General features: G+C 44.1%; 3 protein-coding genes and 2 pseudogenes across 5 annotated transcripts; 2 read left to right on the top strand and 3 right to left on the bottom strand.

Moving 5' to 3' along the window:
* Positions 1–980: 980 nt before the first annotated feature.
* On the bottom strand, positions 981–1,719 carry LOC308253860 (small ribosomal subunit protein uS3-like; annotated as a pseudogene). The gene has a single exon. The product of its transcript is annotated as a small ribosomal subunit protein uS3-like (transcript).
* Positions 1,720–5,023: 3,304 nt separating this feature from the next.
* On the bottom strand, positions 5,024–65,343 carry RPA1 (replication protein A1). Its single transcript, XM_080681530.1, has 17 exons — positions 65,173–65,343; positions 61,590–61,640; positions 60,197–60,275; positions 59,434–59,542; positions 37,963–38,051; positions 28,864–28,956; positions 26,431–26,563; positions 24,726–24,828; positions 23,210–23,278; positions 22,880–23,072; positions 22,599–22,738; positions 22,092–22,240; positions 19,746–19,878; positions 15,922–16,098; positions 9,943–10,050; positions 7,727–7,813; positions 5,024–5,996 (listed from the first exon to the last, which is right to left on the bottom strand). Exons 1-17 carry the CDS (start codon positions 65,203–65,205, stop codon positions 5,892–5,894), a joined length of 1,851 nt encoding a protein of 616 aa, XP_080537656.1. The 5' UTR covers positions 65,206–65,343; the 3' UTR covers positions 5,024–5,891.
* A 172-nt stretch (positions 65,344–65,515) lies between these two features.
* SMYD4 (SET and MYND domain containing 4) lies at positions 65,516–104,688 on the top strand. The gene is made up of 11 exons (XM_080679515.1): positions 65,516–65,742; positions 67,807–67,952; positions 75,937–76,081; positions 80,467–80,556; positions 87,796–88,960; positions 97,432–97,614; positions 98,075–98,238; positions 99,694–99,826; positions 100,873–100,989; positions 101,439–101,562; positions 102,662–104,688. The coding sequence occupies exons 2-11, from the start codon at positions 67,819–67,821 to the stop codon at positions 102,813–102,815; spliced, it is 2,409 nt and encodes an 802-aa protein (XP_080535641.1). The 5' UTR covers positions 65,516–65,742; positions 67,807–67,818; the 3' UTR covers positions 102,816–104,688.
* On the top strand, positions 68,132–69,267 carry LOC308254270 (large ribosomal subunit protein eL32-like; annotated as a pseudogene). Its single transcript has 3 exons — positions 68,132–68,150; positions 68,555–68,729; positions 68,976–69,267. The product of its transcript is annotated as a large ribosomal subunit protein eL32-like (transcript).
* Positions 104,689–105,353: 665 nt separating the features above from the next.
* On the bottom strand, positions 105,354–116,451 carry SERPINF1 (serpin family F member 1). Its single transcript, XM_080679518.1, has 8 exons — positions 116,291–116,451; positions 112,139–112,227; positions 110,522–110,720; positions 109,241–109,396; positions 108,649–108,852; positions 107,399–107,541; positions 106,202–106,412; positions 105,354–105,751 (listed from the first exon to the last, which is right to left on the bottom strand). The coding sequence occupies exons 2-8, from the start codon at positions 112,217–112,219 to the stop codon at positions 105,492–105,494; spliced, it is 1,254 nt and encodes a 417-aa protein (XP_080535644.1). The 5' UTR covers positions 112,220–112,227; positions 116,291–116,451; the 3' UTR covers positions 105,354–105,491.
* Between the last annotated feature and the right edge of the window lie 5,445 nt (positions 116,452–121,896).

Here is a 121,896-nt window from a genome sequence, read left to right as displayed (position 1 = left end):
CACAATTATTAAAAGTTTACATGGTTTCTTTGGAATTGGATATAAATATTTCTCCCGAGGCAGGTGGCATTAAGTTTTTCAAGGGGACTATATTCAAGGCTCGGGGAAAAAAAAAAAAAAAGATTGTTTTCTTCAAAACCCTGTGTTTCCAGATTTATCAACCGCTAAGCAGTGGGTGCGAGGTGACAGCCATTAAGAGCCTGGAGAAGCTGGAAGGTTGTAAAAATGGCCAGGGGGTTGGTTTGAAGTCTCAAGTACACCACAAGTTCACTGGCAAGTCTACCTAACTCCCACGGCATCTACACAGCTTCATGTGCCAGGGCCAGATACAGGGTATTATCAGGTGCCGCACACATCCTTCCGTCCCAGACAGCCCTTGACCTACATGAAGGCTACAATGTGTGCGTGTTTCAAATCACCCCGTTCTTTGTGAAATCTTTCCTGGTGACACTAGTCTCCAGTGATCTCCCCGTTTATTGGATTTTAATTTGACTTGTGATATTGCTACTTAGCTCCAAGCCTTGCTCCAAATAGATCACAGTTCTTGGGGGCAAGGTATCTGGCTTTAAAATCACCTACACAGAGGGTGCAACAGGCAGTCTGTGAAGACAAGTGCTACATACTTTTCTCAACGACTAAACAAAAACCCACCATCACAAATGTAATTAAGAGATTTAATAATCATTGACGAATAGATTTGGGTAAAGAATCAGGTTGATTTCTAAAGCAAGTCAAGAGGCCATTTCTGCCGCACTAGCAGAAAACGGGGGGGGGGGGGGGGGGAGGGGGGCCTGGGCTTCTTTGCAGATACCACCCCCTCATGTGGTAGGTGGGATGAACCACGATGGTCCCACAGCCTTCTCTCCCCTCTCCTCCCTACATCAGTCTATCTGCTTTTTTTTTTTCTTTTAAAAAGATTTTATTAAAGGTCTTTATAAAGCAACATCCAGACTCCAGATCCAGCTGCCAAGGAGACCCTGTTATGCTGTGGGTACTGGCTGGGGCATGGCAGGCGGCTCTGGCTTTCCCTTTCTGTTCTGAGATGGGCATGGTGGGCAGTATCTCATCTTTGGGTTCCACAATGCTCACATGGTCAGGCAGGGGCTTCTTAGGACCTATCTTACCACCTGGGTCCCAAGGAAGCATGATCTTCACTTTGATGCCCAGCACACCTTGCCTGAGCAGCACATGGCGCACGGCAGTGTCAACATAGTAGTTAACAGGGTCCCCACTGTGGATCATCAGACCATCAACAAACTTCATGGATTTAGCCCTCTGTCCTCAGAGTTTCCCCAACACCACAACCTCACAGCCTTTGGCCCCACTCTCCATGATGAACCGAAGCACACCATAGCAGGCCCTCCGCACAGCAAGGCCCCCTAGGAGTTTGTAACGCAGAGACTCTGCCTGGGAAATGGCACACGGACCTCTTGTGGCCACCTTTTCAGCATAAAGCTCTACACTGCCCTCAGGGAAGCCAAACCTCTTCTGAACCACAGCAGTCAATTCCCGGATCCGTTGGCCCTTCTCACCAAGAACATTCTGTGTCCTGGTGGCCAAAATAATAATTTCTGTCCAGTTTGGTGTAACTCGGACCTCAACTCCGGAGTAGCCATCTTCAGCCAGCTCCCGAGTGAGAAACTCGTTCAGTTCAGCTTTGAAGATGCCATCAGCAACAAACTTCCTCTTCTTGGAAATTTGCACCGCCATCTTGCCGCCGTGAGTCGCCGAAAAGAAAAAAAGCAGTCTATCTGCTTTTGTTCCAGAGGATCCTAGGACCTGCTCAAAGTACCTGCCAGCCCTTCATGCTATACAGGTTACATGAGTTATCATCAGACTAAGGCAAAGGAAAAGCAACCAGGGAACCTAAGAGAACAAGAAAAGAAGGCATACATTTTCACAGCCCCACAAAGGATACATGCTCGGGCCCATCAAAGGCTGAGTGCTTAGGATAACAATCAGAAAGTATAAGCATCCAGCGAAAGTGAATTGGCTCAATAAATTTACACATCCATATAGCCAAACACCAACTCAAATTGTGCAGGTCTATTTTTATTGAAATGGAATGTCCATGCTAGGAGTAAAGTATGCTTAGTAAAAAGTAGTCATCTATACAAGTGATTCTTGCTGACGGCTGGAATTATGGGTAAAGTTGTTCTTATCTGCAGGTTATTTTTCTACAATGAACACAAATTACTTGCATAAGAAATAATGATCCAAATAGTCCCTATTCCTTTTCTTTTTTTTTTTCCCTTTTTTAAGCAGTGTGTATCTTTTTATTTTAAATACATTTTTATTGATTTCAGAGAGGGAGGAAGAAAGAGAGAAAGAAAGAGAGAGAGAGAGAGAGAGAGAGAGAGAGAGAGAGAGAGAGAGAGAGAGAGGGAGAGAGAGAAACATCAATGATGAGAGAAGATCATTGATCGGCTGCCTCCTGGGATAGAGCCTGCAACCCCAGCACATGCCCTTGACCGGAATTGAACCTGGGATCCTTCAGTCTGCAGGCTGACACTCTATCCACTGAGCCAAACTGGCTAGGGCTCCTTTTTTCTTTACAATACTTAACATTGGCTTTATAAAAGAATTTACTTGCCTTAGCCGATTTGGCTCAGTGGATAGAGCATTGGCCCTAGGACTGAAGGGTCCTGGGCTCGATTCCAGTCAAGGACATGTACTGCAGTTGCAGGCTTGCTGCGGCCCCAGATCGGGGCACACGCAGGAGGGAACTAATCGATGTGTCTTTCTCACATTGTTTCTGTCTCTCCCCCTCCCTTCCACTCTCTAAAAATCAATGGAAAAATATCCTTGGATGAGGATTAACAACAACAAATATATATATGTATGTACACACACACACACACACACACACACACACACACACACACACTATCTAGAGGCCCAGTGCATGAAATCATGCGCAGGTACGGTCCCTAGGCCTAGCCTGCAATCAGGCAGGGCCATCTTCCCTGGCTGCCGGCAGCTGGCCCCGCCCCCGCTGCCACACACCCTGGGTCCCTGTTCGCCATCAGCGATCAGAGCCTGCTGGGCGAGAGGTGGTCAGTGCACCTCATAGTGACTGGTCGAGCAGTTGTTCTGCCGTTATGGTCGCTGGGCTTTTATTCTATAGGATACACACACTCAGTTAAAATGTTTATAAAAGCCAGAACTCTACCAACAGAGTAGGTTATAAATCTAAGAGCTAACCAACCACATAAAAAGATGGCAGGGGTGGGGATGGGGAAGAAATCCTCTCTGAGATAAGGAAACAATCAATCTACCAGGCAAGCAGCGGCCTTCTAACAAGGGAAAAGAGACTGAACAACCTGTTTTTTCTATAAATAAAACCTTGTAAGGCATATCGCCAAAGAAACACAAGTCAATATAAACCTTTATATACTGGGCTGCCAAACTTCACTTTTAGACAGTATATTAATTATGTAGTCAATAGCCATGGGTTTCATTGGTGTATTAAATACCACGATCAATATTATTTATCCTTTTTGAAGACAGGCCACTGTGGGGGTGGGGGGAAGCAAGGGGAGGGGAAATTTTTGACCCTGCAGTTCCAAAAAGTCAGGACAGCACACTAGAGATTAGCAAGGCTTTAATGGGAAGCATAAAACACTAAAAATATGGACAGAAATCAGATTATTACCCTTAGACTTTTTTTCCTGCCTCCTTCACAATGAGACTGGAGGGAATCCAAGAACCATTTAAAATAAAGGCGAAATGATTAGATTTCTTCCCTAATTGCTTAACGCTGATGTCATGGTGTACGCAAAATAAGCATTGATCTCTAAGTGAAAGATGAGAAATAGAACAACATGAGCAGCCTTTAGAGTAAACTATATCCAAGGCAATTCTAAGAACTGTGGGCCAGAATCTATTTAGGCAACCCTCAGGGACCTCGCTCTCTTAAAAGCATAACAGTGGAGCCAATTTCTGATGCTCCTCTACCAGTGATGTGATTTTTAGTAGGAAAACCTGCTAACCACCCTCCCCAGAGGGAGCCGCCCACCCCCAGAACCTGGTGGATTTCTCATCACATCCATGTAGAAATGCTGGTTTCATCACATAGGCACTGAGAACACACGGTGACTGGTACCCTCTTGAGACATGTCAGGGCAACACGGCCAGTAGACAGAAGTGGGGGGGTGGTGCGGGGAAGAATGCTGGGAGTGGTATCAAAGACTGGTCACTGGAATGGAAGCTAGTTTATCACTTCCAACCCACAATCTGTCAATCCAGAATAGTGCTCAAGACTTAATTTTCTAGCCAGCGCTTTAGAAGCCAGGTCAGACAGAAAAGAACTTCCACAAAAATTGTTGAGGAGAATCAAGCAGCCCAGTAACCATCTTCTGAGACTAGAATGTGTCTAAACAATTAGCGGGCCTGAGAAAAAGACCCTCTGTGTCTGTTCTGAACCGGGGGAGCCATCCTGCCTGGAGCCGCTGGTTCTCCTAAGAGGACAGCTAAGGATGAAACAGACCAGACATCCATCACTAAAGCTCCGCAGAAGGCCTCCACAGGCTGCTTGCCCAAATCAAAACCCAGGTCCTACCTCTAGGCCAAATGCCAAGCAGCCTGGGTACCCGGAGAGGGATGTGCAGCAAATGCCAAGCGGTGGGCTGCAGCCACCAGATAGGTAATTAATATGATTAGGAACACACTGAGCAGGCATGCTCTGCTGACGGAAAAGCCCAGCAGCGTAATTACTGTTTTCTTACCAGCTCACTGTCTGTGCACATTTCAAAGCCTGGTTGGTGTTAGACTGCTGTGTAAACATCAATAAAACCCCAAAGTGTCTTATCATCGGCATTCTTGGGTACAATGGCTTTTTGTTTTTAGTGTTTTCATTCTTTTAAAGATGCATTTCAGGGTTGCAAACGTTAGGAAGAATGATCTCCGCGCCTTGGACTATCTTCGAGTTTGCAATGAGTTAACGCCTCCCCCCAGTGAACATTTATTAGGAAGGCTAATTAATTGCTTTCTAGTTACAAGAACCCTCTGCATTCAGAGAAAGTAGGATTCACAAGCAAATACACTGTTTATTAAAGCAAGGCAAAATACTACCTATTTAACACAGTTTAAATCAAGAAATGAAACACAAATGCAATATGTACAGGTAGAAAGAAGGTGTGTGTTCACCTCCAAAATGCAATATTAATTGAAGTGAAAACGAAAGCAAAGCTTTGTAGGTGCCTGGATGCCCCTAGGGGACGGCAAGTCAATGCTTATCAGCCTTCTTCAGAAGAGACAATTTTGATTAATATCAGACCCATCTGACTTGGTCTATTAAGCCCTGGAGAAAGGATATTCTTCAGATATAAGAGATAGGTCTTTGATTAATAATTCTACCCTATTGCCATTCTGGGCATTAACGATGTGGCACCTCTGCAAGGAGGGCATCTGAATTCTGGGAAGAAGACGCGCTTACTAAACACCCAGGTTCCACACAACCACCCCTCACGCTCCCTCCTGAGAAGGAACCCAGCTGTGAAGGTGTCCCCATTGGGGGAGCAAAAGCTCTAGTTCTACGATTTACTTCACTGTCTGCAGAATTAGGGTCAATTACATGTGACATAATTCCTGCTTGAAGATAATGGAGTCTCAATAAAAAGGACAAAAGCCTGAAGAGGGAGAGGCTGGTACTACACTGCCCGCCAGCCGACCCTTCGCTCTGACAGTTACACCACAGCCATCTGAGCATGTTTTCCCTTGCCTGCCAATGGGTTTTGAGATGCACATAAAAGAGGAAATTGCTTAGTCCACCATAAAGAGGCTCTAGCCACTGTGAAGCTAATGTGAAATCGTCGCACGGGGGGTGAGAAGAAATCAATTTCATTTCGACTCTTTGTTTCCAAACTTCGGCCCCATCAGCACGGCTCTCCTCACATTGCTGCATTTCTCCTGATGTTCATGATCATCCTTCTGCTGTATTCTCTGTAGTCCACGGGCTTCACGTCCATCACAGTGGCCTTAATGCGAGACTCATCCTTTGAGAAGAGAAAAGCAGTTTGTGAACAAAGGGGAGCCCATGGCATGGAGCTGTGGTGATAACCCCCTTTGCTTCAACGGTTTCAATGATCCCAGCAGGAGGAGACAGACACAGGCTGGATCCAGAAGTCAGCCATTCCAATAAAGAAAAATCGTGAGAGCCGAGTCGACTTTTGGGGGCTGGGAGAGTGGACAGAGGCCTCCCTGCAACACAGGCCCTTTCATCCTTTCCTCACGCTCCCAAACACTCAGAAACCTTGGATCCACACAGGATGGACCTTAGAGGGCTTGTCAAGTTCAATGTATTCTCTTTATAGAGGGGGAAAGAACCCCAAGAAGGCCAGTCACTTGCCTAAAGCCACAAAGCGAGTTCTGAAAGCTGAGTGTGGGGTGAACGAAAAGCACCTGTGGCAGAAGAGGGAGACCTGGTTTAGGTCTCATCTCAGCTCAGCCAGAGAGGCAGCTCCCTGCACTTCAGCTTCCCCGTCCTCACCAGGAAGGGACTGCATGACCCTCCGATCCCTCCTGACCCCACCTCACTCAGACATCATATCACAGACGCCTGACTCCCTATCTCATTTAATGCTTATAAGAACAAACACATCTACCACCAGGTAGGAAGATGGAAGTCTAATAACAAAATGGAACGTGTTAACCCTGAAACAAATAGAGATGTTCTGAGTTCTCCCCGGACCCGTCCATTAGAATGGACCAGTCCCTTTAGAGGCAGAATGGGGTGATGCCCACAAAGGTGGCAGAGTCTAGCTCCAGGGTCCCCACACTTTAGCGTGCTCAGTAATTACTCAACACAGTCATATTTCTAGGCATGGTTAAGAGCAAAGCTCTGAACTTGGACTGCCTGGGCTGGAATCGTAGCTCTGCCACTCATTAGGATATAACTTTAGGCAAGTTACTTATTCTCTGTAGGCAACATTTTTCATTGGTAAAATGGAGATAACAATCGTTCCTACATATAGGGTTACTGTCAGGATCTAGTGAGATGATCTATGGAAAAAAAAGGTGAAGAACAGTATCTGTCAGGAAGTAAATGCTTAATACATGCTATTTTATTCTGACTATACAACTATATGACGCTGTGGGCAATTTAAGGAATTTTCAAGGTAATTTTAACTACATATGGTCTTTGTTTCATATACCAATTTCAGAACCCAAACCTTGTGGAAGATGTGAGTCCACTAGACCCGTGGTCGGCAAACTGCGGCTCACGAGCCACATGCGGCTCTTTGGCCCCTTGAGTGTGGCTCTTCCACAAAATACCACAGCCTGGGCGAGTCTATTTTGAAGAAGTGGCGTTAGAAGAAGTTTAAGTTTAAAAAATTTGGCTCTCAAAAGAAATTTCAATCGTTGTACTGTTGATATTTGGCTCTGTTGACTAATGAGTTTGCCGACCACTGCAGTTTGTGAATATTACCATTCTTGGTCAGCATACCAACAAAAAACCCCAGGTTTTAACTGAAAAGTCCATATAGCATTTTCCCCTCCTAGATGCCCCACACTGGACAGGGGACTTAATCTCTAAGTCCATTTCCTCATCTTACCACGGGGATGATCATGGTACCTCTGTGTTGGGAAGACTCAATGAGTGCCACATGCAGGGTGCTTAGCTTAGGTCTGGCACACAGCAAGCAATGACCTGACACTGTGACATGTGGGTGGCACACAGCAGTTTCCCACGCTAACCCTTCTGCAGCCCGGTGACCTTACTTACATTGTAGGTCTCTAGTTTGACTCTGATCTTGAATACGAAAGATCGAAAGTTGGCATTCTGAAAAATTTCCTCAAACGCCTGCTCATTCTGCAAAAAGAAATAGAAAACTTTAGGCTTGAACAGTACTGATACTATCTATTAGAGTTTTAAAAAGACTTTAAGAAAAATCTCTGAGAAAATTATCACCCTAGTGGTTTGAAATTACTCAGGAATGACTAACCTACAGATAACAATTCATTATATAAATCTGTTTAAGTAGAATTGTATTTAAAATTAAAATACTTTCATCTAGAGTATTCAATTTCATAAAGACAGAAAACAGAATGGCGGTTGACAGGGGTCAGCTGGGGGGGTGGGGAGGTTCAGGTGGGAAAGGGGAACCAGTGTTTGAAGGAAACAGAATTTCAGTTTGGGGAGATGAGAAGTTCTGGCGCTAGATGGTAGTGATGTTCATACAACAATGCAAATGTACTTAATAAGTTGTACAACTTAAAAATAGTTAAAATGATCAATTTTATGTGTATTTTACTACAATAAATAAATGGAAACACTTCTAAAGTTTGTGATGGAATAGATCTGAGGCCCAGCATCTTCCTTATAAATTGAGATTAAAACAAGCAAATAAACATTCAGAAAGAGGTTCAAGTTATCATATGTACTATTTCAACCTCTGTATTTTCAACTACTGATTTGATGGCAGCTGAGGAGGACAGTAAAGTGGGCAAGGTTGAGGAAAACCTAAAAATGCAGCCCTTTCCCTCTTTCTCTTGCCCCCAAATACTATTTGATTAAACTTCTTTGTAAAAAAAAAAAAAAGAGTCTGGTTAACAGCGGGGCTAGAGAAAGCATTTTACATAAATATACATAAAATACATTTACAATCCATAATAATAAAAGCGTAATATGCTAGTTAGACCAGATGTCCTTCTGGACTAAGCCACTGCGGTGGCCGGGGCCGAGGCCGAGGCAGCAGCAGTGGGGGCCAAGCCTCTTGCACGAATTTTGTGGATCGGGCCTCTAGTAACTATATAAAATTAATAGTTCAGATCAGCTAAGTGTTATCTTTGCAAGCCATACAGGACATGGAAATGGCTTTGTTTCATAAACTCTGGTGTAAAGGTTACTTCACACACAAAACAATCCTCTGGGCTTTCAGATATGTTAATAAAACAGTGCGTTACACCTTCAGAAAATTATACCAGATGCCATTATTCTTCCAAGATCAGGAAAAGCATGGAGCTCATGCTCCAGGAATATCCCAGGTCCTGAGGGAAGAGTTCCTCTATGTCCTCATTCAGCAACAGTAAAAACAGTCAAATGTAATAAGCTCATAAAAAACCCTGAAAGGCTGCTTGGAGCCTTAAAATCTGATATGAAAATAGAGGACGAGGCAAAACAGATAAAAGAGACCATCATACTTTAAAGTCAACTCCAGTCATTTCAACAAAAGGGCTTGCTGGGATTACTTCCAGGGACTCAGAGACAACATTTAAAAAAGACGCGGGGCAGAGGCACAGAAAAGAATACAAAAAAACACACCAAACAAATGTCAAATCCCTTTCTTATGCTTTTCCAAGTATTCTAACGGACTTCGTGGAAATGGCGGGGCTGGGGCATCAATAGATAGATGCCAATTTGTGACCCAGAAAATAGTCTTATTGGGTTTTTTACACGTTTTGAACAAATATCTTTCCTAAGTTTAACATAATTAATAATCTGTTCCCTGCACTAAATAAACCTAAAATGTAAAAATTCCAATTTATAAAAGTGAAATGGATAAAGTTACTGTATGAAAGGAAGTTACTGCATTAAAAAAAATCGCATCTGATGACCTAAAACAGTAAGTACCGTATCTGTGATTTTAAACCAGGATTTGACTTGACTTTTCAGGAAGGTGTTTATTATGCTGAAAAGGCACACGTGTATTTCAGAAGATACCTTCCATGTCTCAAGTGACCACAAGCACACCACCTCTGGTGTGCTAACCGTAACAGGAGAAACAGTGCTGCTTTGAGGCACGCTTGTCTATGTGACTTCATCACCCCATTGTTAGCAAATCCAAGATGGACAACAACAGATAAAATCATATGAGCATCTCAAATGATCAGCAGACTGAGAAACTGGATACAACACCCAAAAGAAACAAACACCACAATATTAAAGAGCCACGTTCCCGCACAGGAACTATTGCAGTGATGACAAAAGACGTGGCTGACCTTCTCCTTTAACTCTCCAAGGTAAGCAGTGCTTTGTCCGAGGATAGCCTCTGCAGACTCCTGGAAACAAGTGACCCACTGATTCTCTTGATAATCAGCAATATTTACCTACAAAATACAACTCTGTTATTTCAGCAAAGAAATCATAAAAGGGAGACACATTCAGGAGATGGGAGATTAACTCTTTCCACTCATGAAAATAATCACCAGGGGGAAAACTATTACCACCATATATATTATATTTTTCAGAGAATGTGAAAAGTATCATTCAAAAAGAGTTTAAAATATAAGTGTGGCCCTGGCTGGTGTGGCTCTGCTGGTTGAGCATCCTCCCGGGCACTGAAAGGTCACCGGTTCGGTCCAGGTGCATTTGGGAGGCAACCAATCGATGTCTCTCTCTCATATCGATGTTTTCTCTCTTTCTCTTCCTAATCAATAAAACATATATATATTAAAATATAAGTCTCTTTCACAGCACAAATACGATATGCTGTGGATGTGTGGGTTTAGGCCTCAGTGCAGATACAGCCCGACCCAAACTGTTCCTCAGACGCAGAATCCAGGCACCCTGGACTCAGCTCCCCTCCAGCTGCAATGCCTCTGGACTAAAGGGTTGAATAAGCTTCCAATGAGTCAGGGCAGGTTCCCCGCATTTTAAACTGCACGACCTTCAGTCACTAGGAGGCGCTCCATGGGGCAGCTCAGTCACTGCTGAGCACCCAGACAATTTAAAAGCCTGAGCTAAGGGCCTATGGTCAGTCCCCAGATTTACCTAGCAACAGAAATGAGCAATCAAGTGTCTCCAGTTGGACCAGGGTGTAAAATTAAATAGGAGAGTCGAGGAAGAAAGTGGGTCACAAAGAATCCAGTTGCTAAAAGGGAAAAGTGAATAAAAGGCTTAGTATAAATAAGAGGGCACTACTGGGTAGCTCAGAGAGTGGTCCAAATACGCCAAGGTTGTGGGTTTGATCCCGGGTCAGGGCACATACAAGAATCAACCAATGAATGTGTAATTAAGTGGAACAACAAATCAATACCTCTCTCTCTCTCTCTCAGATCAATAAATAAAATTTTAAAAGGAAACGAAAATGAGAGCAACATTTTTTTATAAATGTATCATTTTGATGATTTTACATATTCACTTTGCACATACATGGCTAATATATCAAGTTATGATGAAAAATAAGGAAACAAGAAGATAAAACACTCAGAAATATAAGGGCATATCACATACTGGGGCTCACACCTACAGTTCACCCCATGCTATCCTCCTCCTAGAGGCAAAGGGCACCCACTTTCCAGGGTGAGAACATCAAAAACAGATACAGGGGTGAGTGTCACGTGAAACCAGATGCCAGACTCCACTTAGAAGCTTCTAATAGAAAGGCTAATGAAACAAACTATATGAAACAATTTCCTTCATTTCAGTTCAACTGAAGTATGTAGTTTACAGCCTATAAGAACTGTAAATATAGGGAGAAACCAAGATGGCGGCATAGGTAAGCACCTAAACTGCTGCCTTGCACAACAATTTCAAAACTACAACTAAAAGACAGAACGGACACCATCCAGAACCACAGGAAAGCTGGCTGAGTGAGAATTCTACAACTAGAAGGAAAGAGAAAAGCTCACAGAGAATTGGAGGTATGGCAAAGGGTCTTTGTGCGCGCAGAGAGGAAGGGTGGCTGAGAGCCTGGCTGACTTTCTCTGGCGGAAGGGGGAAGGAAGCCCCCGACCGCATTGAACCCCAGTTCTGACTGCACTGAACCCCAGTCCCGGGCGAAACCCCATGGACCCAGGCTCATACAGGGGGAGTCTGGTCTGTCAGGTAGAGAGAAAGGCACCTGGAGACTCGGAGACCCGGGGGAGACCTGGGGGAGCCCCGGCAGGCAGGGTTCTGGAGGCGCGCGCCAGTGTGCACAAAGGCTGCGGAGGTTACCACAGGCTTTCCCTAGCAGAAGGGAGTCCGAAGCTCCTGACTGCACTGAACCCCAATTCTGACTGCACTGAACCCCAGTTCCAGGCGAGCCCCTGGGGACCCACGCTCTTACGGGGGGGGGGGGGGAAATCTGGACTCTCGGGCGGAGACTTGGGAGCCGGGGAAGGCAAAGGTCTGCAGGCGCGCACGCGCACAAGGGCAAGGCTGACTGGAAGCCAAGACTGTCTGCTCCGCCCTGAGACTCCACCCCATCCAAGCTGAGCACAGAGGCTATTGCAATTTGGCAAGTCTAATCCTATAAGACTGTCTCCAGCACCGAACTTCTCCCAGCGTAGACACAGCTGATCCTTACAGCCAACTGGCCTGGAGGTCAATTCCTCCCAGTGATACCAACAACAATCAAGACTTAACTACAACAAGGCTGTACACACAGTCCACAAAGGGGTGCACCAAGAGTGTCCACCTCAGGTTAACTGGGGAGGCCGACCCACTGGGCCATATAGGAAACCTAGCACACAAATCTACCCTACCAACTCAGGGAAGCAATGAAAATGCGGCGTCAAAGAAACAGATCACAAACGAAAGAAATGGAGGAAAACAAACGACTGGATATAGAATTCAAAACCACGGTTATAAGGCTTTTCAAGAATATCCTAGAAAAGGCCGATAAATATAACGAGACCCTCGAAGATATGAAAAAGGACCAACTAGAAATTAAACATACACTGACTGAAATAAAAAATATTATACAGAGACCCAACAACAGACTAGAGGAACACAAGAATCAAGTCAAAGAATTGAAATACAAAGAAGCAAAAAACACTCAACCGAAAAAGCAAAAAGAAAAAAAAATCCAAAAAGTTGAAGATAGTGTAAGAAGACTCTGGGACAACTTCAAGCGTACCAACATCAGAATTATGGGGGTGCCAGAAGAAGAGAGAGAGCAAGATACTGAAAACCTATTTGAAGAAATAATGACCAAAAACTTCCCCCACCTGGTGAAAGAAATAGACTTACAAGTCCAGGAAGCGCACAGAACCCCAAACAAAAGGAATCCAAAGAGGACCACACCAAGACACATCATAATTAAAATGCCAAGAGCAAAAGACAAAGAGAGAATATTAAAAGCAGCAAGAAAAAAACAGTTAATTACCTACAAGGGAGCACCCATACGATTGTCAGCTGATTTCTCAACAGAAACTATGCAGGCCAGACGGGAGTGGCAAGAAATTTTCAAAGTGATGAACAGCAAGAACCTACAACCAAGATTACTCTACCCAGCAAAGCTATCATTCAGAATTAAAGGGCAGATAAAGAGCTTCACAGATAAGAAAAAGCTGAAGGAGTTCATCACCACCAAACCAGTATTATATGAAATGCTGAAAGGTATTCTTAAAGAAGAGGAAGAAGAAAAAAGTAAAGATGAAAATTATGAACAACAAATACAAATCTATCAACAAGTGAACCTAAAAATCAAGTGAATTAAAAACCTGAGGAACAGAATAATCTGGTGAATATAATAGAATCAGGGGCATAGAAAGGGAGTGGACTGATAATTCTCAGGGGGAAAGGGGTATGGGGGGTGTTCAGGAAGAGACTGGACTAAAATCATACACCCATGGATGAGGACAGTGGCGGGGAGGTAAGGGCAGAAAGTGGGGTGGGAGCCGGGTGGAGGGGAGCTATGGGGGGAAAAAGGAGAAACAATTGTAATAATCTGAATAAAGATTTATTAAAAAAAAAGAATTGTAAATATATAATTTTCCTCCTGAATTAACATTTTAAGGGGCAATTAGAATATTGAAAAGATGATGGATTGCCTTACTTTTTTAAAAAATATATTTTTAGTATTTTTTTTTTTTTAAGAGAAGGGAGAAGGGAAGAAAGAAACATCAATTGGTTGCCTCCCGCACGCACCCCAACCCCGACCAGTGATTGAACCCACAACCTGGGTATGTGCCCTGACCAGGAATCGAACTGATGACCTTTGGGTATACAGGTCAATGTTTAACCAACTGAGCCACAATTGCCAGGGCTGGAATGCCTTATTTTTTATCTAAAAAGATTTTTTAAAAATTTTTCCTATTATAAGAATATTCACTGCAAGGGGGGGAAAAAGGAAAATGCAAAAAATTATAAAGAAAAATTAACCAAAAAAAAAAAGAAAGAAAAATTAACCAGTCCTAGCTGGTTTGGCTTAGTGGATAGAGCGTCAGCCTGTGGACTGAAGGGTCCCAGGTCTGATTCCGGTCAAGGGCACATGCCTGGGCTGTGGGCTCAATCCCCAGTAGGGGGCATGAAGGAGGCAGCCGATCAATGATTCTCTCTCATCATTGATGTTTCTACCTCTCTCTCCCTCTCCCTTCCTCTCTAAAATCAATAATATATCCTATATAATCCTATATAATAAAAGACTAATATGCAAATAGACCAAATGGTCACTATGATGTGCACTGATCACCAGGGGGCAAGCACTCAATGCAGGAGGGGGAGCGTAGCTCAGCCAGAAGCTGGGCTCTTGGCTGGCGAGCACAGCGGCAGTGGCAGGAGCCTCTCCCACCTCCACAGCAACACTAAGGATGTCCGACTACCGGCTTAGGCCCGCTCCCCACCTAAGCCGGCAGTCGGACATCAGTCAGACATCCCCCAAGGGCTCCCAGACTGTGAGAAGGTGCAGGCCGGGCTGAGGGGACCCCCTCCCCCCAGCCAGTGCACGAATTTCGTGCACCAGGCCTCTAGTATAGATTAAGAAAAAAAGAAAAATCAACTAGCAATAACCATTATTCACAGTCTGGTATTTGTCCCCCTATTTGGTTTACATAACTCAAGACTATAAAACATACCATTTAAAATTTGCTATTTTTAAGTAATAAAACCTGAACATTTATGTACTTTTTTTTTTTGTTAATCCTCACCAGAGGATATTATTTTTTTCCACTGATTTTTTTTTTCTTCTTAGAGTAGGGGGTGGGAAGAGAGAGAGAGAGAGAGAAATATTGATGTGAGGGACACATTGACCGGTAGCCTCCCTCAACCACCCGACTGGGGCTGGGGATCAAACCTGCAACCCAGGTACATATCCTTGACCGGAATCAAACCTGTGGCCCACTCTAACCACTGAACAAACCAACCAGGGCTATTTATGTTATGTAATAGTTTTCGTTAGCATTGCTTTTCAAATATTTTAACTGTGGAAACTATCAAACAGAATATTCTAATGTCTTCATGGTATTCCGCTCTACAGATACTCAATAAAGGAATTAACCAGTAGACTATGAAGGACATTTAAATTGTATCCAAGTTTTCAAAATAAGTAACAGGGCAATAGACAACTTTATAGAGATGTAAGATCTCCAATTATTTCTTTAGAAGAAATTCCCTCCAGGTGCTTACTGTATCAGAAAATACAAATATTTTTAAGGCTTCCGATATATTACCACCAAATCATCTTCTAAAAAAATGAGTGCCTGTTTTTTGTGTGTTCCTTTATCATCGTTTAGTGTAACTTTTAAGAAAACATACACCCTTCATTTTAAAGGTTTTTAAAACCTTTAAAGACGTTCTGACAATGCAAAGAAGCAACAATCCACATCAGCATGCAGTCACATTCCTCTGAAGTCAGCTCTACTGAGGCAAGAGGAACAGATTATCCACAAGAAAAATAACTAAATATAGGCACTGGCTGCATAAGTATAATTACTGCTCTCCAGAAATGCCACTGCAAATTAATTTATCTTCATAACAGTTAGTGGGCAAGTGCCACCCATGCTGTAATTGCACTACATGCGCAGCAGACTGAAATCAGCTGGGGAGCTCAATGCAACTTTCTGGCAGGAAAAAATGCTTTCAGTGGGAGCAGACGGACTGCTCCTCAATGGCCAGGCCCTGGCTTTTGTATTTATGAACAACAAGCTCGTCAGCACTTACTCATCTGCAGGCTTCCTATCACCACGAGTGGTCGTTTTTGCTGTTTCTACAGTGCCCGGCCCTCGGAAGAGACTCAAGTCCCACAGTGGTTCGCATCTACCCATTCTACTTACCGACAGGATCATGCGGTACTTGAAATTGGGAAATTCTCGATCACACTTCTCACAGCGGTATAATCCGTTCTGTTGATCAATCACTTTCTTATTGCATTCCTGAGTTGGGCAGGCCTGATACATAGAGTTCTCTTTGCGAAGATACACCACTGTCGCCACAGAGCTAAAATAGTCTGCCTTCAAGAGAAAAGGGTGACACGAGACATTGAGCAACCAGGCTTAACTCAGGACTGGGCTTAGGGGCAGCCCAAGGTGGGCCCTTACACGGAAGTGCAAGTGTTTCTAATCACAATGTGACTACAGGGAGTAAGTCATTGTGTAGCTTTACAAATCACTTGTGCTAACCACAAAACCCATAAAAAGGTAATAAACCAAGCATATGATTCCTTAACAATAAAAGAGTTAATTATAAATTAAACTAAACTAATTAAATTGGAAATCGAGTATATGAAAGATAAAGACTTCAAGACACAAAGGCTAGCTTTCCTGCTCCTCTGACCTCCGGAGGTAACAGACTAGGAAATACGGAGTAAGGCAGTAAACCTAATACTAGTACACCTACGTCCAACCATCCCCCCACATTAAAAACAACAGCAGTCACCCTAGCTGGTTTGGCTCAGTGGACAGAGCATTGGCCTGAGGACTGAAGGGTCCCGGGTTCGATTCCAGTCAAGGGCACATGCCCAGGTTGCAGGCTCTATCCCCAGTGGGGGGCATGCAGGAGGCAGCCAATCAATGATTCTCTCTCATCATTGATGTTTCTCTATCTCTCCCTCTCTGAAATCAATAAAAACATATATTTTAAAAATAAACAAAAAAACACAACAGCAGTGATTTCTAGGGCTCAGAGTCACCTTTATCTTTTCTTGGCTAGAGGTCAGCAAACTTTTTCTGTAAAAAGCCACACAGTAAATATTTCAGGCTTCCCAAGCCATTCGGTCATAGTCTGCTATTGTGGGCAAAGCATCCACAGACAATATGTAAATCAAAACATGTGGCTGTGTGCCAGCAAAACATTATTTACACCAGACAGCAGGCTGGATTTGGCCTGTGGGCTGGCTGTCAAGCCCCAGTCTGTCATCAAATTCAGGAGAATCCAACAATAACTGAACAAGGGCATTCAAAGTGGAGAAATCACTGATAAGTAAATGTAGCGAGGATTAAGTCACGTGCTGAGCTTTATGTTGTTGTTCTTTGTTTTGCCTTTTAACTCTCATAGAAAGGATATGGGATGGATCCTTTATGGGGGGTGAACAGGTCCCTCTGGGTATACTCTGAATTCAGAGCCAAGTCAGCAATTCTGGGGCTTTCCAATGTTTCAGACCAAAACAGGCAAAATAATCCTGTGGATGTTTAAAAAGCTTGGATGAGTCCTCACTCTAGAAAGCTTAAGAGGAAAGTAATGTCTCCTAGGAGAATGCCTAGAGTTTGTCTGTATTTCTAAATTTTTTTTTTAAATCCTCATCTGAGAACACGCTTAGAGAGAGGAAGAGGGAGAGAAAGCGAGAGCGAGAGAGAGAGGTCGATGTTAGAAACACCCTTGGCTGCCCTATGCATACTCCCCATGGGGGATCAAACCTGCAACCCAGGTATGTGCCCTGCCCAGGAATTGAACCGTGACCTTTTGGTGCACTGGATGACACCCAACCGAGCCATTCTGGCTGGGCGAGTTTTTCTGTATTTCCAGGTAAGGTCCAGATTCAAAGCATAATTGAAAGTTTGTGTGCAAATAGGGACTCTCTAGGTCTGATTTCTTATTACAGACTGTCTATCTTTAGATCTTAGAAAGAAATTGGGTGATGAGAACCCAAACGGACAAACAGATCTGTCTAATGCTTAGCTCTCAAGGTGCTGTGTAACAATAGTGCATTGTAATTTGCAGCTGATGACAATGATGGATAAAGGAATACAGCAAAATGAGACAGTAAGGAGTAAAAACCATCCTATCTAATAAAAGAGTAGTATGCAAATTAACCACCACTCTGCTACACCCACAACCCACGCCCACCAGCCAACAGGAGCGAGTATGCAAATTAACCCAACCAAGATGGCTGCAGCCACAGAGCGAGCAGGAGGCTTGGGTTTCCCTGGTAATGGAGGAAGCCAAGCTTTCTGCACACCCTGGCCGGCCTAGGCCTCCGCTCAAGGCTACAGAGTTTCAATTATAGAAGATAAATAAATCCCAACAAAAATGGTGGCAGCCACGGAGCTGGAGAGAGCAGGAGGCTTGAGTTGCCTCCGGCGATGGAGGAAGCCAAGCTTTCCACAGCCCTCGCCTGCCTTGGCCTCGCTTAAGGCTACAAAGTTTCAATTATAGAAGATAAATAAATCCCAGATACCAGGGCCTCTGCTTGGGTTGCCAGGGGGCGTGGCCAGCCTGCAAACCACCACAGGCCCTTCGCCCAGGCCACCCCACGCCCCAAGGAAACCCCCACCCTGATCCGGGACACCCTTCAGGGCAAATTAGCTGGCCCCCACCCAGGCACCAGGCCTCTATCCTATCTAATGAAAGAGTAATATGCAAATCGACTATCACTCCAACACACAAGATGGCTGCCCCCATGTGGTCAAAGATCCTGCCCCCATGTGGACACAAGATGGGTGCCATAAGATGTCCAGCAGGGGAGGGCAGTTGGGAGGGACCAGGCCTGCAAGGGAGGGCAGTTGGGGGCAATCAAGCATGCAGGGGAGGGCAGTTAGGGGTGACCAGGTCGGCAGAGGAGGGAAGTTGGGGGTGACTGGGCCTGCAGGAAGGGCAGTTGGGGGGGACCCAGGCCTGCAGGGGAGAGTAGTTGGGGGTGACCAGGCCTGCAGGGGAGGACAGTTAGGGGCAAACAGGCTGGCAGGGGAGCAGTCAGGCATCAATCAGGCTGTCAGGGGAGTGGTTAGGGGGTGATCAGGCTGGCAGGCAGAAGCAGTTAGGGGCAATCAGGAAGGCAAGCAGGTGAGCAGTTGGGAGCCAGCAGTCCTGGATTGTGAGAGGGATGTCCTACTGGGATCGGGCCTAAACGGGCAGTCAGACATCCCTCAAGGGGTCCCAGATTGGAGAGGGTGAGGGCTGAGCTGAGGGACACCCCCCACCCCATGCACGAATTTCGTGCACCGGGCCTCTAGTATTGTATAATATGAAGACAATAAAGCAGGAACTGCTGTTCTGGGGAAGCATAAAGGAGAAATAATTTAAATATTAAACTGTGGACAGAATACAGGTTTAGATCAAGAAGGGAAAGGGTCATTCTATACAAACACTGAAAGGGAAGCTGCATCTAAAGGCAAATGCTAGAGCCAATTCTTGTCAGAGACACTGGCGACTCTCAGCCCAGGAGGGGTTAATACTCTACAGTCAGTGAAAGAACAGGTGAATTGCCTGATGTCTGTCACTGGGCCTGACCGATGCTCCATGGAGGTGTATATATAACCTCAAAACCTCTCTTCTTGGCATATGGGCATTTCAATCTGCAAAGAATTGCAGAAACAATCACAGAAAAGAAATATGGACCCGAAGGCAGTTTATATTGTAATGCATATCTTGGTTATGACCACTTTGTTAAGATCCCTCTAAGAATTAAACACCTCTCTAAGTCAGAGTTCTTAACATTTTCTGCCTCCAAGACCTGAGGGGTACAACCTATTCCTTGAGGAAGCACGGCTACTGCTCACTGGCAGCGATTCCCAACCATCACGCCACGCTCTGGCCAGAGCCCCCGCCAGGAATCATAGCTCTGGATTCATGTCTGACAGCTGGTACCAGAAATCAGATTTGGAAACGCATCCCTCTGCACACTGTATGTGCTTTTGTGAAGAAAGTTAGGAATGTAGGATACCTTGTCACCGTGGCCCAGGTTCTCTGATTTAACCTCATACAAAGTTTTCCAGTTGGTGTTGCTTCCTGCTGATCCTCCACCCTTTAGATCCGAGATGGAAACACCATCTAAAGCTTGTCCTTCCGAGTCAAACCTGAGAAACAAACAAATGGCAGACTATGTACTTATTGAATATGCCAGTCATTTCTTTATGCCAAATACAGGCTATCCACCCCCACCCAACTTTCACAGGTCACGGTCACGTGGGCTGCAGTGCATGTCTTCCTCGTTGTATCTTCAGCCACTGAAGAAAGGAATGACTTCTTTTTATCTCAGTTGCTTTGATGCCCCCCAGTGGTCAAGAAAGACAGTGCCCAAGTACCACGGAAGCTTTTCTTAAATTAGCCTTCCTATCAACATTGGCCCCAGGGCCCAAGGCCAAAGAAACAGTAACCTGGAAAATCAGCAACAGAAAAGCAATAACTACAGCTCTGGTATAGTTCTTTGGGCCACTGATGCTCATTCTCCATCCGCAGCTACATTTTTACCATCACTGAAATGTATCAGTATAGAAAGTGACAGCCAACATATTGCAACGGTAGCAAAAAACTGTTCCCCTGGTGAAAGAGCTTTTAAACCTGATACAGAGTCCAAAAGATTACATAACCCAAAGGAACTGACTGGAAGGTATTATGATTTCTTATAGATTTACCTTCTTAGTGAGATTTTTACTTATGCCAATATGAAAGTTAAAATTAATTGGTATTGAATTATTATTGAAATTGATTCTATTTCTTGATCGATTATCAGCCAATCTGAAGGGAAGGGGACCCGGGAAAAAGTGGCTCAGAAACCTATTTGTGGCAGGGAAGCACGAGCCTGAGGTTAAAACCATGTCACTGCCATCCAAAGGGAGGATCATGACGAGCTAACCACATCGAGAGCAGGCTCCTTAGGAAGAGACCATCTTACTGCCATGGCTGCTGCCCTAAGCTGCAGAAGATTGCCTTCTCATTCTGTCAGGTGAGCAGCTAAATCCGTCACAGAGGCACAGCAAGGTTCATAAATCTGTTTTGCCACGACTAGCTACACAAGTTTACGATTTCAAAAACTCCAAGGAGACACTTGCCACCAAAGACAGCTCATCAGGAGTCAACAGAGCAAGGAGAGAGGCAGCCCCTTCTTACAATAAAAATTCCACATTGTTATAACCAAGATCTAAACCTCTCTAATCCTTGCCGAGTGGATTGTGTGCACTGAACCTCTTAGATCAATGTCCAGTGATTTTATTTTGGAGACAGCCATGTCTTTTCATGTTGACCGGGATGATAGTTATTGACAAGTAAAATATAAAGACCTTAATGTGGGTATGCCATTAACCTGGGGTCAAGCCCCAGAGCCTGAAAGAAAATAAAGCAATAAGGATCTAAAGCAGTGGTTATTTCTGGTCAGACTACCAACAGGCCCCTGTCTTAGAATACAATGCCAGCTACCAGAATTGTTAAATACAGAGACATGTGGCCCACACTCACGAGGCTGGCTTAAGTGACATGGATACTCCAGTCGATGTTTCATGAAACTATTCAAATGCAAGTACTACTGGTTTGCATTAGACACCAAACAAAAGCAGGGAGTATGCAATGTGAGCTAATTCTTTAGTTCCTAAAGCACTAAAACAGCTGGAAATCAACCCCCTTCCCGTGGCTACAGCCAGACAAATTATTTAAGCTCAAGCTTACATGTTCTCCCTGACCACATCAATCCTGCATACCATGTTTCAGTGTGAAGTGCTCTTCTGAGGCAGAGTTTTAACACCCTAAAAAGCTAGATACAGCAAGGAGATTTTACGAGGCTCCCCTCATCCTTTGAGTGCTTTGGGAATAACAATAAAATGCCAACAAAAGCCCACTGTTCTCACGGGGCACTTTATCAGAGTCCAGTGAATACACACTAGGAGATGCCATCAGCACCAAAGACTGGACAGAACAAGAAAGCACTTTCTCCCCCCACACAATAGCCCAGGGCTTTAAACCCAGGAAAGAGAGATGCCTTCAGCACGCAGCTGCTAAAGCCCGGCCTCATCCTGCTTTGGCAGGATTGGGGTCGGCATGCAGCACTTCCATTCTAATTGCCTCCTCCACCGACTCTCCAGGTTTGTCATGGGATTATAGGTTTGTCAGTTTAAGGGCTTTAAAGCCATCCTCTCAGAAGGTGTAATGCCACCAAGAAATAGAGGCACTGCTCCATTCAGTAACGAAGTCCTCTGGCCGGCAGACAGCTCACACACTGATCATAAGAACCAAAAGAACCAGCTCTTCTCAAAGCTCAGGCTCAAACAGCCCCCTTGTTTAGCCCCATAGCACTTACCATCCACGAAGCTTATAGGCCTCTGGGATGTCAGGATTCAAAATGATTGTGCTTGAAGACAGTACAGAGAGGCTCCGTCCACCAAAATCAGAAACTCTGGCTCCTTTGATAGCCATCACGGGTTGTCTAGAACCATCAAATTTATCAGCCTGCATCACAACAAAAATCCCAAACAAATACAAATAGGTGTCACTGGCAGGAAGAACACACAGAACATTATTATAGAAAACAAGGATAACAGTCAATAGCAGAGTGAATGCAATAAATGGTACATGGCATCTATACAAGGTAACCTCACACACAAGAATCTGTTTAGAGATACATCAAAGCTAATGTAGAAGAAATAGCATTTCACTATATAAAACTTAAACCATTCCAATCCCACAGAAGTAAATCAAATGAAGGATTTCCAACAGTCCGTGGACAGCCCGATCCTTCATTAGGAAGGTCTCCAGGACAAGTCACCCCCTTCTGCACGTGCTCTGACTGCTCAACACAAGTACTTACATCTTCTCCCCACAGAGTAGCAGATACCACTTTCCCTGACATGTCCATCAAATAGATATTTCTCTTAGAAACTTCTCGGTTGTTGGACTTCACTGTGATTTTAATGGCATCTTCATAGCTCTTGCAGATCCCAATTATGTCTAAAACACAGGCACAATGTTTTAGCTGGAGATGGTTAAGACTACATGACGGCAGGACCAAAGGGTGACAGCAAGCAGGTAAGCCTCCCGCCTCCCCTATGTGATAATCACCACTCTCTCTGCGCTCAGACACAGGCTTACCGATGAGGGAGTCCTTGGGTTTGCTCTCGAGGTCATCGATCTTTGTGAAATCAAACTGAACTGTAGGTAAATTATGACCGTCTTCGCAGGGCATAACAGAAGTCTCATTATTGAAGGTCATCTCATAGTCGTTTTTAACGGCTGAGAACTGTTTGTTGGCAATCTTCAGAGTTCCTTTAGTGAAATAATAGACCTGCAAGAGCCCAAGCCACGGAACATGGGACAGTCCATCAAACCAGACGTATAGACCCTTTACCGCCACACAGCTCTCTAAGGGATGGGAGATCCCTCATCCTCAACTGTTTCAGTTCTGGACTCAGCACTACATACCTTGTTCACGTCAATGAGGGGAAAGAACTTGTCCACTTGCTCATTGAAAGCAGTAGCTCTGATTTCACCCTGTGGACGCATGCAAGAGGTTAGAATTGTGGTGGTCAGCAAGTTCTGCCGTGATCAGGGCACTTTAGTGTCAAATGACACCTTTAAGGAAACACACGTCCTACAGTCACATATTCAAGTTATTAACCCCATGAAACAATGTAAGCTTAGACAGCCGATACTGTTATCACGCTTGATCAACCTCAAGTTAGAAACCTAAAAAAAGGAAATAAAAAAAAACAACCAACTAACCCAATGGTGAGTTGGATATTCTGACAACAAAAATAAAACTCTGAACGCTGAGTGACACGCCGAAGCCCACGGGAGGTAGGCTGAGCCACAATGACTCACCAGCTTCCCTCACATTCGCACTAAGCAAGGAATTAGTCCATATTCAGGAGTCATTGCCAAAAATGTTACAGTAAAACATGTTTTAAAGTTGCTCGTGACTTGATTTTCACTTTTGCTTTTCATCAGTCCAAATGCTACAGATGGATAAACTTAAATGGCTGGAACTTTTGCCAACTGACAGAATAGGCCAATAATTTGATAAAAAACTAAGTCCTGATATTGATTCAGACATCATAGTCAATAGTATACTTGGGGTGTCATCCCATCTTCCAAAAACAAAACACAAACTAACTACCTATTTTGTATCTGCTCTTAGAGGCTTGAACAAATAGGAAATGTTTGTTCAGCCCTAGTCGAATAGAGCGTCGGCCTGTGGACCAAAAGGTCCCGGGTTCGATTTCGGTCAAGGGCACGTACCTTGGTTGCAGGTTCCTCCCCAGCCTGGGCCCTGGTGGGGCACATGCAGGAGGCAACCAATTGATGTGTTTCTCTCACATCAATATTTCTCTCTTTCCCTCTCTCTTCCACTCTCTCTAAAAAGTCAATGGAAAAATACCCTTGGGGGAAGATTAACAAAACAAACAAAAAAGAATGCTTCAAGTACATATAGTATTAGGAAGTATAAACGAAACTAATGGACAGAAGACTGTAAAGATTTCACAACTTGGATTTTTTGTCTCCTCATCATGGTCATGTTTAAGGAATCCATGTAGTCTGAATAATCAGAATCCATCTCCCACAAAACCATTCACTTATCACCATGACTACTGCGTGCCTTTCACTGTGACTCAAAGCTCCACTTTGCTCCCGAGCACACATCACCTCCTATAGCTTCAACTAAGCCTGCCAGCAAGTCAGACAGAGCACCTCTGCTTTCTCCTGCCCAGGAGGCTACTTATACACTTAGAAAGCTAATTTTCACTGCTACAAATGCTTCCGTTTAAGGTCAAGGATTTTATTTATGACCTTTGCCCTCAGATAGCATCAAAGACTACAAAAGAGGAAAAACAACAACAATTATGGCTCTTTTTGGCCTACTATGGTTTTTTACCACAGAGGGCTGGACAGAGGCGAGCTTCTGTTCCTTGGAGTGGACCACTGCTTGACAAATACTCACACTCTCATCGACTAGTTCTATAGAGAAAAGTTTCCCTTCCCCTCGGGAGTTGCTCCAGGTCCGGATCTGACTTTTGTTGGTAACACGAGCACAAACAGTCCACCTAGAAAATCAAATAGAGTACATTAGTATTCCAAGTCTTACTTGGGAAAGATCTGAAAGGTTCCCTAACATCTTCCTGTAGCCTTTCTTCTCTTTCACATACTCCATTTTTTCGATATAAGCTGTATTTTAATCCACCTAATTAAACCCAAAGATGACACAAAGGTTTGACAGTTTATAGAATAAGCAAATAGTAAAACATACAGGTGATTTAACACTAACTCATTCTTCTGTCAAATAAGTAAATTTATAAACTCCCTTCTCCAAAAAAGCATCACCAAGGCAACAATATCCCCTTAATGAAAGGTTTGAAGCTAGAAAAGGCAGTAATACCAGCAATTATATTTTGCCACTATTTTCATTATGGGAACCGATACAGCTGGTGTCAAACTTCTGTCGCATTTCTCACACACACTGAAGAGAATACAAGGCTATGGAACATGGTGTTGGTAAGTGACCAAAGCAAAACACACGGAAGCAGCATGAACTCAGAAGCCAATGAGACAGGAGGCACGAGATCCGCCATGCAGTCCTGGTGCCCATCCTGCACGTGGGCGTGGAGTACATCAGTTTCTCTACTTATAATTTCACAGGGAAACATATCTCCCTGCATTGCAAAGAACTGAAGAATGCAACTGCTAAAATTAATTTTTAATGGAACAAAGTAATATAAAAGACACGTCTCTTCAGGGTATGTTAATGTGGTTAATACAAATAGAACAGAGTCTTTTAGCCAACGATATCAGGGTATCGTTTTTTAGACTAAAAGTCAGCTGTTTATATGATGAGAAGATAAACACCTTCTGAATTAGAACAAATATTTAGTTTTACTCACAAGACTATGAGACATGTCTATCTAAAAAAAAATTCTTAATTGATTTGAGAGGAAGGAAGAGGGGTAGAGAGATAGAAACATCAATGACAGAGAAACATCAATCGCTGCCTCCTGCACACCCCCTATCGGAGATCAAGCCTGCAACTCAGGCATGTGCCCTGACTGGGAATTGAACCAGTGACCTCTTGGTTCATGGTTCGATGCTCAACCACTGAGCCACATCAGTCAGGCTATCAAATTATTCTTAAAGCATTAAATATTTTAAATTTCAAAATGAATGAAGCACAATATGCTATGGCAGACTGCTCTTTTGGCCATTCTTGTCTGTTAAGAATATTCAAGGTTGCAACAATTTGTACCCTCCTGCCCTCAGGAAAAAAAAAAAAAAAGAGGAAACCTATTTTATGTGTGGTAGCAGTTCACTCATAAATAAGACAAGAGCCCATAATAACCTCTTATACTGTTTTTGTTTTTTGTTAATCCAAGGATATTTTTCCATTGATTTTTAGGTAGAGTGGAAGAGAGAGGGAAAGACAGAGAAACATCGATGTGAGAGAAACACATCAATTGGTTGCCTTCTGCACACATCCTGACCAGGGCCCAGGCCAAGGGAGGAGCCTACAACCAAGGTACATGCCCCTGACTGGAATCGAACCTGGGACCCCCTTTAGTCCACAGGCTGAAGCTTTATCCACTGAGCCAAACGGGCTAGGGCCTCTTCTACTGTTTTGTAAGTACATTCTGAACTTATTCTACAGAGTAACTCACTTGGATTGGTAAGGGGTGAGGCTGGCAATGGGTACCACTTTGGCCTGTGATCCCCCGGAACTGTTCACTAGGCTGGTACCTCCAGTTTTTCCAAATATCTTCGAGGCACCATAAGCCTTAGGTACAGTGGACCCTTTAAAAACAAAAAGAAGGACAATCATTATTCTATTTAAATTAACTCTCAATTACTGAGGTGTCACTGGTGAAATCGTAACAAAACAAGAGGCAAAGTTTTTCCTTTTGAGCAAACAAGAGATATGGAAATCAAACAGAGACCAAAACAAGAGGCTAAAAAAACAATTCAGAGAGAGGACTGGGAACACAGAAGTTCACTGTCTATTTGCTGTCTTCAATCCCGAGGTCAAGATGATGATGGTAATGAACCCAGACCCTGATCCACCCTTCTTAAACTTTTCTCTTGTATCAGTGGGCAAGATCATGGGTCAGAAAAAGGAAATCAACCTCCTTGACTGGTAAAACTTATGAAAGTCACTAGCTGCATAAGAAAAAGAGCAAAAAGAAAGGCTAGGAAGTAAGGGTCATAGTGGATGAACCATGCAAGGTGAAGGATGCCTGTCACAATTATATCACCTCAAAACACCCCCAGAAAACTCCCAATCCTCCACTGGTCTCCAGGACTGACCAGTGCAGAACAGTTTATGGGATTGGGTTTAGTTGGGAGCAAAGGGCAAGAATCAGTTGTTGGTCCAGGACAAGTAGGTGGCCGGCCACCAGGATCCCTTCTGCCTCCTCAATCCAAGCCCACGCAGCTGCCCCCACTGGAAAAGAATAGGTAATTAAAGCTTATAAGCACATGAACTCCTTTGGCACACTGTTTCTGTAAAGCTTCAACCTCCAAATTCAGAAAATATATTTTAGTCCAATGATTTCATATCTTCTATATCAAAACATTTCATAATGGAATTTGGCTAGAAGTATAAATCTACCATTATTCAGCACTTACTGAGTTTCCACAGCAGGCAGCACTATTCTAGGTATTTGTAGCACTTAGTAAAAAAATATACAGACTGTCCCAGATTTTAAAATGTTCTATTCTAACTGCGGAATTGAGAGAGGGCTACATACACAACAATGATTATGCCAAGAAGCACATGTGCTTTGTAGAATATGTATGTATGTATATCTACCTAACACATAATATACAATTATGTAAAATACACAAACACATCCAGTTTTCATGCCAGTAGCTTCCCCTCAAAACATAGCCAGTCTTTTTTCTTTTACCACCCAGCTGATGTGTGTTTAGAGAACAAGGTTTTAAAAATTAAATATTAATATAAGCCAAAGACAGACAACAGAGAAAATAAGTCTGTGGGAGGAGAGATAAGAATAATATACTCCTATCTGTATTTCAGCATAAGGAAGTGACTTTTTGGTTATTTACCATTTATTTATTTATTTTTAAAATAGATTTTTTTTTTTAAATTGATTTCAGAGAGAGCGGGAGAGAAACATCAATGATGAGGGAGAATCATCATGACCTCCTGGTTCACGGTCAACACTCAACCACTGAACCACACCGGCTGGGCAGTTATTTACCATTTTAGATCATTTATTCTACCACCGCCCTTTAACAGCAGATAATTTGAGAGTTGTGTACGAATAGATGTACTTATAGAGAGATAGAAAGTAGGTAGATAGATTTTGTAAGGTAGATAAAAACATCAAGATCAATGGGGGAAAAGTCACATGTCTTGACAGTTTCATAGAAACATCACTGATGTGCTAACTTTCCCTTTTTTAGACTCTTAGCATTGAACAATAGAAACCAGCTGAGAGGAGAGGATTTGGTGTATGTGAAGCAGTACAGAAAAAAGGCGCCTCTAAAGGAATCCAACTAAATTCTACAAATCATCATTTTCAATGGTAGTTCCTGAAGTAAAGGCCAGGAGGAACCAAAACGATTCCATCACAGTCTCTGGGGACCAGCTGTGGAGAAAGTTAAAAGAAGAAACCATTTCTCACCCATAAGACTGAGAAGCAAATCTACGACCAATATAAATGACACTGTCTTCAAGCTAAGAAAAATTCTCAACAGCCCTCAATGGGAAACTTGGAGAGAGACAAGCCACATTTAATAAGCGGATCCTAGATAGTTAAAAGGCTAGAATTTAAAAGCTATGTAAATTCACAAAGTCAAGAGGGTGTAAAACTCCAAGATGTGAGAAACTACCAGACATACTATTAACAGAGAACCATTCATCACAACGATAAAAAAATGGCATATTAAGTATCTTTAAAATACTATCTTTAATCATTTTTTCAATCATATACATTGTAATAAGAACTGGCCTTATTCTTTGTCACGGATGGCATTCTGAACATTCCCTTTAGTCCCAGGTTGAATTTCAAAACATTATTCAAAAGCCTGACACTTATAATCAGCACGGAGCCCCCTGTGGCAGGTCTTACCCATTCCCGAGCTCCCATTCTGTGGCTGGGGCCTGCTGGTCGGTGGACTGGTTGCTGAGACTGGAGAAGGACCTCCCTGCTGCTGCCCATGTCCTGAGGATCAAAAGAGAAAGACTGTTTGGGTGCAAATAACTTGGGTTCGAAGATTTAAACTTAAGTAGAAGAAATACTCTGACAAAATCTGAATGTTCTGATTTTGTCAAAGACTCTCATGGTTCAGAATTCATGCTAGGGCAGGCAGTAGCATGCAGTGAATTTGCTAGGCGGTTCACTTTTGTTTTCATTACATAAAAGGTTGGCTCCATTTACCTTTCACCTGCTTATAATTGATAGCTTTCGGTTTTAATGAGGTTCTCCCCTAAAGCCTTGCCCATTTCTCTCGCATGAACCCGAGGTAAAGTCATTGGGCTGAATCTGTGACAATGCCACTATTTCCATAGCAACAAATCGATGTCATCAACAGAACTCTGTGTTCGCGGCAGGCTCTATTAGAAGAAAAGGCTGGGTGGTAGGAAAAACCTAAAAGCAGTTCAATTGTCTCTGAAGTGCTCCAGCTTCAAAGGAAAGCAGACATTCAGAAAGAATTCTACCCCTTCCCTCCCAAACAAAGCCACCTTATTTTGCAACTGACAGTGGTGGAAAATGAAGAGTTGAAAGAGGTTCAGGTACCATGAAGTGCTAGAGAGCCGTCACAGCAGGCAGAGATGCCAGCGGAGTTCAGAAGCAGGTATGTCAAGGAAACAGGAAGATTAAAAGGAAAGGAGGGGAGATGAACATGTCTCTCAAGCAGAAAATAAGAAATGCCCGCATCCTTCCTACAAATGTTTATGAAGTTGAAAATGTTAAAATAGCAAAATACACCTAATTGAAAAAAAAAAAAAAAAGAGAGAGAGAGAGAGAGAGAGAGAGAGATTTATGGAAATTGACTTGCCTAATTGGCACTAAAAGTACAAGTCAACCTAATCTGGGCTGCTCACCAAGAGTGCTTGCAGCACACAAGTGTAGCTCAAAAAAAAATTTCCTAGAGAGCCCTAAGAACAAAAATGGTGAGCACAGCCTACCAGCTCCCCTCCTGCCGCCTCGCCTTGGCCTTCTCCCATCGCTGGGCTTACTCCTGTGTCTCACTCAAATGGGCACATTACACACTGATGTCATTTCCTCCTGCCAATATTACTCTTCACTGGGACAACTAAATGAGAGTTAGCTGTGCCATTAGAGTAAAATTAATTTAGCATAAAATTAAAAAGGTTAAACAGAATTGTTTATTCTTTAGTTTGTCCTATGGAGAGAAAAATTGTCCTTATTTACATAGAAAGAGTCTAGATTCTTGATAATACTGTTCGCTTTCCCACTATCTCTGAATTTACAAAGTGTCACAGAAATTGAATGGGAGAATTGCACTTCTTTGATAATGTGTCTTATGAAGGAACATTTTGAGATTCTACAGTGAACCTTTTTTTTTTTTAAATCAGTAGGAAAAACATGAGTTGCTCAGTAAATAATATTAGGAGTTAATGGGGGGCGGGGGGGGGAGGAGGGAGAGAGAATGCATCCCCCCCCCCCCCGCTTCGCTTCATGAAATATACTATTAAAAAGAATGGAAAGATTTAAACATTCAAAGATGTTACCATAAAAATACACAAAGCCCTGCTCTACTACACCCTAGTTCTTCTCTCTCTTCCACTGTCTCAAATATGTACAAACTCTCAAGTCCTCTTCTCATTACCATGCCTGCTTCTTCAAATATCTTATTAAACAGACCATGGTCATGGGACCATGCTGATCGCTTACCAAATTTCTATCAAAACGTAACCATAAGAGATCAACCAAAGGACTTGTATGCATGCATATGAGCATAACCAATGGACACAGATAGTAGAGGGGTAAGGGCATGTGCTGGGGGGGTGGGAGCAGCTGGGGAGAGGTCAATGGGGGGAAAAGGAGACTCATGTAATACTTTAAACAATAAAAAATTTAAATTAAAAATACAAAAAAAAAAACAACAACAAAAAACGTAACCAACCTTGCCCTAGCCGGTTTGGCTCAGTAGATGTAGCATCAGCCTGTGGACTGAAGGGTCCCAGGTTCAATTCCAGTAAAGGGCACATGCCCGGGTTGTGGGCTCAATCCCCACAGGGGGCGTGGAGGCAACAGATCCAGGGTTCTCTATCACCATTGATGTTTCTCTCTCTCTCCCTCTCCCTTCCTCTGTGAAATCAATAAAAATATATATATATTTTAAAAGTAACCAACCTTTATGAGGCACCTAGAGTAGTCAAATTTAGAGGAAGAAGAACAATGGAGTGGAAAATGGGGAGTGAATGTTTCATGGGTACAGATTTTTAATTTGGGATGACGAAAGAGTTCTGAAGTGGGGATGGCTGCCTAACAACGAGAATGTACTTAAATGCCACTAAACTGTACACTTAAAAGGTGGTGAAGGTACCCTGGCCAATGTGCCTTAGTTGAGTTGGTTGGAGCATCATCCTGTGTACCATAGGGTCTCAGGTTCTATTCCCATTCAGGGCATAAACAGGAGGCAACCGATTGATGTTTCTCTCTTGCATCAATCTCTCTCTCATACATACCAATGAAAAAATACCCTTCAGTGAGGGTTTAAAAAATGGGTATGGTATAAATTTTGCTATGTATACTTTACAACAATTTTTACTTATTTATTTTTAAGTGATTATTGATTTTTTAGAGAGAGCAAGTAGGCATTGATAATAGCTACCATATTTTGAGTGCTTACTATGCACCAGGTACAAAATTAAGCGCATTGTGCCATTTAATCTTTAACTCTATGATATAGATAGTATTATTATACCCATTTAACAGATGAGAAAACTGGGTTACAGAGGTCAAGTAACTTGCCCAAAGTCACACAGCTAGGAAGAGGCAAAACGTTATCTTGAACCCAGGTTTATCTGATTAGACCATCTGCTTCACTATGCAGTTAATTTTTAATTGTAAGCAACCAATCCTGGCAGCTAAAATTCTAATTACATAGAACATAACTAATAACCCTAATATCTGGTAACTGGGAAAAGCTACTAATCTACTTATCAGAGCAATCATCAACTTCTGCTTTGGACTACACTGCAAATCTGGCACAGGACACAAGGGACGGTGTCAAAGTAAATGGATGACAAGGGTCCTGGTACATCCTAAATAGCAACAATTGCTCTTCAATTTAACGCACTGCAACACAGCCACTGACCACAGACCTGAAAGAAATTAGCCTACAGCTAAATTAAAATCTTGCTAAAATTTAAAATTATACCCCAACAGAAATGCATAGACGCAACTTCGGATAATCTTCTGTGTTGTGCCACCTGCAAATCAAACCATTTCAGTAAGAAGGATCAAGATTGTAATTCGGCGGAAACCGGTTTGGCTCAGTGGATAGAGCGTCGGCCTGCGGACTGGAGGGTCCCGGGTTCGATTCTGGTCAAGGGCATGTACCTTGGTTGCGGGCACATCCCCAGTAGGAGGTGTGCAGGAGGCAGCTGATCGATGTTTCTCTTTTATCGATGTTTCTAACTCTCTATCCCTCTCCCTTCTTCTCTGTAAAAAATCAATAAAATATATTTAAAAATAAATAAATAAATAAAAATAAAAGTAGACTCTAGCCCTAGCTGGTTTGGCTCAATGAATAGAGTGTCGGCCTGCAGACTGAAGGGTCCCAGGTTCGATTCCAGTCAAGGGCACATGCCCAGGTTGCGGGCTCGATCCCCAGTAGGGGGCGTGCAGGAGGCAGCTAATCAATGATTCTGTCTCATCATTGATGTTTCTCTCTCTCCCTCTTCTTTACTCTCTGAAATCAATAAAAATATATATTAAAAATGCCCTAACCAGTTTGGCTCAGTGGATAGAGTGTCGGCCTGCAGACTGAAGGGTCCCAGGTTCGACTCCGGTCAAGGGCATGTACCTTGGTTGAGAGAACATCCCCAGTAGGGAGTGTGCAGGAGGCAGCCTATTAATGATTCTTTCTCATCATTGATGTTTCTCTCTCTCTCTCTCTCTCTCTCTCTCTCTCTCTCGCTCCCTCTCCTTTCCTCTCTGAAATCAATAAAAATATATTTTAAAAATATATATGCATATATTTTTTTAAAAGTAGACTCTAGCTCCTCAAGTTACTTGCACTCACACCTATCTTTTTGTTGTTATTGTTAATCCTCACCCGAGAATATTTTTCCATTGATTTTTAGAAAAAGTGGAAGAGAGGGGGAGAGACAGAGAGCCAGAGAGAAAAACACCAATGTGAGAAAGACACATCAATTGTTTGCCTCCCACACATGCCCTGACCAGGGCCAGGGATCAAGCCTGCAACTGAGGTACTTGCCCTTGACAGGAATCAAACCCGGGACCATTCAGACCTGGGGCCAACCCTCTATCCACTGAGCCAAACCGACCAGGGTCTATCACTTTTATTATCATTATAATGGTAAGTGAGCCACCAGCAGATAAAAATTAGGTAACACACGATGGAGTGCACAGAGTGACAAAAACTCAATTTCTACTAACAAGTGCTTTCTTAACAACAGGCACAAAGAATATGAAGAGTCAATCCAAAAGTTATAATTTCCTGTTGGCAGAAACAGACAGAATTGGGCTGAAAAAAAAAATCCAGCTAGTAATAATAAGTAATACTACGAAGTATCATGTAAGAAATTTAAGTCTAAGTAAAATATTATAGCTAGAAATAGTGTAGGTACATAGAACTAATATACATATTGACAAAAACATACAGCGGTTAATATGGGAGATATAAAATCATCCAAACCAGTACTGTAAGAAACATGAATTGTGCTTGAAGTTTCATTTCTCTACCTTTTGAAAATCCTGTAAGTATTTATTTAATGTAGTTAGTACTAGTACCATAGAACAATTTCAGTGCACATTTTGGAATTCCTCTGGCTATTTCTGGGCTGGAGTTAGTCAATCATTTGACTGATCACCTGATATGCCACAGGTTCTGGGTTAGGTGCTGGGAGGGTACAAACCTGACTTCAGTTCTCTACCCACTAATAGCAGTTCCCTTGCTCCCACAATAGACAATTAGCAAACATTTCTGTGAAATTGGTAGCAATCATTGTAACAAAGCCATTTCTATCACAGCCTGGCCCAAGTAACACCCGTTATTGACCTAGTTACAAAGACATTCAATAACAAATAACCCTAAACCGAAAAATTTTCTCATCTTCCTGCACTTAAACATAAACAGATCCTGAAGAAAGGGAAGAACCAGTGGAACTGGATACTGAAACAAAGGAGTTTTTCCCACAGTTCTATAGTTCTAACCCCAAGCAGTAATTGACTTTGAACCCTTTATCTTTATTCCAAATGCTTTTGCCCTTGAAACACAAAATGTCCAAACAATCATTCAATTAAATACAACATAAAAAACAACAACATTAGAAATCTGGCCAAAGGTGATAACATTGGGCACCACCATCTCTCCCTCACCTCCACAGCATCCAAAGATTTCCTGGAGATGCTGAGAAATGCTGTCTTAGCTGGCCTTTCTAAAAAAAGCTGAGAGTAAGATAAGCCAACTCCCGATCAGGGCACACACCTGGGTTGCAGGTTTGATCCCTAGTCGGGGAGCCTATGGAAGGGTTGATGTTTCTCTCTCTCTCTCTCCTCCATTCCTCTCTCTCAGCATGTCCTTAGGTGAGGAATAAAAAATAAAATCAAATCTAGAGGTTCCATTTCTGGAAGAAGCATGGTAATGACCTAGTCCCAAATCTGCCCACTTCTCCTAAAACTTACATAGAGCAACAAAGGGAATAAATACCCACACCAGACCCAAACATCCATATACAGACTACATCTTTAATGAAACTAGGAAACTAAGAAAACCCACAACTTCTAAATTATGTGAAAGTGAAGCCCCAAACACTACAAACCAAGAAACCACAATGGTAAGACAAAAGCAGGATAAATTATTTAAATGTAAAAAATAAGATCTTGCAGGTACTAAAATAAAACATGGGTGAATGAATGTCTTAACTTTGTAACGAGGAAGACATTTCTAACTACAGCTTCAAATCCCAAAGTCATAATAAAATAATTGGAAAATTCAACTTCTAAAAACAAAAACACAGCTGCATAGCAAAAACACCATAAGCAGAATAAAAAAGACTTTGTAACTCATATCAGAGAAAATGGTTTGATCTCCCTCTACTTTTAAGTATGTTTTGTTGTTGTTGTTTTAATTGATTTCAGAGAAAGGAAGGGAGAGGGAGAGAGAATCATCAATAGGCTACATCCTGCATGCCCCCTACTGAGGATCAAGCCTGCAACCCAGGGAATCAAACCCTAACCTTCTGGTTCATGGGTCAATGTTCAACCACGGAGCCATACTTGCTGCCCCCTCCCACACACACTTTTTAAAGAACTCTTAGAAATTGAGAAAAAAAAGAGACAAATAATCCAAAAGTTAGTTCACAAGGAATAAAAGGCCCTTAAGTGTTTAAAGGGATGTTCACCTTGCTCAGAATAAAGCTTACCTACATGGAGATGCCAGTTTTCACCTATCAGATTGGCAAATATTCAGAACTTTAACAAGAGAGGATGTTATTCATGTTCACATAGCTTTTCACACACTTGTGAAGAAACCAATATTTTCATGCCTTGCTGGTGGGAATGCAAAATGATACCATTCCATGGAGGGGACTCCAACCATACCTAATACCTTTCTACCACAGATGCATTTACCCACTGATCCAGCAATCTCACTTCTGGCAATAAAACCCCATCTGCCCATAGACCTGCATATATACAAAGCTATTCATTGCAGTAGTATTGTAACAACAGAAAAACAACTCAAGTATCCATCAATAAAGGGCTAGTTATACTATGGAGCAGCCACACAACAGAACACTCTATAACCATTAAAAAAAAAAAAAAAAAAAAGGGTCCAGCTGGCGTGGCTTGGTGGTTGAGCGTAGACCTAGGCACCAGGGGATCATGGTTCAATTCCTGGTCAGGGCACATGCCCAGGTTGCGGGCTCGATCCCCAGTGTGGGGTGTGCTGGAGGCAGCCGATTGATCAATGATTCTCTCTCATCATCGATGTTTCTGTCTCTCTCTCCCATTCCCTTCCTCTCTGAAATAAATAAAAATATATTTAAAAAAAAAAAAGGAAGATCTCCAAGTGTATATACATATGAAACTATCTTTAAGCTGAAAGTTTTTTAAAAAGCAGAATAAAAAATAGCCCTGGCCAGTGTGGCTCAGTCGATAGGAATGTCATCCATACACCAAAAGGTCCCGGGTTTGATTCCCAGTCAGGGCACATACCTAGGTTGTGGGTTTCATCCTTGGCCACAGTCCGGGCACATGCAAGAGGCAAGCAATTGATGTTTCTCTCTCTCTCTCTCTTTCTCTCTCTCTCTTCCCCTCTCTGTCTCCCTCCTTCCCCTCTCTCTCAAAATCAATGAAAATGTCCTCAGGTAGAGGATTTATTTTTTCAAAACAAGATAGTGTACATAGTATCCTGACTTCTTTGTACATATTCATTCATTAAAACTTATATAATTTTTAAAAATGGAATTAAGATATTCAGATAGCTTTTAAAAGAAAACATTAATTGTTGAATAGATTATAGTTACATGCTTCAAGTTAAAACTACAAATTAAGTATTCAGAGAAATCTTACTCCTACCCCTGCCTCCTGCTACACTGTTCCTATCCACCGCTAATCCGTTTAGGCAACCAATTTTAGAGGTTTCTTTTTCTTCTTCATGTGTTTATTTTTTTATTTTTAAATATATTTTTATTGATTTCAGAGAGGAAGCGAGATATGGAGAGAGAGAGAGAAACATCAATGATGAGAGAGAATCATTGACCAGCTGCCTCCTGTACACCCCAACACTGGGGATTGAGCCTGCAACCTGGGCATGTGCCCTTGACTGAAATCGAACCTGGGACCCTTCAGTCTGCAGGCCAACACTCTATCCACTGAGCCAAACCAGCTAGGACTTCATGTGTTTATTTTTATTAGACTTGGTGGTAGAGCAGACAAACCTTCTCCTTTTAGAAGAGCAATGATTGAAGTTTTTTGCCTTTTTCTAGACCTATTATTGCCTCTCTTATTTAAAGTCATTGAATGTTTCTAATTTAATGTTTTTCTACATATTTTCACAAGAACATGAAAATCATTATCAAGAGATAACCACTGCCCAGCCAGTGTGGCAAAGTGGTTGAGTGTCAATCCATGAACCAAGAGGTCACCGGTTCAACTCCTGTTGGGGCACATGCCTGGGTTTCGGGCTCGATCCCCAGTAGGAGGCATGCAGGAGGCAGCCAATCAATGTTTCTCTCTCTTTCTCCCTCTCTAAAAGCAATAAAAACATATTAATAATAATAAAAAAAAAGATAATCACTGTTGCCCTGGCCAGGTGATTCAGATGGTTAGAGCATCATCCCAATACTCCAAGGATGCGGGCTTAATCCTCCGTCAGGGCACATACAAGAAGCAACCAATGAATGCATTAATAAGTGGAACAACAAATCAATGCTTCTCTCTCTCCCCCTTTCTCTCTAATATCAGTAAATAAATAAAAAATAAAAAGATAACCACTGTTGAGAGGACTCTGGGAAAATGGCAAGCATAGGAAGCACCAGTAACCTATCTCCCAACCTAAACTACAGTTGCACTGGCAGAATCTGTCTGATATAGCTATTCTGGAGGAAGCAGTCCTGTGGGATTGAGCCGTCAGCCTGTGGGATCTGATGCTAACTCCAAGCAGGTAGTATCAGAACTGAACTGAATTGAATTATAGAACTCCCAACGGGTGTCCACAGAGAATTCAAGAACTGGTTAGTGCGGGGAAACTCTCCCTACATCTAGTCACTGAAGTGCTGGAAATGTGAGTGTTGAGTAATGAGAAAAACAGAGGAGAGATTTTTCCTTTATGGAATCTAATCATCATTTCTTCAGTCCTGAACGAAACGGAAAGAACCTGGGTCCCAGGCCCCCAAATCACTAGTTTTATTAAGACTAACAAATCAAACTGAATCCAAAAGGTAGAATTCTAGATCTACAGAGAGGTATTCATTTGAGTGCTACAACCTATAAAAAGCATTTTACCTTCATTATAGGGCACTGGGTTGCCAATCTTTGCTCCAACTGCTTCCGCTGATTTCAAAACCTCTAATTCCATCAAAATAACTACTCTCCTGCAAAGGCAAAGAAAGAGAAACAAGTTAGAAAAAATAAATTCAGAAGCCCTTTACATGACAAGCTACTTAAAAAGCTTTCCCCCAATAATCATTTTGATAAAAACTATTTCCCTTTGTCAGCTGGTTTTCATTACTGAATAACTTGAGAAATATATGATAGCAATTCCTACATAAATATTTTCCTAATCTTTCACTGCATCATTATCAAGGCTTTTTATGATCACAGGGTTTTCATTTCTCATCTAGTCCCTTAATTAAAATGCAGTGTCCTTACGATGTACCGTACCTTCAAGGAGCAAATGATATGATAAGAATTTAGATTGATAAGCACAGGAATATGTGGCACAACAGGCGATTATCTATTTTTAGAAAGATAATACTTATCTAAACAATTACCTTTCCCGGTGAAAACCAATATGACTGCAGATTTCTTTTTAAGTAATTATTATCTAAGAATATACAGTTCTTTGACCTATTTTTAACTCTGATTAAAACCCATCAGTAACTTCCTAAGGGCCACAGGCCACAAAAACCCTTTCATGTGTCCTTCAGGCTCTGTATGGTCCGGCCTTGCTAATCTCCAGCTCATCTCACACTAGTTCCCCAAGGATCCCCGCTCTATAGGCACTGTTTTCTTTCATCTTTGATATATGCTATGCTCTCTCCTGCCACAGGGCCTTTGCATATGCACTCTGATGGGGTGGCCTTCCCTTATTCTGCCTCACCTAATACTCATTTTTTTGGCTTTCATTTCATATCACTTCTTCAAGAGACACTTCCCTAAACGTTCGTTTAGATCAGGTTTCTGTTATCCTCTTTTCTATAGCCATGATTGCTTTCCTTCAGCTCACCTCTATGGGGTTTAATTAACATATATGAACATAAAATTATTACTATACTAGAGGCCCAGTGCACTGGGTGGGGGGGGGTCCCCTCAGCCTGGCCTGTACCCTCTTGCAGTCTGGGAGCCCTCAGGGAATGTCCGACTGACGGCTTAGGCCCGCTTTGTGGGGAGTGGGCCTAAGCAGCAGTCTGGCCTCCCTCTGCAGGAGGCAACTGGCGGGACAATCAGGGGTTGGCGCTGGCCAGCTCTGCACCCCCCTACCCGTGACCTACCCTCTGTCACCGCCGCACCGCTGCACCCCGCCCCCCCCCCCCCCCCCCCCCCCCCCGCAATCGCCGTCCCTGCCCTCTGTCCGCTGGCAAGCACCTTGGCTGGCCTGGTGCCGCCTGCTTGCCGGCCCCACCCACCACTGCTGACCAGTCATTCCCCCGTTCAAGCAATTTGCATATTACCCTTTTATTATATAGGATAGTATATATGTTCATTATTAATTTTTTCATGCATGCAGGGGTAGGCAAAAGTAGGTTTACAGTTGTTCATATGGAAAATAATACAATAATTAATGATGATATAATAATAAACTCTGTTTTGCATTCACAATTGTAAACCTACTTTTGCCCACCCCTATATATATAATTGCATATTCATGATTTGATCATCTATTTCTCCTACTAGACTATACTTTCGATGAGGGCAGGTATCTTCTCATGCTTAACGCACAACTGGTCCACAGTTGTTGCTCTACACAAACTTGTAAGAATATCATGATCATATCTGTATTTTAAAGAAAACACAACATGAAAAAGGAATTTTAGGGAAACACAAGTGGAGCACAGAGACCAACAGAAAATGATAGTGGCAACACAGATAAAAACTTATAAAAGGTGGATGGGTTGAAGCAATATTTAAGGAGTTATAAACCCAATTTCACCATGTTGCATCCTTTAAATGATCTGATGGCCATTATTTTGAATTTTTACATACAAATGATCAGTTTGTACTACTTTCTATCAGGATTTCATATCAAGGTAATATTATTTCAATAAAATAAGTTTAAAACTATCTATTCCTGAAAATCAGACACAGATTCTCTATAAAAACTATCCGATAGCCCTAACCCGTTTGGCTCAGTGGATAGAGCATTGGCCTGCGGACTCAAGGGTCCCAGGTTCGATTCTGGTCAAGGACATGTACCGTGGTTGCGGGCACATCCTCAGTAGGGGTTGTGCAGGAGGCAGCTGATTGATGTTTCTCTCTCATGGATGTTTCTAACTCTCTCCCTCTCCCTTCCTCTCTGTGAAAAATCAAAAAAATATATTTTTTTAAAAAACACAAAAACTATCCGATAGCCCTAGCCAGCTTGGCTCAGTGGATAGAGCGTCAGCCTGCGGACTGAAGGGTCCCAGGTTCAATTCCGGCCAAGGGCACATGCCTGGGTTGCGGGCTTGATCCCTAGTGGGGGTGTGCAGCAGGCAGCCAATCAATGATTCTCTCTCATCATTGATGTTTCTCTCTCTCTTCTTCTTCTCCCTTCCTCTCTGAAATTAAAAAAAAAAAAAAAAAATTTAATTTAAAAGAACAACTATCCGATAGATTTTAGTGATGGATATTTCCCTCCAAAATTATACAAATTACTTCCTAAAAGAATAAAAAGGAAGGCTTATCAATCACTTAGCATTACCTTAATACTAAAACCTTAGAGAAAACACACTAAAAAAAAAAGTGTTTTATAATACACATACATCCTAAATAAAATGTTAGCAAGATGAATCCAGCAGTATATCACAAGCACACACCAATCCAAATGTACAGAAAACACAGATAAAACACATTACGCCCTAACCGGTTTGGCTCAGTGGACTGAGCGTCAGTCTGCAGACTGAAGGGTCCCAGGTTCGATTCCGGTCAAGGGCATGTACCTGGGTTGCGGGCACATCCCCAGTAGGGGGCGTGCAGGAGGCAGCTGATCGATGTCTCTCTCTCATCGATGTTTCTAACTCTCTATCCCTCTCTCTTCCTCTCTGTAAAAAAACAATAAAATATATTTTAAAAAAAACAACAAAAAAAAACACATTACGACTTTACAGGGATATAACCAGCAACATCCAGACAGTAAGAAACTGCATGAGGGTAAAGAACGAATTATATTGCCCTGGCAGGTGGGGGCGTCGGCCTGCACACAGAAGGGTTGTGGGTTCGATTTCCAATCAAGGGCACATACCTAGGTTACAGGTTTCATCCCAGTCGGGGCATGTGCAGGAAGCAACCAGTCGATATGTCTCCATCACATTGATGTTTCTCCCGCCCCCCTTCCCTTCCAATCTCTCTTAAAAACAAAAAACAGCCCTGACCGGTTTGGCTCAGCAGATAGAGCGTCAGCCTGCGGACTGAAGGGTCCCGGGTTCGATTCCTGTCAAGGGCATGTACCTTGGTTGCGGGCACATCCCCAGTAGGAGGTGTGCAGGAGGCAGCTGATCGATGTTTCTCTCTCATCGATGTTTCTAACTCTCTATCCCTCTCCCTTCCTCTCTGTAAAAAATCAATAAAATATATTTAAAAACAAAACAAAACAAAACAAAAAAAACAAAAAAAAAAACAAAGGGGAAATATCCTCTGGTGAGGATTAACAAAAACAAAACAAACAAAAAGAATGAATTGCCTGGTTGAACAACTAAAACAATTTAAGAGGGAAAAATTTATGGAGGAGGAACCTGCAGATTCAGAGACTTAAAAGAACTATCATCCTACTGTAGTGCGAACTTTACTTTGGACCCTGATTCAGATAAATTATTTATACAAACACAGACATGAATAGTTGTTTCTAGTTGTTTCTCTCTTTCTCCCCGCTCCCTCCCTCCCTTCTACTCTCTCTAAAAAGCAATGGAAAAAATATCCTTGGGTGAGGATTAACAATAGCAACAAAAAAGGGTTCTTGTCTTTCAAAGATATATACTAAGATATTTATGGATGAAATAATATATGTAAGATTTGTTTCAAAATTATAGAAAATAAATGTGGGAGGGACAAGACAAAACTAGATTGAATATCAGGTGATATAATTTGAAGCTGTATGATGGAATATATGGGTATTCATATACTACATTCTTTATATTAAATATGTTTTTATTAATTTTAGAGAGAGAGGAAGGAAGAGGGGGAGAGAGAAACATCTTAGGCTGCCTCCTGCATGTCCCCTATCCAGGATCAAGCCCAAAACCTGGGCATGTGCCCCAACCAGGAATCGAACTGGTGACCTCTCAGTGCACAGGACTACACTCAATAAACTGAGCCACAATGGCCAGGGCTTCATATATTACACTAGAGGCCCAATGCATGAAATTCATGCACGGGTGCGGTCCCTAGGCCTGGCCGGCGACAGAACCACAAGCATCTAGTGTGGAAGGGCAGGTCCCAGCTGACCTCTAGGCCCTTGGCAGCACCTGGGCCCCCGGGCCCCCGCACAGCCCTGAGTCATGGTGCCCGAGTCCCCAGGCGGAGATGCAGTAAGCGTGGGCCGGATGCCGCCAGGGCGCAGCATGGGCCTCTGGGCGGCCCAGCGGCACTGCATGGAAGCTGAGCAGGCAGTGTGCGCTCTCCCAGCCAGCCTTGCAGACCCGCTCCTGCAGGAACCCACGGGGAGCCTAACGGCCCCTGCAGGTCCAGCCCCTGGGGTCCTGACAGCTGTGCCTGGCTCACCTGGAAGAGGTTGCACGGGTGTAGGGCAGGCTCCTCATGGGCGCCCAGCACCTGAGCGCGGGGGCTTTCCTGGCGCGTGAACCCTGACATTCCGGGGGGTTAGCAGGGGAAGTGAGAGCGAGCTTGGCAGACACCACGCATTCTCACCTCACCTCCGTCCCCGTCACCCCCACCCCCAGGTAGCCAGCAAGAGGTCGCAGCCCTCCTGCCCAGGCACCACAGGAGGTTGGTCGCCGCCACCCACCCCCAGTTCCCAGTCCCAGCCCGGGCCTGATTGGGAGATCAGGGCCTGCAGGCCGTTGGTTGGTCGGCAGGGCGATAGGTCGGGGCTGGGTCCTCCACTGGGCTCCCTCAGCACCTGGGAATTGGGCAGCGGCCCCGCCCCACCCACTTCTGCAGCTGGTCACTCTCTGTGGTGCGATCATCGGGGCGTGGGCCCCCACTCACACCTGCCTTGGCCTGGCGCTGCCCGCTCACCTGCTTCACCATCCCGCCGCGGTCCCACTCTCATCGGGGCCCAATGGGGCTGGCACCCCTCCACTGCCGCGCGCTGCTAGTGTGGCGTCACCAACGCCCACCATGTTCCGTGCTACCCCTTGGTAGTCAGTGCACGTCATAGCGAACGGTCGAACTCCCAGTCGAGCAATTTGCATATTAGGCTTTTATTATATAGGAGGATATAGGATTCTTGAATGAAAAGACTATCAAAAACTATAAAATTTAATGCAATTCTTTGCATTCCAACATGACTTTTGTCCTTTCTGACTATATAACTCTATAATTCATAAGGAAGGATAAACATAGAACTGCCAACAAAATCTGGGCAGGGGGAGTAAAGGAAGACATCACCTACAAGTTATTAAAATATTCTACAGATGACACTTTAACTGAAAACAGTATAACACATGTTACTGTTTGTGAGGATGTGGAGAAAATGGAACCCTCATACATTGCTAGTGTGAATGCAAAACGGAATAGCCACTTTGGAAAACAGTCTGGTAGTTCCTCAAAAAAATTAATCATAGCCCTGGCAAGTGTGGCTCAGTTGGTTGGGCATTGTCCCATGCACCAGGAGGCCACCAGTGCGATCCTGTCAGGGCACATGCCTGGGTTGCAGGCTCAACCCAGTAGGGGGAGTGCAGGAGGCAGCCAATGGATGCTTCTCTCTCCTCTCTTCCTCCCTCCATCTCTAAAATCAATAAAAACATATTTTAAACAAATTAATCATTTGAAACACAGTTCTACTCCTAAACAGATATATACAGAAGAAATTAAAACATGTCCACACAAAAACTTGTACTCAAATGTCTATATTATTATTCATAACTAGAGGCCCGGTGCACGAAATAAGTGCATGGGGGAGGGGGTGTGTCCCTCAGCCCAGCCTGCACCCTCTCCAATCTGGGACCCCTCGAGAGATGTCCGACTGCCCGTTTAGGCCCGATCCCGGTAGGATCGGGCCTAAACAGGCAGTCGGACATCCCTCTCACAATCTAGGACTGCTGGCTCCCAACTGCTCACCTGCCTGCCTTCCTGATTGCCCCTAACCGCTTCTGCCTGCCAGCCTGATCACCCCCTAACCACTCCCCTGCCAGCCTGATTGCCTCTAACTGCCCTCCCCTGCAGGCCTGGTCACCCCTAACTGCCCTGGTCACCCCTAACAGCCCTCCCCTGCAGGCCTGGGTCCCCCCCAACTGCCCTTCCCTGCTGGCCTGATAGCCCACAACTGCCCTCCCTTGCAGACCTGGTCCCTCCCCTGCTGGCCATCTTGTGGCAGCTATCTTGTACACATGGGGGCAGGATCTTTGACCACATAGGGGCAGCCATCTTGTGTGTTGAAGTGATGGTCAATTTGCATATTACTCTTTTATTAGATAGGATAGAGGCCTGGTGCACGGATGGGGGCCAGCTGGTTTGCCCTGAAGGTTGTCCTGGATCAGGGTGGGGGTTCCCTTGGGGCATGGGGCGGCCTGGGCAAGGAGCCTGTGGTGGTTTGCGGGCAGGCCACGCCCCCCAGCAACCCAAGTGGAGGCCCTGGTATCTGGGATTTATTTATCCTCTATAATTGAAACTTTGTAGCCTTGAGCGGAGGCTAGGGCAGGCCAGGGCAGGCATAAAGCTTAGCTTCCTCCATCGCTGGGGAAACCCAAGCCTCCTGCTCGTTCCGTGGCCGCAGCCATTTTTGTTGCGATTTATTTATCTTCTATAATTGAAACTTTGTAGCCTTGAGTGGAGGCCAGGCAGGCCAGGAAGTTTGGCTTCCTCCATCGCCGGGGAAACCCAAGCCTCTGGCTCGCTCTGTGGCTGCTGCCATTTTTGTTGGGATTTATTTATCTTCTATAATTGAAATTTTGTAGCCTTGAGTGGAGTCCATGGCAGGCCAGGGTGTGCGGGAAGCTTGGCTTCCTCCATTGCTGGGGAAACCCAAGCCTCCTGCTTGCTCTGTGGCTGCAGCCATCTTGGTTGGGTTAATTTGCATACTCGCTCCTGACTGGCTTGTGGACATAGCGGAGGTATGGTCAATTTGCATATTACTCTTTTATTAGCTAGGATAGTGAAAAGGTGGAAAACAACCAAATATCCAAACAAATACATAAACAAAATGTGACATATCCATACAATGGAATATTATTTGGCGGTAAAAGGAATGAAGTATATTCTACAACATGGATTTACTTGAAAATATGCTGAGTAGAGGCTAGTCATAAAGGACCACATATTATATGATTTCATTTATATGAAATATCCAGAATAAACAAATCTATAGAGACAGAAAGTAGATTTGTGGTTGTTGATGGCTGGGAAGGATGGTGAGTTTGGGAATAATGGTTTAAGGGTTCAGGGTTTATTTGGAGGGGTGATAATCTAAAATTAATTGTGGTAATGGCTGTACAAGTAAATGTACTACAAACCATTTTACACTTTAAATTGATGAATTGTATGATATGTAAATTATATCTCATTAAAGCTGTTACCATCCTAGCCGTTTGGCTCAATGGCTAGAGCATTGGCCTACGGACTGAAGGGTCCCGGGTTCGGTTCCAGTCAAGGGCACATGCCTGGGTTGCAGGTTTGATCCCCACTAGGGAGCATACAGGAGGCAGCCGATCAGTGATTCTCTCTCATCATTGATGTTTCTATCTCTCCTCTCCCTTCCTCTCTGAAATCAATAAAAATATATTTAACCATATTTAAAAGAAGAAAAATGTCATTGGTTGACTTTATAAAAAAAAAAAAAGCTGTTGCCCTAACTGGTTTGGCTCAGTGGATAGAGCGTCGGCCTGCAGACTGAAGGTTCCCAGGTTTGATTCCGGTGAAGGGCATGTACCTTGGTTGCGTGCACATCCCAGTAGGGGGTGTGCAGGAGGCGGCTGATCGATGTTTCTCTCTCATCAATGTTTCTAACTCTCTATACCTCTCCCTTCATCTCTGTAAGAAATCAATAAAATGTATTTTTTTAAAAAAGCTGTTACCAAAAAAAGAGGGAAAAAAGGGCATATAAACTCCATGGCACTGACAGAGAATCGACAAACAGATCAATGGAAAAGATGGCAAACTCAGAATAAATTAAATAAATGAAATACCAGTCTCTCTGTATCTACTTCTGCCACCAACCATCAATTCTCCACAGAGCTATCAGAATAACCTTTTGGAAACTTTTTAAAACTTAAAACAGATCATACCACTGCTACCCTTCTCAACACCCCATGGCTTCCCATCACACTTAGAATAAAACCTAAACTCTTTACTAGGGTCTATAGGCCCTTCATGATATGGGCTATCCATTTAGAAAAAAATTAAGCTAATTCCTCCTTCATATTCTAGGTAAAAATAAGCCGCAGATGAAGTATTTAATTCCATGTCACAAGATACCATAAACAGACTATAATAAAGCGGGATAAAATATTTGAAACCACTAACAAAAAATTAATCAGTATCACAGTTCCTCCCCCCCCCCACAAAAAGCATGAACAAAGTATATAATAAAATGCTATACAAAGAACTACAAAGTCAATAAATACATGAAAAGATGCTTGAACTCATTAATAAAAATTTAAATTTTAAAAATGATTAGCAATATTTTTAAAAATTAGAAATACCTAATATATTGACAGGGTTAAAGGGAAACCAGCATTCATTTTTTAAATAAAAGTTTTAAAGATATCATACCAGCCCTAGCCAGTTTGGCTCAGTGGATAGTGTCAGCCTGTGGACTGAAGAGTCCTGGGTTCGATTCCGGTCAAGGGCACATGCCTGGGTTGCAGGGAGCATACAGCAGGCAGCTGATCAATGATTCTCTCTCATCATTGATGTTTCTATCTCTCTCTCCCTCTCCCTTCTCTCTAAAATCAATAAAAATTTTTAAAAAATAAAGATATCATACCATAAAATTTACCTTTAAAAGTATAATTCAATCATTTTTAGTATATTCAGAATTGTACAAGCATCAACAGTACCTAATTCACCCACAAAAGAAACCCTGTGGCAGTCACACTCCATCTCCCGCCCTTGGGTACCACAAATCTAACTTTTGTATCTATGGATTTGCCTATTCAGAAACAGAAACATGTACAAAACATTATGAGTATGTTAATTGGTGTACTCTCTACAACAGATGTTCTTTGGCCCCACAATACAAATTCCTAGTATAATCTACTCAGAAATAATAGCATGAACATGTAATATACAATGATGATTGTTAAAGCTCTGCCTGGAATAAACCTAAATGACCATCAAAAAGGTAAGGAGTAAATAAACCATGATGTACGCATACAGGCTCCCAGCACAGGCAGGAGAGAACACAGGCATGCCACCATGCTGAGGTTAAGTGGAATAAGGCAAAGCCCATGGGAATGGAATTCTATCCCTGACTGGAGAGAATGAAGCCTGGGTTTTTGTACTCAACCCCAGCAAAGCTCTCCATCCTCTCCTACAACCTAGAGGACAGAGAAGTGGATAGAAAGCATACTCAAGTACTCAAAAGTAGCGTGGAGTGGAAGATAAGAGGTCCCAAGTGGGAAGGTTGGCAAGGAGCTATGCCTACCCTAGACAAGTCAGAGAAAATATGAAGTCTGGACAGAATTGTCCACATTAAGCATAAACAAGATAAAAAGAAATGACACAGCAACAATGCAACACACCACAATGTATAAAAATTAAAGGAAGAGAGAAAACAGAGACAAATAAAGAATCCAATCTAGAACATAGGCCAAGGAAGGGAATAATACTTCTCAAGAGTGGTTTGCAAAATTAAGACTAAAAAGTCAATAAGATAAGTCAAAAGATGAGATGAAACAAAAGATTGAAAAAAAAGGTGGAGCTTGAAAAGCTAAGGGAAAAAAACTAAGAACAAAAGTAATGCCATTCTATAGATAATATTTAAATTATAAACTTCAAGGAACAGAAGAAAGCTAAAAACTGAACTTATATGTTAGAAAATCTTGAGGTTATCGAATGCATGCGGCAGAAAAAAAAACACCAAAGTTATCCACAACATAAATAAAAACTGGAACTCAAGTGAAATAAAAATTAAGGGATAACACACAGAAAAATTTCTTCGAAAAGAAAGAAATGAACCTACAGACTGAAAGGGCATATCATGTACCAGGGGAAAAAATAAGAACAATTGGCACTGAGACACAGATTGGTTAATTTATTGAGCTGGAAATATAAAGAATTCTTTCAGTTAATACTGAATACAGAACCCATTCAGGTTTCATCAATTGTCTCAATGATATCCTTAAAAGCAAAAGGATCCATTCTGGGATCACTTGTTATATTTAATTATAATCTCTCTTTAGACTCCTTCAATCTGAAATAGTTTCTCAGTCTTTCTTTTATTTTCATGCTTAAGATTGTGAAGATGAGAGGCCAGTTATTTTTGCAGAATGTCCCTCAATTTACCTAAGGCTTCTTCAGGATTAGATACAGATTATACATCTTTGGCAATATAATAGCAGTGAAGCTGTGTTTTTCTCATTGCATCCTATCAGGTAATACACGATTCCTACACGATTGTCCTGTTACTGGTCATGTTAACATTAATCATGGGAATAGGATGCTGTCTTGCCAGGTTTCCCCGCTGTAAAGGTGCCACTTTTCCCTTTACAATTCATAATTATGTGTGGGGAGGTACTTTAACCCTCTATAACTTGCTCCTCATCAAACTTCCACCCATTGTTTCAGCCCCGACCAGGTAGTTCAGAGCATCGTCCCAATACCCAAAGGTTTTGGGTTTGATCCCCGGTCAGGGCACATACAAGAATCAACCAATGAATGTAAAAGTGGAACAGCAAATCGGTGTTTCTCTCTCTCTGTAACATCAATTAAAAGAAACACACTTTTGCCTGGCCGAGAGTGGCTCAGTGGTTACATGTTGACCTATGAACCAGGAAGTCCCAGTTCGATTCCCGAACATGCCCGGATTGTGGGCTCGATCCCGTGTTAGGCATGCAGGAGTCAGCCGATCAATGAGTCTCTCTCATAACTGATGTTTCTATCCTTCTCCCTTCCTCTCCAAAATTAATAAAAAAAGAAACAAAACAAAGCACACGTTCACTCATTGTTTCAGCATCTGTGGTAGGCTGAATGATGCACCACCCAAAAGACAGACAGCCATCTCCTAATCCCTGGAGCTTGTGACTGTCAACTTATATGGCAAAGCAAAGACCTTGTAGGTGTGATTAAGTTAAGGATTGACATGGTGAGATTATCCGGGATCATCCGATGAACCCTAAAGTGATCACATGTATCCTTACAAGAGGGAGGCAGAAGCACGTTTAACACAGACAGAAGTGAAGGCAATGTAACCTCGGAAGCTGAGAATGGAGTGATGCAGCCCTAAGCCAATGCTAGCAACCACCAGGAACGGAAGGGGCGAAGAATGGATTCTCCCACAGGACTTCCAGAGAGTGTGTGGCCCTGCCGGCACGGTGATTTCAGCTCAGTAAAACGGATTCATCTTCTGACTTCCAGGAAGAATAAATTTCTGTTGTTTTAAACCTCCAAGCTTGTGGTAATTTGCCACAGCAGCCACAGGAAGCTTATAGAGCACCTGCTGCTGTTCCCTGAATTATTACTATGATGGTCGCCAAACTATGATATTCTAATTCCATTATTCCTCCTACATTTGTTAAATGGCCTTGTTGTAAGAAAAAGCTTTCTAATTTCAGCCATATATTCATTTACTCAGTATGGATTTAGAAATTCCTTCCTATTTGATTCAATAGGGTGCAATCTATTACTATACTTATTTTGATTTTTTTAAAATTGTCCTAGATTTGGCAAGTGTTAAGACCCTGCAAGATAATTTCTCTGTCCTTTTGATGGCCCCATCTTACTTAATTTCTGGCACAATAAGATATTTCAGGCTCATCTTGTAATTTCCAAGCCTGTAATAGGCCATCCTCCTAGAAGCCCTGATTCTGTTTGTATAAAATGACATTCAAAAACCAAGATCTGAGTGCTAAGTGGGCTCTTAGCTAAGAGGGTATTGCTGCTCCAAAACCTCTCAATAGAGAGATCTAGAAACACACACAAACTATATATACATATATATATGATACACACATGCAAACTAAACATTTATAACTTTCTGTATCTATCAATATACAGTGGAACCTCAGTATTCAATTCATTTCTCAAGCTTAATTCGTTCCAGCAGGCTGTTCGAGAAACAATTTGTTCAAAAGCAGAATTATTTTTCCCCATTAGAAATAATGTAAATTGAATTAATTCATTCCAGACCCCAAATGATTCCGTTTTAACCTTTCTTATATGCCGTACGTGTGTAATGCACTGTTTTATCTATAAACAAACACTTTTCTTAAATTTATCAAACCACCCCAACTGGCCTTAAACTAGTCATTTTCAGGACTGGTTACAGGGGTGTCTTTTAGGAAGTCAGCACACGGCATCTTTGCTTTCTCACTTATGCTGTCGCCAGCTAACTGCTTTTCCTTTATCCAACAAGTTTCCTACCTCTTGTGATCACTGCCTGTGATCATTGTTTCTTTCACACCTTAGCAACATTAGCATTCTTGATGGCCTCTGTTTTAAAATTCAAAACAAACATAGAAAAATATTCATAGAACAATTTATTGAGTTGTTAGGAAGGCAAGGTATAGCTGTAAACTGGCCCATTCTCTCCTTTGTGAGCTGGGAGATGGTTTTTGTCACGCTAGTGTATCAGCATGAAAGGGTTAAGTTAAAACAGACATCCTCCCAACCCCATCCCCTGGAAATAAAGGTCAGAGGTCAGAATTGTTCGAGATGGGAGAACAGAGGTTTGACAGTATACTGAAAACCTCGGGCTTACCAATACCTCCAATTTCAATCCAACATCACAGCTTTTTCTCCCTTGATTGGCCTCCATTGTCCACAATATATTTATTAGATCAATTTCCCCCATACATAACCAATCTCCTGTCATCACCCCCACTACTGCACGCAGGGACACTACCTTCCTCACAATGTCTGTGTTCTCATCTGTGGCTCTAGGCCACCTCCACCCCATTAAAAACAAGCACCCTCCTCTCCCCATTTGGATTCTATCATCTCAAGCTGGGCTGTCACCATCTGCAGATACCATCCTTATCCTGCTCGGACTCCCTCCTCACCCCACTCAGTCTCAACAACCTGCTGCTGTCCCTCCACTCCCACATCCTCAAATGCCCTCTTCACTGGTTGAGGACTCAATGGCGGCTCAGACTCTTCCTCACCCTACTCAGGCTCTGACAACCCATACTGAGCTGCAGCCACCCTCTCTCGGTTATTACCTGCTCATGCTCCAACTTCCTGTGCCAGCCCACAAGACCCCCTCCTCCCTCTGTGCTCTGACACCTGGTTCCAGGCCACCACCACCACCCCCTCCCCTGTACACATCTACCTTGTTTGGCCCCACCTAAAAGCTTTTGGACTGAATTATTCAGAAAGAGAGCAAGAACAATACAGTCATGCGTGGCTTATCCAAGGGGAATGTGCTGAGAAATACATTGATAGGTCATTTCAGTGTTGTGCCAACATCATAGCATGCACTTACATAAACCTAGATTGTATAGCTTACTACACACCTGTCTTTTTTACTTCATAAACTTAAAATTTTTATTTATTTTTCTATTCTATTTTGTGGTAACAGCTTAAAACAAACTCATTGTATAGCTGTACAAAAACATTTTTCTTTTTCTCCATTATCATTTAATATTTATTATTCACCATCATCACAGCAAAATGTTTCTTAGAATACAAGTATAAATATGATCAAATCACAAATATTTCTCCAGGCTTGAAATTCTTAAAAAATATATTCATTTTACTTTATTATAAAAAATTAGCAAGAAACAAGGGCAAAAAAAAAAAAATTAGTCTATAATCCCATTATTTAATAAAATCAATGTTTCCATTTAACCCAGTCACCTTTGGTCCCTGGTTCAGGACTCAACAGTCACTTTTGGTCCCTGTGCATATGGTGAGGTACATCATGGGTTGATAAAAATTATATCATGTGTGAGTAATTCACACTGGGAAATGATTATCCCTTAATTAAACAATCACCTCACTTTTAAAGAGAGCTAAAGAGACATCATCATGGGAACAGAAATGCAATCAATAACAAATTTGGCAGATATATGCAGATTGGGACCTTATAATGAGCATTTTCACGTTGGCACATTATAATTTTAAGCATTGGCAGCTATAGTCTCCACTTTCTTTCCCTTTATATATTAGAGAAGGCATGTGGGAAATAGTTGTAACTCTCTCTGAATCTAGTATGTGTATATTTTATGGTACTTACTGTATTGTTTATTTATTGACTGAATTTATTGGGGTGACATTGGTTAATAAAAGTATATAGGTTTCAGGTGTACAATTCTATAACACATCATCTGTACACTGTATTGTGTGTTCACCACCCCAAGTCAAGTTTCCTTCTACCACCATTTATGCACCCTATAACCTCTTCTACATCCCAACACTCAATATTCTTTCTTTATATCCTTACTCTATAAGCTATTTTCTATTTTTTAAAAATAAATTTTTAACTTTAAACTTTTGGTTAAAAAATTAAGACACAAACACACACATTATTAGCCTACGCCTACAAGGGTCAGGATCATCAATCTCCCAGTCTTCCCCCTCCATATCTTGTCCCACTGGGAGGTCTTCAGGGCCATGACAAGGGGAGCTGTCATCTCCCATGAGAACAATGCCTTATTCTGGAACACCTCCTGAAGGACCCGCCTGCGGCTCTTCTTGAGGGGGTGTCACTCTTCAGACTATGTCCATGGTGGTTTGTTTTTTTTCATCACAGAATTGCTGTAAGCAGATAATGCACCATGAACATTCCTCTCTATTAACAAAAACCTTTCGGTGTTGGAGTCCATGTTTTCAAATTTTTTAAGGAGCTCATTGAAATCTACAAAAGCTTCTGCTAAACCCTTCACTAAGTTTTCCTTTTTTTACTTTCAGAGTAGTTTATTGATTTTAAGAAAGAGAATCATTGATTGGCTGCTTCCTGCATGTTCCTACCAGGAATGGAGCCCACAACCTGGGCATGTGCCCTGACCGGTAATTGAACCAGCAACCTCACGGTGCATGGGATGGTGCACAGGTCGACGCCCAACTGAGCCACAGCAGCCAGGGCTTCACTACATTTTCTTGGGGGTTCTTCTTTTCCTTCTGCAGTTTCCTTTCCCTTGCCTCTTCTTCGGGTATGCATTTCTGTTCTAACAACTCCTCATTAGTCAATTCCTCAGGAACCATCTCTAGAAGCTCCTCAATTTCATCCTCACACTAGGTTAAAGCTGTTTGCCATCTCAACCACAGCATCGTTTTTGCAACCTACTCATCCTTGGCAAATTCTTTGAAGTCATAAATGAACCTCTTGTGTGTCTTCTTCCAGATGCCATTTATACACTGCTTGGTGACATCACCTCAAGCCCAAGCAAGGTTCCTGATGCAGTCATAAGACGTTGCAATTCTTCCTTACAAAACTGCAGCAGTGTCTTCCTCAGTTGTAGCCATACCTGGGCAAAGGTCCTCCTCAGGCAGGCCTTAAAAGCTGCTATAACTCATTCCTCCATTGCTTGGGTCTGAGGTGGAATTTGGAGGGAGCAACACCACTCTGATGTTGTATCAATGCCACCAATAAAGCTCTCCCTCCTGGGAGCATGCACGTGCCTTTCCCTTCCCCTTTTCCCTCCCCATCCCAGCCCCAGGCACCTTACCATTAGCTTCCTCACTCCCAAGCTCCAAGGGCCCTTCCTTTACCTCCTAAACTCGTTTCCGAAGTCCATTTCTTCTAGGAATTACTTTTCCTAAATCTATAATTTATCCAATAAATGTTCTCTTAGAGTAAAAAAAAAAAAAAAAAAGACTACCAATGAAAAGAGGATATTCAGGAGCATCCTATATAATAAAACCCTAATATGCAAATCGACCGAACAGCAGAACGAACAGTCGCTATGACACGCACTGATCACCAGGGGGCAGATGCTCAACACAGGAGCTGCCCCCAGTCGGCTTCTTATTGCTCCTGTCTGTACACTGGCAGTGTGCACTTACTGATATGCTTGAAGGCTCTGAGGTTCTCACTGTCCCACAAAGGGTTTCAATGTGTAGCCTGCAATGCTGCTCACAAGCAAAATTGTTATTCTGTCCTTAAAAGATTTCAAACCTACCTGGTACTGACTTGGCCTCCTTATGGATGAAAGCACTTTCAGGCATTTGTTTCCAGAATAAGGTCATCTCAATGACCCCTGCGAACACTCCCATCTGGTAGGAAGCTGCCCCCGAATTCCTGCCCTGATACCGGACAATCCAGTTCCTCCCCCATATGTCCCTGGGTCCCCCAAAGCTGGAGCCAGAGGGATTGAGTCCAAGTAAGTCTTCTTAAAGGGTCTCCTGTAGCCTCTGTGTCACTTAGCCACAATGTTCTGGTTTTCACAGCCCGAAGTTACAGGACTTCTCTTCCCAGCTCTGGAATCCTGGGCTAGGTGTCAGGTGTGGGACTGGAACCCCTTGCTTCTCATGGGGACCTCTGCAGCCTAGATATCCCACTCAATTAAAAAAACACCACACGTGGGTGTCAGACCAGCCTATTCTGTGCCTCCGCCCCTCCTACCAATCTCGATGTACTTTCGTTACTTCTCTAGTTGTAGGACTTCCATTCAGCCAAATTTTAGGTGGTTCTGACTGATGGTTGTTCTGAACTTTAGTTGTAATTTTGATGTGGTTGTGAGAGGTGGCGAGTTTACCTGCGCTGCCATGTTGGCTCTCTAGGCCTAACCTTTTCCTTTAATGTCACAAACTTTTTGCTTTGGCTGATCATCATGGTGCTGATGGGAATACACTTCTGTGTCTGGTCATCAATCTAAGTCCTTAGAAATTTCTCCATGTCTGTTATAGGCCCTTCTCTAATTTTTGTTACTCCTGTTGCCTTTAACAAAGCAGATCCTTTAGCTTCCATAACTTTATTCGTCTTCTTCAAGATCATACCTATGGTGGAATGGCACATGCCTAACTGGTGAGCAATAATCATCCTGATTGTCCACCTTCGTAGTCCTTAATCAATTTTAATTGTTTCCAGGTCAATCTCTCGATATGGTCTCTGCTGACAACATTAGCATGGATTTTCTATGCTTAGGGGCCAAAATTAAAATAACACAAGGTAAGCCTGGCCAGTGTATTTCAGTGGCTAGAATGTCAGCCCACACAAGAAGGTCCTGGGTTTGATTCCCAGTCAAGGGTTATAGATTATGGGTTTGCTCCCACCCCCATTGGGCTCGTTCTGGAGGCAATCAGTCGATGTGTCTCTTTCACATCGATGTTTCTCCCTCTTCCACTCTCTGAAAAGCAATCGGAAAAAACAACAACAACAACACAAGTCAAGCATAGGAAAAAATAATGCAATCAAGAGCCAAAGCAATCCTGAGGTTTGTTTTACAGCAAACTTCTTTTATAAGTACACTCCAAAATGATTAAAAAGTATCTATATATATAAAAGCCTAAGCAACCCTTACAACCGAAGGATCGGAACGATGGGTCGACCAGTCACTATGACACACACTGACCACCAGGGGCAGGTGCTCAACATAGGAGCTGCCCCCTGGTGGTCAGTGCGCTCCCACAGAAAACCTCCCCGTGGCCGACCAACCACCTGCAGTCCCTCCCCTCAGCCGGCCGGCCCCCATCGGCCCCTGGTGCTAAACCATTCATAGATGACCTGCTTCTGAGTCGGGGTTTCACACACAGCAGAGCAGCTCCCTTGCTGCAATCTATTGAAAGTCAGCCCTTGACACAAGGGTTTGTCTCGCTCCTGTCCTCTCCCTTCCCCAGGGGCCGCCCACCCTGACCATGCTGGTGGCGCGGCAGGAAGGGGGGGGCGGGCAGGGAACCACGCAGTGGCGGGGCACTGATGGCAGCGTCCATTCCTTCCGCGCCAGCCCAGCAACCGTCGCCTCCTCTCCCGACCCCGCCGGGGCCTTTGGGCCCCGGGCTGGGACAGGGAACCAGGGGTGAGTGGTGGCAGATGCGGCCCCTTTCCCAGGGAGGCCAAGGGCCAGCTCCCTCCTTGGGGCCGGCAGCCAACCTCCCACAGTCCCTCCCTCCCGCGGTCCCTTCCTCCAGGCGGCCAACCTCCCACAGTGCCTACCCTGATTGGCCCTGATCACCGGTCAGGCCTAGGAACCCCACCTGTGCACGAATTCGTGCACCAGGCCTCTAGTAGTATAATAAATACATTAGTAAGTAACATAGTCATTTATTATCAAGAATTATATACTGTACATAATTGTATATGCTTTGCTTTTATACAACCAGCAGAGCAGGTTTTTTTTACACCAGCATCACCACAAACACGTAATATATTGCACTATGATGTTACCATGGCTACAATGTCACTAGGAGATAGAAAATTTTCAGCTCCATTGTAGTCTTATGGGACCGCTTGTATATGTGATGTTATTGACTGAAACGTTATGTGGCACATGGCTGAATTTATATTATCATTCTAATCTCCAATATATTTCTACCTATCCACCAATCATTGATAAATATGCACTGAGAGATATCTGGGAATAATGCCCACTAAATGATGACGTTTATTTCTGGGCTGTACAAATTTTAGACAATTTTTTCCTTCTTTGTACCTTTTCCTGTATTGCTTAAATCAGCCTTGGGCAAACTACGGCCCGCGGGCCAGATCCGGCTGTTCTATCCGGTTCTCTTGCTCTCCCCTCCGCTCCTTTACTTTGAATTTATATTAGTTCACACAAACACTCCATCCATGCTTTTGTTCCGGCCCTCCGGTCCAGTTTAAGAACCCACTGTGGCCCTCGAGTCAAAAAGTTTGCCCACCCCTGGCTTAAATAGATTATACGATGTGTCATTTTTATTAAAGTAGACGTTTTTCTTAAAAATTGAATACACATATAAAGATAGAGCCACAGATATATTTAAGGAAACACTGGTAAACATTTTTCAATAGTAAAATACCACATACAATTTAGATGTTAATTTAGTTATGGTAAATCCATACAGTTGCATACTAAGTAACATAACATAGAGGTATACCTAGGGACATGTGAAAGTAATCACTATCAAGTTAAAAAGGGGTATTATAAAACCACAGTGGTTATGAAGTATTTTAAAAAGAAAATATAGATTCATTATTTATATTCATAGAAAAAAACTGGAAGGACAGACAACAAAATGTTAATCATAGTTATTTCTAGGCAGTGGGATTACAGTTATTTTTCTTTATGTTTATGTGTGTCTTGTAACTTATGTATATACTAGAGGCCCAGCGCACAAAATTCATGCACAGGTAGGGTCCCTAGGCCTGGCCGGCAATCAGGGCTAATCAGGGCCTTCCGGCTAGTGGCCGGGGCCTTCCTTCCCTGACTGCTGGCTGCCAGCCAGGTCCTTGGGGCCTTCCTTCCTGGCTGCCAGCCAGGGCCTTCCTTCGTTCCATGCTGCCCCCTGGTGGTCAGCCCATGTCATAGCAAGCGATCGAACTCCCTGTCTCCTGGTCAAACTCCCGAGGGGACACTTTGCATATTAGCCTTTTATATATACACTAGTGACCTGGTGCACGAAATTCGTGCACATTAAAAGGGGATTAATTAGAGGAAATAATTTAACATTGCTATTTGCCCTTTCTCTATAATAGAAGTGTCAGAGATTAAAGAAAATTAGTAAAATGTATATGAAAACCTTCATCCTGTCAGAGTCTGGGGCACACCATGGGACCCAGAGTCAAGTCCCCACCCACCCACATGCACCTCAAAATCACATGAGACCCAGACCCGGCTGCCCCCACCCCATTGGGCTAGATCCAGACCTGGCCAGTCCCACCATTGTCAAGCTCTGCCGGGCAGGGGGCATAGCCTCAGGTCCCCTGGCCCGGCACCAGGACAGGGGGCATGGCCTGAGGTCCCCCAGCCCAGACCGGGGCGGGGGGCGTGCCTTGAGGTCCTCCATCAAGCCCCACCAGGTGGGGGACATGGCCTGAGATCCCCTGTCAAGCCCCGCTGGGGGAGGGCGTGGCCTGAGGTCCCCTGGCCTGTCACTGGGGCGGGGGGCGCAGCCTGAGGTCCCCTGTCAAGCCCCACGGGGGCAAGGGAGGGCATAGCCCCAGGTCCCTGCTGATTGCTCATTAGGCTCCTTATGGGAACTTGGCCTCAGCTGTGAGTGCAGCCATCTTTGTGACGGAGTGATGGTCAGTTAGCATATTCCCTCTTTATTAGATAGATTACTTGTATTGCAAAAGTTGTTTTGCAAAACATGACAAGAACACAAAATTCTATAAGGGTGAAGATCAACTACATGATATATGGATTTTTTTTTAATGTTAAAATAACCACAAAGAAAACACAAATATAATGTATAACTTCCAAATCAGTAGAAGAAAAAAAGAGAATTAAAAACCTCAATCAATCCAAGGCAGCAAAAAAGAAAACAGTAAAGCAAAAACACAGTAAAGACACAAAATTTAGGGGGAAAAGATCAATAATAAATTAAGCAGAATAAACTCACTAATTAAATAAACACACTATATGCTATTTATAAAAACATCCAAAATTAATAATATCAAGGTTGAAAGAATAAAGATATATAAAACAAATATAAGTAAAAAAAAGTTATTTGAAAATGACAGCTAATAATATAACATATATTATATACCCTTATTAAGGTGGGAATGCTTGCCATATTTGCTCCTTGTGTGTTTTGGTTGTGTTTTGTAATTAAAAACTAAAAACTTGAGAAAATAAATGTAAAGCCACTCCCCAACAAAAATGCCTTATTTTATCCATGGTTACCCTTGAGTAAATAACAGTTCTGTTCATCACTGTGTCTCTAGAACGTAGCATCTGTAGTTACTCAACATTCTCTATATTGGCTGGATAAAGTTTTTACTATGAAAGACTCAAGAATGCAAAAACAGGGCTGCATTACATAATTTATTATATCTTTTTTTTTTGTTCTGATAAGTGGCCCCTTTTCATTGAGATACTTTGAGAGAGAATCCTAAAAACAGTGCTTCTGAAGAGATTAGAAACAGACATTTAGTGAATATGATGGGTTAGAAGAATAGAGTGTTCAACCCATCACTGCATTCTGCTTTAATCCCCTGCTCTGAAGTTCCCAACGTTTCCATATTTCTCTCCCTTTGGTGCCAGGACTTAGTCACCTGAGTAGAGAATTCAATAGCTGTACATTCTTAGCTGAAAGTTCATCATTGCCTTTTGGATTCCAAATTGAATTCTGGCAACCAATGAACTGTTCAAGAATTAGCCCCCATTCTATAACACAATAAAACAGAAAAAACACACCACATACCTTCCATCTTTCAGCGTGTTAACAATAAATCGGTTAATCTGGCAAATACAATTGCTAGACAATTGTTCTTCTTCAACAAGAGTGTTCAACTGTGTTGCCAACATAAAAGCTGAAAAGCAGAGATTACTTTAGTCTCCAAAACATTTTAGCCATGACAATTTGAAAGCTGTTCACACCTGTACTAGCGAAGAAAAATGCCTTAAGTATGTTCCTGAAATTAAAACTAGTCAGACAGACTCTGCAGAGTGAAAAACAGTATAATTTGCAGTGCATTAAACAGCTGCTGCTACTCTGAAATGTATGCATTTCTTCAAGTGCCCCAAGTCATTTTTTCCCATCATTCAGGTTTCATGACAAAAATCTTTTCTAGGTCCTTCACATGTGACTAGAGATAGCAAGCATATATTCTGCAAATTCTCTCCTTTCTCCCAGGTAAAGCTACCAACACAGAAATAAAACCCCAAAAAGGCAAGTATAGGACAGCTAACCCATCATATTCACTAAATGTCAATATCATCCTGAGGGAAATTAATCAAAGAAAACATAAAGCACCAGTTAGAGAGAATTAATTAAGCCAAGTGGCAGCTTTCCACTAGATCCAGTCTATTGTTAGAACGCTCTCTGCCAGGTGCAATTCTGTCTGAATGAATTACATAGCCAAGCAAATACAGACTTCTAGAATGCCCCAAATTATTGCAATCATAATGTTGGGTATGCTTTCATTATTTAAATAAAAATTCCGAGATTTATACATCATACTTACAGGATAGAGTATTCAACCCATCACTCATGAGCAGTCGATAACGGGGCGGACTATTCCCTGTAGTAATGGGACGGATGCTCTAGAATAGAAAACTCGATTCATTAGCCAGGTTGTCTGCCCAATCCCCAGGGATAAGTAAACCTAAGTGGCAGGAGAGTAGGCTTGCCATCAGATCAACACAAACTGAACTGCTTGCTCATGCACTCAACATTGAAATCCAAGCAAAAGAAAATTAGCTTTGATGATTGTCCCACCAACCTCTTTCCACTAATATTATGAAACAAACAGATGAGAATAAAATGTTGCCAGTACTCTTGTGTTCTCTTCCCTAACTCCAATTTGTTGAAAACCAACTCTAAAAAAAATATAACAAAGTACCTAATATATGCAAGGTACTATGTAGGAAACACGCTAAAAATACAAAATGAAAAAATAAATAAATAAATTCGTACCATGAAGGGGCTTACAATGAGGGTAGAGATGGAGGCCGAGAGACATAAGAGAAGTGTGCACATAATGACATGGGGCAGAACTGAGACATCACTTCCAACTGGAAGGAAATCAGAGGCAGCTTTAAGTGAAATATGTAAACAGAGCCTTATGATCAAATAAGCCTTGAGACAACTGACAGCTAGTTTGAGAGTAACAGGGAGACTGTCAGGGCTAACAGACAGAATCTGCAGGTATAATCCATGATTCTGCTTCTACTGATTTTTTAAATTCCCACTAAAATTTGAGAACCCCTTAAAAGATAGGGTTAACAAAAAATGTTTTTGTTTGTTTGTTTTGTTAATCCTCACCTGAGGATATTATTTGCATTGATTTTTAGAGAGAGTGGAAGGGAGAGGGAGAGACAGAGACAAAGAAACATTGATGTGAGAGAGACACATGGATTGGTTGCCTCCTGCAAGTGCTCAAACCAGGGCTGAGAATCCAGCCTTCAATCGAGATTGGGCCCTTGACCTGAATCGAACCTGCGGCCCTTCTGCTGAGCCAAACCGGCCAGGGCTAATGAAGAATTTTAAGCAGACAAGTTCATTTTACAGAGAGGCCATATGTAAGGCAGATTTGAGCAAGACAAACCTAAGGGCAGAAAGATAGGAGGAGGCCGTTGTAATAATGTGTAGCACTACAGCATCCATTCATTGTGGAAAGAACAGAGGGGCAAAATCTCAGATTTGAATCTCCAAAGGTCTCCCTCTGGCTAACCTAATATGTATACCTTTAAAAGCCTGGTTCCTTTCTCAGGGTTATAACATGAACTGGCCTATTTTTTGTGATGATGGAGAGAATTTCCTAAAGTGAACAAATCTTTATGTCCTTCACCGAATGTAATTTACAATTACATGTAAATTTAAAAACTGCTTGACATAAAATATATGTAGTTACTTACAATGACTTGGAGGATGGGTTTTATGGATGTCTCTCCCTGTTGCATTATGTTCTAAAAGAGTAAAAACAGATTTTTGTGAGATATGAGCTCAAATCATGATTAAAACTGGACATATTTTTACAGTTTAGCATTTGTAATAAACTATACATAACACTGTCAAAAGAGCCTTTTTGGGGGGCTTATCATTTGAAAATCTAGGTTAACTTTATCACTCTGGTCAAATTATAAAATCATAAAAGTGAGATACATGCTTACCAGCAAGGATACACTCACTACATCTAAAATACTGGCATCGCGTAACAACACATTAATTCTCTATAGTGCCCATTACTAGGGAATTAAATAAGTATGCTAAAATCTTAAAACAGAGTATTATAAACACTTAAAGAGAAGTTGCTTATATAATACTGGTTGCCTCTTTTTTTTTTTAAATCACCTGTACATTGCATTGTGTGTTCACCACAAGTCAAGTCTCCTTCCGTCACCATTTATGCCCCTTTAACCTTCTTCTATTTCCCTCTATCCCCTTTTCCCTCAGGTAATCACCATGCAGTTGTCTGTGTCTATGAGGGTCTTTTTGTTTTGTTTTGTTTTTGTCTAATTCCTTTACCTTTTTCACTCAGCCCCACAACCCTTCCCCTCTGACAGCTGTCCAGTCTGTTCTCTATAAATGAGTCCATTCCTATTTTGTTGGGTGCCTCCTGTAAGAGGAACTAGGTGAGTGAGGAGACACTGTGAGGCAGACTGCACTGAATCCTCATTTGTACCTTTTGAATTTAAAATTTCACGGCTCTATTAGCAATTATAAAAATTATTTCAACAGCTCTGGTCAGTGTGGCTATTGGTTGGGTGTTACGCAGGTATGCACCAAAAGGTTGCCGGTATGATTCCTGGTCAGGGCATATTCCTGGGTTGCAGGCTCAATCCCCAGTAGGGACCATACAGGAGGCAGCCAATCAACGTTTCACTTTCACGTTTTCGTTTCTCTTTCTTTCTCTTTTCTCTCTCTCTCCCTTATTCTCTCTCTAAACATAAATAATATTAATAATTTCTACAGAAAAACTATCAAGCAAGTTTTAGTTTGTTTTTAAAAAGCCATCACTTAAAGATAAACATAAGAAAAACTAACAATCGGTTTTCTGACCTCTGCTTCTGCCCATACTGAAATAAATGATACCCGATTAGCTATTCAAAACATAAGCTAAAACACTGGACTAAAAGTATATAAACTGTTCTCAATGCCAACAACAGATAAAGCAAAACTGATCTTTGAAAACAGGGAGACAAATTAGGTGAGCCCTATGATCACTCAGGCTTTCTTTCTGCACTATGGGGACCATCATGCAGGGAAGGGAACCCGAGAAGAACATGGCAATCCTACTGAGTACAGATCAGAGTTCAGGGAGGTGAGTTAGCTGGACTCCGTGGATACAGAATACTGGGGGGAGGAGCTACTAGTACAGAGAGAAGCTACAATAACCTACCCGGCTGAATTGTAATTATGCATATACAAAATGAGACTCCACAAGGCCAGGCAAAGAATAAGCATTAAGAAAGCTATAAGCTGAAAAATTACTGGAGCCCACAAAGGCTATCATACATTTGTGTTCCAACGAGCCAGAGTGGAAAGAACTCAATGAACATGGTGCATTCAGTGGACACCTCAGAAAGGCCATGATTTAGAAATAGGACCAAACTAGGTCCAGAGTAAAATCTACTCCACCCACCCCATCTCAAACGGATCAGATGATCTGCAAGTAAATTAACAGCCTGCTAGACAACTCGATATTATTTAAACAAATATATATAATCCAGCCACTAAATAATGTAATAGTCATAATGTCTAGTATCTAGTCAAAAATTACTAGACATTCTTTTATTGAATAGTATCCACCACAGCACAAGAAGCAAAATGTGGTCCTATAACATTAAATATTGTTACAGTTGCTTTAAGGTCAAGCTGAACCTGCTGCATTTGTGCACACTGGTACAAGGCTTACACGTTTCTCTCTCCACATTTGTATTTCATTATAAATTTCTACGTATTTTGGTTTTGGAGAAAGAACAGGATTTGAGTTGATGAACGACCTTTGGAAATCAATGGTTCTGGAAAATTACCGGTCACTTGCATAACCTTGGATGCCATATTCAACAGGCTGCAACTTTCCAAGGAATGTGCTCTGGGTGTAGTTACCATCTGGGTTAATGGCTGAACTGGCAAGTTATTTTGCAGCATCTGCGCAAAGCTAGAGACCTGGGAGCTCTGAAACCAGTCACTGTTGGCAGACATTTTCTCACCAAAATTGGCCTTCCTATCTGCTAGTAGTCTGGACACCGAAGACAGGTAGCTCAGGCCTGGCCATAGGTCATGGGGCTTGCTAGCAGACCATTGCTTCAGAATACACATTTTTAAAAATATATTTTTTATTGATTTCAGAGAAGAAGGGAGAGGGAGAGAGAGATAGAAACATCAATGATGAGGGAGAACCATTGATCAGACGCCTCCTGCACACCCCCTATTGGAAATTGAGCCTGAAACCCCAGCATGTGCCCTAACTGTGAATCTAACCATGACCTCCTGTTTCATAGGTTGACGCTCAACCACTGAGTGATCCAGTGTGCCAGTATGGATGGAGAGAACTAGATGGAGTTAAGAGATATATGTGGAAGAAAAGTACATGTGACTTGGTGATGGACTGGACATTCAGGGTGATGTAGGAAGAATGATTCCTCAATTTCTGGCTGGCATAATTTAAAGGACATCAGTACAATTCATCCAGATAGAGAACAGGAAGAGGCCCTAATTTGGGAAGATAATGGATTTGCTTTGGGACATGCTGAATTTAAAATGCCTTGGAGATACCAGGTAGGCAGGGAGATTATAGAGGTTGTCTTTCATAGTTAAGGTCCTCCGGACCAAGAAATCTGTGAGCAATTAACAAGAGATTGTTTGGGGAGAAGAGGGCCTAGAGCCCAGCCTTGTGTCAACAAGCATTTACAAAGCAGGAATGCAAATAGGATGGGGAAAGACCAGCCAAATGAGCTACAAGAGCCAAAAAAAAAAAGTGTCACCGGAAGGAAGCAATACTCCAGGGACTCAAACACTCATGAGAACTCTACTAAACTGAAAACTAAAAAGTGTCCGTTGGATTTAGCGACTTAGAGGCACTGTTAATTTCAGCCCGTTATTTCTCCAGTGATCAAGGGGGTGACTGATTGGAGTGGGTTAACGGGTTGATAATGAAATAGCTGAAAACAGACAACTCTGGAGAAGTTTGGCTGTGGATGAAGGGGAGGAGAGTGGCCGTGGATGGGAGGGGGTGGAATCAACAGCTTATTTTGTTTCGTATTCTAAAGCAGGAAAACGTAAGCATATTTAAAAGACGATAGGAAAAATTCTTCCAAGAAAGGGTGATGATTCTAGGGAATGACCCAGCGGTTCCCCCAGCCCGGTCCCCGCTATCTCCACCCCCCGCGTTCTCTCCCCATCGCCCCCAGCTCCTCTCCCCCTTCTCCACTACGCACAGCCCCAAGACCCACAGCCACCCGGGCCCGCCAGCCCCGCTCGCAGGCGTCTCCTCACCGCAATGGCCCCTTCGCTCAGGTGTCCCACCATGACTGCGCTGCGCTAACTCCCGCGTTTCTGATCCTCTGATGCACTGGCTTCACTACCCGGGTCCGGCGCGCTCTAAAGCAATTGGCCCGAGGAGCCGCGTACGCCACTTCCGCCTCCTGACCTGCGCACGGCTCAGGGGCGGGCCTAGGAGCTGAACAGCCACCGCATTGGCCGAGGCAGGGCGGGAGGCCCACATGACCCTCCGGAGCCCAGGTTCCGGGCCGCATCCCGGGAAAGCTGGACCCGGTAGGCGGGGAGCTAAACTGCGGGGCGCGCCAAGGGTGACGCGAACGCTGCTATTGGCCCTCGGGACCAGTTCCGGGAACTTTGCTGGCGGGCTCTTGGAACATACCCGGCTTGGCCTTTAATGGGCAGACAGCCTGGTAACCCAGAGAAGAGTTAGAGCTGATACCCTGCTGCTCAATGTAGTAAATGCTGTGTGTTGATCCTGAGCTTAGCACAGTGGAAGTTTCTGAATGTAAATAAGACCCGGTTCCTGACCTCAGAGGCGAGCAGTCTGTCGAGGGAGCTTCCACTGTGAGTAGCCCTAACTCCAGGTAGACATGGTATAGGCCCCCCGGAAAGAGACAAGTGTGCTGGAATCACACAGATGGAAAATCAGGGAAGGCTTCCTGGAGGAGGTGCCACTTGAACTGAATCTTGAAGGATGTGTGGACATTTGCCTTGTGGACTTCAAGTGAGAGTAGGGATACCCCCAGAAAAATGAGTAACCTGTGCAAAAACTAGGGAGATGGCCCTAACTGGTTTGGCTCAGTGGATAGAGCGTTGATCTGCGGACTGAAAGGTTCCAGGTTCAATTCCAGCCAAGGGCATGTACCTTGGACACCTTTAAAAAAAAAAAAAAACTAGAATAGTCTGGCAAACTGGGAATAGCTTTGAGTAACTCAGATAGTAGGTTGCAAAGGAAAAGTGATACTTGAGCTTTAGAAAGTAAACCAAATAATAAAGGGTTTGTACTGGGCTTTCCTGAATTCTAGGAGTATTGATAAATTTAAGGCAGACTAACAACTGTCTCAGTGTGGAGGATGGATTGAATTGGGGGACAGGGCGAAGGACGGAGGGCAAGGAGACTTGTTATGATACTCTGGAAAGAATGCCAAACAAGAGATGGTGAGGCCTTGAACTAAATAAAGGTGATTGAAAGAGGGGGTAATGAACTATGTAAGAGGTAGAAATATTTGTTAACTTAATATAGATCCTCCTTCAGCATATAAACAAACCTGTGCACAGAAAGTTTGCTGGTTTGATCCACTGTCAGCAAAGAGTAGAAAGAAAAATCTCGGGTTCTAGCCGGTTTGGCTCAGTGAATAGAGCTTCAGCCTGCGGACTGAAGGGTCCCAGGTTCAATTCCGGTCAAGGGCACGGACCTCCTTTGCAGGCTCCTGGCCCTGGTCAGGGGCATGTGGGAGGCAAACAATTGATGTCTCTCACATCAGTGTTTCTGTCTGTCTCTCCCTCTCACTTCCACTCTCTCTAAAAATCAATGGAAAGCCCTAACTGGTTTGGCTCAGTGGATAGAGCGTCAGCCTGTGGACTGAAGGGTCCCAGGTTCGATTCCAGTCAAGGACATGTACCTTGGTTGCGGACACATCCCCAATAGGGGGTGTGCAAGAGGCAGCTGATCAATGTTTCTAACTTTATATCCCTCTCCCTTCCTCTCAGTAAAAAAATCAGTAAAATATATTTTAAAAAAATAAAAATAAATGGAAAAAATATCCTCAGGTGAAGATTTTAAAAAATAATAATAATAAAAATAAAAGAAAGAAAGAAAGAAAAATCTCGGATATCCCTCGGGTTTCTGGCTTGAACAATTGGGATAGATGGAGGTCTAAGGGGACAGGGATGGTGGCTGTCAGTCACCTAGCATAGTGCCTGGAACAGAGTAGGCTTTTAATAAATATTCCTTTTTTTTTTTTTAAGAATTTTTTAGAGGAAGAGAAAGGGAGAGAGACAGAGAGAGAAACATAGATATGAGAAGGAAATATCCATTAGCTGCCTTCCACAGGCTCCCCCTAATGGGATGGAGCCTGCAACCTGGGCATGTGCACTAACCAAAAATCCAACCAGCAGCCTTTCCATGCAGGGGAGGAAGCCCAACCCACTGAACCACACCGACCAGGGCTAAACATTTCTAAATGAAAGGTCAATTGAGTGAACTGGTGTGAGAGAATATAGAGCCTTCTTCAGCATATAAATAAATAACTATTGAAAAAGTTCACAAGAATAGCCCGGCTGGAATGGCTTAGTTCAGTGGTCGGCAAACCGTGGCTCGCTAGCCACATGCGGCTCTTTGGCCCCTTGAGTGTGGCTCTTCCACAAAATACCATGTTTTTAGCAAAGGCTAGCTTAGGAGTACCCTAATTAAGTTAATAACAATGTACCTACCTATATAGTTTAAGTTTAAAAAATTTGGCTCTCAAAAGAAATTTCAATCGTTGTACTGTTGATATTTGGCTCTGTTGACTAATGAGTTTGCCAACCACTGGCTTAGTTGGTTGAGCATAGTTCTGTGCACAGAAAGGTTGCTGTACTACACATTTGTAGAAATCTGAACTCCTTATTTTCTTACTCATTTTGTAGATCTAAAGGACCATGGATCTGCCTGTGGATGAGTGGAAATCGTACATACTTCAGAAGTGGTCTTTGCTCCCAAAATCCATTCAGGTCACAATTTGTACAGCAGAGACTTTGAGCGATATCTTTCTTCACTCCTCTTCGCTTCTTCAGTGAGTAAATGGAAGCTTTAACCAGGGAAATTTGGATCTGGAAAATGTTCCCGTTTGTCATTTGCCTTTAAGTTATCTTTTTGGTGGAAGGATTAAGTTCAGATTTTTATATTTTGGGACATTCAGCAGTTCTTGCTATTTCTAGTGTTTCCTAACCTACTATTATAGAACAGGTAGGGATGCTGTTTAGCTTTTTCGGTATCAATGTTATGTTTCAATAATCAGTGCCTTGCTATATAGTCACTAGGCTGTGAACATTGTCATTTCCCAAAGGTTGTAGTGGAAATTTACTAGCTGTACATAGAAATTCCTAAGTGCTCAAATTCGGAAAGGACCTTAGAGGACTAACTCCAGTATTTTTCAAACTCTCTTGACTACTCTCTTCAATAAGGCATATTTTATATCCCAACCTACTACACATACATATACAGTATATATATAGAGAGAAACTGAAACAAGAGTTTCCTACAAGTTCAGTGAATTTTTATTGATCACCTATTTTGCGCCACAAAATCTCTAAACCTGATAAAAGACGTCAACCCGCAGATTCCACAAGCTTAGCAAATCCCAAACAGTGTAAACATAAATAAAATCACACCTAGGGACAGTGGACTCAAACTGCCAAAAAATAAAGAAAAAAGAAGAAATCTTAGGTGGCAGCCAGCTCCTGCTTGGCACCACGGCTGCCCTCAGACCCTTGTGAAAGCAAGATTGTCAAAAAGAAGACCAAGAAGTTCATCTGCAGTCAAACCAATATGTCAAAATTAGGCGGAATTGGTGAAAGGCTAGACGCAACCGTGGGCAAACTACGGCCCGCGGGCCGGATCCGGCCCGTTCGGCTGTTCTATCCGGCCCGTGGAGCTGAAAGAGCGGAGGGTTCTCTTGCTCTCCCCTCCGCTCTTTACTTTAAATTTATATTAGTTCACACAAACACTCCATCCATGCTTTTGTTCCGGCCCTCCAGTCCAGTTTAAGAACCCATTGTGGCCCTCGAGTCAAAAAGTTTGCCCACCCCTGGGCTAGAGGCATTGACAATAGGATGTGCAGAAGTTCAAGGGCCAGATCTTGATGCCCAACATTGGTTATAGGAGCAACAAGAAAACAAAGCACATGCTGCCCGTGGCTTTTGGAAGTTTCTGGTCCACACCTTCAAGGAACTTGATGTGCTGCTGATGTGTAACAATTCTTACTGTGTGTGCTGAGATTGCACACAACGTATCCTTAAAACCCACAAAGCTATTGTGGAAAGAGCAGCTCAGCTGGCCTCAGAGTCACTAATTCCAATGCCAGGCTGCACAGCGAAGAATATGAATAGACAGATTGTATATACATTGTATTTGTGTTAGGAAAACCATAAAAATTTTTTTTAAAAAAAGAGAGAAAATCTTAAAAACAACCAAAGAAGAAAAAAAAGACGTTACCCATATATATGCAAGTAAAAATAAGACAATGGCTGATTTTTTTTCCAGTAAAACTATGGAAGCCAGAAGACAATTAAATGACACATTTAAAATACTAAAAGGAAAACAAAGCAAAATAAAACTTGCCAATCTAGAACTCTGTACCTAATGAAAATACCTTTCAAAACTTGGGAAGTGGGCCCTAACCGGTTTGGCTCAGTGGATAGAGCATCGCCCTGCGGACTGAAGGGTCCCAGGTTCGATTCCGGTCAAGGGCATGTACCTGGGTTGCGAGCACATCCCCAGTAGGGGGCGTGCAGGAGGCAGCTGATTGATGTCTCTCTCTCATCGATGTTTCTAACTCTCTATCCCTCTCTCTTCCTCTCTGTAAAAAATCAATAAAATACATTAAAAAAAAAAAAAAAAAAACTTGGGAAGTGGTAAAAGTACTAACCACTTCTTGGTGCATGTGGGGATGCTCAACCAACTGAGCAACACCACCCAGGACACAAATCAATTTTATTGACCTCACTTAAGACCTTTCAGGAGTTTCTTTTGCTCTTATAATAAAGACTAAAATTCTTACTATAGATAGCCATTAAAGACATTGCAATCTAACCATTGCCTATCTCTCTGGCCTCCTCTTTCATCACACTCCCCTTTCAGACATATTGGCCTTCTTTCAATTCTTTTGTTTGTTTGTTTAAATTTATCTTTATTGTTGAAAGTATTATAGATGTCCCCCTTTATTTTCCCCATTGACTCCCTCCCCCCTGCTCCTGCCCCATCCACTTATTTCAATTCTTTTTTTTTAATTTAATAAATCTTTATTGTTCAGATTATTACAATTGTTCCTCTTTTTTCCCCCCATAGCTCCCCTCCACCCGGTTCCCACCCCACCCTCTGCCCTTACCTCCCCACCACTGTCCTCATCCATAGGTGTATGCTTTTTGTCCAGTCTCTTCCCGCACCCCCCACACCCCTTTCCCCCCAAGAATTGTCAGTCCACTCCCTTTCTATGCCCCTGATTCTATTATATTCACCAGTTTATTCTATTCATCAGATTTTTTATTCACTTGGTTTTTAGATTCACTTGTTGATAGACATGTATTTGTTGTTCATAATTTTTATCTTTACCTTTTTCTTCTTCTTCCTCTTCTTAAAAGAATACCTTTCAGCATTTCATATAATACTGGTTTGGCGGTAATGAACTCCTTTAGCTTTTTTTTTTATCTGTGAAGCTCTTTATCTGCCCTTCAATTCTGAATGGTAGCTTTGCTGGGTAGAGTAATCTTGGTTGTAGGTTCTTGCTATTCATCACTTTGAATATTTCTTGCCACTCCCGTCTGGCCTGCATAGTTTCTGTTGAGAAATCAGCTGACAATCGTATGGGTGCTCCCTTGTAGGTAACTAACTGTTTTTCTCTTGCTGCTTTTAATATTCTCTCTTTGTCTTTTGCTCTTGGCATTTTAATTATGATGTGTCTTGGTGTGGTCCTCTTTGGATTCCTTTTGTTTGGGGTTCTGTGCGCTTCCTGGACTTGTAAGTCTATTTCTTTCACCAGGTGGGGGAAGTTTTTGGTCATTATTTCTTCAAATAGGTTTTCAGTATCTTGCTCTCTCTCTTCTTCTGGCACCCCCATAATTCAGATGTTGGTACGCTTGAGGTAGTCCCAGAGGCTCCTTACACTATCTTCAAGTTTTTGGATTCTTTTTTCTTTTTGCTTTTCCGGTTGAGTGTTTTTTACTTCTTTGTATTTCAAACCTTTGACTTGATTCTTGCGTTCCTCTAGTCTGCTGTTAGGTCTCTGTATATTATTTTTTATTTCAATCAGTGTATGTTTAATTTCTATTTGGTCCTTTTTCCTATCCTTGAGGGTCTCGCTAAATTTATCAGCCTTTTCTAGGAAATTCTTGAAAAACCTTATAATTGTGGTTTTGAACTCTATATCCAGTCATTTGCTTTCCTCCATTTCTTTCATTTGTGACCTGTTCCTTTGGCTCCGCATTTTCACTGCTTCCCTGAGTTGGTAGAGTAGCTTTGTGTGGTAGGTGTCCTATAGGGCCCAGTGGCTCAGCCTCCCCCAGGTACCTGAGGTGGACACTTTTGGTGCACCCCTTTGTGGACTGTGTGCACAGCCTTGTTGTAGTTAAGTCTTGATTGTTGTTGGTATCACTGGGAGGAATTGACCTCCAGGCCAATTGGCTGTGAGGATCAGCTGTGTCTATGCTGGGAGAACTTCTGTGCTGGAGACACCCTTATGAGACAAGACTTGCAAAATTGCAAAAGCCTCTGTGCTCAGCTTGGATGGGGCAGAGTCTCAGGGTGGAGCAGACAGCCTTGGCTTCCTGTCAGCCCTGCCCTATGAGGCCCCTGGGTCTCAGTGTCCCTCGGTAATCGCTGCAAGCACCTCTGAGAGAAAGCTGCTCTCAAGTTTCGCCCGCTGCCAGACAGTCCAGTTTCTCCCCGAATGAGTCTGGGTTCCCAGAAGCTCGCCTGGAACTGGAGTTCAGCGCAGTCAGGAGCTTCCGTCTCGCTCCCGCTTTAGAAAGCCAGCCGCACACTCAGCCGCCTGTGCACTCAGCAGTCAGTCCTCTCTGCGCGCACGCGCCTCCGGACTTCTGCCTTCTGCAGCTCCCCTGAGTCTCAGTGTGCTTTCTGTTTTCCTGACAGAAAAGATTCCCCCCGAATGAATCTGAGTTCCCAGAGTCTCGCCTGGGACTGGAGTTCAGCGCAGTTGGGAGCTTCCATCTCCCTCCCGCTTTGGAAAGCCAGCCACGCACTCAGCTGCCCGTCCTCTCCGCGCGTGCACAGCTCTGTACCTCAGCCTTTTGCAGCTCCTCTGAGTCTCAATGTGCTTTACTCTTTCCTTCTAGTTGTAGAATTTCCACTCAGCCAGCTTTCCTGTGGTTCTGGATGGTGTCCGTTTTGTCTTTTAGTTGTAGTTTTGATATTGTTGTGCGAGGCAGCAGTTTAGGTGTTTACCTATGCTGCCATCTTGGTTTCTCCCCCTTATTTCAATTCTTGATATGCATTATGCTTCTTCATACCACATGGCTTCCACTTATATTTCTTCTGTCTGAAATTCTTTTTCTATCTCCTCTCTACTCCACCATGCCCTAAGAACTAATTAACTTCTGCTCATCCTTCAGAATCATATAAATCTTTCCTCAGGAAAGCTGTCCTTGGATCCCAGCTGGGCCATGTTCATTTTGTTTTTAATATATTTTTATTGATTTCAGAGAGGAAGGTAGAGGGAGGTAGAGACAGAAACATTGATTGGCTGCCTCTTGCATGCCCCCTACTGGGGATGGAGCCCGCAACCCAGACATGTGCCCTTGACTGGAATCGAACCCTGGACCCTTCAGTCCACAGGCCGACGCTCTATCCACTGAACCAAACCAGCTAGAACATGTTCATTTTTTATACATTTACAACACTGCATACCTTTCCTTTTTATATTTGTGTAGTCATTTGATTAATATCTGTCTTCACTACTAGACTATAAACTCCATAAGGGCAAGGACCTTGTCAATATTTGTTTGTCTTTCTTTAGACAAGAGCAGTTCAGTGCCAAAAACACAGGAACTCAAATACTGATTGAATGACAGTTTGATGATGTGTATAAAGCTCTTAGTTCAGTGACTGACACATATTAATGCTAAATATGACACATAAATGAAGACCTCATCTATATGCAGACACATAAACACATATATTTCAAGTTCAAGGTAGGCATTTTATCTTTGTGCCAGCAACTAACACAGTGTCTTTCTAGTTCTTTTTATGTATTCTCATTTGTAGATAAATATGCACATATCTTTTTTATTCTCAGTTAAATTATATTATGTGTTTTGTTCTGTGAGGTTTCTTCCAATATCACACCGTAATCTTTTTAGCAACTACATGGTATTGCTAGTGTAATATGGCAAATTTAGTTATTCTTTTCCCTGATCATGGGCAATTAGTTATTTCTATGTTGTTTTTCTTTTTTTTACTATTACAAACAGTGCTGCAGTAAACAACTTTTATATATGTTTTTGTACATACATTTAGAACTTAACATAGGATCTGAGAAGAGGAATTGTTGCATCAATGGTTTGAGCATTTAAAATTAAAACTGCAAAATTGTCTTCCAAAGAGGCTTTACCAGTTTACCACAAATGCATATGAAAATCACTTTCCCATGTCCTCACCAACATTAAAAGCAACAGTTTTTAATTTTGCCAACCACACGGACAAAATAATTTTGTTTTATTTTCATTTTTCTGATTACTAGTAAAGTAATTCACCATTTCCAATATTACCACCCATTTATATATTAACTGTGAATTGTTCATTTCTACCTTTTGCCCATTTTTCTAGTGGGTTATCTGTCTTTCTCTTATTAATTTGTAAATCTGGCTGTGTAATTCTTTGTTATATATGCTACAAATTATTCTTTTAGTTTATTATTTATCTATTTCACTTACAGTGTCTTGCATTATATATAAACTAGAGGCCTGGTGCACGAAATTTGTGCATGGGGGCGGTCCCTCAGCCCGGCCTGTTCCCTCTTGCAGACCGGGACCCCTCAGGGGATGTCCGCCTGCCGGTTTTCTTCCAACTACTTTTAAGATGTTCTCTGCCTTTTCTTTTTTTTTTTTTTTTTTTTTTTTTGGTAGTTTCCCTCTAATGCACCCAAGTATTCATTTTCTTTCTCCTCACAGTCCTCACAGTGCAGGACCCCTCTGGGGATGTAGCAGTGCACCAAGCAGCAGGTGGCCAGGGAGGAGCCCAAACCAGGGCCAGGTGCCACACCGCTCACACTCATCCTGGCCCGCTGCGCCTGCTGCCACTGCTCAGTAGTGCTGCCACAGAGTCAGGACAGGCTCCCGCCACCACAGTTGCACTCGCCAGCTCCTGCATTGAGCGTCTGCCCCCTGGTGGTCAGTGAGCATCATAGCAACCGGTCTTTCCGGTCGTTCTGCCGTAACAGTCACTTAGGCTTTTATATATATAGATTGTGTGTATATGTTTAACTTCTATACAGCCATGTCTCATTTTCTTTTGGATTCTGGGTTATGTGTCTTACTTAGTTAGGATAGTCTACTATACTCAAAGATTATAAAAATATCCTTTTTTTTCCAACATTTTTTTTAGTTTTGTGTTTTTGTTTTAGTTCTCTAATCTAGTGGTCAGCAAACTCATTAGTCAATAGAGCCAAATATCAACAGTACAACGATTGAAATTTCTTTTGAGAGCCAAATTTTTTAAACTTAAACTTCTTCTAATGCCACTTCTTCAAAATAGACTCGCCCAGGCCGTGGTATTTTGTGAAAGAGCCACACTCAAGGGGCCAAAGATCCGCATGTGGTGCGTGAGCCGCGGTTTGCCAACCACTGCTCTAATCCATCTGGAACTTAATTTTCTGTATGACATGAGAGAGTACTGGCTGTATTTTTCCAGATAAATTTTTCACAGTATTTATTGAATAGTCAGTCCATCCTTTCCCCATTGCTTCAAAATGCTACATTTATTAAAAATTAAATTTTTGCCTGGCTGGCTCGACTCAGTGGGTGAGCATCAACCCATGAATCAGGAGGTCATGGTTCAATTCCTGGTGAGGGCACATGCCCAGGTTGGGGGCTTGGTCCCCACTAAGGTGCATGCAAGAGGCAGCTGATCGATGATTCTTTCTCATCATTGATGTTTCTATCTCTCTCTCCCTCTCCCTCACTCTCTCTGAAATTAATAAAAAATATTTTAAAAAGAATAAAAATTTAGCCCTCCATCCTCTAAATAGAAATTCCAGTCCCTAAGTCTCTGAGACCACAGGATCCCCACCCCCATCACATTACATAATAGAACTTCTTGTGTCCTAGTGATTTGCAGATCATCATTTTCAAGTGCAATTGTAACCAGACAACCAAGGGGTCCGGACTGCCTGTCACTGCTTGAGCCAATTGAGCAGAGACAGGGTTGAATCATTTATGAGTATTTATTCCAGTAATGCTGGCAGTAGGGGAGAGCAGCATATCATCCACAAAAATCTGCTCTAACCCTCCCTATAAGCCAGCTGCTTATATTGGGTAGAAGGGCAAAGATTACATAGGAAAGTAGGAATTACAGGCATGGGAAAGTAGGAATGGATAATCATTACAGGTTACCAGTCATGCAGGCTAGCGGCAGGGGCGGGGGGGAGGGAGGGTTTGAGGGGTTGCCTCTGGGCACTCTGGGACCAGATTACAGGCAAAGGGCCGGGGGCTGTAAAGAGCAGATGCCTCCAGGACTAGATTGTTTCAGCCACGAGGTTGTAAATCTTTCCATAATGACAGGCAGTTCTCTCGAAAGGAGGATGGACTGCATTCCTATGTTAGCTACCATGTCCCAGGGCGTGCAACTCTAAGCCAAGTTAAATGTGCTTTCTCTAAGCAGAACAGAACCATCATGGTTAATAGAACATGATTAATATTTCTTATCATTGTAGCTAGTCCCCAATATCCTATTTCTGCCCCTAACACAATGGTTAAGAGTTTTCCTTGAAATAATAAAGCCTTCCTTGAAATGTGTTGGGGGTTTTTTTTGTTTCTTTCTCCATAAAGACCTCAGGATGAGATGTTTTTAAAAGAGCTTGCTAGAGGTTACCTGGTGGGAAAGGACCCCGGTGCTCCCCTTTTCTACAGAGAAGAAGGAAACAAAAAATTTCAGGAGAAGGATTATATGGGAGCCACAGTGCTGTACACTAAGGTAAGACACTCCCAGCTCAATGGGAAGGGGCTATTTCAACAATTTAACTAGGCATATTTCTTCAAATGCCTAATTGTGTAGCAGTGGTAGCTTTGTCTATAATTTGTGGATTGGATTTGAAAACGAAAACTGACAGAATTCCACTGTTGGCTATATTCTGAAACAAAGGGTAGTTTGTATTGTATGTCCTGAATTCAACATTCCTTCATACACCCTATAGCAGTAGTATTGGACCATTCCCCTACCTTGTTCATGTCTGTCAGCTTTCATGGAATTGTATGCCATTTTTGTCTAAACGAGGCTATTGTTTGATAGAGCGGCTAGATTTTTGGTTAGCCACAGTGTGACTTAGATGAAGTTAGAAAGGAAAATAAGCTCAATTGCCACAGCCCAGTTGAACTCCATTTTGAAGGTTATCAACAAGTATTTTAAAATTACACTAATCATCAATAATCTAGATTTTGAGGAGGAATACTGGCTTTTATCAACCTTTTGCTGTTGTTTTCCTCCTTCATGGTAGGAACTGGAACAAGATTCCTAAAAGATTTCCTTCCATAACTTTTAAAAGATAAATATAAATTTAAAGTAAGATGTATCACTCCCTGACATCAGGTCTGTGATCTTGTATATTAAAAGAATGAGTGTAGCCCTGGCCAGTTTGGCTCAATGGATAGAGTGTAGGCCTGCATACCAAAGAGTCACGGGTTTGATTCCAGTCAAGGGCACATACCTTGGTTGCAAGCGCCTCCCTAGCCTGGGCCCTGGTTAGGGCTTGTGCAAGAGCCAACCAACCAATGTGTTTCTCTCACATCAATGTTTCTCTCTTGTCTTGCCCTCTCTCTTCCACTCTCCCTAAAAATCAATGGAAAAATATCCTTGGGTGAGGATTAACAAAAAACAAAACAACAAAAAAGAGTGCAAATTTGGAAGTGTACTATTACTGTGAATCTTTAGCAGGCCTATCAGACCTACAGCAGCAGCTTCGATAATTGCTAAAGAGCCCTGCTTTGTAATGTGATGTAACCAAGTATTTAGCTGAATAATGTGTTAGTGATTGCTGAAGAATTAGAACTCATTAGATGTAATGATAGGTGGCTTAGTTCTTCTTCAGAGTTAATCTCTTCCACTTTATGTGTGTGCACCATAAATGTGATCCCATGGAAGTTGTTCAAGAAAAACATATAAGCCCAGCCTGTGTGGCTCGGTGGTTAAGTGTGACGACCTATGAACCAAGAGGTCACAGTTGGATTCCCGGGTTGTTGGCTCAAGCTCCAGTGTGGGACGTGCAGGAGGCAGCTGATCCATGATTCTTTCTCATCATTGCTGTTTCTCTCTCTCTCTCCCTCTCCCTTCCTCTCTGAAATCAATAAAAACATTAAAAAAAGAAAGAAAGAAAAACACATAAACTAAAAAGTAAAATCAGACTGAAAAAAGACTGGATGTGGAGAGAGACGGACCTTCCTATTTCATGAAGCTAGTATTTTGGTGATTATGATACTTTGCAATTTTTAATAAGTGATTTTCTTTTTTTTTTTTTTAAATATATTTTATTGATATTTTACAGAGAGGAAGGGAGAGGGATAGAGAGCTAGAAACATCGATGAGAGAGAGACATCGATCAGCTGCCTCCTGCACACCTCCCACTGGGGATGTGCCCGCAACGAAGGTACATGCCCTTGACCGGAATCGAACCCGGGACCCTTCAGTCCGCAGGTCGACGCTCTATCCACTGAGCCAAACCGGTTTTGGCGTGATTTTCTTTTTTATAATAATAGCTGTTGCTTTTGTCTGATTGCAAGTACAATATATGTTTACTTGGAAAATATAGAGAAGCACAGAGAATAAAGAAATCCCATAGCCAATGATAGGCATTGTTAACATTTTTGCTTATATCCATCCAGCCACATTTTCCTCTGAAAATACGTTTTTCTTTTACAAAATTGGGATAATGCTGTACTTACTGTTTTGTAACCTGTTTTTTCCTCGCTATAATTTATTGTGACCATTTTCTCATGTTATTAAATTTTCCACTAGAACATGATTTTTTACGGCTGGCTTAGTGTTCCATTACAGAGAACTACACTTGATTTAACATCTAATGTTGGCAGATTGTTTGGTATCATAAAGCTGCAAGGAGCATCTTCCTATGTAAATATTTGTACACATCTGCTTATTTCCTTAGGATTGAGTTCCCAGAAGCGCAGTTGCTGGGTCAGTTGAGTGTAATTTTTTAAGGCATTTGGTACTCGATGCTGAATTGTTCTCCAGGAGAGAATTGGTTAACATCCCTTTAGCAGATTATGGGAATACTCATATCTCTATATCCTAAGCAACACTGGATTATTATTTTATCAAGGTATTTTTGAATAGGAAATGTGTTTATGTAGTTAGAATTCAAAAAGTGCAAGATTATACAGTGTAGTCTACTTCCTCTGTCCCCAGCCACCTCATTTCCCATGCCCAGAAGATACAGTATTAAATGTATCTTTCTAGAGCTACTTTGGCCTCTATAAATAATACAAATAATCTCCCACTCCTGCACACACACAAACTTTTTAAAAATTGATTTATTTTAGAGGGGAGAGAGAGAGAAAGAGAGAGAGAGAGAAACATCGATTTGTTGTTCCACTTATTTATGCATTCATTGGTTGATTCTTGTATGTGCCCTGACCAGGGATCGAACCCTCAACCTTGGTGTATGGGGACAATGCTCTAACCAACTGAGCTACCTGGATAGGGCCACACTCTTTTTATACAGTCTTTAGCACTGTCCTTTTGCCACTTAATAATATCTTAAGATCATTTTTACATTTAATTGATGTCCTATAGATGAATATTTGTCATTTTCTTTTTTTTTTTTAAATATATTTTATTGATATTTTACAGAGAGGAAGGGAGAGGGATAGAGAGCTAGAAACATCGATGAGAGAGAAACATCGATCAGCTGCCTCCTGCACACCTCCCACTGGGGATGTGCCCGCAACCAAGGTACATGCCCTTGACCGGAATCGAACCCGGGACCCTTCAGTCCACAGGCCGACGCTTTATCCACTGAGCCAAACCGGTTTCGGCAAATATTTGTCATTTTCTATCTTGCTCTTTCAAACAATTCTGTGATGCGAAACTTTGCATGTATGTTATTTTGCACCTATCTATAGGATAAATATATATCTGTAGGATAAATTCTTGGAAGAGAAATTGCTGGGTCAATGGATCTGTATAGTTAAATTGCCCTCTATAATCATGAGATCAATTTACCCTTCCACTAGCAACACATGAGAATAATTACTATTCCTCTTCTTTACCACCTCAGTGTCCTAGCAATTTTATTTCTCTTTGCCAAACTGATAGGTAAAAAAATGGAATCTCAGTAAAGTTTTAATTTGCATTTTGCTGATTATGAATGATGTTGAGTATTTTTTATATGTTTAAGAGCCATTTATATTTCCCATTAGAACTGTTCATATAATTTACTTATTTTCCAATTGAGTTATTGGTTGTCATCTTATTGATCTGTAGGAACTGTTCATAAAGTAAAGAAATGAGCCCTTTGCCTGTAATATGAGTTGCAGATATATTCTTCCAGTTCAGTGTTTGTCTTTTGATATTGCTTTTATCGGTTTTTATTGTAAAGAAATTTGTTATTTTTATGTGGTCAAATTTATTAACCTTTTATGACTTCTGGGTTTTGTGTCATAATTAGAAAGGTATTCCTCACTGCAACATCCCCTTAGACTATTTCTGTGGTTTCTTCCAGTGCTCTTATATTTTCATTTTTTTATATTAAGATTTTGATTCATTTGGAATTTATCCTATTGAAAGTTTTATCATATATAGAGAACCAATTTTATTTTTCCTCAGTGGCTAGCTATTTTCCCCAATACTTTTTAGTGAATGATTTCCATCTTTTCTCCAGTGCTTTGAGATGCTACCCTTTTTATTATTAATCCTTGGTGGTAGAACAAACGTGGCCCTTCTTTGCTTTCATTTTCATATATTTGGCTATCTCTCTATGAATTACCCATTTGTTTCCCATATATCATTAGTGCTTCTTCTTTTGTGAATTTCTATTTGTGCCGCTCACTCTTTGTTATGTGCAGGATTATGCTCCTCGCTTTTCATTTACCTTTAGTATTCTTTGTGCCTGAAGAAGCTGTGTCTGATGCTGTTACCTTCAAAGTGCTTTGAGTATTTATTTCTTCACTTGCTCATCGCAGCTTTGCTCAAAACTAGATAGAAATGAAGGCAGGTGAAGCACAAAGAAATCCAGTAAAATTTCCTAATTGCATCCAGTCTTTAGTAGTAGAGCCCCTATTATCTGAAAACAAAATAGTTTAAAGATGCTATTCCCCATTTATACCTTTAACTGGTTCATTGCTTTGCAGGGAGTATCGCATTCAAGGCCAAACACTGAGGACATTTCGTTGTGTTATGCCAATCGCTCTGCAGCCCTCTTCCGCCTGGGCCAGTATGAAGTGAGTATTAGGATGCCTGGTGTGATTGGAGAGGAACTGGAGGAGGTTTGCTGGAGGACTAGACCTTTGTCTCTGCTTCTACTTAGAACAATAAAATTGAGCCTGGCCAGCGTGGCTCAGTGGTTGAGCATGGACCTATGAACCAGGAGGCTACGGTTCAATTCCCGGTCAGGACACATGCCCTGGTTGCGGCCTTGATCCCCAGTAGGGGGCGTGCAAGAGGTAGCCAATCAATGATTCTCATCATTGATGTTTCTATCTCTCTCTCTTTCTCCTTTCCTCTCCCTGAAAACAATAAAATTCTATTTAAAAATAAATAAATAAAAATAAAATTGAGCCATGCTGCAATTAGTTGAATTGGAAGCAAATTGATGTCCTCCCAAACTTGTTCTTTCTCCTGATTCATTTTACATGTCAGATGTGATTATGTGGGATAGTGGTGGTTGATAAGAGATGGCACATTCCACAGGGCATTGGACTATATCCAGTGGGTCAGCAGTTCTCAGTGTTGAGATCAGCTGTGAGATAAGTTGCTAATAATACTTCAGGTTCCAAGTGTTTGCAAACTATTTACTTGTGTGTTTAAAAAAAAAAAAAAAAGTAGAGCATGTTCAAGATGCTTCCTGCAATAACATAGCTCACTTTTTTTTAACTTCTTTCTTTTTTTTTTTTTTTAATATATTTTATTGATATTTTACAGAGAGGAAGGGAGAAGGATAGAGAGCTAGAAACATCGATGAGAGAGAAACATCGATCAGCTGCCTCCTGCACACCTCCCACTGGGGATGTGCCCGCAACCAAGGTACATGCCCTTGACCGGAATCGAACCCGGGACCCTTCAGTCCGCAGGCCGACGCTCTATCCACTGAGCCATACCGGTTTCGGCTTAACTTCTTTCTTGATTGTGGTATTACATATGTGTTCTTATTCCCCCATTATCCCCCAACTCCCCCCATTCATGCCCTTACCCCCCTGTTGTCTGTGTTCATTGATTAGGCTTATATGCATGCATACAAGTCCTTTGGTTGGTCTCTCCCCCTTACCCCCACCCTCCCCTACCTTCCCTGAGGTTTGAGGCTCTGATCGATGTTTCTCTGCCTCTGGATCTGTTCTTTTGTGTGTGTGTGTTTTAAATAAATCTCTATTCTTCAGATTATTACAATTGTTCCTCTTTTTTTCCCCCCATAGCTTCCCTCCACCGGGTTCCCACCCCACCCTCTGCCCTTACCCCCGCCCCACTTTCCTCATCCATAAGTGTACGATTTTTGTCCAGTCTCTTCCTGCACCCCCCACACCCCTTTCCCTCCGAGAATTGTCAGTCCACTCCCTTTCTATGCCCCTGATTCTATTATATTCACCAGTTTATTCTGTTCATCAGATTTTTTATTCACTTGATTTTTAGATTCACTTGTTGATAGATATGTATTTGTTGTTCATAATTTTTATATTTACCTTTTTCTTCTTCCTCTTCTTAAAGAATACCTTTCAGCATTTCATATAATACTGGTTTGGTGGTGATGAACTCCTTTAGCTTTTTCTTATCCATGAAGCTCTTAATCTGCCCTTCAATTCTGAATGATAGCTTTGCTGGGTAGAGTAATCTTGGTTGTAGGTTCTTGCTATTCATCACTTTGAATATTTCTTGCCACTCCCATCTGGCCTGCTTAGTTTCTGTTGAGATATCGGCTGACAATCGTATGGGTGCTCCCTTGTAGGTAACTAACTGTTTTTCTCTTGCTGCTTTTAAGATTCTCTCTTTGTCTTTTGCTCTTGGCATTTTAATTATGATGTGTCTTGGTGTGGTCCTTTTTGGATTCCTTTTGTTTGGTGTTCTGTGTGCTTCCTTGACTTGTAAATCTATTTCGTTCACCAGGTGGGGGAAGTTTTCTGTCATTATGTCTTCAAATAGGTTTTCAGTATCTTGCTCTCTCTCTTCTTCTGGCACCCCCATAATTCGGATGTTGGTATGCTTGACGTAGTCCCAGAGGCTTCTTGCACTATCTTCAAGTTTTTGGATTCTTTTTTCTTTTTGCTTTCCCGGTTGGGTGTTTTTTGCTTCTTTGTATTTCAAATCTTTGATTTGATTCTTGCGGTCTTCTAGTCTGCTGTTGGATCTCTGTATATTATTTTTTATTTCAGTCAGTGTATGCTTAATTTCTAATTGGTCCTTTTTCATATCCTCGAGGGTCTCGCTAAATTTATCGGCCTTTTCTAGAAAATTCTTGAAAAACCTTATAATTGTGGTTTTGAACTCTATATCCAGTCGTTTGCGTTCCTCCATTTCTTTCATTTGTGACCTGTTTCTTTGGCTCCGCATTTTGGCTGCTTCCCTGAGTTGATAGAGTGGCTTTGTGTGCTAGGTGTCCTATAGGGCCCAGTGGCTCAGACTCCCCAGTTACCTGAGGTGGACACTCTTGGTGCACCTCTTTGTGGGCTGTGTGCACAGTCTTGTTGTAGTTAAGCCTTGATTGTTGTTGGTATCACTGGGAGGAATTGACCTCCAGGCCATTTGGCTGTGAGGATCAGCTGTGTCTATGCTGGGAGAACTTCTGTGCTGGAGACACCCTTATGAGACAAGACTGGCTTCAGTGGGGCTTTGGTGCTCACTGAGTCTGCCCCCTGAGTGTGTCCCTTATGGATCTGAGGAGTTGTAATCTGGATGGTCCCACTCTGACCCCTGGGTACACTGGCTCTTGGATCTCCAAGGAGGTGCTAATTTAGCCTCTGCCTGAGGCCACCCAGCAGGAGCTACGGAGAGATCTGCAGATTCCTCTTTTTTGTTTGGGGTTTGGAGGTGCCCAGATGAGGCCCAGCTGTGAAGCAATGCAAGCTGCTGTGGGGCCTTGGGCCTTCTTTTGGATGTTCTGGGTCTCACTGACTCAGCTGCAGTTTGTTAGGTAAGTTTAGAATTCAAAGGACCAGGCCATTCATATGCAAAAGCCTCTGCACTCAACTTGGATGGGGCGGAGTCTCAGGGCGGAGCAAACAGCAATGGCTTCCTGTCAGCCCTGCCCTAAGAGGCCCCTGGGTCTCAGTGTCCCACAGTAATTGCTGCAAGCACCTCTGAGAGAAAGCCACTCTCAAGTTTCGCCCGCTGCCAGACAGTCCAGTTTCTCCCCGAATGAGTCTGGGTTCCCAGAGTCTCGCCTGGAACAGGAGTTCAGAGCAGTTGGGAGCTTTTGTCTCCCTCCTGATTAGAAAGCCAGCCGCGTACTCAGTTGCCAGCCCTCTCTGTGCGCCTGCGCATCCCTCTCCATGCGTGAGCCTCCGTACCGCTGCCTTCCGCAGCTCCTGTAAGTCTCAGTGTGCTTTTCTCTTTCCTTCTAGTTGTAGAATTTCCACTCAGCCAGTCTTCCTGTGGTTCTGGATGATGTCCGTTTTGTCTTTTAGTTGTAGTTTTGAAATTGTTGTGTGAGGCAGCAGTTTAGGTGTTTACCTATGTGGCCATCTTGGTTTCTCTCTGGATCTGTTTTTGTTCATCAGTTTATGTTGTTCATTATCCTATCTAATAAAAAAGTAATATGCAAATTGACCATACCTCCGCTACACCCACAAGCCACGCCCACCAGCCAATCAGGAGGGAATATGCAAATAAACCCAACCAAGATGGCTGCAGCCACAGAGAGCAGGATGGAGGCTTGAGTTTCCCTGGCAATGGAGGAAGCCAAGCTTTCCGCCTGCCCTTGCCAGCCCAGGCCTCCACTCAATGCTACAAAGTTTCAATTATAGAAGATACATAAATCCCAACATAAATGGCTGCTGCCAAGGAGCGAGCAGGAGGCTTGGCTCCACTCCAAGCTACAAAGTTTCAATTATAGAAGATAAATAAATCCCAGATACCAGGTCCTCCGCTTGGGTCGCCAGGGGGCGTGGCCGGCCTGCAAACCACCACAGGCCCCTCGCCCAGGCCGCCCCACACCCCCAGGGAACCCCACCCTGATCCAGGACACCCTTCAGGACAAACCAGCCGGCCCCCACCCATGCACCAGGCCTCTATCTTATCTAATAAAAGAGTAATATGCAGATTGACTATCACTCCAACACACAAGATGGCTGCCCCCATGTGGTCAAAGATCCTGCCCCCATGTGGACACAAGATGGCCAGCAGGGGAGGGCAGTTGGGAGGGACCAGGCTTGCAAGGGAGGGCAGTTATGGGCTATCAGGCCAGCAGGGGAGGGCAGTTGGGGGGGGACCCAGGCCTGCAGGGGAGAGCAGTTGGGGGGTACCAGGCCTGCAGGGGAGGGCAGTTAGGGGTGACCAGGCCTGCAGGGGAGGGCAGTTAGGGGTGACCAGGCCTGCAGGGGAAGGCAGTTAGGGGCAAACAGGCTGGCAGGGGAGCAGTTGGGCATCAATCAGGCTGGCAGGGGAGTGGTTAGGAGGTGATCAAGGTGGCAGGCAGAAGTGGTTAGGAGCAATCAGGAAGGCAAGCAGGTGAGCAGTTGGGAGCCAGCAGTCCTAGATTGTGAGAGGGATGTCCAGTGGGATCGGGCCTAAACGGGCAGTCGGACATCCCTCGAGGGGTCCCAGATTGGAGAGGGTGCAGGCTGGGCTGAGGGACACCCCCATCCATGCACAAATTTCGTGCACCGGGCCTCTAGTCCTATCTAATAAAAGTAATATGCAAATTAACCATTACTCTGCTACACCCACCAGCCAGTCAGAAGCGAGTATGCAAATTAACCCAATCAAGATGGCTGCAGCCATGGAGCGAGCAGGAGGCTTGGGTTTCCCTGGCAATGAAGGAAGCCAAGCTTTCCGCACACCCTGGAGGCCCAGGCCTCCACTCAAGGCTACAAAATTTCAATTATAGAAGATAAATAAATCCCAACAAAAATGGCGGCAGCCACAGATCTGGAGAGAGCAGGAGGAATGAGTTGCCCCTGGCGAAGGAGGAAGCCAAGCTTTCCGCATCCCTGGCCTGCCTTGGTCTCTGCTCAAGGCTACAAAGTTTCAATTATAGAAGATAAATAAACCCCAGATACCAGGGCCTCCACTTGGGTCGCCGGGGGGTATGGCCAGCCTGCAAACCACCACAGGACCCTCGCCCAGGCCGCCCCACACCCCAAGGGAACACCCACCCTGATCCAGGACACCCTTCAGGGCAAACCAGCTGGCCCCCCTCCCAGGCACCAGGACTCTATCCTATCTAATAAAAGAGTAATATACAAATTGACCGTCACTCCAGCACACAAAATTGCTGCCCACATGTGGACACAAGATGGCTGCCACAAGATGGCCAGCAGGGGAGGGCAGTTGGGAGGGACCAGGCCTGAAAGGGAGGGCAGTTGTGGGAGATCAGGCCAGCAGGGGAGGGTAGTTGGGAGGGACCAGGCCTGCAAGGGAGGGCAGTTAGGGGTGACCAGGCCTGCAGGGGAGGGCAGTTAGGGGTGACCAGGCCTGCAGGGGAGGGCAGTTAGGGGCAAACAGGCTGGCAGAGGAGCAGTTAGGCATCAGTCAGGCTGGCAGGGGAGTGGTGAGGGGGTGATCAGGCTGGCAGGCAGAAGCGGTTAGGGGCAATCAGGAAGGCAGGAAGGTGAGCAGTTGGGAGCCAGCAGTCCTGGATTGTGAGAGGGATGTCTGACTGCCTACTGGGATCGGGCCTAAACGGGCAGTCAGACATCCCTTGAGGGGTCTCAGATTGGAGAGGGTGCAGGCTGGGCTGAGGGACACACACCCCCCTGCACGAATTTTGTGCACTGGGCCTCTAGTATTCCATAAATGAGTGAGATCATGTGATATTTATCTTTCTCTGCCTGGCTTATTTCACGTAGCATAATGCTCTCCAGCTCCATCCATGTTGTTGCAAATGGTAAGAACTCCCTTTTTACCGCAGCATAGTATTCCAGTGTGTAGATATACCACAGTTTTTTAATCCACTCATCTGCTGATGGGCACTTAGGCTGTTTCCAAATCTTAGCTATGGTGAATTGTGCTGCTATGAACCTAGGGGTGCATATATCCTTTCTGATTCTTGTTTCTAGTTTCTTGGGACATATTCCTAGAAGTGGGATCACTGGGTCAAATGGGAGTTCCATTTTTAGTTTTTTGAGGAAACTCCATACTGTTCTCCACAGTGGCTGCACCAGTCTGCATTCCCACCAGCAGTGCATGAGGGTTCCTTTTTCTCTGCATCCATGCCAGCACTTGTCATTTGTTGATTTGTTGATGATAGCCATTCTGACAGGTGTGAGATGGTATGGCATTGTTGTTTTGATTTACATCTCTCGGATGATTAGTGACTTTGAGCAGGTTTTTCTGTCTCTTGGCCTTCCTTCTGTCTTCTTTCAAAAAGTATCTATTTAGGTCAGTTGCCCATTTTTTGATCGGGTTGTTTAACTTCCTTTTATTAAGTTGTATGAGTCATAGCTCACTTTTAATATGCATTTTGAGTGGAAAAATAAAAGTGGCACCAAAATGCCTGTGTATATAAGTGAGAGGGTGGGTTTTGGGTGGGGGTGGGTTTCTTCTCATTCCATACTTGAGGTCCAAGGATAAGCTCTAAATTGCCACTTTGGTACATCCATTTCAGAATTACACGGAAATTTAAATTATGCACTAGAATAAGAATGATTTTAGTAATTACAAGTTTACACTTATTGCCCTTTGGACTAAAAAAGAAGAGCAAGACTCTGGGTCGTAAACAAGGAAGTCCTGGACTACTGAAGACAGTGATTGGAAGAACTTGTGAAACATTTAACCCTTTTTAACTTCCCTGTATTGGTTATTTCTATTTCCCTTCTTATAGTAATGATTACCACATATTGAGCATATACAATGTTCCAGGCACTCATTTCAGCACTTTAGATAGATTACCTTATTTTTATCCTTATTTGAGCCCTATGAGCGAGAGAGATTATTTTCCCTATTTTTCAGATGAGAAAACTAAGACACTGAGTAATTAAGTCACTTGCACAAGTCATGCAGCTAGTAAAAAGCAGAGTTCGTACTGGAATGCAGGCCCTGCCGTCTTGATCACCATACTATAATTCTTCTATCTGTAAGACTATTTTTCTTGAAAAACATAAATGTTTAATAAGGTGGTTCAATATAATCTCTTAAGCATGGATTCCTAATCACTCAAAAGATCACATGGTAGAATATGACTTAAAGAAATAAGCACATACTTGCAATTGCTCCCTTTTTAATAATCCATTTTCCTCTAGATTTTTGTTAAGACTTTCAGTAATATTGAAGAGTAGGGACCAAGAATCATTTTGGGATTTCCTTTCTGTTTTCAGACATGTCTTAAAGACATCACCAGAGCACAGATGCATGGGTATCCAGAAAGATTGCAACTCAAGATGATGTTACGTAAGGCAGAGTGTCTGGTGACTCTGGGGAGACTACAGGAGGCAAGCCAGATCATCCGTGATCTTGAAAGTAATTTCAGTGACAGACAAACCCTAGCAGCTTCCCAGTTCCAAATTCTGCAGAGTACCCTCTGTCGTCTTAGAATGAAGGTACAAGAAAAGGAGACCCCCACAGGAACCTTCCCAGCAGCTCTAACCACCGACTTTGAGGATCTGAACCTAAGGGAAGAGAATGAACAGATTTCCTGTGCATCATCATCTGTCACTTTATGCACAGACCCTTTAAAAGGCCGCAATCTGATCGCCACAAAGGATATTCTCCCTGGAGAGCTCCTGGTGAAAGAGGATGCTTTCGTGAGTGTCCTTAACCCAGGAGAAATGCCACCGCTACGTGCCGGCCTGGAGAGCAAGTGGGATACCAGAGTTACCAATGGGGACCTCTACTGTCACCGGTGTTTGAAGCACACTTTGGCCACGGTTCCGTGTGAGGGATGCAGCTATGCCAAGTATTGCAGCCAAGAGTGTATGCAGCAGGCCTGGGATCTCTACCATAGGGTAGAGTGTTCTCTAGGCGGGCTGCTTCTCACACTGGGGGTCTTTTGCCACGTTGCCCTGAGGGCAACTCTCTTAGCTAAATGTGAGGATGTTGGCAAAGTCACAAGGAAGCTTTGTGATGAGATGAGTAACAGGGACATTTGTTTACCTGAAAGCAAGAATCTGGTGCAAACACTCAGTCATGACCTGGGAGGGGAGAGTGAGAAAAATGGCAAAACAGTTGAGCCCCCAATTCCTGGATGTGATATTAACGGGAAGTATGAAAGTAATTATAATGCTGTCTTGCACCTTTTGCCCCACACTAAAAATCATGGCCCAGAGCACAAATTCCTCTGCGCTCTAAGTGTTGCTGCACTGTGCAGGCAGCTGGAAGCAGCCAGTTTGCAGACCCGCACAACAAGTCTGAAATCCTTTCAGCCCAAAGCAGCAGTGGTTCCTGCGATGTGTCAAGAGTTGCATAGTTGGGGAGTGGCCATGCTGAGACACATGTTACAGCTACAGTGTAATGCTCAGGCAATAACTACCATACAGCAAACAGGTAAGGGAAACTTTTCTGCTCACTATATTGTTCTTTTTTTTTTTTTTTTCACCCCATTCCTCACCCGAGGACATGCTAGGAGAAGGGAAGCCGAGCAGGAGCAGGGAGTGAAGGGGTGGAGGGATGGCGGTCGATCAGTTGCCTTCCACATGCACCCCGATGAGGGATCGAACCTGAAACCCAGATATGTGCCCTGACCAGGAATCAACCTAGCAACCTTTGGGTGCATGGGACAATGCTTCCAACCAACTGAGCCCCTCCGGCCAGGCACAGTATTGTTCTTTTTTTTTTTTTTTAATAAATCTTTATTCAGATTATTACAATTGTTTCTCCTTTTTCCCCCCATAGCTCCCCTCCACCCAGTTCCCACCCCACCTTCTGCCCTTACCTCCCCCCCACTGTCCTCATCCATAGGTGTATGATTTTTGTCCAGTCTCTTCATGAACCCCCCATACCCCTTTCCCCCTGAGAATTATCAGTCCACTCCCTTTCTATGCCCCTGATTCTATTATATTCACCAGATTATTCTGTTCCTCAGGTTTTTAATTCACTTGATTTTTAGGTTCACTTGTTGATAGATATGTATTTGTTGTTCATAATTTTTATCTTTACTTTTTTCTTCTTCCTCTTCTTTAAGAATACCTTTCAGCATTTCATATAATACTGGTTTGGTGGTGATGAACTCCTTCAGCTTTTTCTTATCTGTGAAGCTCTTTATCTGCCCTTCAATTCTGAATGATAGCTTTGCTGGGTAGAATAATCTTGGTTGTAGGTTCTTGCTATTCATCACATTGAAAATTTCTTGCCACTCCCGTCTGGCCTGCATAGTTTCTGTTGAGAAATCAGCTGACAGTCGTATGGGTGCTCCCTTGTAGGTAACTAACTGTTTTTCTCTTGCTGCTTTTAAGATTCTCTCTTTGTCTTTTGCTCTTGGCATTTTAATTATGATGTGTCTTGGTGTGGTCCTCTTTGGATTCCGTTTGTTTGGGGTTCTGTGTGCTTCCTGGACTTGTAAGTCTATTTCTTTCACCAGGTGGGGGAAGTTTTCAGTCATTATTTCTTCAAATAGGTTTTCAGTATCTTGCTCTCTCTCTTCTTCTGGGACCCCCATAATTCTGATGTTGGTACGCTTGAAGTTGTCCCAGAGTCTTCTTACACTATCTTCAACTTTTTGGATTTTTTTTTTTGCTTTTTGCTTTTTCGGTTGAGTGTTTTTTGCTTCTTTGTATTTCAATTCTTTGACTTGATTTTTGTGTTCCTCTAGTCTGTTTTTGGGTCTCTGTATAATATTTTTTATTTCAGTCAGTGTATGTTTAATTTCTAGTTGGTCCTTTTTCATATCTTCGAGTGTCTCGTTATATTTATCGGCCTTTTCTAGGATATTCTTGAAAAGCCTTATAACCGTGGTTTTGAATTCTATATCCAGTCGTTTGTTTTCCTCCATTTCTTTCGTTTGTGATCTGTTTCTTTGACGCCGCATTTTCACTGCTTCCCTGAGTTGGTAGGGTAAATTTGTGTGCTAGGTTTCCTACATGGCCCAGTGGGTCGGCCTCCCCAGTTAACCTGAGGTGGACACTCTTGGTGCACCCCTTTGTGGACTGTGTGTACAGCCTTGTTGTAGTTAAGTCTTCATTGTTGTTGGTATCACTGGGAGGAACTGACCTCCAGGCCAGTTGGCTGTAAGGATCAGCTGCGTCTATGCTGGGAGAAGTTCGGTGCTGGAGACAGCCTTATAGGATTAGACTTGCCAAATTGCAATAGCCTCTGTGCTCGGCTTGGATGGGGTGGAGTCTCAGGGCGGAGCAGACAGTCTTGGCTTCGCGGCAGCCTTGCCCTTGCGCACACGCGCAGACCTCTGCCTTCCCCGGCTCCCGAGTCTCCGCCCGAGAGTCCAGACTCCCCCCACAAGAGCGTGGGTCCCCAGGGGCTTGCCTGGAACTGGGGTCCAGTGCAGTTAGAACTGGGGCTCAGTGCAGTCAGGAGCCTCTGACTCCCTTCCACTAGGGAAAGCCTGTGGCAACCTCCACAGCCTTTGTGCGCACTGGCACACGCACCTTCAGACTTCTGCTTTCCCCAGCTCCCGAGTCTCCGCCCGAGAGTCCAGACTCCCCCCACAAGAGCATGGGTCCCCAGGGGCTCGCCTGGAACTGGGGCCCAGTGCAGTCAGAACTGGGGCTCAGTGCAGTCAGGAGCCTCTGACTCCCTTCCAGTAGGGAAAGCCTGTGGCAACCTCCGCAGCCTTTGTGCGCACTGGCACGCGCGCCTTCAGACTTCTGCCTTCCCCAGCTCCCGAGTCTCCGCCCGAGAGTCCAGACTCCCCCCACAAGAGCGTGGGTCCCCAGGGGCTCGCCTGGAACTGGGGTTCAGTGCAGTCAGAACTGGGGTTCAGTGCGGTCGGGGGCTTCCTTCCCCCTTCCGCCAGAGAAAGTCAGCCAGGCTCTCAGCCGCCCTTCCTCTCTGCGCGCACAAAGACCCTTTGCCGTACCTCCAATTCTCTGTGAGCTTTTCTCTTTCCTTCTAGTTGTAGAATTTTCACTCAGCCAGCTTTCCTGTGGTTCTGGATGGTGTCCGTTCTGTCTTTTAGTTGTAGTTTTGAAATTGTTGTGGGAGGCAGCGGTTTAGGTGCTTACCTATGCCGCCATCTTGGTTTCTCCCTTTTTTTTTTTTTTAATGTATTGATTTTTTTACAGAGAGGAAGGGGGAGGGATAGAGAGTCAGAAACATCGATGAGAGAGAAACATCGATCAGCTGCCCTCTGCACACCCCCCACTGGGGATGTGCCCGCAACCAAGGTACATGCCCCTGACCGGAATCGAACCTGGGACCCTTCAGCTCACAGGCCGATGCTCTATCCACTGAGCCAAACTGGTTAGGGCCACAGTATTGTTCTTGATGTAGCTGTTTGTGGAGAAAGAACTATAAAATAAACCTCAGGTAGTTTCATGGGAAAACACAGTGGTCTTGTATGATCATGATTATGCCATTGAGAAGCTATGTGACCTTAACAAATGATTTGATCTCACTCTGCCTCCGTTTTCTCATCTTTAAAGAGGGGGAGGGGGGCCGAGAAGGGAGTTTAATCCCACATAACTTTTAGGAGTTGTGAAGATGACATGTTTGTTTATAAAAATACTTTAAAATTAAAAACCCTATTACTCTATTTTTTATTGTGAAGGAAAACTGAAACAATCGTTAAACAAGACTGCAGAAAGAACGGGGCCTATAGTTAAGGTATCAGAATCTTAGCTCACTCATGTGACTCAGATACTCTGTCTCTTCTCTTTCCAGTGGACAAATTTTATTATTCTCTTTTTTTAAATTTCCAAGAGAGGAATCCGGCCGAGCACAACTTTTCACACAATGCTAACATAAGCTGTTGGCCAGCCTGTGTTTGGGCTGTCCACTGGTCAGGTGGCCAGGAACCTAGGGGCCACTTCTAGACACAGCCCAGCTCAGCCCTGTTTTAATGAGCCAGTAGAGATAAGCCTGTTTAAGGTAGATGGGGAGCTTGGATGTGCCCAGCATCGTAACTGACATCTCTAATATGAATGTACTAACAACAGACCTATTATTACAAAAGAAATGCTATTTCCAGTACTTCTATCATATGATCTCCATTTTAGCAGGTAATGTCTTTCGATTTAATCAGTCCATTACATTTTTCTGAATTTTATAGACAGATTAGTATTAAATGTGGCTTAGCTCTTTGATCTCATATTAGGTAATATAGAATTTTATCAACCTTTTGTTTATAGAGTCTTAGCTTTAATTTTAGTTCAGCTGTCAAGTTATGTGGTATATAGGTGTTTCACTAGAGGTGTCTTGGGGTAAGGCTCTCTTCCCCATCCTGTAGCACATGTAGGACATACAATAATAGCACTGGCTTCATCCCATGTTACTACAAAATCACATTGCAAGCTAGACTCCATTTTTTTCTCTGCCTTCTTTTGCTGCTTTGAGCCATTGCTACCTTCTAAAATACATCTTTTGAGTATTTTCCCAGAATTATATTTTCCCTTGGGTACATGCACTAGCATTTTTAAAAGTATTGTTTACATTTTGTTTTATTTTTCTGAATATAAAAAATAGTATATGGGCTTCCAGATTATAATGGCAGAAAGTAACCAACTCTTTTTTAAAAATACATTTTTTATTGGTTTTAGAGAAGAAGGGAGCGGAAGAGAGAGAGAAAAACATTGATCAGCTACCTCCTGCACACCCCCTACTGGGGATCAAACCCACAACCTAGGTATGTGCTGTGACCAGGAATCGAACCAGTGACCTCTTGGTGCCCAGGATGACACTTCACTAATTGAGTCGCCCGTCCAGGGCTCAAATATGTTTCATATGAACATTTTTAGGCACTTGATACATATTGCCAAATTGCTCTCCAGGAAAGTTGGACCAGTTACATGCCCACCAGCAATGTTCACTTTCATTTTTGAAGTCAATCAAATTTTGTTTTAGTCTACTCATATTTCTAATCTTATTATATCCCTTTTTATTATTTCTTTGGGGTTCTAGCACCTCCCAATTTAGTGTTCTCATTGAATTTCATTAGCAGCTGTTCCATTAGTAGCACAGAAGAAGGATTAAAGTGTTAACTGGAATAGACTTTGACAAAAACCTACAAAAATGTATGTTTTTATCTTTGCATAAATCCTATTTAATCCAAGTTTCTCAGAAACCTCTCTTTGGTACTGAAGGGTGAGAACTGACCATTGATGATATTCTAGACTTTGGTATGTGTGGTTCTACCTCAGTGGGATTGGCGCATGGGTGATGTAGCTGAATTCTCTTCATAACAAGGCTTAATGAGGTTCTATATAGATTTAGGTCAATTCACTGCCCTTTGTTTCCACTCTTCAACAACCAAGGAATCTACTTTCAGTTGGGATCCTTGATTACTTCTTTTTTATATATACACTAGGGGCCCAGTGCATGAATTCTTGCACCTTGAAAGGAACTGTGGGCCTCGAGGCTGCGGTAGGTCTTGGCCCATCCTCTGCGCCCCCGCACCGGCCTCTCCCACTGTGGCCCCAGTCCCCTGTCTGCCGCAGCTCCGCTCCCGCTGCTCCCGCTGCCGCCGCCACTCCCACATGCTGACAACGCAGAGTGATTGGAGCCAGCACCAGCAGCGGGTGTGAGCAGGGCCAGCACTGTCAGCAGGTGCGAGTGGTGGCTGCTGCCCCAATCGCCCCTCAGGAGCAGGAGGAGGTGGAGAAGCCCTCAGGGGTGATCAGGGCCAGCAGCCGCCCCTCGCACCAGCTGATGGCGCTGAGTGATTGGGACCGGCATTGGGCACTGGCAGCAGGTGCGAGCAGCGGCTCCAGCGCCAGCTGTGGTGCAAGTGGGGCCAGTGCCAGCAGTGGGTGCAAGTGGGGCCAGCGCCGGCAGCAGGTGCGAGCACCAGGCGGGACCGTGGCGCATGGGAGCAAAGAATTTTCTTTTTTTTTTTAATTTCTTTATTGATTAAGGTGTTGCATATGTGTCCTTATTCCCCTATTACCCCCCCATTCCCCCCTCTCATGCCCTCACCCCCCTGTTGTCTGTGTCCATTGGTTAGACTTATATCCATGCATACAAGTCCTTTGGTTGATCTCTCCCCCTTACCCCCACCCTCCCCTACCTTCCCTCTGAGGTTTGATGGTTTGATTGATGTTTCCAAAGAATTTTCAGTAATCACCAGAAGCTCGCCCCAATGACAGTGACCGGCGTGGCCAACATCTGCCATGTTCCTCACACGCCTCCTGGTGGTCAGCACACTCAGTGACCGGTTGTTCTGGTTGTTCCGAAGTTCAGTCTGTTTGCATATTAGCCTTTTATTAAATAGGATGAATATGTTTATTGATTTTAGAGAGAAAGGGAGAGGGGGGAAGAGAGATAGAAACATCGATGAGAGAGAAATATCATCTATCGGCTGCCTTCTGCACGCCCCCCACAGGGGATTGAGTTGCAACCTGGGCATGTGCCCTGAGCGGGAATCAAACGAGCGGCCTCTTGGTTCCTGGCTCAACACTCAACCACAGAGCTACACCAGCCAGGCTCAATACACTATTCTTTAAAAAATAATAACAAAAATAAATATAGGGATATTAGCAAGGTATACTTCGGTAAAATAAAAAATCATTCTCCTTTTTTCTTTTATGCACAAAATGTCACATATTCTATTTGGTTGATAAGGTACATACATATTCTCACTTTCTATTATCTACTGAGAGATGACTAATGCAAAATATTGACTAATTTTTTTAAATCAATACTTAATTTTTTAGAAATAATTAGAGAGACTCAACTCTGGCATAAATACTCACCCCACCCAGTTCCTGGGCCTACTTCTGTTAGAAGATAACCTATAAATAATTCATAAAGCTGACATTACTCGTTGTATTGTGATCATGTTTTCTGGGAAAGTCTTAGCAGCTGTTCTAATATAGATTGCCAGTCATCAGTAGTTGGGAATGCAAGTCAACTTTTAATTATGCAGAGGCTGATTATTCAGACCACAAACTGCTCGTGCCCTGTACTGCTCCTTCCTGCTGCCTACCTTTTAGCATTTTCACTGCTCATTAGCACGTACACCAGGAGGGAGGCATTGGGCGAGGGGGAGGAGGGGAAACTAGAGTTCATTAAGCACTTAGGAGAAGCTCATGAAAGATTTCAATATAATTGGTAAAATTGTTTACTGAAATGGAATCATTTGGATTCTCAGTGAATTTTATTTGTCCTATTCTTGTCCTCCATAGCAACAGATAATGGGATGGCCTGCAGAGAGACATTATTCCTCTATTCCATGTTTTCCTTTCCAGAACACTTTCACGTGATGGTTCATGATATATTCTCTTTTCATTACATTTGTACCTAGACTTTGGAAATAGATATATTGATATTCCTGGCATACACAGTGATGCCACAATTATCTAATGATTTTTTAGTTTTCCAGAAAACTGAAAGTTTTCCTTTAAGTACCAATATCTTTCATATAGCAACCAGTTTTGTTGGAAATATGATTTCCTCGTACTTAAACCAAGGCCACTGAACACAATTTAAGGCCTTTTCTGGATGCCCCAGCTTCCCTGTATGTTGTGCCTATTCCTGAGATATCTATGGCTGTTACAAAAACCCACGCAGGTGTGCTGTCAGTCAGCCTCCAGGTAAGTGAATGTTGCAGTTGTAGTAAAACTCCAGTGGTGCGATGTTTCTGTTTGCCCTACGGCTATTATTCTTGTATAAGTTCTCTGCCTCCTCCTCCAGTATGTCACCTGTCTCTTTGGTCATTGTCAAAACCTGCCTCTTATTAGTTCTCTGTTTCTGGGCTGTTGTGGGCTGAGAAACTGAATAACTAAGCCAGTTAGGACTGTGGCTAAAATAAGAGCAAGTAGGGCCTGCTTGAGAGTACAAAGACTCACAGAGGAATAGAAGTGCATGAGCTTCGGTACAGAAATAGACCCCCTGCTCAGAGGCCCTTTTCTTCCTTCCTTCCTTCCTTCCTTCCTTCCTTCCTTCCTTCCTTCCTTCCTTCCTTCCTTCCTTCCTTCCTAGTTTTCAGCCATGTAGTTAAATTGCTGGTTAACTGTGTTTCAAAGAAGACATTGTTAAGAAAAAAATACATTATTTGGGACATGAGGCTATCTTGAATAGACTTAGTCCAGAATATTTTTTCAGTGAGATCTGCTGACTGATGTCCCATAAAGTTGGGACATAGGGCAGAATAAACAGGAGAGCATCAGAACTATGGCTTTTTATTTTTTTAAATATATTTTTATTGATTTCAGAGAGGAAGGAAGAGGGAGAGAGAAATAGAAACATCCATGATGAGAGAGAATCATGGACCGGCTGCCTCCTGCAAGTCCCCCACTGGGGATCGAACCCACAACCCGGGCATGTGTCCCTGACCAGAATGGAACCTGGGACCTTTCAGTTTGCAGGCTGAGGCTCTATCCATTGAGCAAAACCGGCCAGGGCAACTATGGCTTTTTAAAAATAGATTATAAGCCTGTTTAGTTTCAGATAGTAATTTGTGCTATTAACCAATTAGACTTAGCAAACCAAAGACCAGTTAAAAGCACTAGACTATAAAAATCTTTGGGAAATAAACTCAGCAGGTCCTCTAGTTTCTATATTCTCATGAACGTCATGAAGGTGTCCACCTAGACAGCTCCCTACTGATAATTCCTTTTTTATTGTTTTTTTTATAAACTCTAATCTTTGGGCCTTTTGCGGTACTGAGACACGATGGTTAGATCCCAGGATTCCGGTGGACTTTTCATGTGTTCATTTGCGTCGCTTCCTGGGGACCAGAGTTTGCTGTGAATGAGTCATGGTCCATCTGATTGATATTGGATCCGGCTGTGGAGCTGTGACTCAGATGGGCGTCAGGCCCAATTGCCCAGCTCATCTTCTGAAAAACGGATGGCGAGGCCAGGACTAATGTCCTGACACATTTGTCATTTTTCCTCTTGGACTTTCAGGATCTAAAGAGAGCATCATTACTGACAGCAGGCAGGTCCGCCTTGCCACAGGCATCTTCCCTGTTGTCAGCCTCCTGAACCATTCCTGCAGCCCCAACACCACTGTGTCCTTCATTAGCACGGTGGCCATCATTCGGGCCTCACAGCAGATTGGGAAGGGGCAGGAGATTCTCCACTGCTACGGTGAGCAAGCCCTCCTCTCTCCTGTTCCCTTGTCCCGCAGAAAAGGGATTAGCAAGCCGCTGGGCAGGTGTCTTCACCTGGCCAATGATTGCTTCCTGGAAGAAACAGTGCATACTTAGGCAAGGTGGGGGCCTTCCTACTGGGCACCATTGTGTCTAAACTGTCGTGTGTGTCACTGCTTCATCCCATTAACTTTCTGTTCTGAAAATGGGCTAGAAACAACTTTTTGGCTTTTTCCCTGTCCCCATAAGTTGGAGGCTTATTTCTATATCTAGTTTCACAAATGTTTGAGTAAAGGGGACCTGTCACATGATGAATAATTGACCAGACCCTCTGCTAAGCCGAAGTTTTTAAAGTGTTGCCTCTCTCAAAAAATAAAAGAATAACAATAATAATAATAACAATAATAATAAAGCAGTGCCTCTCTCTTTAAAAATTCGCTTGTGTGATCTCTCTGCAGGGCCTCACGAGAGCAGGATGGGTGTTGCTGAGAGGCAGCAGAAGCTGAGGTCGCAGTATTTCTTTGACTGCAACTGCCTGGCTTGTCAGGATGGGAAGCGCAGAGCGGCTGCAGGGCCCAGGTGGGAAGCGTTCCGCTGTCACAGCTGCGGAGAGCTCATGCAGGTTGGTTTCTCCCTCTTCTCGACTTCTCCCAGAGGTTCGTTATCCAGCCCCAAGGCCGTAAACCTTTACGAGGAAGCCATTGGGATGTACAGGTGCCCAAAGCAATACTCTCTTCCCTTTCATCGCATCCTCCCCACACACTGATCACCCACCCCATACCCACCCCCCAGGAACCACAGTGAAAGGTTGGATTTAGTAATCTTACAAGAAAAAGATTTGCAAGAGCAAATAACAGAAAATCCCACCTAAACTGGCCTAAGGGGCGGGAGGGGACACTGGGAATTTATTTGCTCAAGTAAATCACTAAAAAGTCTCAGGGTAGAGGCCCATCAGAAACATCTTCATCCAGGAGCTTAGTAATGTCACCAAGACCCACTTTTTCTCTGTGCCTCCCTCAGCTCCATTGTCTCTGTTTGCCCATCCTCAGACAGACTTCCCTCTGGTGGTGCAAGACGACCAGATGCATGGTCTAACAGAGGTCTGGGCAAAAATTTCTTTGAGTTTCATTGACCCGATTCCTGGAGTTGGAGGAAAATCAGAGTCAAATGATTTCCCCCCAGCCATTTGGGCCAGAGGAAGGGCTAGTCAGAGCTCCATGCACAACCCTCAGCTACCGGGCACTGACTGTGGGAGGGCGGGAGAGGTCAGGTTGCTGTTGCCAAATGTGGGCATCTATACTGGCATCTAAAAAAATAGCAAGCCAAAACCGGTTTGGCTCAGTGGATAGAGCGTCAGCCTGCGGACTGGGGGGTCCCGGGTTCGATTCCGGTCAGGGGCGTGTGACTTGGTTGCGGGCACATCCCCAGTGGGAGGTGTGCAGGAGGCGGCTGATCGATGTTTCTCTCTCATCGATGTTTCTGACTATCTATTCCTCTTCTTTCCTCTCTGTGAAAAATCAATAAAATTTATTTTTAAAAAAAAATAAAAAAATAAAAAAATAGCAAGTGTTCACCTCTGAGATTTTCTCCTCCGCCAGAGAATTAGGCATTGTTAGGGGAACAGGAAGTGGAATGTAGAAGTGCAAGTGGCTTGTGTTGGAAAGCAGAAGTTACAAACCCAAGGTCAAATGTCGGGAGGCCTCACCTAACACCTTTTCCTATTGGTTTTCTTACGGCTTTTTTATAATTACTAGAAATGTGTCTATCATCCAAAGTGCTGGCCCCAAAGAGACATGAGAGAGGGGCTGTCAAGATGGAAAGAAATTGTGGACTGCACCAATTTAATTTTGGTTGTAAAAATTATATCTTGGTGGGGAGGGGGCGTGTTGCAGGGATTGGTCACCACTTTCATTAGAATTGCTGCTGTCCAACCAAATTCAGGCTTCGGTCACGGTGAATTATTGCAGGAGTCTCTCCCCCATCAGTTAGACCCTATGGTGTGATCCTATAATGTAAGCACATGCAGTCTTGCTAACCAACTCTGGTACAGGAATAAAGACAAAGCTGACTCCCACAGGGAGGTGATGTACTGAGCTGTGGCAGCGCCTCCTGTACGGAATCGGCCAGCAGGGACCACCTAGTGTCTCGGTTCCAGGACCTTCAGCAGCAGGTTGGAAAGGCCCAAAAGCTTCTCAGGAATGGCAAACTAGGTGAGGCTGGGTCCCTTCCTTTTTCTTCATTCTGAGATGACTCAAGGATACTCAGTAATGATTGAAAAATTGCACTTAATTATCCCCATGCCAGCCACAAGGTGGCTGTGTAGGCCAAGGAGATCAAAACCTAACCAGTTCAATTTGTGTGGTCCTGGAAAAAGGGCCAGAGGATTTAAGCTGCAGTTCTCTTATGCATCTGAAGGCTAAGTTCAGGTATCCCATGACAACTAAAGGGTTAGCCCTGACACCCATGATCTTTGCGCGTATTCCAGAAGTTCAATGTCAATTTTAATTCCAGGCCTTAATGACCTAATTTCCTGGAGAAATTGTTCTGCCCTCATCAGAGCCTCATCTCTGTTCTAAGACCAGTGGGGCCCGTGCCTGGTGGATATAAGTATCCTGCTTTTTTCAGAGAGGGAGTTGTGGAACTCCTCATTACCCTCGAAAACTCTGCCTTAGAGCTCCACTTCCTGGGAATTTATTTACCCTAGTTTATGAAAGTTGACCTTCAGCTTAGATTTCTGAGTCAAGAGAAACAATGACCATAAGTGGAATGTGTTATTCCACTTCAAACTGAAGTTGGAAACCCAGAGTAAATGTGGGGAGGCCTCACCCCAAACCTTTTTCTACTGAAAGAGAAAACATAAGAGAACAACAGCTTGCCCGGCCGGCATGGCTCAGTGGTTGAGCATTGACCTATGAACCAGGAGGTCATGGTTCGATTCCCGATTCCCTGTCAGGACACATGCCAGGGTTGTGGACTCAATCCCCAGTGTGGGGCCTGCAGGAGGCAGCCAATCCATGATTCCCTCTTATCATTGATGTTTGTATCTCTTCTCCCTTCCTCTCTGAAATCAATAAAAATGTATTTTTTAAAAAGAGAGAACAACAGCTTTATTGGAACAAACATTGTGGGTCGGTCACAAGGAGACAAGGTGGGGTTTCCACATTTAGCCCAGCTAATATAACATTTAAGAGCTGGGTTCGCGTGTCTAAGGCTGGGTTGGTGTCTATAATGAGGTCCCTTTCCTTTGAGTTGACAGAGCGAGCCATTCAGCTGCTGTTGGAGTGCCAGCATGATGCTGAGAGCTTCCTGTCGGCGGAACACAGCCTGGTGGGAGAAATCGAGGATGTCCTGGCCCAGGCCTATGCTGCTTTAGGTACAGCATGTGTCTTTATTTTCTGCTCCAGGGAACAAGTTGGCCTGGTGCGTTTGGCCATGACCCTAGCCTCATCTGGTTCGTTATCTCTTAGTCTTTTAACTGAGGCTGCTCTCCCTTCCATTTAACTTTCCTGACCCCAAAAATGTTCATCCACAGTGGATTGTGGTTCTTTTCTGGATCCAGATTTGTATTTCTTTTTCTTTTTCTTATTTTTAATATATTTTATTGATTTTTCGCAGAGAGGAAGGGAGAGGAATAGAGAGCCAGAAACATCGATGAGAGAGAAACATCGATCAGCTGCCTCCTGCACGCCCCCCACTGGGGATGTGCCCGCAACCAAGGTACATGCCCTCGACTGGAATCGAACCTGGGACCCTTCAGTCCGCAGGCCGACGCTCTATCCACTGAGCCAAACCGGTTAGGGCATGATTTGTATTTCTTTACAGGGGACTGGCAAAAGTCTGCTTCCCACCTGCAGAAGAGTCTCCAAGTGGTTGAGGTTCACCACGGGCCATCCAGTGTTGAAATGGGCCATGAGCTCTTCAAACTGGCCCAAATCTTTTTCAATGGGTAAGTCTTTCTCTTGCTTCCTAGCACTTGGCCAGACCACATACTGTTCTAACTTTTATTGGGCTCTTCCAGGTACTACTTTTTTCCTGTGGTGCTTTTCAGCATGTTGCAACTTCTTTATTTCCCCATTAGGAGAGATCCTATCCTTCTGTTTTGCTGATTAAGTTTCATAATTTTCTCTTGAGAGATCTGGGGGTAACTCTGAGGGAGTTTCCTAGGGAGAACTGCCATGCAGTCCCCCACCCACGACATAGCGTTCTTCTCAGGCCTCCCTGGTTACTCTCACCTCCCCCGGGCTCATTCTCCACACCCTCAGCTCCAGGGGCTCTTCCTTCTCCCTAGTCCAGTGGTCGGCAAACTCATTAGTCAACAGAGCCAAATATCAACAGTACAACGATTGAAATTTCTTTTGAAAGCCAAATTTTTTAAACTTAAACTTCTTCTAACGCCACTTGTTCAAAATAGACTCGCCCAGGCCATGGTATTTTGTGGAAGAGCCACACTCAAGGGGCCAAAGAGCTGCATTTGGCTCGCGAGCCGCGGTTTGCCGACCACTGCCCTAGTCCTGTTCTTTGTAAAGCAGCTGTTTCCAACCAGGAGTAATTTCCCAGCAGGCATTTGGCAGTGTCTGGAGACAGTCTACATTGCCATGACTCAGAGTTGCTGCTAAACATCCTGTGTATGCACAGGACAGTCCCTACAGCCAAGAATTATCCAGCTTATGAGTGGTGGGTAGGCCTGATTCCCGAGGCAGAGACACAGTCCATGTGGCCAGAGAGAGAGAAAGGGGCTGCAGACATATGTCATGGGTGGACTTGATTATCCTGAGTAAACCTTGGGGTAAATATCAGATTAATGCTTTGAGATTTGCCTATTTCTCAGGATCCTAGACTCTATACTTTTTTTTATTATTATTACTTTGTTCTCCAACTCTGCCCTGCAGTGTGTTTATGAAAGTTTGTCTTATCTGCCCTTCTAGATTGTAAGATCCTTGAGGGCAAAATGATCTTAATGTTCCACACAGGATGTGAGTAGGCCCTCAATTAATGTTTGCTTGATTGAATGAGTGGAATCACTCCCCTCACCTCCTTTGGTTCAGGTTTGCCATACCCGAAGCTCTGAACACAATACAAAAGGCAGAAAAGGTTCTACTGGTGCACTATGGCCCTTGCAATGACGAGATCCAGGAGCTACAAAAGATGAAATCCTGTTTATTGGACTTGCTGCCCGCACCTGAGGGCCCTTCAGTGTAGGGTCCCAAGGGGACTTTGACCCACAGGAAAGGAGCCATGGGTGAGCTAAAGAGGTTCTGTTGCCACTGAGCTGGCGCCAGGGAATGCAGGACTTGCCTGACTGCCACAAGCCTCGGGCAGGAGGTGTGGGGAGGACTTGGAAAGCATTGCAGTTGGAGGGATGCTCACCTATTGTGATGAATGTTTCTTGAAATTGTTAACTGCCCTTCAGTAAAAACTCCCAGTTCCCATAAAAGACTTAAAACTAGTGTCTGGAGAGTCTAAGCCCTTTATAAGGATTTCAGCTGATCCGCAGGCATCTGGATGTCCGCCTGGGGTTTTGGCTAGGCGCCACCTCCCTAAATGATGGTCGTCTGTTTCCTCGGGACATTCCTATGGTTTCTAGTAGTCATGAATGATGTATACCACTCCAGTGGGAACTTAAACTCTCAGTAGTTGTATTATAATTGAAAAATAATTATAAAGCAAGAAATCCGGGAGGCTACTTACCTCTAGAGACAGTTTCATTTATGGTATCTGGCTTCCTCAAATCCTTTGTTAAAACGGGTAGAGTACAAATTATGAAAAGAGAAAGAAATATGGGGCTGTTTTATGGTCGGGCAATTTCTCCCCAGGATGGCAATTCTAAATTTGTTTCCTACCAGTTTTCTAGGCCTTATTGCCTGGCTTTCATTCTATACTCTTGGCAGACTCACTGTCCAAATACTAATAAAATCAGGCTTGTAGCAATGACTTTGTATCACGTGTGCCTCCTGAGTTCTGTTGATTAGCAAGCCTGAAAAGAGATGACTTTTTATTTTCTGCCAGACCTCCCCAAGCTGGCAAATGAAATACAGACTACATAAAGTACTGAGAAGGGGAAAAACTTCAGAAGATACTGAGGATATGGGCATTACCGCTTGTGGTTTCAAACTTAAGAGACAGAAGTAGGGCCCTAGCTGGTGTGGCTTAGTTGCTTGGGTGTCTCTAATGCACCGAAAAGGTCTCTGCTTTGATTCCCAGTCAGGGAACATACCCACGTTGCAGGCTCGATCCCCAGTAGGGGGAGTGCAGGAGGCAGCCTATTGATGTTTTAGCTCTCTCATATCAATGTTTCTCTTTCTCTCCCTCTCCCTTCCTGTCAATAATCAATTAAAAATCTTAAATAAATTTTTAAAAAGACAGAGGTAGGGGTGATAACTCTCTTCTACCTGGATGTGTAGCAATGGTCTCGACCTTGCCCGGTAAGAAGGCTGGAGTCGCCCTGGGTCTGAACCCCGGTGGCTGAATCACCACTGGTGACCAAGTGGGGCAGATGAGTTAGAGGGAAGGAATGCCAGGCCCACACTGCTTTGAGAGCTTGCTCACCCTGGCCATGCCCCAGAAGTGCCCTTGGGCTGCCACAGCGCTATCACCAGGAAATGAATAGCCCTGAAGATGCTTGGCAGAAGCTCCTCAGGAAGCGGAGTGTTTGGAACACGGTTCATACTGAAACATTTGAATGAAGAGCAGGCAGAATCTGTTTCTTTTCTTTTCTACTAACTCACTCTGGCAAGGCAGTGGCCAGTGAGAGATTTTTGTACAGCTGACTTTTTCCAGAAAAAAACTTAGTTCTGTGGACAATGTTTCAAACATTTGACATGTTTTATGTTCCTGAAAAAGTTCCTGTTGTACTTTGTAAATAGGCATTCTTCCTTAAAAAGAATATGTTTAGAATTTTTACATATCAGGTCCCATTTTTACATGTACTTGAGAGCTTTCTTTAAATGCTTTATAAAATAATTATTTTTTGACATTACAAATTACCTCCCTTACCTATCCATGTTATCCCCTGTTGTCAGATGACTTGACTGGAAGAGACCTGTGCTTGCATTAAAACCTAAACTCTTCCTGGCCAGTGTGGCTCGGTTGGAGGGTCATCCCATGCACCAAAGGGTTACGGGTTCAATCTTCAGTTGGGGTGCATGTGGGAAGCAATTGCTGGGTGTTTCTCTCTCTCTCTCTCTCTCTCTCTCTCTCTCTTTCTCTCTTTCTCTCTCCCCTTTCCTCCTTCCCTTCCCCTCTCCAAAATCAATAAAAACATATTCTCAGGTAAGGATTTAAAAAAAACAAAAAAACGAAACGAAAGTCTGGCCCTGTCTGGGTGGTTCAGTTGGTTAGAGCATCATCCCAATACACCAAGGGTGCAGGTTCAATCCTCAGGACACATTTAAGACTCAACCAATGAATGCATGGGTGGTTGAAACAAAACAAAAAAAAACCATGTTTCTCTCTCTCTCAAATCAATTTTTTAAAAAACTAAAAGTCTGGTTTATTTAAGATTGTGGAGCCAGGAAATGCCCTCCTGAGGGCATTCGTGATCCTAGTAGGTCAACATCCCAGAGGAGAGAATCAGTTCCTGCCTTATACAGTGCAAATAACTAAAAGTTCTTATAAATGACAACTTTCTGCAGAGCTTAGATAGACCCAGGCTAGAAGTGCAGGACCAATAAATTCCTAAAGGGCTATTTATCTTCATAGTAAACTTAATACAGCTCAAAAAAGGAAGAGGAACAGGGTAACAAAACTTAAGGATAAAGCACTTTTATTGCAAAGTATACATTGAAACATAGGGGCAGCCTTCATGTCATGCATAACCTACCATCCCTCTAGGGTTGCTGTTTTTTCTTTTGGGTATTTGAACATTATACTGGAGCATTAAGTGCCCCTGGGGTCCAGAATTTTGCCTATGAAGAGAAGGGCCCCCGTGTCCGTGTCCCTCAGTACAAAGATGAACGGCTGGTTAAGGTGATAGTCCAGGGGGAAGGTGAGGCGAGCAGGCTGGAGCTCTGCGCTGGGGGTGGTGGCTGCCCCGTCCTCATTCCACTCGAAGCCAGCCCGATGTTCCACTTGAGTAAGTTTGATAGATTTGCCCGTGATCTTGCTGAAGTCTGGTGAATCGAACAAGGATTGCAGCTCTGCAGAGGTGGGGAGAGATTTCCATTAAAACCCTGTATTAGCCAGTACCCCAAGGAAGAATACAGCCCTAATTCCTAAATCCTGACTCAAAGAGGGAAGCAAGCTGGGAGTGGAACAGCTCTTTTGACCTTTTGTGAGATAGATAGGGCTCCAGTTAAAGGCTGAGTGATTTGCCCAAAAGCACACAGCAGTTGAGGTTAAGCTTAGAAACCAAATCTACATATCTGTCTTGAGAGGCAGGGTTCTGAGTGCCTGTTATAGGATGTATGGTCATGGCGCTAAGGAATGAGTCTGATAAGGACGGCAGTTCAGTCTTCTCCAGCACCATGTATGAGAATTAAGGAATCATCCCAGGGTCTCCCTACAAAGGCGAGGTCTGCTTAGTGAGGCAGAAGGCTCAAAGACTCAATCCCACCCACCCCCAAGGCAAAGGAGCCTTGCAGACATACTCATGTCCTGCAGGGAATTAGTGACTTCGCCTTCGTAACTCAGCTTCAGCTTGGGGACGGCCAGGACTGCTTGAACGGTCTTCAGTTCTCGGTCTATGTCATGAATGAACTCAGAGGTGAGGCTCTCTTCTATCATGGTCAAATTCTGGGTCGCTTTCAGGGGCAGGAAGAAGATGATACTCATGCTTCCAGTCAAGGGCAACTGGGCAATCTGAAACAACAGGAAAGAGACCACATGAGTTAGTCCTTTAGAGCTTAGGAACCTAGGGATACACACGCACACGCACACGCACATGCACACACGGTGGGGCCCTGGCCCTGCTTTCCCCAGCCCCTAATCTATTTCACAATTGTCCCTCTAGGCTATTGCGTTCATGCAGCAAGATGTTTACTAATGTTCCTTCAAAAAGTTGACGTCTTTTCTTACCTTGGCCCAATACCAACTGATTATCTGCTGAAAGAATTTTTTCGTGTGGTTCTAAGGAGGTGGGATTGAACTCTAGGTCTCTGTCTTCTCCCAAGGTTTATCTGCCAGCAGTTACTAATCATCTGTTATACAGAGCGCCCTGGACCAGAAACGGGGGCATTGGGTACAGCAACACAGAAGCCACAATAACGTGGGTCCTTTGACCGGAGGTTTTTACCCCAAGATCCACACAACAAATTGCATCCCGGGCCGCAGTAGCCCCTGAAATTATATACAGAAATGTGTATGCGCGCATACATGGCATTCTTTCAAGTATTTCAGGTGCGTTGTCAGATTCCCAAAGAAAAAGGTTAAGAACTACTGACTTAGAATTAAAAGAAGTCAGGTACATGTGAAAGACTTAGAAGGTCAGCAATTTGGAGCTTGTGACAGTTTTTGAAAGTTTGGCTTTGAATTCCAGAAATAAAAGTACCCCTCCCCCACACACACACACAAATAAAAAGAAAGAAGAAAAGGTTTTTAAAAAACCAACATTTGAGTACCCAATTTGGAGGGCCCTAATTTCACAATAAGGTAATGTCACATTACCTCATTAATTCTTACAAGTAACCCTGAGAAGTTAAGTTTCTACCCACTTTTATTTTAAGAAAAAAAAAAAAAAAAGGCGCAGAGAAGCTATTAACTTGTGGAAAGTCATGCAGTAGATAAAATTCAGATCGCTGTCAGATCTCAAAAGTCATTCTATGTCCACTCCCCCCACCCCTACAAACCTTGCAGTTCAGATCAGAATCCAAGCCATAGCGTAAGACAGCCTTAGGGTCTGACATCATGGGCACTCTCACAGTCCTCTCCTCATCCAAGTGGAAATCCTGGAGGGAAGTCTTTTTGGGATCAAACTTTGTTACCCACTGCCCTGGAATGAAACAAATGGAGTGCCCTAAGTCCCGGGAGACCAGAAAGGCTAGGACCGTGCTGAGACCAAAGCACAGCTAAAGGAATCTCAGTTGTCAAAGGCCTCGACACATCAGGGAATACGTAAACTCAGAAGGAAATGCGTCGATTTTATTCATTTGACTGTCTGGCTCGTACAAGTTCCCCGATCACCGGGGAGAACAGTAAACTGGTGTACGCTTCTACAGTGGTGTGTCTGGGAGACAGAATCAAAGCAGGTCAGAGCTGGAAGGGGCCTGGACATCCTCTCATCACCCCTCTCGTAGCTGGAAAAGCACTTTGCCAGAGAGGCAAAGTGACTTGCCAAGGTCACACAGCACATTGATGATCAGCTCCCTTAGTTCAACGTTGCCTTTTAACAGGCTGGTCTGGAACTGCTTCTTTCACTTCCTGGGGATCAGGGCTGCAGGCTGAGCATTTCTCTAGGAGTTTAGGGGTCCATTCTTGCTACTGCTTGATAGATGGTTATAAAGCATTTTAAGGGGAGGTTGCCTGAAACCGCACCCGAGGCTTATCTGAACGGGGCTGGCCTCACACGGGCCCGGGGACGTCTTGGGCATATCACCACAGCCTGGAAGAATGCTGTTAAGAGAGCCAGCAGTGGCTTATTGGGTACCTGTTACTGGGCACAGCACTAGGGCCGATGTGAGGATGGGAGGGGACCTAGAGTGCCTTTGAAGTGAGTGCATCGTTCCTGTGTTAGAGATGAGAAAACAGGCCCAGAAAGGCTATGGAGGGTGTGCAAGGCTCTGCAGCCAGTGAAGACAGAGCCCGGCTCTGACACTCATCTGACTCCATCCAGAAACCGAGCCATGGCCAACCCGCACAGGCGCAAGAGTGGTCGTTGTTCTTTCCTCCACTCGGCTCCTCACAGCCTTTTACACTTCATAGGCCTGGGATCTGACCACACCAGATAACGTGCAGCCAAGTGCGTTTCTCGGGCCCTCCTCTGGCTTCGCCTCTGCCTCCGGGTTGTTGTTGAACTAGGTCTTTGACTTCCCCCCTTTCCTGGTCCTGCCTGACCCCCACCATCCACCCTTGGCCTAAAGAGAAGTGGAGAAGGCCTCACCCTTGAAGTAAGCCACACCCAGAAGGAGAATGCTGATTTCACTGGGCAAGTCCCTTGTGGACCTAGCGATTTTCCCTTTCGTCTGGGCCTGCACCCAGTTGTTAATCTCCTGAAGGTCCGTGCGGGAGTTGCCGGTCAGGACTCTGGGCCTGGTCCCGTATGACTTCTCCAGTGGTGCGACAAAGCTGGATTTTATCCGCAGCTCTAGGGAGAGAAGGTGCGGGGATAGTGTGGTCTGAGAGCGAAACCAGCATCCCCTCCTTGGAAGCATGCCAGGCTTAGGTTCTGGTTTACACTCGGGCCCTGACTTCCCGCCTGCTGTCTTCCCATGACGGGCTGGGACTCTGTGCCAGCTTCCCCAGGCGGCACTGGGCAGGGAACTACAGATTCTGCTCCTTGCTGTTTCTCTTTGTGTTACTGCCCTCCCGTGACCCTCCCCCGTCTCCCTCAGCCCACTTCCTCTTTCGGATCCCCTTTGGGCTCACAGGGCCCCTTCCTGCCTGCCGGGGCAGACCTGGCCGGGGCAGACATGATCGACTGGTTAGAAAGAAACTCCCCATGCTCCTCCTGCAGCCCAGGCGAGCACACTCACTCTTCTCAAAGACGATCCGGGAAGCAGTCTTGAGGTTTTTCTGGGGGGCAGTGACGGAGGCCAGGAGTTCCTTGTAGGTGCCGTGGATGTCTGGGTTGGTGATCAGGTCATAGTAGAGAGCTCGGTAGATGCTGGATTCTGTCCGCTGTTCAGCTCCTGCCAGAGAGACAAGGATGTGGGCTCGATGACTGTTCACCAACCAGCTCCGGCCAGCTCCCAGGACAGGACAGAACAGGAACACTGGACCTTAGTCTTTTGTCTCCTGATACTGGAGACATTCTTAGGTAGGAAGGACTTTGAAGGCAACAGAAGAAATAGGTTTTCCTAAAGCAGACTAAGGGCATCAGGCCCAGAGAGAGATAAGTGTGGGCCTGAGGGCCCTAACCGGTTTGGCTCAGTGGATAGAGCGTCGGCCTGCAGACTCAAGGGTCCCAGGTTCGATTTCGGTCAAGGGCATGTACCTTGGTTGCGGGCACATACCCTGTGGGGAGTGTGCAGGAGGCAGCTGATCGATGTTTCTCTCTCATCGATGTGTCTAACTATCTCTCTCCCTTCCTCTCTGTAAAAAATCAATAAAATATATTTTTTTTAAAAAAGAGGGTGGGCCTGAGGGGTACAGGTCCCTATGCTTCTCCCATCACAGCACTCACCAGACTGTTCTGTAGTTACCTGTTTGTTATTTACTTACTTTTATTGATTTTTTTTTTAGAGCGAGAGAGAGAAAGGGCGGGAGAGACAGACAAACAGACACACAGACATCAATTTGTTGTTCTGCTTATTGATGCATTCATTGGTTGATTCTTGTATGAGCCCTGACCCAGGATTGAACCCGCAAGCTTGGCATATCGGGACAATGCTGTAACCAACTGAGCTACCCGACCAGGGCCTGAGTTATTCATTTCCCCATGACCCAAGTGAAGGCAAAAACTCTGTCCACTTTCGTGCAGTTATATCCCCAGAACCGAGCCTACTGCCTGGCACGTAGTGGAAGCTCATTTAAGGAATTAATGAGTGTCAAAGTCACCATGTCAGTAAGTGGTCCTGAAGTCGCACACCGGTGTCAGCAGTGCTCAGCACCCTCCTGGGGAGCGAGGGACGTGTGTGTGCACAGCACTTGCTTGCTGGGACCTGCTGGGGCTAGTCTCAGCATCGCTACGCCCCTCCCTAAGATGCAGTCGCTCTAGGGCTTAGAGAGCCAGAGATGCGAGACGCGAGATGTGAGATGCGCGGTGGCCCCATGGCAGCTCTGAGATCCTGGGGCTTTCTGGTCAGAGAACTCACCCAGCGAGAGGGCGGAGAGCGCCGTGGCCACGCTGAGTGGAGACAGGAGCACATTGGCCGTGGGGCTCGAGCTAGATTTCACGCGGTACAGGTCGTAGCCAAAGTTGGAGACGGCCGCTGCCAGCTTGTTCACGGGGACCTTGAAGAAGGGATCCTCCTCCTCCACGGACCCCGCCGTGGTCTCGTGGTCTGGGGAGCCCTGATTACAAGGACCAGTGATGAGCAGTGGGCAACTAGTCTCCACGCCGCTTTGGGTGGGACTGTCGCTCTGGCCCCCGCCTGACTGTGGTGTGGTTAGCCTACCGCTGGAGTGAGCATGCAGGAGCTCTGCTGGGGAGAGGCAGCCCAGAAGAGAGACTAGCTGACCAGGTTTCAACACTAGTGACCTGCGGCCTCAGGCCTGTGACACACACACACACACAAAAAAAAAAGTCCAGCCGGTGTGGTTCAGTGGTGGAGCATCAACCCATGAACCTGTTTGATGCAAGTCAGGGCACGTTGCAGGCTCGATCCCCAGTAGGGGGTGTGTAGGAGGCAGCCGATGAATGAATGATTCTCTCTCATCATTGATGTTTCTTTCTCCCTCTCCCTCTCTCTCTCTGAAATCAATAAAAATATTTTTTAAAAAAATAATAAATTAAGATTTAAAAAAATATTTAAATACAAGGAGAGAAGAGGAGCCTCCTCCTCTCCCAAGAAAACCTGTTCTCAGGCCAGACCAGATTCCTGTCTGCTCTCCCTCACTTCCTGCTCCCAGCTCTCCCTCTACCCATCAAACCTCCATCTTTGATGGCCCTGATCCGATCACCTCCTCCACCACAAACTTCCCCAGTTTGTCCCAATCGGAAGGGACCTTTTGGTTTTCTGACCTTTTTTAGAGTTCAATACCATATATATATTAACCATCTGCCCTGTGCTGAATGGGCTCTGGGCTAGTTCTTTTCATTTGAGTTGCTTCATCTCATGCTTGTTGACGTATTTGATAACCTCCCAAGACTAATATCTCAAACGTCTGAGTCCCTTGAAGGCTAGAACTGCCTTTTGCAGAGTAGGTGTTCAGTAGATGAGATATAGGTGCCTGGCCACATGGTCCTGTAATGGTGGGTGTTTTAAAATCCCATTTCATAGATACAAGGGACTTGTCTAAGGTCACAACGTTAGTGAGAGGTAGAGCCAGAATTCAACTCCAACTCACGACAAAGTCCAGGCCTGCAGCCAGTGTGCCCTGGCCCCTCCTGTGGCGATAACGCCTCGTGGTCACATTGCATCGGCCTCCTGCATCTGCCGTTGCAACCCAAATGTGCTCCCTCCGCAGCTTTACATGGGAACAGATATCTACGTATAGCGCCCCCGTATAGCGCCCCCTCGTAAGACCCGCAGCAACGCAGGTAATGAGGGAGGGTCTGCACTGAAGGGGTACCCCAGGCTTGGGAGAGTGCTTTTGCTTTTCGCTTTGGGGGATCTTATTTTTGTCCCCACTCTGTCCTCCGAAAGGTGGGGCAAGACATTTTCTCTGTTTTGCTGATGTCTAGGTGTACAGGCCTAGCCTGGAACCTGGGTGCCTGCTGAGGAGAGACCCCCACCCCACTTCCCACCCCCCCACCCACCACCACTGACCTCCGGGCTGCCAGCGTTGTTCTGGCAGCTGCCGCTCCCGAGGAGGGCTCCGGTCCAGAGGAGTAGCATGAGGGCCTGCATCCCGGGGCCTGCAAGAAAGCGAGAAGTGGCAGGCTGCGTCCCTCACCCCCCACCCTGCACCACCAGGCCAGCCTGGGCACGGAGCAGGGGCTTGGCAGGACTAGGCACCTTCCCTCCAGCCTCCCCAGGCTGGAAGTGAATGCTCAGCTAGATCCCTCCCTCTCAGCAACTTCCAACCCTCACCTGCCTCAGGGCCCACAGTCATATCAGGTGAGTTTGAGCTTTCACTCCATTGTCTGTGTCAGGAGACCCACCTGTGAGCCTAAAGCCCCAGGACTGTGAAGACCCAGCAGTGGGCTCCTGTGTGTGGGTATGTCTAGCAAATGCACACCAAGGTTTTTCCCTGGAGGCACCGGGCCAGCTCATGATATATAGGATTTGGGGCAATGTCTAGTAACAGAATGGGGGCAGCATCTAGGCCTTGTGAGTAGAATCACTGAATACAGAGAATGGAGGCATCCGGTCCAGCCCCTGCTCTCCCCAGGAAGTTCTCAAACTCGTTGACCTCCTCTGGCCTGGAAGCTGTGGCCCCATAAGGGACTCATTTCCTTCCCAGACAGAGCTCTGATTCTCACGGTTCGGAGTGCTGGGCCTTGGGTGGGACAGCCTGGGCTCAAATTTCAATTCAGTGTCTTAATAGCTTTCTTTCTTTTTTTTTTTTCTTTTTTTGCTAATTTTCACCTGATATTTTTTTCCATTGATTTTTAGAAAGAGTGGGAGGAAGGGAGAGAAACAGAGAGAGAAACATCAATGTGAGAGAGACACATCGTGTCCCAACTGGGGCAGGGGGATCAAGCCTGCAACCCAGGTACATGCCCTTGACCAGAATCAAACCCTGGACCCTTCAGTCCACAGAGCCAAACTAGCTAGGGTTTAATAGCTTTCTAAATCATAATATCTTCTCTAGTAAAATGGAAATCAAGTAGTTCTTAACTATTGTGATAAGGATTAAAGTAGATGATGCCTTAATCGCACTTCCCAGTGCCAGAGACAAGTGAGCTCTCCAGTGGTCCCTGAGTCAAAACATGTCCCTCCAACGGGAACCCCAGGGCCCCCTTCTCCCCTGGGGAGCCAGGTCTTCTTCCCCCTACCCCCTAGAAATAGCTCTTACTCCTCCGAAGCTTTCTTTCCTTCAGGTTAAACAACCCCCCTCTTAGGAAGACCACCCAAGTCCCTTCGATTCCCCAGCTGTGGTCTCTTCTGACCCGCCTCTGGTCTGGCCCCTGGACCACAGGGAAAAGGGAAATCTGGGCCCAGGGCTCTAGGTCAAGCATGTCAAACTCTCGGCCCGCAGGCTGCATGCCTCATTTATTTGGCCCGTGTCAGCCTTTGAGTTTGACATGCTTGCTCTAGGTGCTCCACCATCCCTTACCCTCCTGCACTCACTGTACATCTGGGCTCACCCCTGGGATCATGATGTGGGGGGAAGGGACGGGGAAAGGGATGAGGCAGCTGAGGGTGGGGGGTTCCCAAATCAGATCTGCCAAGAGGCCTTCTGGTTAGAAAGTGGGACAACGTCTCTACCACCAGGACTTTGTCTGGTCCATGTCCTCCATCCACACTGCCAAGTCAAGAATTTACAATCTGTCTCCCCTGCCTGCCCCTCCCCTCCCCTGCAAAACACACACACACACACACACACACACACACACACACACGCGCGCGCCAAGGGTCTCGAGACCTCTCATTGTCCTTTCATGTACCCAATCACACCCCCCACACACAACACATACTTTTCTGACTTCTCAGAACAAATAGGAAAGTTGGGGGTGCAGTGTGTGGTTTTTGGCCGAAGTCCTTAAAAGTAAGCCTGATAATCCACTGGGCAATGTTATAGAGCATGAAAGGCAACAAAAGAAAAGATCACCGCCTGAGTGTGCTCAGCTTCTGCCTGGACTGCCCGTGGGAACCCGCTTTCCCTGTAAACCCTGGTCCGGAGCGTGTGTCCCCAGGAGGAGCCCTGTCTCCTCAGCAGCTGCCCTTCCACATGGCTGCCCCTGCCGCTCAGGGAGAAATCTTCCGTGGAGACAGGGCCAGAGAGAGACCTTAACACCATCCAGCTTTCAGCTGCGCTCTCCACCCAGCCAGCCCCACCCAGAGCTGGCGGGAGCCCTCCTTGCCTGAGCCTCAGGAGACTGGTTTATTGGAGACTGATAATTCAGTGAGATCCGCAGGCAGCGAGGCCAGAGGAAAAGTTGTTAGCTCTAGTTGCTCTGGCCAGTAGGGAGTTGCGATAGGAGCCAGGGACGGGGGTCATCCGGGGGCAGTGTTTAAGCAAACGAAGTTCACCATTCCAATCCCTGTGAAAGGGGACCTTCTCTGTGGGAATCCCTACAGAGTCTGAACCCAAGCCCCAGGTCCCGTGATCGCGATCACCATGTGAGTGGGCTGTGGACGGAAGATGGAGGGACCCTGGTGGGATAAGGCACATGGCTCCACAGCTGGCCCAAGGCCAGGCACCGGGACACGTAGTATTAATAGCACCTCTTTGAGTCCTCCACCTTAGCCCTGGGGATGAGGGAAGTGGAGAGGTTATTGAAAGCCCCCTACAAGGGTAAGGGTCTGCATGGGGGGCCCCTCTGAACACACTCGATGCCCTGTCCAGGGTGATTGTTCATGGGCTGGGGCAGGCAGCCATTGCCTGGCCAGGGGCATAGGGACAACGATGCCATCCTGTCCAAAGGGCAGCAGTATTCCAGCCAGATTCCTGTCCTGCCGGGTTGGGGAGGGCACGGGGAGGAAGTAGATACCTCACTGCTGAGCCAAGGTCAGGCCTTCTCTCTCCCACATGGCCCAAATCAAAAGGCACAAGGAACTGGGATTTCATGATCTTGCCTTTAAACTGGAAGGATCAATTTGAGCCAATGCATGTGTTTCTAATTAAACCCAATTGTGAGACAAACACCACCCCTCCTCCTCCTCTTCCCTCTCTTTTTCCTCCCCTTATCCCCTCCTCCTCCTCCTCCTCCCAGAACCACAGAGCCTTCAAGCCACATGGTGGTGGACCACATGGGCCATGCAAGGAAGGGAACACCCTCTCCCCTGGCTCAGGGAGGGAGATTCCAAGGGGTCCCCTCCCAGCCCACCCCACCTATAGTGACTCCATCAGTCCCCAGGCAATGTTTCTTATGAAGACCTGATTAAGGGGCCAGAGTGCCCATGAGCTTCCCCTCCCCACACCTCAGAAGGACCAGCCTTGGGCAAGTACTCCCCAGCCCCTGCCTCTCCCACCCTCAGCCTGGGGCTGAACTCCCAGTGTGGATGGGCATGGGCCAGGCAGTGATGGGGTTTCTGGGAAGCCTGCAGCTGTTCTTTGGCCCGGACCCACGCCTTGCTGTGGCATGCCTCAGGGAGCGGAAGGGGTGCGGGCAGCATTCTCTCCAGCACTGGCAGCTGAGCCCCCAAACCCCAAACACTGGCTGGGCTAAATAACTATCTTTGTGTGTGAGAGGCCAAAACCCCATTGACCTGGCAGCTCACTTGGCCAACAGAAAAGGGTGGGCCCTGGGGAGAAGGACCCAGCTGTCCTCCATCCCAGCCCTCCAGCACAGCTCAGCAGCCCAGCTGCTTGGCAGTGTTGGGAAGTTACCATTGAAATCAGCACCAGTTGCCTGGAAAAGCAGCAGAGAGCTGAGCCCAGCTAAGGCTGGGCCGCAGGATGGGCTGCCTCCCCAGCGGCCCTGGTGGAAGCACAGCCCCTGACAGCCTCCTCCCCTCCAGGCTGCAGAGCCTCTTTGAGGTGCCACTCAGACCTGACCCTGCAGCTGAGCTCCCTGCTTCTTCCCCCCACAGCGCCCTCCATTGTTTCCCACCCACTTCATTCAAGTTCTCCCAGCCTCTCCTAGTGGTGCACCGGAGTTTGGGGGTAATTGGGTTGTCGCCTTCTGACTCCCAACTCCCTCTGCCTTCTCTCATCCACTAGCCCTGATGCCCATGCTGCAGAGGCTACTGTTTCTCCACCTGCTCTCTCTTACACCTCTCTTTCCCACTCCCCTGGGGACCCAGCCCCCGCAGCCCACGGGAGTCTGTCCTGTCTTCCCCTGACACCAAGGCCAGACAGGGCTGCTTTACCTGTGGGTGCGCTGCAGCTCGGCGCCCAGCTTAGTCTGCACACTGAGGGGGCTCCTGCAAATACAAGAGCTTTTTCTGTTGCCTCCCAATCCTGCTTCCAGCAGGCTTCAGATTACAGCTACTCCTGTCTTAAAGCGACCTGCACTCAATTCAGATTCTGCGATTGCATAATTGTCTGGTGTTAACTTTAACCCACTGCTGCCCTTCCCCCATGCACCCCTACGACACACACATTCACATACCCTACTCCACCAGACCCTCCTTCAGGCCCTAGCCTTCCTCCCTGCCTGAGGTTTCACCCCCAGAGGGCACCCTGGCCAGCCGGGGTGGGAGACAGGACTGAGGAAGAGTCTTGTAGGAGGAGGCCCCAGAGGCAGGCTAGTGGAGTGGAGAAAACACTGGCCCAATACTGGGGTTCTGGGTTTTCCCTGGTCCTTGACTCTGACGCTAACTGGGATTTGGGGCAGGACAACTCTCACGGTTCCTCCCTTTCTCAGCTGAAAAATGAAGGGATAGTCTGGCTGGGTATCTCAGTTGGTTAGAGCATCACCCTGATATGCCAAGGTTGCAGGTTTGATCCCTGGTCAGGGGACCTGCAAGAAGCAACCAATGAATGCATAAAAAAGTGGAATGACAAATCCATCTCTCTCTCTCTCTCTCTCTCCTTCCCTCTCCTAAAAAAATCAATAAGTAAGAAACATTTTTTAAATGAAGGGATGAGCTTGGCTGGTATGGTTCAGTGGTTGAGCGTCCACCTATGAACCAGGAGGTCACGGTTTGATTCTCAGTCAAGGCACATGCCCAGGTTGTGGGCTTGATCCCAGTAGGGGGCATGCAGGAGGCAGCTGATCAATGATTCTCTGTCATCATTGATGTTTCTATCTCTCCCTCTCCCTTCCTCTCTGAAATCAATAAAAATATATAAATAAATTTTTAAAAAATGAAGGTTGAGAACAGGCCGGGTAACTCAGTTGGTTAGAGCATCATCCCGCTATGCCAAGGTTTCGGGTTCGATATCCAGTCAAGGCACATACAAGAATCAACCAATGAATGTGTAAATAAGTGGCATAACAAATCAATGTTTCTCTCTCCCTTCCTCTCTTTCTCTAAAATCAATTAAAAACAACAACAACAAAAACCCACAAAAAAAACGAAGGGATGGAACTGAAATATCTGTTGCTTTATAAGCCCTAAAATTCTATGATTTTGAAAGGTCAGTGGAGCCCTAACCGGTTTGGCTCAGTGTATAGAGCGTCAGCCTGCAGACTGAAGGGTCCCAGGTTCGATTCCGGTCAAGGGCATGTACCTTGCAGCTGATCGATGTTTCTAACTCTCTATCCCTCTCCCTTCCTCTCTGTAAAAAATCAATAAAATATATTTTTTTAAAAAAAAAAGAAAGAAAGGTCGGTGGAGAAAATATCTGAACAGAAGGGAAAATGGGATGTATTCTAAACAGTAGTCCTGAGAGGAGCCGAGTGTGCCTGGTACCCAAATTTGCCTGGCACGAAATTTGTGTTAAAGATCTCTGTTCCTTTTGCTAGTTAGCAAGGACCCAAGCCATCAGTAGTAGCCACTCTGCCTAATTTACACTCTTTTTTTCCCCCTTTGTTGATTAAGGTATTACATATGTGTCCTTATCCTCCCATTCCGCCCCCCACCAGGGAACCTCAACTTCTATGAGGTTCCTGGGAGCAGTGCTAGAGCCCCTGGTTAGAATTTTCCAGTGACAAAGTTCAGCTTTATATAAGGAAGAGAGTGTCAACAGTCAGAGTTCACTCCATTCAGCAAAAAGTTGAGTACCTAACACTAGCTGGGTACTCAGAGGAATACAGAGATGAATTAGACTCTGTGCCCACCCTCCAGAAACTTCCTGGCTGATAACAGAGGCTGATATGAGAACAGATCATTTCAATATAATGCAACACATTCTGCGATTGGTAGTCTTATAGCTGCGTTGTCCAATACAAAAGCCACTAGCAAGAGTGACCATGAGCGCTTGGAATGTGCTAGTCTGAGCTGTGATCTGCGGTAAGTGTAAAATATGCACCAGATTTTGAATACTTAGTGTGAAAAAACAATTGTAAACCATCTCAATAATTTTACACTGATTACACATATTGGGTTAAATAAAATATATTATTAAAATTAACTTCACCTATTTCTTTTTTAATGTGTCTACTAGAAAATCTTAAATTACATATGTGGTTTGCATTGTATTTCTATTGGACAGACTGCTCTATGGGGTATTGTGGCTGGCAGCATAGTTGGAATATAGGGATCTAAACTGAATCTTGAAGAGTGAATAAGAATAAGCTAAGCATAGAACGGTAGGAAGTTAAAAAAAAAAAAAAAAAAGCCCTGGTTGGTTTGGCTAGTGGATAGAGTGTCGGTCTACAGACTGAAGGGTCCTGGGTTCGATTCCGGTCAGGGAATATGTCTGGGTTTCAGGCTTGATCCCCACTGGGGGGGCATGCAGGAGGCTGCCTATCAATGGTTCTCTCTCATCATTGATGTTTCTGTCTCTCTCCCTCTCCCTTCCTCTCTAAATCAATAAAATTATATTTTTTTAAAAAAGAGAAGAAGAAGAATAGTAGGAAGGACATGACTGTCTGAGTAGACAACTTAAAATTGGACCCCTGTCTCACATCATACACAAAAATGAATTCTAGGTACATTAGATATTTAAATGTGAAAAACAATCTCTGTTTTTACAGAACCCTTTTAAATGAATCTTTATTTAATTTATTATTTTATTTTTGAATAGATCTTAATGTTTACGTGGTTCAAAACTCAAAAGCAACAAAAAGTATGCAGTGAAAAAAGTCTTCCTCTCTCTCTGATCTTCAGTCAAGAACTTCACTGCCTGGAGACAGCTGATGTTAATCTCTTTCCCATGTATCCTTTGAGAGATAGTTTTGATGCTTTAAAAAGCAAACACAAACACACATATACAACAGGAAAAATTGTAAATGTTTCAGAAAAATGTATAGATGGATTATCTTTGTGATCTCTGTGTAGGAAAGATTTTTTTTAAAGACACTATACACCAAAAGAAGCACAAATGATAAAAGACTGATAAATTTGGCAATAAAATTAAAAACTAGTTTTCATGAAAAAGTACCATAAAACAAAATGAAAAACAAGCCTCACACTGGGAGAAAATGTTTGTAACACAGATAACTGATACAAAGAAATCACTGTGATATAGGGAGAATTACAAATCAATAAGAAAAACAATTCAACAGAAAAATAGGGCCAGGTAATTCAAAGAAGACAAATCCTAAAAGATGTTTTGTCCTCACCAATAATCAGGGGAATGCAAGTTAAAACCATAATTGATGAGTGTGTTTCACACTCATCAAATGGGCAACATTTAAACATCTAACAAAACCAAGTGTCGGCCAGGATCTCTGATGCCCTGCTGGCGATACAACCAGTTTGAAAAAACAATTGGAAACAGATGGCAAAGTTGTGCATAGCTGTACGTGGCAGCCCTGGCAGATAAAGGTAGGTAAACCCAAACCCACAACTCAGTAATTCCACTCCTAAGTATGTGAGCTGAAAACACAGCACATATGTGCACAACGAAGTATGTAAAGAATGTTCTAGAAGCAGGATTTGTAGAGGAAAAAAAAAAATAATGGGAGCTCCCTGCATATCCATCAGCAGCAGACTAAATAAAGGGTGTAAAAGTCTACAGCCTGAGAAATAATCGAGGGAAGCCATTTAAATCAACACAAATTTATCTCACAATGTGGAGTGATACAAATTACAGGAGAATGCAAACAGGATGATACATTTATGTAAGGCTTAAAAACACACAAAATGATACCGTAGAGCACTAATAGATAAAAACTCAGGTAGTGAAAATTGAAAAATGCATGAAAATGAAAACCAAATTCAGGATGATGGTCATGGGGGCAGGGGAAGGATTGGGGGACGGGAATGTAAGCCTGTCGCTATACTGAGAATATTTTTCAAGCTGAGCAGTGGCATTATGCAATTCATTATACCTTTTCATATGTCCCAATTACTTCTCTTTCCTCCAATGACCATGACAGGAGTGCTTCCCTCTCCTACTAAAGAAGAGCCCCACCCCCACCCCCCATGTTCTTCAAGGGCTGTGCTCCTGCAGGTAGCCCCTCTCCTGAAGGGTCATTCCACAGCCTTTATAAAAGTGTGAGGCTTGGCCTGGCCTGTGTTTCTCTGTGGCTAGAGTGTCGGCCCACGCCCCGAAGGGTCGCAGGTTTGTCAGTCAAGGGCATGTACCTGGGTTGCAGGTTCAATCCCCACCCCATTCAGGATGCATTCGGGAGGCAATTGATCGAAGTCTCTCTCTCTCTCTCTCTCTCTCTTCCCCCCCGCCCCAGCCCCGGCCCCCAACTTCCTTCCACTCTATCTGAAATCAATGGGAAAATATCCTCATGTGAGGATTAATAACAACAACAAAAAGCCATTTTCTCAAGACAAAACTCCAGGAACTTGAACGATGAACCCCACCGCCTTGGCCTTTCACGTCCCTCATCTCCCACACAGTCTGTCTACAGATTCTTTTTTTTTTTTTTTTAATATATTTTATTGATATTTCACAGAGAGGAAGGGAGAGGGATAGAGAGCTAGAAACATCGATGAGAGAGAAACATCGATCAGCTGCCTCCTGCACACCCCCCACTGGGGATGTGCCCGCAACCAAGGTACATGCCCTTGACCGGAATCGAACCCGGGACCTTTCAGTCCGCAGGCCGATGCTCTATCCACTGAGCCAAACTGGTTTCGGCTGTCTACAGATTCTTTAACATTTACCTGCAAAACATGTCTGAGTTTTGACCACTTTCCTCCACAGCCAGCACCCTGGGCCAAACCATCTATGTCTTGCCTGCTGGCCCGTCTCCCTACTCCTGCATCCATCCCCCTATAATCTGTCCTCCACGTAGCAGCCAAATGAGCTTCTCGAGCTTAACGCAGACCGTGGCACCCCTCAATGAAAAGAACTTCCACAGCGAATGAATTATTGCCATCCACAGTAACACAGATGAACACAAACATGAGGTTGAATGAAAGAAGCAAGACAGCACGGGCTGTATGATTCATTTATGTAAAATCCAAAACCAGGGAAGACAAATATGCTATTAGAAGTCAGGAGGGCCCGGCCAGGGTGGCTCAGTGGTTGAGTGCCAACCTATGAACCAGGAGGTCACATTTCGATTCCCAGTCAGGGCACATGCCCAAGTTGTGCACTCAATCCCCAGTAGGGGGCTTGTAGGAGGCAGCCGATCAATGATTCTCTCTCATCATTGATGTTTCGATCTCTCTCCCTCTCCCTTCCTCTCTGAAACCAATAAAAAAATATTTTTTTTAAAAGTAAGAAATCAGGAGGCTGAATACCGTTTCTTGATCTGGGTGCTGGTTGCAACAGGGGCATTTGGTTCATAAACAAATTCATTAAGCCAAAACCGGTTTGGCTCAGTGGATAGAGCGTCGGCCTGCGGACTGAAAGGTCCCGGGTTCGATTCCAGTCAAGGGCATGTACCTTGGTTGCAGGCACATCCTCAGTGGGAGGTGTGCAGGAGGCAGCTGATCGATGTTTCTGGCTCTCTATCCCTCTC

This window comes from Plecotus auritus (assembly GCF_963455305.1).
Source record: "Plecotus auritus genome assembly, chromosome: 7".
In the NCBI taxonomy this organism is placed as follows: domain Eukaryota; kingdom Metazoa; phylum Chordata; class Mammalia; order Chiroptera; family Vespertilionidae; genus Plecotus; species Plecotus auritus.
The sequence above is the reverse complement of the archived record's forward strand: the minus strand, read 5'-3'. Positions and strand labels throughout refer to the sequence as shown.

Excerpts from the sequence above, each read along its gene's own strand:
- RPA1 (XM_080681530.1), bottom strand. The coding sequence starts at position 65,205 with ATGGTGGGACACCTGAGCGAAGGGGCCATTGCG. Across the intron at positions 23,073-23,209 it reads CCCTCATTGACGTGAACAAG|GTCTATTATTTCACTAAAGG; the intron begins GTATGTAGTGCT and ends GGGCTCTTGCAG. Across the intron at positions 7,814-9,942 it reads TTGGAGAGTTAAAGGAGAAG|AATGAGCAGGCGTTTGAGGA; the intron begins GTCAGCCACGTC and ends TTCTTTTTGCAG.
- SMYD4 (XM_080679515.1), top strand. The coding sequence starts at position 67,819 with ATGGATCTGCCTGTGGATGAGTGGAAATCGTACATACTTCAGAAGTGG. Across the intron at positions 98,239-99,693 it reads GCTGCGGAGAGCTCATGCAG|GGAGGTGATGTACTGAGCTG; the intron begins GTTGGTTTCTCC and ends TGACTCCCACAG. Across the intron at positions 100,990-101,438 it reads CCAGGCCTATGCTGCTTTAG|GGGACTGGCAAAAGTCTGCT; the intron begins GTACAGCATGTG and ends ATTTCTTTACAG.
- SERPINF1 (XM_080679518.1), bottom strand. The coding sequence starts at position 112,219 with ATGCAGGCCCTCATGCTACTCCTCTGGACCGGAGCCCTCCTCGGGAGC. Across the intron at positions 108,853-109,240 it reads CCGGATCGTCTTTGAGAAGA|AGCTGCGGATAAAATCCAGC; the intron begins GTGAGTGTGCTC and ends TTCTCTCCCTAG. Across the intron at positions 106,413-107,398 it reads ATTCTGATCTGAACTGCAAG|ATTGCCCAGTTGCCCTTGAC; the intron begins GTTTGTAGGGGT and ends CTGTTGTTTCAG.